Source organism: Tasmannia lanceolata, unplaced genomic scaffold (genome assembly GCF_043159265.1).
Source record: "Tasmannia lanceolata isolate RefF3 unplaced genomic scaffold, GAP_Taslan_0.1 ptg000013l, whole genome shotgun sequence".
NCBI classification, from domain to species: domain Eukaryota; kingdom Viridiplantae; phylum Streptophyta; class Magnoliopsida; order Canellales; family Winteraceae; genus Tasmannia; species Tasmannia lanceolata.
Genome location: NW_027518690.1, coordinates 15,519 through 159,697, shown reverse-complemented (window position 1 = coordinate 159,697; position 144,179 = coordinate 15,519). Strand labels below are relative to the sequence as shown.

General features: G+C 40.0%; 4 protein-coding genes and 2 long non-coding RNA genes across 17 annotated transcripts; all 6 read right to left on the bottom strand.

Moving 5' to 3' along the window:
- Nucleotides 1-1,873: 1,873 nt before the first annotated feature.
- Nucleotides 1,874-24,954, bottom strand: LOC143890656 (E3 ubiquitin-protein ligase CHIP-like). Of its 2 annotated transcripts, XM_077395341.1 has the most exons (8): nucleotides 24,671-24,951; nucleotides 24,353-24,420; nucleotides 24,214-24,277; nucleotides 12,814-12,885; nucleotides 3,699-3,832; nucleotides 2,740-2,896; nucleotides 2,556-2,666; nucleotides 1,874-2,461 (listed from the first exon to the last, which is right to left on the bottom strand). In XM_077395341.1, exons 1-8 carry the CDS (start codon nucleotides 24,776-24,778, stop codon nucleotides 2,333-2,335), a joined length of 843 nt encoding a protein of 280 aa, XP_077251456.1. In that variant the 5' UTR covers nucleotides 24,779-24,951; the 3' UTR covers nucleotides 1,874-2,332. The 2 variants fall into 2 exon arrangements, with proteins under 2 accessions (XP_077251456.1, XP_077251457.1); XM_077395342.1 differs by lacking the exons at nucleotides 24,214-24,277; nucleotides 24,353-24,420 and having other exon boundaries at nucleotides 24,671-24,954.
- A 22,600-nt stretch (nucleotides 24,955-47,554) lies between these two features.
- On the bottom strand, nucleotides 47,555-48,644 carry LOC143889184 (uncharacterized). The gene is made up of 2 exons (XR_013254777.1): nucleotides 48,248-48,644; nucleotides 47,555-48,164 (listed from the first exon to the last, which is right to left on the bottom strand). It is a non-coding gene; the product is annotated as an uncharacterized LOC143889184 (long non-coding RNA).
- Nucleotides 48,645-51,166: 2,522 nt separating this feature from the next.
- On the bottom strand, nucleotides 51,167-65,160 carry LOC143889380 (uncharacterized). Of its 10 annotated transcripts, none has more exons than XM_077393549.1 (4): nucleotides 64,179-64,892; nucleotides 54,316-54,428; nucleotides 53,005-53,195; nucleotides 51,167-52,180 (listed from the first exon to the last, which is right to left on the bottom strand). In XM_077393549.1, the coding sequence occupies exon 4, from the start codon at nucleotides 52,173-52,175 to the stop codon at nucleotides 51,471-51,473; it is 705 nt and encodes a 234-aa protein (XP_077249664.1). In that variant the 5' UTR covers nucleotides 52,176-52,180; nucleotides 53,005-53,195; nucleotides 54,316-54,428; nucleotides 64,179-64,892; the 3' UTR covers nucleotides 51,167-51,470. The 10 variants fall into 10 exon arrangements, with proteins under 10 accessions (XP_077249664.1, XP_077249666.1, XP_077249665.1 ...); XM_077393551.1 differs by having other exon boundaries at nucleotides 51,167-52,177; XM_077393545.1 differs by lacking the exons at nucleotides 51,167-52,180; nucleotides 53,005-53,195; nucleotides 54,316-54,428 and adding exons at nucleotides 61,371-61,789; nucleotides 61,885-62,089; nucleotides 62,180-63,554 and having other exon boundaries at nucleotides 64,179-65,160.
- A 1,783-nt stretch (nucleotides 65,161-66,943) lies between these two features.
- On the bottom strand, nucleotides 66,944-141,917 carry LOC143889378 (DNA topoisomerase 1-like). Of its 2 annotated transcripts, none has more exons than XM_077393542.1 (17): nucleotides 141,628-141,917; nucleotides 140,115-140,167; nucleotides 134,180-135,524; nucleotides 133,787-133,981; nucleotides 130,517-130,597; nucleotides 119,796-119,855; nucleotides 119,545-119,639; nucleotides 119,263-119,419; nucleotides 119,019-119,144; nucleotides 91,971-92,051; nucleotides 91,806-91,896; nucleotides 91,595-91,728; nucleotides 68,057-68,125; nucleotides 67,891-67,980; nucleotides 67,661-67,764; nucleotides 67,418-67,586; nucleotides 66,944-67,330 (listed from the first exon to the last, which is right to left on the bottom strand). In XM_077393542.1, the coding sequence occupies exons 3-17, from the start codon at nucleotides 135,509-135,511 to the stop codon at nucleotides 67,262-67,264; spliced, it is 2,853 nt and encodes a 950-aa protein (XP_077249657.1). In that variant the 5' UTR covers nucleotides 135,512-135,524; nucleotides 140,115-140,167; nucleotides 141,628-141,917; the 3' UTR covers nucleotides 66,944-67,261. The 2 variants fall into 2 exon arrangements, with proteins under 2 accessions (XP_077249657.1, XP_077249658.1); XM_077393543.1 differs by lacking the exon at nucleotides 141,628-141,917 and adding an exon at nucleotides 141,112-141,571.
- Nucleotides 76,509-77,756, bottom strand: LOC143889379 (uncharacterized). Its single transcript, XR_013254824.1, has 2 exons — nucleotides 77,019-77,756; nucleotides 76,509-76,923 (listed from the first exon to the last, which is right to left on the bottom strand). It is a non-coding gene; the product is annotated as an uncharacterized LOC143889379 (long non-coding RNA).
- LOC143890655 (protein FAR1-RELATED SEQUENCE 5-like) lies at nucleotides 97,637-102,304 on the bottom strand. Its single transcript, XM_077395340.1, has 2 exons — nucleotides 97,806-102,304; nucleotides 97,637-97,710 (listed from the first exon to the last, which is right to left on the bottom strand). Exon 1 carries the CDS (start codon nucleotides 100,293-100,295, stop codon nucleotides 98,907-98,909), a length of 1,389 nt encoding a protein of 462 aa, XP_077251455.1. The 5' UTR covers nucleotides 100,296-102,304; the 3' UTR covers nucleotides 97,637-97,710; nucleotides 97,806-98,906.
- Nucleotides 141,918-144,179: the final 2,262 nt, after the last annotated feature.

The following is a 144,179-nucleotide window of genomic DNA, read 5'->3' as shown; positions in this document are numbered from 1 at the left end:
AAGGCCCAACAAATAAACTGTTTGGATCTTCAAAAAAGGTGGGCCCAAGTGATTTTTTTATAAAAAAAAATGGGTTCCATACGTAGGTGCAAGTGTTTTTTAAAATGCAGTGGGGCCTATATTGTTCAAAGATCTAGACAATTCGAGTGTTGGGCCCCACCAAAGGTGTGTGTGTGTGTGAGAGAGAGAGAGAGTACCGGTTATGGGCTTCACAAATAGTGAGAGTGGGGTGACTGGTGACTTTAGTGGGATTAATTTAACACCGCCCTTTGGATTATCTTGGTTGTAAATGGGATATTATGGCCTTCTGAAGTCATTACTATATCATTATTAAGCTATTGTAATTATTATTTGCAAATAATCATATGGTACTTCCAAAGCATATGGTACTAGCAAATGGACGTTCCCCATGATGTCCACGCAGGGGGGGTGGGGGGGGGGGGGGGGGGGGAGGGGGAGAGACCGAGAGACTCAACCCCTCCAACCCCAAACTCGGAAAATCAATTTTAATTAGCCCATTTAAAAGTAAGAGTGGGATTGTATAGTATAGATATGCAAATAATTTATACAAGTATCAATTTGACTCTATGTTGAGAGCCACGCTATACATTTCTATATGTTGCAACAGTGTATGCTCAATAATATCACATTGACAGACTTCGATTAAGTAATCAATTGCTATGATATTTGGACTTAATAAAATCGATCAAGTTAATCCTATTTCACAATATTTGAGTTGCAGAGATCATTCAATTCGTTTGAGTTTTTTGCCCTAGCAGCCTTTTTGAGACTAGATACTTACCTATCATTTCCATTGAGAATTGGAATGTTTGTGCCAAGAGATTTCTGTAGATTTTATAAAGCAATGCCGACATAACATTGCATGGAGCAACTTCACCTCAATGGTAAAAAAGTCAGTTAACATATAACTCTGTAGAAGATTAGTAAGTAATAAACTAGTGAATTTGTTATGTTGGACTTTCACATGTGTCCAATGGACGAGCTGTATGCCCTTGCAGTCGACCCATGTTGGCGTTATTTAATCTCTTATACTTTAACACTCCTCCTCACGTGTGGCCCCTCTTTTTAGGGTGGGCCTACACGTGACACACCATTTGCTCTGATACCATATGTGAAACAGCCAATTACTCCAAAAGCTTAAGCTGTTAGAGATGGCGTTATTTAATCTTTTATACTTTAACATCCTTATAGTTCTCTATATTTAATGTGCTCTCTATCTTTATTGCGTCATTAAATATAGTTCTCTATATTGAATCTTTGATAATATAGTTCTCTATATTATCAACACTTAACCTTTTGATAATCACTATTTATATTCGGGAACTGTTAAATTCACCCTTTTTCTTTACATGGGACAGCCAACTCCAGTGTACTTGGCAATCAGGGCCGTTGAATCCTTCATACATGAAGTAAATCAGCCCCTCTGCAGTCACAGATACACAAGAGGTGGATGTCCCAAGTAAAGAAAGGCGTGGATATATCACTTCCCTTATATTCTAGCTTAAGGTAAATTCAAATACACCGAAGGAGTTTTGTACACGCATCTCATAGGTGTTTGTGGCATTCCACTCTACAGGTCCATCTTGTTGTATCTTCCTCACCATTGAAGCGGGGAAAATTCTGACCTTAGCCTTTTTTTTTCAGAGATTTATGGTTGTTATATATTTTCTTCGTTCTGTCCAATAATTCTTGTATCCTATTAGCGCATGATACCTTGGGAAGTGGATGTGGACGTCTTCTCCTTCAACAATGACCGCATGTTTCTTATGATTGAGAGTCACACCACCTGTATATTACAGACTCCGATGCTGAAGGTGTTTGGCACTGGCCTTACCTGTTAATGCGATCCATCTCAAGGGACGTTTACGCTTATTATTTACCATTCATAACTATCAATAATCATTCATTGATTCATAACATACTAATCATATACATGTTAATCGATACCGAGAACAAATGCCCTATACATTTTCAAGAATGACAACCTATTTGTATTTGCTTTTTGGCAGTCTCCATCAATCATTTTCCTCTCTGTTTTATGAAATGAAGTATGTATAGTTTACTACCATACTGTACAAGCACCAGCAAAGGAAAAAAGAAAAAGAACAGAAAAGAAAAGAAGAGCTAGCTGCTGAACCAGCCAATTATAACACACACACACACCCCAATGCATGCAAGCTTTTATGTGATGAGGTGGGATGATGATCGTGCAGAAGAAAAAGGAGAGACTGTACCACGATATCACATGCCAATCAATTATAACAACTGCCCTTCCTTGATTTCTTACTCATGATGGTTGGATGGATGCCCTTTAATCCTCCATTTTGTATGCCCAACCATGATTGCTCAGGAATGCTTGGACTGCTTCCTTGATAGCCAGGTTTGGCACCAGTTGGTGTTGGCCGAGTCGCTCACGTGTCACTGGATCAAACTTCCCCACCTATTTTTGCATTTCACAAGCAGAGAGCAAAACTCATTTGTATATTAATCATCAAAACTCATAAAAGCTCTAGTAGAAAACAAGCAAGTGTTACCTTCTCAAGATGATTAAGTAGCACTGCCCTCTCGTATGTGATCCCACTTGGAGTGATGACAGGATCACGGAATATGTCGAGTGTGAGTTTACAGCACAGGTAGTCGGGAACCTAATTTTCCACAATTAGTGCCCCAATCACACACAAAAAAAAGGGAGCTGATTAAAATGGACTGAGATCTCACCTCGGTTGGTATGTCAGCCTCTCCAGCTGTGTTGAACACTTCCGACAGACTTCTTAACTGTTCATCCAAATGGGTATTTCGAGCTTCATCAGAGTTCCCTTCCACTTCAGAAGAACCAAGGAAAATTTTCTCCCTTAAAGCTTGTTCGCATGCTTCTCTGAAATAAAAACCCCGTATAAAGGTCATGAAAATCCAATAATAAAAGGTATGACCTATGATACCCAGATACGGATATGGACAAGGGAATAAAGATGCGAATCAGCATTTTTCAAAATATAGGACACAGAAGAGGATATGGGTGTCTCATACCAAGCGATGACACAAAACATGTGTAAGTAAAATATCATAAAGCACACGCAGATTTTACTTAGATGATGTAACCGATAATCGTTACATGCACAAAATTATAATTGCAAATATGTGCACTGACAAGCAAAAAGCATGATAGTTAATTCGAAGAGAGTTGCATCTGTTCAAAACATTATAGTTATTTTGACCAACAAAAATATCCATCAAGTATCTGACTATGACTAACGGTGTTGTATCATGTCGGGCACAATACATTGGAACAATAATCTTACGTAAAAGTATCCATAGTTTAAAATTTCAGACGAAATCCGAAATTTCAGCCGAAATATACTGTTTTCAGCCAAGACCGAAACGAAATACACCATGAATTAGAATTTTACATGATTTCACCGACCAAAATTCAGAAATTTCTTTTTCAACCTTATTTACAAAATTTCCACCGAAATGTTAAAGATTTCCACCTAAATTTTAGACATTTCCACGGAATTTTAAAAATACTGAAACCGAAATTTTAAACCTTACAAGTATCCAGATATCATACGTACCAGTGTGCATGTGTCTCACAAAAAGCTTCAATGGCTATTGTAATAAGAGATTGGATTTTTTTTATACAAAAGACTAAACTCACTGAGAAATAGATGGGCACGTACTTCAAGCTCTGCAGACTCCATGATCGCTGGCTAGATGCATGTTCCCACTCAAGATATTTTGCTTTGGCAAGCTCCTGCCAGATCTCCTCCACCATGTAGCCCTGAGGATTTGCACCCCTCCCCAGATCCAAGGCCTGGGTAATGAAGTTTTACAGGCTTCATTAAACTACTTGTAAAATGAAGAGCTGTAAATCCTAAATATGACAATATATGAAAATTGCAAATACAAAAGCACAACACTGCGCATAAAAACATCAAGGAGGATACCATGTTGGAATCCTTGAGCACCATGACAGAATGGGCAATGAGAAACATGCTTAGTCTAACATTTCTTTTATTTTTGATGCATACAAACAGTTTCAAATTCATTTTAAAGATAATGATATGATATTAGAGAGAAAGAATAGAACAAGAAAAGAAGGCATAGATAGCCCCACACACAACATAAACAGAAAAGAGGAAAGAAAAAAACTAAAAGATTACAAAGGTAAAACACAATTAGGACACAATGATTTTCCTTTGATTCCTTTAACCAATCCGTGTGTGTGTGTTAGGGGGGGGGGGGGGCATTCACGTGTGCATGTTGATGTGATTACTGACAAGACCAGCCATCCTTGCATGAAGACTTGCGATGGTAAATGTGAGGACATACAAATTGAGAAGAGAATCTGACACGTGCCAATACACAAATTACTAGTTACCATTTAAAATGAGAGAAGAAATTCAATTGTCTCCCTATCAATTGCTCAAGTTTGTAACTCGTAGTCAAGCACCCAATTCAAGTTTGAAACACCTTTTATAACCTGATTTTTTCATTTCTCTGAGTACAATATCAAGTTTCAGTAGCACGCAGTTCAGTTCTGAAGCATTTAATAGGGATTTTAAAGTACTTAATTCGCTTTTTAACATACAAGATTGAGATTTTCAACCACATGATCACATTCTGCTAGTTCTTAAGCAGCGAGCTTAAACCTTCAAGTCAAGTTTTGATCAATTTTACTCTAATCAAATAGTATTTCATGTGCTCGGTCTGGCTCTTAAACACCGCTCAGAACAAAGAGCATCACCTAGATTTATTGGATTTTCCAGTCATTTTAAGTGGGTATTTTTACTTCGGGTATTTTGAGACAAGAAAAAGCAAATAAAAAGGACACATTTTCCTTTTCTTTTTTGGTAAGTAAGCTGGAGTTGAACATATTTTCCTTATTAATGCCATCTAAAAGGTATATTAAGTTAAAGATTATAAAATTTAGAGGCAGAAAAGCACAGATTGAAGATATGTCGTTTCCAAAGAGACATCTGAAGGAATCCATTTGGATTAGAGAAATACAACTCTAAGGTTTGCCAACTGATGCACCTGTTGGTTGTTATAAGTAGTTATGGGAGACATATAGATGTCAACCCGTAATAGACCGAAAAATCTGGAGCTTACAAAATCTTTGACGGAAATCGCTTCTCTGGCTCTGTAAATTAAACACTTTCACCAAGATTACTTTCTTCTACCACAATGGCCTATTGCTCCTTTCTTCTCGAAGTTTCTGTCACATCTCTCCTCTTTTTCCCCGAAAAAGTAAGAAACAAAAGCAAAGCAAAAAGAACCAAAAGGATTCTCGGAATGAACAAAACAAAGAAAACTACAATCGGCATCTCAAACCACTCCATTACATCTGAACATAAAACCCCGAATTAAACACTTTCACCAAGATTACTTTCTTCTACCACAATGGCCTATTGCTCCTTTCTTCTCGAAGTTTCAGTCACATCTCTCCTCCTCTTTTTTCCCGAAAAAGTAAGAAACAAAAGCAAGGCAAAAAAGAAACAAAAGGATTCTCGGAGTGAACAAAACAAAGAAAACTACAAAACCGGCATCTCAAACCACTCTATTACATCTGAACATAAAACCTTGTGATTGTCCAAAGACTCAACACTCTACTTTTCTTCATGATGAATATGAGAATAAGAATAATATGATAGGGTTGCGAAGATGGAGATTTGCTAGGGTTTCGAAGAAGGGGAAGAAAGAGGAGATTTGTTGGGTTCGAAACCACTCTTGATCGACATCTCTTGCTAGGGTTTGAAATCCTTCTCTTGCTAGGGTTCGTACCCCTTCTCTACAAAAATCTCTTGCTTAGATGGATGTGCGGCCACACAAGGTTAGATAGAATTCAAAATGAAGACATTAGTAAAAAGGTGGGGGTGGCTCCAATCGAGGAGAAGATGAGAGAGCACTGCTTAAGATGGTTTGGACATATCCAACGTAGGCCTTTGGATGCTCCGGTGAGAAGAGGTGACTCGTGCCAAATTGAGGGAGTAAAAAGAGGTAGGGGTAGACCAAAAATAACATGGGTAGAAACAGTGAGGAAAGACTTGATAGCTAGGAACATAACAGAGAGCATAACCTCGGATAGGATAGAATGGAAGAAAATGATCCACGTACGTAGAAGAACCCAACTAGAACCAGGATTAGAGCCGGGTAGATCCCTTTGACCTTCATGAATTTTTTTCTAAAGGATTCATTTAGCCGACCCCAACTAGCTTGGGACAAAGGCTTTGTTGAGTTGAGTTGAGGGTTCAGAACCCGTCTCGATTCTCTACATTAGGGTTTACAATCAAGGGCAAAAGCTGAGATTTGCAAGGGTTTCTGCAAGAAAAAGGGTTTTGAAGGTTTCTGGTGAATGTTTTTTGCCAAGAACAAGGGTTTGAACATTTCTGACAAAGTACAACGGCGAGCAGAATGTAAGTAGATGATTCTCAATCCTTTGCATTTTAGTCTCTTCATTTCTTCCCCAAATGGACATTGTGAAACCTCCTGATCCAGGTTGTGGTCAGTCCAGAAAGCTTGAAATATTGGTTGCCCATAGGGATCTCGAGGATCAAAATTTAGGGGCAAAGGCAGTGGATGGAGGAAAGAATGATCGGATATCATCCCAATCCTCCAAGCATTCCAAAAAGAAAAATAGTATGAAAAGATCCCCCAAAAACCATGTGTTCTGAACCCGAGCTTTACTCCCCACCACCGACCCTTGACCAGTATATCTCCTTCCTGGAGAGTGCTTCGGATCCAACTCAGTTAGATTCCGGTGAGAGGTTGGAGGAGACGACCATACAAAACACCTTTTCAACTCCCTTTCCAAATGATCCTTGTAAAGGTAAGTCTTTGGCAGAACCATCAGACAAATCAGAGGGAAAGGACAATAGCATTAAAAGCTCTGATCTTCTCAGCCGCCAAGAAAAGACCTTTAGGCAACCAGCTGTGACACAATCTCCAAACAATAGCTACAAATCAGACGAGTCCCCTCAGAGCGCGACAGACTTCCCACCTCTGGTCCTCATTTCAACTTCTTCCCAGCTAAGCATTGACACCTTTGATTTTCCCCAAGGAGGCCGAGTTAGCCATGTGGAAGCTCCTAGCAACTTTAAATCTCAAAAAAAGGAACAAACCCAGGAGAACCTCAACCCGCTCGGAAACTGGGGCCATTTGTTTGGTAACTCAGGTGAGAGTTCTCTTGACTCTCAATTGGACCACATTGAATCAGAATCTTCAGAAGGAGAGGAAGATCTGATAAGATTTGCAGATGAGGATCTCTCAGAGGCAAGAGAGAAATGGGTCAACTGTTTAGTAGGATACTTAATGGGGCGAAAAGACCTTACTTCCTAGCTTTCAGGGAGTTTTTAAAGAAACGTTGGAAACTGAAAGGTGAATTCAAGATGTTTGCTCTCGCTAATAGTTTTTTCCTTTTCAAGTTTCTAAATGCACTCCATCTTCAACTCTGGACTAGAAGACGCCTTAGCAAACTATCTAGTTCAATTGGCAAACCTCTATACATGGACACCCCAACGACTGAAGCTTCAGGGTTGAGTTATGCTAGGGTGTGTATAGAAGTAAATGCTGAAAAGAATCTTCCAATTGTCCTTCACATCCAAACACCAAATGGCAGATTATCTCAAGAAGTGGAATATGATTGGAAACCCATAGCCTGCATACATTGCAAAGATTTCAGCCACACAACTGATAGATGTCTTCTAAACTCAATCACTCAAGACAAGATTGGCAACAAAGTGCAAAAGCAAGAGTGGGTTCCAAAAAAGGGAAAAAAGTGAGCAAAGGAATGATCCCATGTCGGATATTGCAATAGAAACTTCCAAAGAGAAAATGTATAATGACGGTGTAAGTGTAGAGAAAAATGTAAAGAAGAAGGAGATCACTACTTCAAATGCTTTTGAAATTCTCGAAGAGCTAGACCAAGATGAAATTCACGATACTACGCTATAAAGGAATACAAAAGGGGAAAAGAGTGATCGCCAAAATCATTCTCAACCCTTGAATGTCGACAAGAGGACTTGCCACCAAAGCCTAGCAATGAAGAGCCAAATTCTTTGGAAGAGAAGGAAACAGAGTACTCCTCCAAAGAAGAGTCGGAACAGGAAGCTGGTGAAGAAGAACACCCCCAACAGAAGAAAAAAGAAATCCTCCATCAAAGGAATACTGAACCCCAAAGGTTCAGAAATTGAGGAAAAGCATGAGAGCAAGGAAATTTAGTCAGAAGATGAAAGATGTCTTGGATCACTAGGGGCTTAATCACATGGGTATGGGGCCTCGCTCTAGAGTTCATGTGTATTCTCTCTTCTCTTACTTGTTTTATGTTTTGATTTCAAGGGTATCATGTCCTTGGTTGTTGTGCCCCCTTCCTTAGTCATTGCTCTAAGGATTGGGGAGTGATCTTGTTCCTTTTATTGTATCATCTTTCTTTAATTAATATTCTGGTAGGGGTCTACCTAACCCCAGCTTACCGATAAAAAAAAAAAACAAAATAATATGATAGGCCATTGAGGCATCTCCTTGTCTCACGAAATAAACCTCTAAATTTCCACAACAGATCAAAGTCCTTCCTAAGGCATGAAATAATGGCACTAGAGTCACTCTCAATCCAAAATTTAGAAACTCTATACCCAGGAAGACTTCTGATACCATACCACGGAACTCTAACTTACAACATCAATTGTGTGGCAACTACCACATGGACCTGCATAAGCAAAGATAATAATTCCATCAGCATCTGATATGGCTCTGAAATTTTTCTAAAGGATTCATTTAGCCGACCCCAACTAGTTTGGGACAAAGGCTTTGTTGAGTTGAGTTGAGCATCTGATATCTACCCAGCTCTAATACTGGCTCTAGTTGGGTTCTTCTACGTGGATCATTTTCATCCATTCTATCCTATCCAAGGTCATGTTCTAGATATCAGATGGTCTATGGAAAAAAAGGGCGGCCTAGTGCACGGGGCTCCCGCAATTGTGGGGTCTGGGGAGGGCTAGATGTACGCAGCCTTACCCCTGCTTTGCAGAGAGGCTGTTTCCGTGACTCGAACCCGTGACCACCAGGTCACAATGGAGCAACCTTATCGTTGCGCCAAGGCTCTCCCTCTATCAGATGGTCTATGAAGAATGACATAATTCTTGCTCACCTCAAACCAATGACTAATAATATTTTGGAATGGAATATCATAAAAGAGACGGGTCTAACATTTCAGCCACTTCCAAGACGATTTTACTGTTAATATATCTAGGATTACAATATTTTCCTTAAAAAATATGATTGTTATGCTCTAACCAAACAATTCAAGGGATGAAAGGAAATAATAACTACCAAACACAAGCAAGTCTCTTGTTAGAATATTTCTAGTCATTCCACAGAAAACCAAAGACTGACCAAATTGGAGTCATTCTTAGGGATGTTTGATATTCTTGAATGACTTGGAGCGAAATAGTTCGAAATTCAACAAGTCCAAGTGCAATAAAAGAGTAGATGATCCAGGTTCTTGTGAGAAGTACCACAAAGGGGTCAAATCGTTTGACCACAAATTTTTCTATTTCCTCTCGGTTCATCACTCATGTTCTCAGGATTGCCCCTTTTCAAGAACAGCCTTTTAGGGTATCATATTTTGAGTAATATTTATAGAAGTATTATTTGTCTTACTTAAACTAATCATTAAATTAGTTTTGTTGTAAGCGATTGAGTCCCACTGTAGAGGATTTCAGAATTCAGACTACACAACCAAATCTTATCTCCCAAAAATTCATTTTTTTTAAAAATGACGGTCAATTTTATTAAAGGAAAAGAAAGGGGAACACCACGGCGACTGAGCAAGGTGGCAAGGGGGACTCTCTCTCTCTCTCTCTCTCTCTCCGCCGCCCCTGGCTAATCTATCAGCCTCACAATTCTCCGACCTTCATACATGTTTATCAGAAATTGCTGCTCCAACCACTCACTTGTGAATCTCATCGGAGCAGTGTGAGAATCTCCATTGATGGGGGTGGCTCACTTCAAACGATCTTATAACATTGAGGGAGTAACCCTCTACGATCAAATTATTAAAGCTGTTTAAGTTCATATCTAAATGACTTTTAGATTTCCTTATCAGGCTATGTAAATTAACATTAGTTACAAAATAGTGTAAGAATGTATATTAATATCTTATTAAAGGCTTCCTCTACCAAAACCAATCTTATCTACCTATTATTAATATCAACTTAAATATTAAAAAAGAACAAAAATAAGAAGAAATGCACAGTGTGCCATTTTTTGCTAAATAGGCCTAGACCACCATACATATAACACTTGTGTTCATGATTGGTTCTGTTGGTCTGGTATATCAACACTAGCTTGATGGACAGCCTGAGGGCCGATCATGATCAAAGTTCAATTTTTCTTGAGTGATAACAGAGAAACACTTTATTGATCAAGACTATTGAAAGAAACACATTTTGCTTTGGACAAGGTGCCCTTATAGAGCCAGTATAAATCATAATAAGGCCATGATTTTGGAACCTATTCGACGAGACCAAGGAGGACTGCCCCGCGCATTATAAAAAAGGACCCCCCCCCAAAAAAAAAAAAAAAAACCCCACCCACCGAACCACTGGCCAACTAATCCATCATCTCATCTGTTGACCTTGGTCTATTCTTGAATGAGAATTGGTAGATCTAAACAAATCCATAACTTCCAACATGTGCTTGCTAGATTCCATGGACCTGATGTCGACATCACTGCTCATGATATGGTGTTACTCGATTCTTCTTCCGCCAAAACATTTCCGGCCAAATCTGACTTGTAAATGTGAACACCGACTGTTAGTAATTGTGCCCTCAGAAAGCAAATAATTTGACCTTTCTTACACACATTGAGTCATATGTTTTTCTGAATGATAAAGATTTTATAAATGACATGACCAACACGTTTGATTGCTCTCATCCATGTTTGCTATTGTGATGAAATTCATATACATTATATGGATATTTTCTTTTAGGATTGAGATCATATAGATGTGGGGTCTCTCCTTTGGTGGATTGATATCAATTGACTTCTCATTCAATCACAGATTGCAAGTTCTCTTTTTGAGATTGTTGGATCTCTCACCCAAGAATAGAAGGTTGCATGTACTCTCGTATTTGATAGATACTGTCTCTTTTAGGAATATAGCAGAGATTGGATCCTACGGATAACATTTGGATATTATAATTGTTCCCAAGACTTGAGAGATTTATGTCTCTCTGATTAACTACGTACTTTAATTCACCAAAAGTGTGATCCCAATGAAGGAAAAAATCATGGTGTTTTGGCTGCACTTTTAGGTTATTGCTTACAGCATAAATTGTGGACATGAAATCTCCTCAATCGCCTTACTTAATTCCTTGGTTATACATTCCAATTCATTTAATTTATTTGATCACTAAAGGTGGGCCCGTTGACTGTTTTCCAAACATACATTTTTTCTAAATGTATTATATAGTTTTTTTCTTGAATGGTAAATGTATTATATAGTTGTATAAATATTTTAGAAAAACTACCAAAAGTTTTCATTAGCCAAACAAAATTATTAAAATACACTGTTTCCTATGTGGGCTTGATAGTGATTTATAAGCCTACTTGGATTTAAGGAGGGGAGTGGAGCCTAAATATAAATACATTTGATAATTGAATTAAACCTATGATTTGGCTGACACGTCAATTTATTGCCGATACGCATGTCGTGTCGTACACGACACGACACCCGTGTCCACACGTGTCGACACTCCTTTAGATACTTTTAGATGTACTGCTAGAAGTGTTAGCAACTTTATATGTATGTATGTGTACGAGTGTGACACTATTTCTAGTATTTTAGGGCTTTCCATGTCAGATACCTCGTATCCATGACGAAACTCGGGACATAAATCCGTGTCCACAAATCATAAGTATATGTACTTTCTATTTTAGCCGTGTCCTGTTTCTAAATTTTGGGAGTTTGCCGTGTCCGACACTCGTGTCTGTGTCCACAAATCATAGGATTAAACTGAAATAAAAAGGGAATTGACCGATTGAGTCTCGAGCTCCGTGCTCAAGACTTTGTTCTTCAACCTGGAGGCCAGAGGTTCAATCCCAGCATACGTACCAGAAAAAAAAAAAAAAAACTGAAATAACAAGCCTTGATGTGAAAGTGTCGAAGGGGCATGGTGTTATGGGGAAGTACCTTGCACCTATGGAACTCTACGGATTTTACATCCCCATGAGTTTTCTAATCAAAGTAGACCCCACTTCATATTCAACTCTACAAGGGTTTCTCTCTCGCTCTCGCTCTCCCTATATATAGAGGATGGAGGACAAAACTACTTTTACCCGAATAAGCAAATTTTTTTTATTTTTTTACCCGAATAAGCAATTGTACAGATGAAAAAGTCGATTAACAAGTTATATCAACAAACTTCCGAGGAATGACACACAAAACAAGGGGAATCAGAATAAGGAGATTCATGCTGCTATGAAAGAAAAACAAGAAATCCCACAAATAAGCACACAATATTGAAACGACTACTAGCAGTTCAGTCATTTGGTCCATCTAGTTCATACAGTAGGAGATATCTGAAATTTAAAATGCACATAATACAGGAGAGACAAAACTGAAATTTAAAATGAACATACTACAGGATAGACAAGCACAGACAAAATGTTAAATGAGGAATGAGCAAAGGGAAACAGTCCTATATACTACAGAAAAGTAAAAAACGAGAATGATTTTTATTAAATAAAAAAAACCAATATTTACCATTCAAGAAAAAAAAAACACCAATACCGACCTTCTCCAATTCCTTGACTCCTTCCGCATACTCTTGCCTTTGTAGTAATGCAAGTCCCATCATATAGTGGGCCTGCCATGCATTGAAGTATTGCAACTCAATGTCAGTCAGATGTAGTACAATATGATGAAAAATCACACTTAGTCAAGGCCCTGCAAAGAGCAACAGTATTTCCAGAATTTTGGACAAGTGAATGTTATGTACCAGAATACTAAATAGCAAACACACTTCAAAAAAGTGTTCATATTATATAGAAATTATAAAGTTCCCATCCCCTGTGTGTGTGTGTCTATGTATATATATATATATATATGAGGAAAGTGTTCCTGTGCAGCTGCACAGGGAGCTCCCCTGCGCTTAAGTGGCTTAAAAAGCCACCGATTGGTTCGTATGGCCAGTCCACCTTTGCGGGGTCCACAAAAAGCGACCAATCGGTGGCTTTTTAAGCCACTTATATATATATATATATATATATATATATATATATATATATATATATGTATATATATATATATATATATATAGAGAGAGAGAGAGAGAGAGAGAGAGACGTAGGACAGACAACTGGAACTGATCTTTCAAGGGCTGAATTAACTAGGAATATGAAAGAGTCATGTATTAAGGAAATTTATGGCCTGTTGTAGGGTTACTAGGGACAGTAATTGATAATTAAGTGGGCTGCTAAGGGCTAAAGGAGATATTGGCAGGCTTATAACAGGCTGTAATAGGTTCTGATTTCTGAGTAATTAAGGTTTAGGATGGTTGCACAGATCTGTAATGATAATGAAAAGGAAATGATTTCAGACAGTAAGGGTCCGTAAATTTCAGGAAGGTTATTTCAGGAGGGTTAAGGCAATTAAAACAGATGTAAGGGTGGCAGTATAAGCTTTAGGGACAAAAGCTATGGGTTGTTACGGGGTTATCAGGGACTGCGGGTAATTAAAAAGGACTGTCCGGGTCATGGGAAACTGTAAAAGATCTGTAATATGCCTAATAAAATTATAGAGAGGCGGTAACAAGTTCTTTAGGACAGGCTTATATTCAGCAGGATGGCTGGTGGGATATGCACAGAATTCCCAAGTGAAAAGGGTAGGTGTATCGAAAGTTGTGACGGAGGCAGATAGGGCAATGGCTCTGGTTAAAAGGGTAAGGATTTTAAGGGGTTACATGTTGGCTGCAGAGTGATTGACATGTTTTAGGTTGACTGGTTGAAGGTATAAAAAGCTGGACAATTCAAAAGGATGAATTGTACCGGCACAGTTTGGGTACAGGTGGAGGAAATATGGGGTTTAAGATGAACAGTTGATAAAATGGTGGTATTTCAGGTGATCAACAGGTAAAGGATAGGGTTCAGGTTAGTTCCTTTAACCTGTATAGGCATACGATAGGCTATGGCATAAATTTCTGGTGTGGACAGAAGTGCAGGTGCAGGCAAGGTTCTGAAAATCGGAATCGATTTAGTAACACGGTTTGAATCGTATCAAATCGTAAATTGGAAAAAAAAATTCAGATTTAAACACACACACACACACACACACACACACACACATATATATATATATATATATATATATATATATATATATGAGAATAGAGTTCCTAAGGTGTCACCTGATATAGCTTATATGAGGTGGCGCTCACAAAACATAAGGGGCCCACATTTTTGGGGTGATCCAAACCACTCATTTGAAAGGCCCTTAGATGGATATGGTGCCTACAAAAAATCAGGTACATAGGATCATCTTAACCCTTCCATTTATGGAGGTTAAAAATAGGCAAATTTATGGAGGTTTATACCCATCCATTTCAACCTCCACAAATGGAAGGGTTAGGATGATCCTATGAAGTTCATTTTTTGGGCACACCCTATCTATGTGAGGGCCTATCAAATGAATGCTTTGGATCATCCAAACAAAGTAGGCCCCTTATGTTTTTAAGCGCCACCTCATATAAGCTATATGAGGTGACACCTTAGGAACTCTATTCTCATATGTATATATAAAATTTATATACATAAAAATATTAAAAATATAAAATGGTAAAAAAACATGAATAAAATGAGTAATTATCTATTTTTCATTCAAACCATTAAATTAAATGTAAAAAGCTATTACTAGTAAAACAAAACACAAACTATATTCAACATACAATAAATCACTAAACAAATCACAAACTATATTCATCATATAATAAATCATCAAATAATTTATCAAAACTAGTAAACAAAGCACATACTCAATTCTATAATCTTCATCTTACAATCGCCATTAAAAAAATAAAATAAATAATCATCATACAAAGAAGTGCTAGCGGTAAACAAAGTATATTGAAATAAGTTCCATAATGAAATCACAATCAATTCTCAAAATAAAAAACAAACCGAACCTAAATAAATGAAACATGGGAAAAAAACAAACAGAGGCTAAATCATTAAACAGATTTTCATATTAAGGCATTGTTTGTTTTGGATTAAAGCCCATATGGCCCATACTAAGTATATTAATTTTTTTGGTGATTATAGTTCGCAAAATCCAAAAGAAAGAGGGCCTAAATCATTTAAATGATGTCTGAAATCACAATCAACTCTCAAAATCCAAAAGAAACAGGCCTAAATCATTGAAATCACAGTCATTTCTCAAAATACAAAATAAACGGAAAAAATTCATTCAAAAATGGACAAAACCCACCTCGAATAGATAAAAATAACTTGGCAAAAATATGTTGAACCAAACATCAAATCTCCCTCGCTGTTTTGGATTTTGAGAACCGAGTTTGAGTCCAATTAGTTCTCACAATACATAACAAACAGGACCTAAATCGTTGTTGAAACGGGAAAGAAATCCTGCATGCGGCTGATATTGATAAGTGGGAAGGATGAGGAGGAGGAGGAGAAGGTAAGAAGAGAAGGAGGAGAAGAAGAATAGAATTAGGTTTCTCTTTACTTGTTTTAAGGTCATAACTTTTTCCGAGGGGTTTATATATGATTTATTTCTAATCGTAAAGCGCCCACCACAACTAGTTTGGGACAAAGGCTTTGTTGAGTTGAGTTGAGTCGTAAAGCGCCCACCACAAAAAAATAAGCAAAAAAGTTAGTAAAAATCATAAAAAATCGTAAAAATCTCACTTAAATCATTTTGAATCATGCAAATTTTACAGAAAATGCTTCTTCCGATTTGAATCATTCAACCCTCGATTTGATTTGAATCGTACGATTCAAATCGTGAATCATACGATTTTGACAACTATGGGTGAAGGGTTTAATGGTTTTAATGGGGGAAGGGTTTATGGTGGTCGAAAGTTTAAGGGGCTGAGATTTACAGGTGCAGGATGGACTGGGGCAGCAATGATGTTCGTAAGCTGCAGATCTTGAAGAACCAAAGAAACTAAGAATGTTGGAGATGGGAAGATGAAGGAGAGAAGAAAAGACACCAGAGGAGTAAGAGAGCAATAGAGCAGGATCAATATCCAAACCTGGATCTTCTCCTAGGATTGAATGCCACCAAAGCCTAAGAGCCACTCAATTTCTCATTCAATTCATCATGCCTCTAAAGGCCATATGCCATATACATTTATAATAGTCCATTCCCATGAGAAACTAAATCAATAAAATAAAACTAAATTCCTACTTTCAGTTGCCAAAACAAAACGTACTTTTAATTTAAGTTTCCTACTATTTAGACCTTTTAAATAGCTACTAATAATCTTTTATAAAAACTTCTATTAATACGCAACTTGCTATAATGCTAAAACTCTCCAAAAAAATGTGAGTGGACCCAATGTAAAGTGGCATAAGTGTCAAAAACAGTTGGGTCAATATTGATAACAGCATTCCATCCATTATGACACAAGAAATTAACAATGGCTCCCAATACTGATATTGACATCCTAATCCTAATATGACCCCAAAATGATAATAACGCCCTTTTAGATAATTTCCTACTCAGTAAATCCTCCACCTTTGTCTTCATGCCAAATTAGAACTGAGTCTCTGGAATTTGACTCCTTTGGGCTGTTGATTCCTATCATCTCATGGTACTCATCATAGAACTTAGGATTGATACGTTGAAATTCCTCCGCCGTAATTCCGGTGCAATCTTAAAGTGGCCAGCCCTTCTATTTGACTAAGAACTTTTGGTAGCCTCGACTCCATGTTAAAACAACTTGTTCATCAAACATGTCCTCAAAAATATTATAGACGTTGTCCCAAACTAGTTGGGCTCGGCTAATGAATCCTTTAGAAAATTTTCATGAAGAAGGTGAAAGGATCTACCCAGCTCAAACTGACTAAGTCTAATCCTAACACTAGTTGGTTTGTCTACATGGATCATTTTCTTCCATTCTATCCTATCCAATGTCATGTTCGCTATTATGTTCCTAGCCATCAAGTCTTTCCTCACTGTTTCTACCCAAGTTGTTTTCGGTCTGCCCCTACCTCTTTTTACTCCATCAACTTGGCACGAGTCACTTTTTCTCACTGGAGCATCCAAAGGCATACGTTGGATATGCCCAAACCATCTTAAGCGGTGCTCTCTCATCTTCTCCTCAATTGGTGCCACCCCCACCTTTCTACGAATGTCTTCAATTTTTATTCAATCTAACCTTGTGTGGCAGCACATCCATCTAAGCATTCGTATCTCCGCTACACTCATCTTATACACATGCTGCTTCTTGGTAGCCCAACATTCTAAGCCATACAGCATGGCTGGCCTCACAGCTGTTTTATAAAACTTTCCATTCAACTTGGTAGGTATTTTACGGTCACACAAAACTCCTGAAGCATGCTTCCACGTCAACCAACATGCTCTTATTATGTGGTTAAAACCCTTGAAAATACTTAAATTAGAAAAAAAACAATGTATCCTTGAAAATCAACAAGGTGAAAGTGCAAGTTCACCCTTGTTTTTTATGCTTCATTGCTATGGAGGCAAATTCTTGTAATTCATGATGCAATTCCACCCTTGTCTTCACTTCTTGTGGCAAATCACACCAATTCAAATGAAGGGGGAAAGGACGAAGGACATTAGGGCAGAGATTTCTTATTAAAAATAACCTATTTCAATGAAAGGAACAGAAATACAAAGGAAGAACACCAGGGAAGTGAGTTCACCACGTCCCACTCATCCCTACTTGCTCCCATTATAGCTAGGAAATCTAGTACATCGTTAGTCATACAATGATATGAAAAAGTTACATTAGCTCACATATAACTGTCACTGTTTCATTGATGACGTGTACAAGTCTCTTAAGGGCTGTAAATTTTTGAACCATCCAACCAGTAACATTTATCACCTTCCATTAGAAGCTTTCCACCCAATTCCCTCTTCTAAAGAGAAAGACCCTCTCACGTAAGGCTCTAGTCTCGGGCAAATTGGAGTTCACAACGCTGACGGGACCCAAGGAAGCTAAGACTATCTCACCCTTTTAATTAACACTCTAATACCCTTCGAATACATATTCCCATAAGAGCAACCATCAAAGATAAACTTAATTATTTGAGCCAATGGGTCAATACATCTTGCCCTCTTCTTCTTTTTGTCCTCTATTTAATGATCTCCTACCATTTCCTAACGAAGCCATGACTAGTTAAGTACCAAAAAAAAATTTCCCGCAGAGGCAATCATCTGATGTAATCTGTATACCAGGCACCAAGCACATGCCTATTAAACGAGTCCACCTTGTCTATAGACTGCTTTCTTTCCGACCAAATAGTCCACATGAAAGGAAAGGCCCCAGCGGTCTAGAAAATTACCAACCGACTGGCAAGATCCAAAATAACCCAAACCATTTGAAGACAGCAGACTAATTAACAGTGGTGGAGGAGGACATATGAGACAATAATGTCGAGAAGATGTAAAAAAACAAACTAGCTCAATGATTGAGTCTCTGTTCTTCAACCAAAAGGTCAGGGGTTCAATACTTCGATCCCAATTTACCTATCAAAAAAAAGATTTCGCATGAAATCTAATGGCATTTCATGGAAGCAACAAGAAAGTTGAAAAAGGATGTTGAGAGGAGAAGAGATTAGAGAGAAAAGGAAGAAGTAACATTTTCTCCCCCTTACTTTAGTATTTATATATAAAGAGAACATACAAAGACCACTATGCCCTTAGGCTATGCAATACACTTTCTAACACTCCCCCTCAAGCTGGAATGTATATATTGTACATTCCAAGCTTGTTACATATGTCACTCAATTTTGTATAGCTTAAGGGCTTTGTGAACACATCTGCTAACTGATCAGCAGATCTCGTGAAAGAAACATGAATCTCGCCTCTTTGTATCCTTTGGCGAATGAAGTGGCAATCAACCTCTATATGCTTGGTTCTCTCATGAAAGACCGGATTGGTAGCTATATGAATTGCAGCTTGATTGTCACAATACAGCTGAGCTGGAGCAGATGAAGAGAAACCAATCTCTGAAAGGAGAGAACGTAACCAAATAAGCTCCCCGCTGGTATGAGACATAGCACGATACTCTGATTCGGCACTCGACTTGGAGACTATGTCCTGCTTCTTACTTTTCCACGACACTAGATTGCCACCAACAAAGGTGCAATATCCAGTGGTAGATCTCCTATCTGCTGGAGATCCTGCCCAGTCTGCATCACAGAAGCCTTCTACCCGGGTATGACCATGCTTCTTGAATACGAGTCATTTCCCTGGTGCTTCTTTCAAGTAGCGAAGAATCTGAATCACTGCTGCCCAGTGAGAAGTACGGGATGAGCTCATATGTTGGCTGACTGAGCCAACAGCAAATGATATATCTGGACGAGTGACTGTAAGATATATGAGCTTACCCACCAACCTCTTATATCTGCCAGGGTCATCTAATAAATCTCCTTCTTCTGGAAGAAGTTTCCCATTTGGGTCCATGGGAGCAGACGCAGGTTTCACTCCAAGGTGACCTGTCTCCTCAAGAAGATCTAGTACATATTTCCTCTGTGAGAGGGAGAGACCTCTAGTAGAATATGCAACCTCAATGCCAAGAAAGTATTTGAGACGACCCAAATCTTTGGTTGAAAACTCGTTCTGCAAGAAGGTTTTCAACCTGCGTATCCTCTCTGAATCACTGCCTGTAATGATGATGTCATCGACATATACTATCAATAACACACAACCAGTAGTGGAATGAGAACTGAAGACGGAGTGATCAACTGCACATTGCTTCATGCCATAGTGCATGATAGCATCACTGAATCGTCCAAACCAGGCTCTAGGAGACTGCTTGAGACCGTATATAGACTTCCGCAACCGACATACTGAGGAGGACATCGCCCCCTGAGCAACATACCCAGGAGGTTGCTCCATATACACCTCCTCAATAAGCTCACCATGTAAAAAGGCATTCTTGACATCTAGTACCGTCAGATAAGTGTTTGACAACATAAACCCAGCGACAACCAACTAGTCAAGCCCCAGGAGGAAGAGGAACTAACTCCCATGTCTTATTGGCCTGGAGGGCCTCCATCTCAAGATCCATGGCTGCACGCCATCCCGAATGATCAAGTGCAGCTGGTAAAGACTGTGGCAAATAAACAGAGGACAAAGAGGAAACAAAACTCCGAAACATCGGGGTGAGAGAATCATATGAAATAACAGAGGAAATAGGGTGAGCAGTACTGTGAGAACGAGTACGAGAAGCAATGGGAGAATCTGAAGAAGGAGTTGGAGAGAGAGGTACCTGAGATGTGGGGGGTGTGATCTCAGGCTGCAAGGACGATGGCGCAGGCAGAGGAGGATGAGCTGTAGATCTCGGCCGACGAGGATGAGCTGTAGATCTCGGCCGACGAGGATATGTCTGCGGAGGAGCGGGAGGAGGAGCCTCAGTAGCCTCAGGAGCCTGTAGTGAAGAGGAGGGATCACAAACAGGAATAGTCTCATGAACTAATACAGGAGGGGATAGGAGAGGAGCCGGAAGGGTGGGGAGGGGAAGAGGAAGGTCCGAGTCAGGAACTGTGGAAGGAGTCTCATGAGAAGATACAAAGTAGGACTCAGACTCGAAGAATGTGACATCGACAGACCCAAAAGACTGACACAGGCGAGGACTGTAACAGTGATAACCTTTCTGGGTACGGGAGTACCCAAGAAAGATGCATCGTTCAGCCCGAGAGTCCAGCTTATCAAAGCCAGGACCAAGGTGGTGAACAAAACACACACACCCAAAGACCCTAGGGGTGATAGGAAAGGGTCATGACCAGGGTATAACACATCAAAGGGGGAAGAGCCACCAAGAACCGAGGATGGAAGCCGGTTGGCAAGGTGGCATGCAGTAAGAACAGCATCACCCCAATAGCTCTTGGGAACTCGCATCTGAATAAGAAGAGAGCGAGCCCCATCAAGTAAAGAGCGCATCTTCCTTTCAGCCACACCATTCTGCTGAGAGGTGTGAGCACAGGAAGACTGGTGGAGAATACCCCGACTGGAAAGAAAATCCTGGAACTCATGGGTAGTAGAGAAATATTCTCTAGCATTATCTGTGCGCAAGCATTTGAGGGTACAATCAAACTGATTTGTAACCTCAGAATGAAAAGTACGAAAAGCAGAGAAAACCTCAGAACGATCGTGAAACAAATACAGCCAAGTCATGCGAGAATAGTCGTCAATGAAAACAACAAAATATCTATATCCAAAAATAGAAGGAATTCTCAGGGGACCCCATACATCAGAGTGCACTAAAGCAAAAGGGTGCGAGGCCCGACTAACAAGCCTAGAGGGAAAAGACACACGATGGTGTTTTCCAAGTTCACAGGCCTCGCACTGAAAAGACTGAATAGGAACAGAAACTATAGAGGTGCGCCGTAAGCGCTCAATGCATGGATGACCAAGGCGGCAGTGCCACTGGTAGGCGTCGACGGAACTGTGTAAAATGGTACGGGAGGGACCTCCATCCAGACGATATAACCCATCTACCTCACGTCCTTTACCAATCGTCCTCCCAGTCGCAAGATCCTGTAATAAGCAATAAGATGGATAAAATGAGACATAGCAGTTAAGATATTTAGTGAGCTGACTGACTGAAAGTAAGTTAAAGGGAGACTGGGGAACACAAAGCATAGAGGAGAGGGTAACACCAGGATAGGGAGAGGTACTCCCTGTACCAGAAATGGGAGTAGTACGGCCATCAGCGAGGGTCATAGACTGAGAGGAAAGAGGGTGAAAAGACCTGAGTGATGATAGAGTACCTGTCACATGGTTCGAGGCTCCCGAATCAATGATCCAGGAGCTCGAGCTACTGAGAAGAGAGGCAGGAGTGCTACCTGGCTGTGCAAAGCCAGCACTGGGAGGATGGGCGGCCAAGCGTAGGCACTGGAGCTCATCATAGTCGGCCTGAGTGAAAGACGGTACAGCTGGGCTGGAGCCGAAGGAAGATGCTCGAGGATCAGAGTCTTCCAGAGTAGAAAGGTGCCCTGATCGCCCGAACTGAGATGGCGGCGGGGGACAACGCTCAGGATGTAGCACATAACAAGTCTCATCACGGTGGCCCTCGCGCCGGCAATGTGTACAATATGGACGAGGTCGGCCACCATATCCCCTGCCACTAGAGAAATCCGTACCCATGGTACGTCCGCCACGGCTAGAGTCACGGCCACGACCTCGGCCAAACATCCCACCACTACGGGCAGGACGATCTCCTACTGCATATGCCGCGGTAGCATGACCATAAAAAACAGCAGGAGTAAGAGAGGCTCCACCTAGACACTGTTGTGCCCGCTGATAGACCTCCTCGAGGGAAGGCATAGTGCCAAAACCATAAATCTGTTGGCGAAAAAACATAAACTCGGGGCCCAAGGTCTCGAGAAACTGAACAACTCGAAGCTGATCCCGCTGCCAAGCGGCGACGGCTAAGTCTGTCGTCAAGGGCATAAAAATATCGAGCTGCTGACAGTGAGAGACGAATTGACCATAGTATGTAGAAAGAGGGGTGTCACCACGCCGAAGATGCATCCACTCAGAATATGTGGCACTAATACGGGAGAGGTTACCGACGCCTGAAAACATAACCGCAGTATGATCCCAAATCCTCTTTGCAGTCGGAAGCTGTATCATAGTCCCTGAAATCTGGGGGATCATACTCTGCCAGAGTAAACTACGGATATGAGCATCATCCGTTTCCCACTGCTCATAAGTGGGATCCAAAACCGCAGGAAGGTCACAACGAATGGTGTAGACCTTCCTTTTGGCAATGAGATAAACTTCCACCGCCACTTTCCAATTCATATAATTGGAACCATCAAGCTTGACCGTGGTCATCGGGAGGAAGGAGGCATCACCCGATGAAGTGGAAATAGGGGTGGAAGAATAAGATGTTTGCCCGAGAGAGGGATTGTCTACAATGAGGATCCATAGAAGGAACGAAGGCGAACTAGACAACACACGACGTCAAAGTAAGGGACAAGAGAAATGAGAAGGCCTCTAGGGCATAAAGATACCACTATGTGTAGTGAGAGAATGTGGCGCGACTCCGACGAATGAGAGGAGAAAAAAAAAGACATAATAGGACCTCTAGGGCAGAAATGGAGAAGAGGAAAGGTCGGAGTCGCGGAGCGAAGGAAAAAAAAAAAAGAGGGGCGGAAGAAATTTAGACCATAGAGAGAAAGAGGGTTAGAGATTGAAGGTTTCACGTGGGATAGGAAATGGGATTAGTAGGGAAAATTAGGATTTTAATGAGGGAAAGGAAGGGAAGGGTGAAAATGGGAAGAAAGAGAAAGAGATTGGGGTGGAAGAGAGAGAGAGAGAGAGAGAGAGAGAGAGAGAGAGAGAGAGAGTGAGAGCGAGGGAGGAGGAGCCAGAGGTCGGAGGTGAAGAAGAGGTCAAGAGGTTGCGTTTGTGAGAGAGAAGAAGAAGAGGCTGTCGCGTCTGCAACTTAAGAATCGATCGAATCGTCTGCAAGTTGCAGCGTTTGCTGAGAAGAAAACCCTAAAAACTAAAAAACTCAAAGCCTGAGGCGTGAAAGTAAGGCGGAAAAAGAAAAAAAATTTGGGCTGGTAGGGAGGAGCGTGATGGAGGGAGGGAGGAGAGAAGGAGGAGGAGAAGGGGAGCTTCTCCGATGGTCCCTAGGATACAAAAACCCCTAGGGCTCTGATACCATGTTGAGAGGAGAAGAGATTAGAGAGAAAAGGAAGAAGTAACATTTTCTCCCCCTTACTTTAGTATTTATATATAAAGAGAACATACAAAGACCACTATGCCCTTAAGCTAATGCAATACACCTTCTAACAAAGGAAATGGCTAATGGGAATATGAGAAGTAAAAGGAAAATGTAACAAACATCATACGTTGCATTCATCTAACAGCAACAAAGTTCAAAAGTATTAATGAAGATGAAACAACAACGGGCGCCCTGGATATGCAGAAAATGTTGAAGAAGGGCATAAGGAATAGAAAAGAAAGAAGAAAATACCTTGACAGAATTGTTATCAAGGGCCACAGCTCTCTTACAGTCATCCTCCACCTTGGTCCAGTGACTATGAAACCCGACCACATTAGAAATTAAATTCAAATGAAGGGGAAAAAGGAGAAAAGAAAAGAGAAAGATTTACTTTCGTTTACGGTGGCAAAGCGCCCGGTTTGTCCAATATACTGCTACATTGGGGCAGAGAGTAATGGCCTAAAAATCCAGATTAAACGAAGACAAAAATAAAACATGGGGAAAATAAAACAAGAATTTCAGAAGAGAAAATAAGATAGAGAAGGAATAATTATATTATATACCTAATTTCATGTTTAAAAAAAAATGAAGACCGACCCAGTTGATGATTTTCTTGGATTGATAAAAAAAGAAACAAAGCTTCTTCAAAAGAGGAGGGAAGTGAAAAGGCAATAATAGAGAGAGAGAGAGAGAGAGATGATGTATGTACCTCGGTGTAAGCATCGATGGCGGCTGCGAATCGTTGTTTGTTGAAGAAGCTGTTTCCGTTTATTCTTAGAACCTCCGATTGCTCTGCAGCGCTCAGGGGGGCCACCATCTCTCTCTTTCTGAATCCTCACAGAAATGAAGATCAAAAGGCAAAGAGAAATGAGACGCCGAGGACGGCAGGGAGAGGAGACGAGACGAGACCAAGGAAATTGCCTAGAAACACACTCCCTATCTATGCCCTCTTCCTTTCCTTTTGATATTCCCACCCCCTCTCTTTCTTTAATCTGACTACACTTTTACCCAATTGGCAACGGCGAGTCAGCAAACCACCTAACTAGGCAGACGGGGATCATGATCCATTTGAGTGAGTGCCACGGGAGGTGTGCAATTCATGAGAGTCTCCTCTTATGTTAGTACCACAGTGGGGCCTGCCTACTAGGTATGGGACTAGGTGGGACCCAGCCTAGTATGGGACAGGTTTAATGGGCCTTGCCTAACGCGTTTCATCATCTCTCGGTAAGGTACCTTACATCTTAGGACCTAGTGTAAAATTTTCTATTAATTTCACTAAACTTGGATTAATTACAAAGAGAATCAATGGTGCTTATATAGAGCACTTCCATGTTGAACATATAAAGAAGAATATAATAAACATGGAAAGAGATTAAGCGAGAAGGGAAAGAGATAATTTAAATCTAATCTAGTTACCTAATAAGCTTACCTACCTCAATTTACCACCAAATCAAATCAAATCTTAAATCCTAATTTATTAAGCTTGCTCCATCCAATCAACTTCCTAATCTTCCACCAAGATGATCCAACAATGGGGTCTTCATACTTTAACATGCTCCCTCAAACGTATGTGGATTGAAAAATCAACATACATTTGATTACAATGAAATTCCCTAATAAGAAAATAAAATTTTCTCCCCATATGAAAATAGAATCTTTTGATTGAAGCGCACTGCTGAAGTTTGATGATGAATATGTCCTGATGTTGTTGCCGAATGTATATTGCCGAAGAAGACGCCACTTGTTGATTTGCCGTGAAGAGATGGATGAGAACAAATCATAGCCTCAATGGGCTAGACAAGACTCAAGCCTCGATGGGCGAGTAGGAATGAGTCATTATGGACCAAAGCCGGAATGTGCAAGAAATGGGTCACTACGGACCAAAGCCGGAATGGGCAAGAAATGGGTCACTATGGACCAATGCCATAATGGGCAAGTCATTAGGCTGATTTAGAATATCGAACCTTCTGGAAATAGGTCACATTGGACCAAAGCCTCAAAGAGCAAAAAAGATGCCTTGATGGGCGAGAATGAGCCTCAATGGGCCAGACACATGGGTCGGCAAGTTTCGATCCTCACAGAATTTGGAAACAACTCTCTCAAGCACGCAATTCAAAACAAATGAAGCACCTCAATTGAAAAGAGAGAATATTCCGGGCACACACCTCAAATGAAGTACCTCAACCGAAATATATATTAAAAAAAAGGAAAAGAAAGTGAAGAAGAGAAAAAGAATTGCTGAGAAGCGGCAATTAGATGGTTTAGAACAATAACGACAATTACATGAGAAAGGCGCAATACTGGGCCAACTATAAAATTTTAGATGGGGATTGGAGATATGAAATATGGAATGGAGGGCTGCCTTTATCAAAGCTTGTGCAAAAGTTTTGCTAATGAGGGAAGTCTAAAACTTAGAAGGAAATGTTGCTGCCATTATCAATTTTGAGGTGAGGGCACCATGGTTCACCGAATATAAAGCGGGAAAAAAAAAGAACGTCGGAAGGACATGGACGAATCCATTCTCTACCCTTGTGATCTTGTAATGGCACTTCTGCAAACACACTGAAACAACACAATGGTGCTGTTGGATGGTTAGGACAAATAAAACTAAGAGAAAAATAAAAAAGACGGTAAAACAAAGTTGGGAAAGATGGTGGCCGGGCGGACGGCTAGATCGGTCGTCCGCCGGAAAGCAAAGATTGTAGGGTTGTCGTCAAGGCCGCACCCGGGTAGGATCGACCCGCTTTGATACCATGTAAAATTTTCTATTAATTTCACTAAACTTGGATTAATTACAAAGAGAATCAATGGTGCTTATATAGAGCACTTACATGATGAACATATGAAGAATAATATAATAAACATGGAAAGAGATTAAGTGAGAAGGGAAAGAGATAATAAGCTTACCTGCCTCAATTTACCACCAAATCAAATCAAATCTTAAATCCTAATTTATTAAGCTTGCTCCATCCAATCAACTTTCCTAATCTTCCACCAAGATGATCCAACGATGGGATCTTCATACTTTAACATGCTCCCTCAAACGTATGTGGATTGAAAAATCAACATACGTTTGATTACAATGAAATTCCCTAATAAGAAAATAAAATTTTCTCCCCATATGAAAATAGAATCTTTTGATTGAAGCGCACTGCTGAAGTTTGATGATGAATATGTCCTGATGTTGTTGCCGAATGTATATTGCCGAAGAAGACGCCACTTGTTGATTTGCCGTGAAGAGATGGATGAGAACAAATCATAGCCTCAATGGGCTAGACAAAACTCAAGCCTCGATGGGCGAGTAGGAATGAGTCATTATGGACCAAAGCCGGAATGTGCAAGAAATGGGTCACTACGGACCAAAGCCGGAATGGGCAAGAAATAGGTCACTATGGACCAATGCCATAATGGGCAAGTCATTAGGCCGATTTAGAATATCGAACCTTCTGGAAATAGGTCACATTGGACCAAAGCCTCGAAGAGCAAAAAAGATGCCTCGATGGGCGAGAATCAGCCTCAATGGGCCAGACACATGGGTCGGCAAGTTCCGATCCTCACAGAATTTGGAAACAACTCTCTCAAGCACGCACTTCAAAACAAATGAAGCACCTCAATTGAAAAGAGAGAATATTCCTGGCACACACCTCAAATGAAGTACCTCAACCGAAATATATATTAAAAAAAAGGAAAAGAAAGTGAAGAAGAGAAAAAGAATTGCTAAGAAGCGGCAATTAGATGGTTTAGAACAATAACGGCAATTACATGAGAAAGGCGCAATACTGGGCCAACTATAAAATTTTAGATGGGGATTGGAGATATGAAATATGGAATGGAGGGGCTGCCTTTATCAAAGCTTGTGCAAAAGTTTTGCTAATGAGGAAAGTCTAAAACTTAGAAGGAAATGTTGCTGCCATTATCAATTTTGAGGTGAGGGCACCATGGTTCACCGAATCTAAAGCGGGAAAAAAAAGAACGTCAGAAGGATATGGACGAACCCATTCTCTACCCTTGTGATCTTGTAATGGCACTTTTGCAAACACACTGAAACAACACAATGGTGCTGTTGGATGGTTAGGACAAATAAAACTAAGAGAAAAATAAAAAAGACAGTAAAACAAAGTTGGGAAAGATGGTGGCCGGGCGGACGGCTAGATCAGCCGTCCGCCGGAAAGCAAAGATTGTAGGGTTGTCGTCAAGGCAAAACCCGGGTAGGATCGACCCGCTTTGATACCATATAAAATTTTCTATTAATTTCACTAAACTTGGATTAATTACAAAGAGAATCAATGGTGCTTATATAGAGCACTTACATGACGAACATATAAAGAAGAATATAATAAACATGGAAAGAGATTAAGTGAGAAGGGAAAGAGATAATTTCAATCTAATCTAGTTACCTAATAAGCTTACCTACCTCAATTTACCACCAAATCAAATCAAATCTTAAATCCTAATTTATTAAGCTTGCTCCATCCAATCAACTTTCCTAATCTTCCACCAAGATGATCCAACGATGGGATCTTCATACTTTAACACCTAGAGTTTAGGGTAAGTAGTATGAGGATCTTAACAACATGTTTGGCAACCATCATTTTCGTTTCATGCTAAATTTAGTTTCTCTACTTTGCTTTTTCCTTCCGGGACGAAATGCCCTTTTTTGTTTGGAATAGCAACTTTAAAATTAAAATCCCAAAAAAAAAAAGAAAAAAATAGATTTAGGTGTTTTGAAGGCTTTTTTCTAATTTGGGCTTATTTGTGGCTCATTTTATAGTTGTTATAAGATAATTTTACGTCCTACTCTCGATAATTTTATGTCTTTTTATTCTCCATTTTTTGTTTTTTCGTTTTATTTTTATGAATCAAATTTCAAATGGTAACCGTTTTGAATTTAGTGCTTTTAATAGTTTGCCATACCAAACATTTTAAAGTTTTGCAATTTAATACATTTAATAATTTTATAAGTTCTTTAATATTTTGATGCGTTTGCACTTTCTGTCTCTCTTAGCAACCGCCTTGTGTTTTAAGAGGGAAACATTGAGGTGGAAGAGTATGAAAATAGTTATTCTTTCCAAAAAAAAGACAACAAAAAGATAGAAAAAAAAGGTACCCTCTTCACTCTCCTCTCTTGTTCTTTTCCTACTAGACTTTTATTTTACAACTTCTTAGTTTTTCCCCTATTTCAAAGCCTTCTCAAAAGCTTTTTACTAGGGCAAATCATTGGCATCAATCGTGTTCGCTGGATACGAGCCAGTGTGTGTACATTGTCGAAGACCTTGTCAAGTGGTGTTGTGTTTCGGAGCTATAGGGCTGGCAATTTCACCTGTAAAAAACGGGGATCCACCCCGCCCCGCCCCGCGCGATTCCCCGATTTGGTTGGGGACGGGGATTTAAAATTTTCTCGGAGCAGGGACGAGGATGGCTCTGGCCCTGTCCCCGCCCTGATTCAACACCTTGCATTATGCCATTTTTCAGTGCATAATGTGCATTATATTTTTAAAATTCCAAATCTACCCTCTAGCCTTTGCCTTTTAGAATATGGGGTGTGGACAGGGTGGCGATGGGGATTTGATATTCCCCGCGAGGCGGGGACACAGAATTTTCCTTGAGGCGGAGATGGGGATAGGGAATGCAACATCCGGCCCCACCCTGCGTAGTTGCCAACACTACGGAGATAGGTAGCAATCAACATGATTGCATGACAACGATGATGAGACAATAATCTATCTTAAAGGTAGCGTTAAATTAGGAGCATACCTCTACCACTCAAAATTTCTTTTAAATTCTATCACATTTCATTTAGAGTTTGCATACGGGTTTATGAATTCCATACACTATTACCCACCATGGTTTCGTATTCTTTAGATTAGCTACTTGATGTATAATATTTAGATTGCTGACCGGATCTACATACCTCCACATTTATCCAACAATCTTAAGATAGATTATTAGATTAATTCAATATTTTGAGAAGATTACAAACACAAAAAGTTTGACAGATTGAACTTGAAGCATTGGCAATAACGATTGTTCTTTAGTTATTGACACTAAAGCTAGCATATGTTTTCAACATATCCCAACTACATTATAGAGAACATGAATATGCTCAATTCGAACTTAACAAAGGTGGGAATGACGACTTTTGTCTCGTGAATATATACTGTAGGTTCATTAACAATGCCTACTGTGGAATGAAAGATGCTAAAGAAATGTCAATGGCCTTAGATAAAATATACAAGACCCAATATGCATAAGTGAAAAAATATTAGATAAAAGATTATGAATGGGAAATCCTAAGAATATTGGGACAAGTTCGCGAGCTTCAACTCTTATAATGAATACTTGGGTGAAGGAATACAAATGAGGCTTCAAAGGCTTGCCTAGGAGGTAGGGTTTAGGCTAAGTAATTTAAGGATCCTAAGATAGATTGATGGGTTTAGAGACTAATAGGCATAGGGATCTAAGGTTAAGTAAGCAAATTTGGATTATGGGTTACTAACTACGCGAGTTCGACTTTAAGACCTATGGATTTTAGGGTTCCTTTTTTATTTTGAAGTGAGAGTTCTCCTCTTAGTTTTTTTCTCAAAATGTAAATTTGGAATAAAGTTTGGCTGAATTTTGGCTATTCTCCTTCAAGTAGGTGATTTTCTTTCATTGATCTCTCTTCTCTTGATTAGGCTTTATAGATTGTTATTCATGTGAATTTATTCTTTGTTAACTCTTATTTTCTGTCCTAGATATGTTTCGTTAGGTAGTCTTGGAGATTATTTATTCCATGATCATCCTTCATAAATTGTTTAAATTTGTGATTGATTGGATCAATTTCAACAATCATATTGAATTGATTTCGCATGTGAAACTATTGATTATTACCAGAGTCAATCGATGCAAGCGAGTCACATCCTTTTTTATCTTGGTCGAGTTCTAGCCCGAGTTTGAGGTTTGCCCGACCAAGTCAGTCAAAACTCCTTTGAACCAACTAGGTTGATATTAAAAAAAAAGAAATGACCTGATCAATAGGGGTGTAAACGAGCCGAGCCGAGCCGAGCTTGGGCAGGCTCGGCTCGGCTCGTTAAGCTCAAAAGCTAGGCTCGGCTCGGGCTCGGCTCGGCTCAGTCAGGCTCGCGAGCCTTACCGATTATATTATGTTCACACCCCTCGTCTTCCCTGGACAGCCCTACTAGTGTAATTTGACTACTTTTTTTACACTATGGGGGGTGGTCCTAGTAACAAATGGGGTTCCAAAAATGAAGTGACATATTTTGCCCCCCCCTTTCACTCCCTGGACAACCCTTTTAATGTATAAATTAATATATAATATATATATATATATATATATATTTAAATATATTAAATTCTTAACGAGCTGAGCCGAGCCGAGCATGGCCTAAATTAGGCTTGGCTCGTTAAGCTTAACGAGCCCGGTGAGCCGGCTCGGCTCGGCTCGTTAAGGATTCGAGCCGAGCTCGAGCGAGCCTCCGAGCCCGAACCAAAATTGACACCCTTACTGGTCAATCATTGACTCGTCTGAGTCCCTTTCACATGGTTCCACATCCGAGTTTTGAAACAGCGTAAAACTCTCAACACTGGCACCAATACCTTCTAAACTACCTATTGCACTACTTTCCCATTATATACTCTTTTGATTTTTCTGCATGAGTGAAGAGGGAAGGAGAAATGATACTCTCGAAGTCTCGAAAATGAAAATAAATGAATTTTCTACCAATGATTATGATCAAGACACGAATGTTTGATATCCAACAATAAATCCATTAACAATGTTTGATATCCACCAATAAATCCATTAACAATGTTTGATATCCACCAATAAATCCACTACCTCCATTTGAAAACAAGAGAAATTATATGGTGGCCAACCGTCAAGTCCTGTGAAGGTGATGGAAGTACCATCCTCGCTATTTGACCCAACAACAACCTCTTAAAAAGTGTGCTGCTATTGGATCAAATATCAAGGGTGCTGCTGCTATGATGGTACTTGACGGTCGGGCACAATATAAAAACTCTGAAAACAAAACCTCTTCTTTGAAGGGTTCGCATTTGGATTGACCACCTGGACTATCGTAGGCCTTTTCCAAATTTAGATTTAACATGTCTTCAAATCCATTCATCATAACAAAGTTAGATAATATCATTGGTAGTAAGCTATGATTTGTGGATACAAGGTGTCCAACACACCCACCCTTAAAATCCAAACACTGGGACACACCCATACAATGAGAATGAAGATAAAAGCAGAAAATAAATCAAGAAAGCATTAACATCATGACAGTTGCAGGGTTTTTCTCAGAGAAGTTTAAAGAAAGAGAGAACATGAAAAAAGGAAAGGAAAAACAGGAAGAAGTGCGGGAAGAAATAAACCAGGAAGACCAAGTCCCAGAACAAATGCCCTTACATTTCCAAGAATGACCAACCTTGTGTTTTTCTTTTTGGCAGTCCCTCACACTTATTGTCCTCTCACTATATTTATGAAATATATAGTTTAGGTCCACGCTGTACAAGCACCAAAACAAAAATGAGCTAGTGGTTGAACCACCTATTTATGCACATACCAATGCAAATCCTAACGATCTCCCCACCTATTTTGCATATCGTATTCCCAACCATGATTTCTCAGGAATGCTTGGGCTGCTTCCTTGATAGCCAGGTTTGGCACCAGCTGGTGTTGAACGAGTCGCTCCTGAGTCACCAGGTCGAACTTCCCCACCTATTTTTTGCATTTAACAAGCAGAGAGATCAATCTCCAACTAGTTTGGGACAAAGGCTTAGTTGAGTTGAGTTGAGTTAGTTGAGAGATCAATTTCCAAATCATCAAAACTCATAAAAGCTCAAATAGAAAACAAACAATCATTACCTTTCAAGTACAGATCCTACACTTTTAGTTGTAGCATGCATGTGTTCGCACACCAGAATTTAGACACAAATTAGGTATGACATTCATAACCTAGTTATTCTTAGATGACACTTATTTCATTTCTGTTATGAGAGCTTGTTAATCATCTCCGAGACATGCATGATTAGGTAGACGTCTTCTCGGATATATATATTCCCATTTCATATGACTTTCGCCCAAAACTCTTCAAAATCATTAAGTAAATGGCATAAGAGACCAGGTGTTTGCACTTGGGCGGATGAGGTGCTCTTCGGACCTTCCAAATTCGTAACCAGGCACGAACCTTCTTTTTATATCTCTGGTTATCTGTTGCAATAGAGCATAGTATGGGATCCAGGGCCCACTTCCTTGGATGACGACTCTTCTTTGTTTAAGGTACGCCTCGAATCTGGGCTAGTCCCTGAATCGAGAGGTATCTCACCTTATATCGCCACTAATGCTGTGAGAGGCATTTCTTCTTTCGAGAGTTCCTTGGTAGAGCTCTCCATTCACGTGGATGATTCCAGAGAGACTTCTTCGTGGGGGCTCGTCCCCCGCCTCTCTCGGATCTGGGTCCACAGCTGCATGTGTGCACGGCGTTGACTCAGCGTGCGTATGCTTTTCGAGCAGCAGATGATGTGCTCCCAGCGGCCGGTCCGCCCATAATCGTGCTGATGACCCCCTTTGGCTGGGACCGGCGTGCTTCTTGTCGTGGACTGGATGGCAGGGGAGATTGATCCCGGGCAGGGGGCGGCTGTGAGCGTCGAGGGCTCCGGCCCTGGGAACTCTTCTCTCTGCGCTCTCTTCTGTGGCCGTCACTTATGACATACTTTTTCAAGTATCCCTGGCCAATCAGCAGCTCAATTTCTTCCTTGAGCTGCCAGCATTCGTCTGTGTCGTGACCGTGGTCCCTGTAGAACCGACAGTACTTCGATTTGTCTTTCTTACTTCCCTTGGAGATCATTCTGGTCGGCCACCTTACGAACTCTTCTCCTCTGATTGCGGCCAGTATGTGTCTCCGGGAGGTGTTGAGAGGGGTAAAGTTCTTTTCCCTCCTCTGGGGGGACTTCTTTCTTCTGGGGGCCTTATCATCCATACGCTGCCTGGTAGGGTTCTTGTCTTTAGAGGTTCTCCTCCGATTGTGTGGGACCCGATCCTGTGAGAGGGGTGGGGCGCGAGCCGCCACGCTCTCCCTTGGTCTCTCGTACCCATGCGATTGGCGTGTGCATTTTTATTATTGATTTTAATTCATCTTTTATGTGAACTTGGGATCACTTAGGCAATCCGAATTCCACACAAAAGAGACTGACAGAGTCGCCACCTAGATGTGGGATCTAGGACCCATAATTAACCAGAAATCTAGACTCGTTACCTGGTTACAAAAATGAAAGGTATGGGGAGTTCTCCACCACATGCACCATTCCTGCCCGATAATCGGTCTTCAATTCCAAAAGTTAACTCTTTTAAATTTATTTTAAATGGCTCGTTCAACTCTCTGTTAATGTGCTAGCTATGTGACATGCATCCTATGATCTAATTTCAATGTGAATCCTAAATGTGTATCTTGATTTCTTAATTTGTCTGGATTCAATCTAAGTGAAAGTTTTCCTAAAATTCTAATTTCAGGGAAATCCTACATATTTTAATTAAGAATTCATAATAAAATAAATATACAAAAACCCCACATTTGTTGTGGAGCCGACTCGCGGTTGGTATGCCATCAGACATCCAAGCTGCCTACGTACCCAAGCCTCAATAGGATCAGAGTCGACGTAGTTCGGTGCACCTAAGCTAAGCTACTTATGCTTAACTCAACTAAGACACCGACCTAGACGGGATTGACTGTTTCAACAGTTTTAGGAGAAGTTATTTAATTCAAGTTGAGGATTTTATTATCCTAGGATTTCATCTAAGATGCTATATGATTCTTATCTAAATGCAAGTTATTCCTTAGACTAATGCAGGTTAGCCTACATCCTAGTTTACTAGGCTTGTCCTAGTGAAAGATTGGGCGACTAGTGTAACTAGACCTATGGCACGGTTGCTATCCATAGCAAATGTCCGTGATGAGGCTGGACTCCTAACTCTAGGACTCCCTAAAACCTAAGACTCCCTAAAACTTAGGACAAGACACGACACCAGTATTCCTAAATTGGGCTCTAAGGGTTCTTATAACAGAAACCGTAATCCAACGGTTCCGAAAGATACGAGATGAATCGATTTCAGTTCTTGAAGTTAATTAATTTCAGATTTCAAGGATTTTCAGTTTCTGGACATTCAAGGATTACCAATGGTTCTAGGGTTCACCAATTTCGGCCCAGAATAGCATCCAAGGAAGGGAATCGTGCGCTCTTTCCTTGTGCAATTTAATACTTAGGTTATAGCACCTTATTGCCTGGCATATCTCAGGATTTCCGTGGACAGTAACCTCGGAGCCAACAACGTGCTATAGCTTAAATATTCAAATTGTCAAAGATCGAGTGCAATAGGGATACGATTATGGATGCGCTGGCCATTTTTCCAGGGAAATCTAATGATCCTAAGATTTCTGTTTCAATGGATTAAGGAGTTAACATGTGACAGAGATTTAAGGTTCTTTAGAGATTTTCAGATGAATTTCAATTAATTTCAATATTTTAATGGATTTTAACAATTTTAAACCATATGAGTGATTTTACAAGTGAAACTGTTGCAAACGAATTCAAAATGAGTTGAAACTTCTGCAGCAACAAGACATGATGGGATGTAGCTTATTAAAAGAGTTTTGCAGATTTTTACATTAAGTTCATATTTAATTTTGATTTAACAATTAAGTGACCAGATTGCAAAAATAACACAGAAACTACTAGAAATAGAAATCTAAATTCATTGAAATTTCTAAAGTAGTAAGATATAAGTAAAAATAGCATGCTGTGAGATTTTCATGAATTTTAAAAACTATTTATTATCAATTTCAGAATTTTCAATTTTCAGACCAGATTATGAATTAACACTACATCCCATATGAAACAAGATCCAAACCAATTGAAAAATTTTACAACAACAAGAAATACGGAATTTAAGACTACAGTAAAAATTTTGAGAATTTTATCTGTGATCTGATGTCAGTAAAAATTCTCTCAAAATCTGATAATTTTCAAAGAAAGCATAAAATAATATACCAAACCAAATCCAAAAATTCTCAAAAATTCATGGTAGAATGTACCGGCATCATTATATTGTTCCACGAAATTTCATTAATTTTGGAATCCGTTTAGTATATAATTTATTTTTCTTCGTCAAAAAGATATTTTTGAAGAGTTTTCTATTTTTAAAACACAATTTTCGAGAAAATTACGACTCCGGAAAATGTCTTTTAATCTTGTTCTGATATGATGAACACAAGAAAATTTTAAAATTTCAAAAAATAGATCATCCTGAGATGGCTATTTTTTTGAATTTCGTAATTTCTCAGCCATTATTTTAAATAAAATTCCGTTCTTCACTCAAATTTTAAAAATCCTTTAATTCAATGTCCGATCCGATCCGATGGTTATTTTACTCTAGTTAAATAGATCATTGTATTAAATTTCGGGACGAAACGGAATTGAAACACCTATGCAGATAATGATTTTGAGCATACATATTTAATATTCAATTAAATCCAATTAAATACTAGAAATCATGCAATAATACATAAAATATACCAAATAATCCTGGAAAAATCCGAAGATTGAGCACCTACCTGTGATCGAGATCCTTGCCGAATCCGAGAGCCGAAAAATCTGAAAATATCCCGCCGATGTGCGATCCAATCCGATTTTTTTCTTCTTTTCTTTTCTTTGTTTTTTTTTTTCAACAGAGAGTGCGAGTGCGAGAGAGAGCGAGAATGAGAGTGGGATAGAGCGAGATTGAGAGTGAGAGAGAGGCCGAGAGAGAGAAAGAGATTGAGAGTAATAGAGAGAGAAGCAGAGAGAGAGAGGGATTAAGAGGATAGAACAGAGGGAGAGAGTGAGATGGAAACAGAGGGTGGCGAGGGGTTGAGGGAGAGAACTGAGTGGGAGAGTAAGGTAGAGGTGATGGAGAGAGAGAGAGAGAGAGAGAGAGAGAGAGAGAGAGAGAGAGAGAGAGAGAGAGAGAGAGAGAAGAAAAACAGAGTATCGCCGAAAAACCGATACTCTGTTTGTTTGTTTTTGTTTTTTAAAAGAGGCTGCTGTTAAGGGTTAAATTAGAGGGAGAGATAGAGAGAGGTTATGGAGGAGTAGGGGAGATAGAGGATGAGAAAGGATGGGTGAGAGTAAAACCGAGTGAGAGATGGGGAGAGGCAAACAGAGTGAGAGATGACTGTGTAGAGAGAAACAGAGGGTATGGAGAGCGCTATTGGAGATAAAAAAAAAATAGAGGGTCATCGGCATGCTGTTCTGTTCTACTCTTTTTTTCTTTTTTTCTTCAAAAAACAGAGCCACCTCCCTTCTCCTATCCACGGTATTTTCGTTTTTAACCATCCCCCCCTAAGCTGCTATTCCACGTGAGAGAAAGCTCTCCCTTTTTTTTTTTTTTTTTTGCTTTTCTTTTCTCGGCTATAGAGGGTGGGAGAGATCGGGAGATGAGATGCTGGCTGTTGGTCATGAAGGCTAAGATCCCTCTTTTTTCTCCATTCCAGCTAGTGGGTTTAAAAGTTGCCAAATCCAATCAGAAAAACAATCTTCCTTTCTAAAGAAATTGCACAATACTTCCACCAAAAATATAAAGAATACCCTTTTAGAAAGTGACAGTAGCAGATGATAGAAGAAAGAAGGCAATTTGCCGTTCTTTCACCAGGTCACCAATGAAAAACCGTGTGGGGATTACCATCCAAGGAAATTGCTAATATTGAATTTCACTATTCTAAGAAAGAAATTACAAATTTCTTAAGGCTCATTTCTTTCAACGAAGCTGCTGTAGCACTCTTTTCTTTTCATCTTTAAGGTACCACATGAGTCACCATGGGATGATCCAAACCATCCATTTGATGCATCACAATTTAAATTGGTTGTGCTCCAAAATGATCTCCATTGACTAATCCGAGCCATTTAATTAATTGCACCTAGCAAACCACCCCCATAAGATAAACCGAATTGTGTATTTGATGTGCCACAACGCAATACACAATGCTCCTAGAGCCTTCTCCACGGGACGATCTAAACCGTCCAATCAATGGGTTACCGAATAAATGATTCGTTCTTCTAATTCATTGCCGCAAGCTGATCTTGGCCGTCCAATTGATAGGCTGCCATGTGGATCGGTTACACCACCTCTTAAATCGCTCCATATTGTTTAATTGGCGGCCCACAAATCTTTTCCGTTAGATTTCAATACGGACCCCGAAGAATAAGATTGAATTACCTTGGGTTGGCCCCACGCATATTTAGTGGGCCACTCCATTTTAAATCCCTCAACCAAATGCTAGGCCTATTCCTTGGCCGAATTTTCCATGAGATCCATCCATCGAAATTTTAAGCGGGTCTGCTTGCTTCAACTTAGTGAACTCCACTCCATGTTGGGCACACTTGTTCCTATAAAATTTGATCATTAACATCCATGATAAACTCCGCAGATAACTTGAAAATTTCTTATATGGGCCAACTTCCTCGATCCAAATTTAATCAAAATGCACAATGCGGCCCCACCAAATGAGTCCAAACTCTCTCTGGTTTGGGATTCTTCCGAACAACCCTTCTCAATCACTTAGCGGGAACATGCAAAACACAACGAAAACGACCAAAATATTTAGAAATGTAACAGACGGACGCGGAAAGGAAAGACATTGGAAAACCGATAGAAAAACACTAATTTCTTTATCGATTAAGGCAGAGCAAAATGGGGGTGTCTACAGATTGGAGTCCAGGACTGCCAGTGTCTCTTCCACTGCTATAAATTCCTCCACTCCGGCCATAAGATCCGCCAGTGAGTGCGGGTTTTGGCGAGCCACTGACCGACGGAAATCGTTAGATCTAGCGCCTGCGAGGAGTGCGTTCATGGCGGCTGAGGGATCCAAATTTGGCACTTGGAGTGCCTCCCTGTTGAAACGGCTGACGAACACCTTTAGAGGCTCATTGTCCTCCTGCCGCAAGGCCATCAAGAATGCTGTTGTTTTTCTTGGCTCCTGCTGCTTATGAAATGGCGGACCAGATTGTCCCCAAAGTCTTCAAAGTTGCTGATGGAGTTCGGTTTGATCTTTGAGTACCAGTCCCGGGCCGCACCAGTCAGTGTGGTCTGGAATGCTCTGCAGAGGAAGCCATCGGACGCGCCGTGGAGGAGCATCATCGTTCTGAACGTTTCCAAATGGTCCATAGGGTCAGTGGTCCCGTCGTATTGCGGGACGGTTGGCATTTTAAACCCCCTGGGTGCCGGGGCATTCATAACATCATCGGTGAACGGCGTTCTACTTGAGAACGCCCTCGCAGCAGGCCGGCTCTGATCCTTTGTCGGCTCTTCTATTCGGTGGTCTATTTCTTCTATCCTCCGTAGCATCGGATCAGCTCTTCTGTCTGCTCGGTCCAACGGTTTGTTTTTTTCCATCGATGGGCTCGCGGCGGAGCCGGATTGACTTTCCGGACTCCTACGACAAGGACGGGATTTTTCTTGCGGCGGTGGTCTTCATGGGCTCGGTGCTTTCGTGCAGAGCGGGACCGCGACCTTCGGCGGTGGTGAGGCTCTGTATGGGCATGCCTGGCTCTAGAGTGTTGGACTTGTCGTGTGGAGTGGTGAGTCCGGTCTTCACCGTGGCGCGCTGACTCTCCCCCGTGGGCATTCGACCTTCCCTGTACAGGTCGTGGAGCTTCTGGAGGATGTTGGGGAGGCGCTTGGATTAGTTGTTGGTATTGACTGACAAGAGCCGTCATCTGTTGAAAGAGAGCTTGAACTTGATCCGGAGTGGGCGTGGGATTGAGGTGTTTCGAACGAGCTGGGCTCTGTTCTGCTGTAGCAGAAGTAGCCATCACCTGTGAGGCGATTCGCTCGCTCCGGGTCCTGCGAGGTAGCACGGCTCGGGTATTTCGTACAGTTGGTACCCGAGCACTCCTCTGCCCTGCCATTTTTTATAGGGGATTCGAATAGCTTTTAGTTCGTGGTCCCACGGATGGCGCCAATCTGTTAGGCCAAAAATCGGTAATAGATACGGTAGTGACGTCAGAGCTGAGCTGGAGGACCCGAGGGGCCGAAGTGAAGGAGTTGAGCCCTGCACAAGAACGCACGAGGTCAGAAGACCAACCCGGAGTCGTTACTCCGGACAGGCCCTTCGACACTCAAGTCAGTATGAGCAGGGAGTGCAGAGGGAGTTTGTAAGAGTTTTAGTTGAGAGGTTATTATCCTTTGGTCTGAGCCCTGAAAGGCCTTTTATAGAGGAAAACCTGGGGTGGTTGGATTACCTACCCCAGGACAGGTGTCGGCCTCTTACGGGTTTAAGTTTACCTACTCTTAGGTAATTACCAGACTACCCCTGGGCCGACGTTGGATTTGTGGTGGGCCATCCTGGAGCCACTTGTCGACAGCTAATTGGCTGCTGTTTTTCATACCCCATCAAATCCGATACCCGCTTAGAAAGAAGCCCTGGATCTCAAAATCTCTCAACATGGGAATGTCACAAGGACCCCCCCCCCCGCTCTGATTTTGACTTACAAATATAGTTATAAATTTCCACCGAAATCGACACGAAATGATTGAAATTTTCTGTTTATATCCACATGGAAACGATCCACAGCAACTTTTTTTTATTTTTGAAATTTAAAATGACGAATTTTACTGATATTAAGATAGCATGTGGGACCAGGAGTCCCAACCTATTACATGATAAGTAACCAAGCCGAGCAAACCCAAAACTTGGAATAACACACTAAAGTAAACAATTACAATTACATGTCCTTTCTTTTCCTACTTCCTACCAGTGATAACTTATCAAATATAGCTCAAGCTGCAACCCTCTGCGTCTTGGAGCATTGCCTTGAACCTTAACCCATACCCTTTTAAAACAGACAATCTTAAGAGCAGCTCAGTAGAGAATCACCGTACTCCTAGAGATGAAGTATCGGATGAATAGTATCCAGATTAAGGCTAGTCAAGGCGAAAGACATGATCTCTCAAACCAAAACCTTCGAATCTGTAATTCCTTTGGAGATAGGTCGAATGCATTCTCATAGCTATGTAATCATGACACTCATCCTTCTAAAGTAAAAAACTATAACTCTTCCCCTCAATTTTCTAAAATTTACACATCTAACTAAACTACCCGGTAGCTTAGGAAGAACTCTCCTCACATAGCTTTGCGAAGGCCCGGGAACAAATTCTCTTAAGCCAAACGAGAGTTCAAACATCCTGAATTCTCAACAAATTCTCTTAAGCCAAACGAGAGCTCATTGCTTAAACCCCCTCCCCAACCTTATTTTCAGCCTCCTTTGCACTTTCCATTTTTTCTTCCAAATCTCTTGCCGCCATGGCCAAGTACATGTCTTTAGTCACCCCCAAGTCTTCATCATATCCAATCCCGAATACGTCCACCATTTTTAACAAATCATCAGATTCTTCCGAGAACGATCCTCGACTCTCCGTTTCTCTTGAATTATCAGTCATCAACCGGGTTGTCCTGCCTTTTCTCTAGAGTTAAAAACTTATAATATGTATTTGAAAAGTTGTGGTCGAATTCAAACGGTTGATTTTCGTAGGGCCCGAAAGATGTTGATTGTAGACCATTGTGCCTTGTGCATCAAGGCGAGAGAATGCGTGGACCGTATCTTCATTCACTGCATAGTCGCCAGGGAGGTGTGGGGTGGGGTTTTGTCCAGGTTTGAAATGAGTTGGGTATTCCCCTCTAATCTTCGAGACTTGCTTGAGGGTTGGCAGTCGGTCCCATGGAGAAAAATACTGAGGGTGCTTTGCTCGATTTCTTTAGTAGCTACCATGTGGGTTCTACGGAAGGAACGGAATGCAAGAGTTTTTGAAGGAGTGGCCAAGTCATCCTAGTTTCTTTTTATCAAAGTCATAGCCCTAACCATTGCTTCGGCTAAGTTTCACCCTCTATTCCGATTTGTTTCAGCATTTTGATTTATGGGAAGGTTGGAGGAGTGATTTGTTATAGCAAGGAAAACCGATCCATGGTTCTGCAGCAGTGACAACCTCCTCCCAATGGGATGAGGAAGCTGAATTTTGATGGTTCTAGTTTTAGTAACCCTGGGCTAGCTGGGATTGGGGGTGTTCTAAGGGATTCCTTCGGGGAGGTTATCTGGGCTTTCTCAGGGCCCATTGGTTTAGCAGATGCTAGTGAGGCAGAGGTAAGGGTTGTTCATCAAGGTATTATTAATTTGCGTAGAGATGGCTTGGCCCATACAATTATAAGAGATTCGCTTAATGTAATAAGGTGGCTCAAGGGCTCTCTAGTTCCGCCCTGGAGGTTTGGTCATTTCTTCTATGAGATTAAAGACATATTTGTAGGGTCCTCAATTAGCTATGTGCATGTGAGAAGATCTGCTCATGGGATGGCCGATAGACTCACTAGGGAGGGAGTTCATAAGTAGGATCTTGAGTATTTTGATTTTTTTACCTTCTTGACTGGGTTTATTTTTGTACTTTTGTATTTCTATTTTAGTATAGCTCGTTGTATTATCAGTGTGGACTTTTGCCATTAAAAAAAACATGTATTTGAAAAGTCCATAATTTCCCCCTTTTTGATGCATGATGCCTAGATTGTCTGTGGCAGAAGCCATTTCGTGGATGGTCTGTTGCATCTGAAAGAAGCCACCCTGTGAATGAAGACAAAATCTGCTAAAAGGTGAGCCTCTCTAGCTGCTGTCAGATGCAACATACCATCTGCGAAAAGCCTTCTGGATTGACGCTAGCAAAACCCATATATATATATATATATATATATATATATAAGAGAGAGAGAGAGAGAGAGAGAGAGAGAGAGAGAGAGAGAGAGAGAGAGAGAGAGAGAGAAGGGAGCCCTTGCAAAAAAGAGGTGAAAGGGCTCAACTATTGGCTACACATCACCATCATGCATTAATAACGGCTGAAAAGTGAAACATGATGGTGATGTGCAGCCAATGGGGGAGCCCTTTCACCTCTATTTTGCAAGGGCTCCCTTCAGTTTAGACTTCCTCATATATATATGAGGAAATGGTTTGTGAGCTGCTCAGATAAGCATATCTGAGTAGAGCTCACAAACCATGGGGGGGCACATTTTTTTTTTTTTTTTGGGGGGGGGGGGGGGGTTTCCAAAGCATTCATTTGGAAGGCCCTTCCATGGATAGGATGTGTACCAAAAATCAGCCCTATAGGATCATCCTAACCCTGCCATTTGTGGAGGGAAAAAATGGGCAGAAACATGGACACACACTGTCTGTCTATTTTTCCCTCCACCTTTGATTGGGTTAGGATGATCGTATTGATTTGATTTTTGGTACACACCCTATCAATGGAAGGGCCTTCCAAATGAAGGCTTTGGATCCCCCAAAAAATGTGGCCCCCCATGGTTTGTGAGCTCTGTTCAGAGAAGCTATATCTGAGCAGTTGCTCACAAACCATTTCCTCTCTCTCTCTCTCTCTCTCTATATATATATATATATATATATATATATATATATATATATATATATGAGGAAACTGTTGGTGCGCTTAAGCTCCCAATCACATGGGTCCCACATTTTCTGTGGTGATCCAAACCATTCATTTGCAAGGTCCTATCGTAGATAGGGGGTGTACCAAAAATCAGCTTCATAGGATCATCCTAACCCCTCCATTTGTGGAGGACAAAACTAGGCAGATTTGTGGATGGGTTAGGATGATTCTCCAAAAATGGATGGGTTAGGATGATCCTATGGAGCTGATTTTTGGTACACCCCCTATCTACGATAGGACCTTGCAAATGAATGGTTTGGATCACCACAGAAAATGTGGGACCCATGTGATTGGGCGCTTAAGCGCACCATAAGCTTGGTGAGCTTAAGCGCACCAACAGTTTCCTCATATATATATATATATATATATATATATATATATATATATATATATACGAGGAAAGTGTCTCTAGTCCGGCCGACCAAAAACACGAGGGTCCCACATTTTTTGTGGTGATCTAAAGCATTCATTTGATCGGCCCTGACATAGAGAGGGTGTCCACAAGAAATCAGCTCCATAGGATCATCCCAACCCTCTGATTTGTGGAGCTTAAAATGGACGGCTATAAACCACCACAAATCTCCCCATTTTTTAGCTCCACAAATCGAAGGGTTAAGATGATTCTATGAAGCTAATTTTTAGTGGACACCCTATCTATGATGGGGCCTATCAAATGAATGCTTTAGATCATAAAAAATGTGAGACCCATGTGCTTTTGGTCGGCGGACTAGAGAATGATCTCTAGTCGGCAGACTAGAGACACTTTCCTCATATATATATATATATATATATATATATATATATATATATATATATATATATATATATATATGAGGAAATGAAGTATGTGCAATTGCACAGATAAGCTATCTGTGCAGGGTTGCACAAACCATAGTGGGGGGCACATTTTTTGGGGGATCCAAAGCATTCATTTGGAAGGCCCCTCCATGGATAGGGTGTGTACGAAAAAATTCAGCCCTATAATATCATCCTAACCCAATCAAAGTTGGAGGGGAAAATGGACAGACACTGTTTCTGCCCATTTTTTCCCTCCACAAATGGCAGGGTTAGGATGATCCTAAAGGGCTGATTTTTTGTGCACACCCTATCCATGGAAAGGGCCTTCCAAATGAATGCTTTGGAAACCCCCAAAAATGTGCCCCCCACTATGGTTTGTGCAGCCATGCACATATAGCTTATCTGAGCAGCTGCTTCAAAAACTCATGTGGCCCCACATTTTTAGGGTGATTCAAAGCATTCATTTGGAAGGCCCTTCCATGGATATGGTGTGTACCAAAAATGAGCCCTTTAGGATCATCATAACCCTGCCATTTGTGGAGGGAAAGAATGGTTAGAAACAGTGTCTGTCCATTTTCCCCTCCACCTTTGATTGGGTTAGGATGATCCTATAGGGCTGATTTTTGGTACACACCCTATCCATGGAAGGGCCTTTCAAATGAATGCTTTGGCTTACCCCAAAAATGTGGGCCACATGAGTTTTTGAACCAGCTGCTCAGATAAGCTATCTGAGCAGCTGTGCAGGAACACTATTCTCTCTCTCTCTCTCTCTCTCTATATATATATATATTGAAAAATGACAATTTCATTGATACTATGAAAATTACATTGGGGACCAGGGGTCCCAACTAGCATTACATAGACTCAATTAAGGCAAGGCTGGCTAGGATTATACTCCTAGGCCAGTACAAAGCCAAAATGCTATTCAGGGACAACCACCACTGTGAGGTCTACACCTCCATACGCTCCCATCCTGGAAAAATTGCAGTTCATTTAGAGTTCTTCATCTACTACCCTTTATTTCTTGAGGACCCACTCTCCTCTTGATTAGAGATAGGGAGGAGGCAAGGCATTCATCAAAACAGACTTGTCATCACCATTTAGATAGTTATTTAGTTTGTGCTTTTAGACAAGTCATAACCCAGCCATTTCCTTCAACGGTGACAAGTGTTTAGCTGTTCTGATTCTTCATAAAAACCTAGATCCCCATTTAAAACTAAAGATCTGTCATATTCTTAACCTCAAACCCTAGCTTAAACCCTAGCTTCGATTAGGATCTTAGATCTATCATATTCTTCTAATTTCATCAAATATATATATATATATATATATATATATATATATATATATATATATATATATATGAGGAAACTGTTGGTGCGCTTAACCACACCAAGCTTATGGTGCGCTTAAGCGCCCAATCACATGGGTCCCACATTCTTTGTGGTGATCCAAACCATTCATTTGCAAGGTCCTACCAAAAATCAGCTCCATAGGATCATTCTAACCCCTCCATTTGTGGAGGACAAAACTGGGCAGATTTGTGGATGGGTTAGGATGATTCTCCAAAAATGGATGGGTTAGGATGATTCTATGGAGCTGATTTTTGGTACACCCCCCATCTATGTAAGGACCTTGCAAATGAATGGTTTGGATCACCACAGAAAATGTGGGACCCATGTGATTGGGCGCTTAAGCGCACCATAAGCTTGGTGAGCTTAAGCGCACCAACAGTTTCCTCTCTCTCTCTCTCTCTCTCTCTCTATATATATATATATATATATATATATATATATATATATATATATATATATATATATATATATATATATTCACCCTACTAGATTTGCAGAAGAATTTTAGGAACCTCAAGAGTCTGATGTTTACCTTCCCTGATCCTAATTTTGAATCCAAGATATTTTCTAAAATATTCATAAAGAAGTTTTCTTGTGGTCTTCGCCCCTGGCCAGGAGGATAACATCATTAAAAGCGGCAGGGGCTCGACAGCCAAGGCTCTGCCTGGCTCTAGGATGTAGCCCAACTGTCTTGGTATTCGGGATAGGTACATTCAGCGAAGCAATTTTCCGCCTAGGGGCGGGGTGGTTAGGCTTAGGTATCTCGGAACTTACCAACGGTAAACCTGGGTGACTTGGGTTCCTCTCTTTGGGTCCCACCACACCGATTTCGAGACTAGCGAAAGGGACTTTCTTGGGTGACCCAAACTGAAGGTTTGGTTGGGTAGATTTGAAATTTGAATTCCATACGTGGCCCAACGGCTCCTCAGGCAAACACCCTACTCTATCCGGCGATTGGTCCTCCGGCAAGAGAAAATCCGATCCTGGATGATCAGGGTTTTCCTTCGCAAGGCCAACTCCAATGGTGTCTAAAACTTTGAGCTTAACGCAGGGACTAAAGAGGTGCCAGCGGGGAGCTAGAATTTTAGCCGAGGCATACCTCATACAGTTCTGGTGGTTGCCTTCCAACTTGGTTTCTAGAACCTTACCAAAATGACGCCCTAACGCCTCCACCAAATAGCACAAACATGCAAAGGAATGCCATAAAAATAAACCCAATGGGCAGCCTCACCTTGAATAAATTCCTTTTTCCATGGTGAGAGGGAGCAAATGATTATCCAAGGCTTCCAGTCCCAAGGGAGAGAAAAATTCCTTTTTCCATGATTATCCAAGCATCATATATATATATATATATATATATATATATATATATATATATATATATATATATATATATAGAGAGAGAGAGAGAGAGAGAGAGAGAGAGAGAGAGAGAGAGAGAGAGAGGAATGATAGATGCAAGGGCCGAAGAAGGGCCTTGAATGGATCCACGTCATTAACTGTAACCGAATGAGGAAATGGTTTGTGAGAGCTTATCTGAGCAGGAGCTCACAAACACATGTGGCCCCACATTTTTTGGGGGGTCCAAAGCATTCATTTGAAAGGCACTTCCATGGATAGGGTGTGTACCAAAAATCAGCCCTATAGGATCATCCTAACTCTGCTATTTGTGGAGGGAAAAAATGGGCAGAAACATGGACACACAGTGTCTGTCCATTTTCCCCTCCACCTTTGATTGGGTTAGGATGATCCTATTGATCTGATTTTTTGTACACACCCTATCCATGGAAGGGCCTTTCAAATGAATGCGTTGGATCCCCCAAAAAATGTGGCCCAGCTGCTCACAAACCATTATATATATATAGAGAGAGAGAGAGAGAGAGAGAGAGAGAGAGAGAGAGAGAGAGAGAGAGAGAGAGAGAGAGAGAGAGAGAGAGATTTTATTGATGAAAACAAAGAAGACCGAGATGTTCCGTACAAAGAAAGCGAAAACAGAAAAAATAAGCGAGTACAAAGTAGAAAAAATCAGGGAGAAAGAGAATCATAGAGCGCCAATGACTCCAAGAAGACTCCCATTTTCGCGAGGCCATCTACCATGTCATTGGCGGAGCGGTGCACATGCTGGGAAGCTACTGAGAAAGATCTCACCAAATCAAACATTTCATCAAACAAGTTATCAAATCTCCACATAGGCTTTTGGAGACCATTGAGCCATCGATTCACATTCAATTAATCCCCTTCCACCACCACATTATTAAGGCGATCTCTAGCTAAGAGCCTCAATCCTTGGTGCAGCACGTACCTCGTCTTCCGTAGCATCCACTTCTCCTAAGGGACCCACAAAAGCCCAATCTCATTTCTTAGAACTCCCCCAATCCCAGCAGGGCTTGGATTCCCCAAGCTAGATCCATCAAAGTTGAGTTTCACAAAACCAGCCGTAGGGAGGAATCCGGACTTGAACTGATTTATGCTTGGCCTCCACACTATTGCAAACTGCATTTCACCTTTCCCACAAGCCATAGGAAGAAATAAACCTGAAGGAAGGAAGAGATTTGACCCATCAAATTGTTAATGCAATAACTTTAATGAAGAGGAAATGTGAATTTTTGGAGCTCACTTTAAATACTCTAGCATTTCTTTCCTTCCATATCACCCAAATTGTGGCTAAGAAGCAAACGTTCCATAGAAATTTTCCTTTACTCTTCCACAACGCCGCTACCCATAAAGGAAGGTCCAATAGCTTAGCCGGAAAGACCCAATTGATAACAAATTTGCTTAGAACTCTGATCAAAATCTCCCTTGCTAATTTACAATGAATGAGAAGGTGATCCACTGATTCCCCCGCCTCAAAGCAGAGGGCACAAAATTTTAGAGTGCTCATAACAAAAGGATGCTAGAATCTTCACATTACAAAAGTGTGAACATAATTGAAGCCAAATCGAACTAAAATCCTAACCTAATTTAAAATTTGCAAAATCTCAATCCAAATCATGAGGCATCCAAAAATATCTAGATAGCCATAACCACAAAAATATCTAAATGCCTTATTGAAATTGTTAGATTAACCATTACACCATAGACATCTAATCTAACAATTTCGATAAGGCATTTCTTACATGAACTAATGTAATGGCCAATCTTTCACTGCATATTCCGCTCCAATAATGGAAAGCAAGCATCTAGCATTATTTACATAAGCGGACAACATAATTTAACTCAACTCAACTCAACAAAGCCTTTGTCCCAAACTAGTTGGGGTCGGCTAAATGAATCCTTTAGAAAAAAAAATTCATGAAGAAGATAAAAGGAATATGCCCATCTCTAATCCTGGTTCTAGTTGGGTTCTTCTACGTGGATCATTTCCTTCCATTCTATCCTATCCAAGGTCCTGTTCTCTGTTACGTTCCTAGCTATCAAATCTTTCCTCACTGTTTCTACCCAAGTTGTTTTCTGTCTGCCCCTACCTCTTTTTACTCCATCAATTTGGCACGAGTCTCCTCTTCTCACCGGAGCATCTAAAGGCCTACATTAGATATGTCCAAACCATCTTAAGCGGTGCTCTCTCATCTTCTCCTCAATTGGTGCTACCCCTACCTTTTTACGAATCTCTTCATTTTTAATTCTATCTAACCTTGTGTGGCCACACATCCATCTAAGCATTCGCATCTCCGCGACACTCATCTTATGCACATGCTGCTCCTTGGTGGCCCAACATTCTGAGCCGTACAGCATGGTTGGCCTCACAGTTGTCTTATAAAACTTACCCTTCAACTTGGTAGGGATTTTACGGTCACATAGAACTCCTGAGGCAAGCTTCCACTTCAACCAACCTGCTCTTATTCTATGGTTAACATCATCTTCAATCTCTCCTTCTTTATGTAGAATTGAACTAAGATAGCGAAATATATCCCTCTTAGGTGCCTCTTGTCCACTCATATTTACTACATCATTGTCCCACCTCCTTACATTACTAAATCATACAAAAAGGTAAAATGTTAAATCGCTAACCAATTACAAAATTGTCATCTTATGCACCAAATCTCTATCAACATCTTTGTACATAGGCATTTGAAGTTTATTTGGGTCAGAGTAAAATTTAAGAACTTTAATAGTTTAATCTTTAGATTGTTTTGGAACTTCTATACTGACTTCTCTCTTTGTGATGTTGGGTAACTTCCCATTTTGTTTAGGCCTCACAAATTTCGTATATAATTCAACAATCACTGAATATCACATAACTGATTATTCTCTCAGAATTTCCTACTCAACACCCAGATCTATATGTGGTTATTTTTTAGAAATTTTCAACTCAGTCTCAGAACGTTGGGGAAAAGCTGACATTGGTGTCATTGTATGTGGCACTCAAAGCCTTCGCTCTAGTGTTGCTGCTGAGTGCAGGTCCCGAACCATGGTGGGCAGATGGAATCAAACAATCTTCCACTTCAATTGCCACAGCTTTGATCTGTAACGCCCTTTCAAGTATGGCTACACAACAAAGCCTGCAGTCAACTGGCCACACTCAACAAATGATCTCAATCAATGAACATTTATTCTGCATGTATGGTGGGGAAATTTGGGTCCTGATAAATGGGTGACCTTATTGGTATTGAATACAGTATTCAAAACAAGCATACAAAGGAAAAAAATCTAATAGCCCATATCATGAGGGCGCCTCATGTGCACAAATGCACACATTTACTTTTCTTTTATTGTGTGCACAAATACAAATTTTTTTGCTCTCTTTTCTTTTATTACATTTGCCCTTTATTCCACTATTAAAAAAATGCCCTTTATTCTTCTTGAACACACTTAATTCTACTTTTGACAATTTATTTTGTTGCTTCTTGCTTTTCTTGAACTCCCTTCACTCTCTTCTCTCATTCATCACTTTCTTTTTCTGTTCTGAAACTCCTCAAATTGAGAGGAAAATTCACATAAAATGTCACCGTAGTTTTTTTTCCTTTTTATTATTTAAAAATGGGAAAGTGGATGAGTTTATTCAAGGGGAATCATTAATTACATCTCATGAATAGACAGGTTGGGCGTAAAAAATGGGAGTTGGGAATTAAGTGTTTGAAATTCCATTAAAAATTGGAATGCTTTAAACCATTTTCTCCAATTTTAAATTTTATCATTCTTTGAAAGATATATAATCTTCACTTCGTTCTCTAAGTTTCTAAAAAATAAACAGACTAAAGAAGTTGGATGATCACTCCAGTTTTTTGGGAGGGGTATTGACTATAACTTAATCAAATTTGAAGGTATAGCGGTATTGAATATAACTTGATAAATTTTAGGCTGTTTAATTTGTGAGATGATCGGTTCACCCAAATTTAAACCTCTAAGGAAACTGATATTTGTACACCTTTTTAAAAGTAGGAGGGTGAATTCTCTTTCTATAGTATAGAACTATAGATAATAGGACCCAATGCGCATAAATTGATATCCACCTACTACACTGTCATTCAGAATGTTCATGGTAACAGTGTAGTATTTTCAGTATGCCCACACACCCAAAACACATGATGAAATGCAATTCAAGAAAGACATTATTGAATTGAAGAAAGCTCTGAAAGACTTACAGTTACGCAGTTTTAAGAAAGCTCTGAAAGATATATCCAAAAAACAAATATCAATGGTTACTGGACATTAAGGAAGCAAGAAAAATACAGATAAATGTTCTCTTTCATTTATTTGCTTTTTTCTTTTAATAAAACTCCTCCTTCACTTGATTAAGTAAATAAACATACCAAATAAATTACCTTATCTGCAATGAGGGCTTGTAGACCAAATTCAATCGTGACAGGCATCCACAAGGGCGGCCCAGGCATCCATAACATCTAAAAATCCAACCACTTTTTGAAATAGACACAAGTTGTTGGAGAGATAATACCACCAGGTGTGCATTCTCTAAGCTGAGGACAAACCTCACAAGGAAATGATGTTATAGTATATGTTTCAGAGCATTCCCTACTAAAAAGCTGGTAACAGACCTTCCCCAGTGGCATAGAAGAAAAATCTCTCTTCGCAGTACTCCTCACCTCTTCAATCACATTGTCCAAAACCAACGCCTGCACGATCTCAGTAATTTGCTGGGTACTAATTTCAATTTTAAAGAGGTGCGACTTACGAATGGACTCTGATATCCCCTCGATTGTTGCAAATTTCATTTTTTTAACATGATTCAAGCACTGGACTCTCAAGACCTCTATAAGCTCCATATCAAGTTTACCGTCTGTGTACCATGAACCTCCACTTACTTCTTTTGAGGGTTCGAATTCAACAGCCATGTAGTGCTTTCTTCCCTTGTTGTGCACATTAGTAACAGGCTTTATCAGGTTCTTGGATTCAAGGGATTTAACAGATTTGCCAACAACATTGTCCTGCAGCTTTGATTCACGTTTTAGATCACCCATCCAGATCCCCATTCCTTCCTTGCTTTTGATCAATTCGTACAAAATTCGTTCAGCATCAGGAAGCATATGAGAGGGAGTTGAATTTGGTCGACCTCGTTTGGCGGGAAGAGTTGCCGGTGATCGACCCATACCTACTAGACATAAATCAACAATTAACAAGATAAAATCAAACTAAGAGAAAAACATAATATAAAAAAAGTTAAAGCCTCTTCCCAAGCAAGGTTCCAAACCTCTAATCCAGACCAGTTTCCATGCAGAATAGAAATGAGGACTCCAAATTCTTGTGCGAAATCAATAAAACTTAGAAATAAATCCTGTTGTTGTAGATAGGTTCTATTAAAATTGGACAGAACTTTTGATGCATTTCATACAACATATAAGATTTTTTGATGTTTTGGCAGATATTCTGAGTATATTCAACAGAACAGAGCAACTGAAAATTTTCAAAAATCCAACATATATCTATTCTGAAGAAGCATGGAGAATAAAGTAATGTATACATTTTTAACCCAGCAATCTGACTTTTTTCTTTTTATAAATGAACCTTTTCACAGAAATTTTTAAAAAACTTAAAAAAGACGAATTTTCCAACATAAATTGGAAATAAATCAGAATTCTTTCCCATGAAATTCCACCTTAGGGATTTGTTTTTTTAATGGTTTTATCAGTTGTATTTTTTATTTGTTTTTGGAAAACGAGGAAATTGAAATTCCAGACTCTTCTTGAATGGCTCTGAAATTTCCACAAATTTTCAGTAAACGAATCATGAATTACATCAAATCAAACCCGCATAGAGAAAAAATCAACATGTTAGACGCATAGAGAAAAAATCAACATGTTAGAGTCTTTTAAATAACACAGATGTTGAAATTGAAAGGAGAGAAAACCCCACAATCACTATTGTTGGTTGGTTGGAGAAAAGAAAGTGCAGTTTGGAGAAAGGGCAGGTGGCACCCACAGTAGCTGTATGTAAAGTCGAATGCTAAGAAAGATCCAAAACCCTCCACAGTAGTTGTATGTGAAGTCCAATGGTAACAAAGAACCAAGACCCTCTCTCATCTTAATCTTTCAACCAAGAACTGTTAATTAGTCTTGGTAGCCCCAACTCTCCTTCTCTGTGTCACTGCTTGCTCAGGGTTTCTGCAATGTCTGCAATGGTTTAAAATTTAGGAAGATTAAGATGATGGTTTAATTTAGGGCTTTGATCTCATACCTCCAGAGAAAGAAAGAGGGAGGGACAACTTCTATCATTGTTTGACTTAAAATTTAAATTAAGTCTTGCAAGAGAAAATAACGGTAACAGGGAGCTATAGAGAAGCATCCACGTAGTCCACAAAAAAGAAAAGAAAAAATAGGACCCAGAAAGAATTCAAAGTGTGAAATGTGATTGGTTACTCTCTCACTAACTAAGTAGACCAAAACAAAGTGCCTTCTTGTGCCTTCTTCAAATAGCATTTGATTTGAAGATCTAAAAGTGAAACACTCACTAGCTTAGTTATAAATTTCGTTTCGTTTTGGCCGAAATGGCCGAAACATTTCGTTTTCGTTCGAAAATCAGAACGAAATGACCATATGTTTCGTTTCGTTCCAGATTTCTTTCAATTTCGGACGAAATCCACCTAAATCCCAAAATTCGGGATTTCATTTGAAATTCACAAAACCTACTTTTTTCCCTAGAGATGGTGTTTATTTAATCATTTATTCTATAATATTCCCCTCACATGTGGCCCCTTGTTTTAGGGGTGGCCTAGACGTGGACGTGGCACAGTGGCGCCCCCTCTTTTGGGTTGCCCTTTGTTTTGAATGGCTAGAAAATTTTATTAGAAAAGGGCCGAGGTGGTCAAATACAAGCCAGAGAAAATCATATATAATATACAAAGGAGAAAGCATAAAAACGTGAAACAAAGAGGGGAGAATCGAAGGGGAAGGAAGTCGAACAACTCGAGCTTCTAATCCGCCCCTCAACCTCGCAAGCTTGTCCGCCTCCCCACTAGTGGACCTCTTTTGGGTTTGCCATTACACGTGGATATTTAATATCAAGGAGTTTTGACTCGGGGTTAGGACCTTTGCTATAATACCAAGTGAAGCAACCGATTACTCCAAAAGCTTAAGCTATTAGAGATGGTGTTTATTTAATCATTTATACTTCAACATTGATTTTTGTGTAGATCTATTGTTTGAATTCCTCTCAGAAATATGTAATGCAGCAAGCTTTCAAGATTTTGATGTGCCAAATGTCATTGGAAAATAGCCAATTTAGTAACGCTACCTTCTCGCCAGGATCACCTCTTCAATTTCCTACTGCCTCAATGTCTGCCCCACCATCCTCATCACCAGCTCCTGTTGCCTCACAACCAGTTGCTACAGTTGATGTTCCTGCAACTAAAGTAAGAACAAAGCCTGCCACTGAAGTCAGAAATGACACTGAAATAAGGAAGGAACCCAAGAAATATGGTATCAAACTGACTGGATACATTGACATATCTAGGGATGGCCAACCGGTTCGGTTCTCGGTTCTCGGTTCCTTTTTTTTCGGTTCTCGGTTCTATGAACCGTAAGAACCGAACCGTATTACACAGTAGGACCGAACCGAACCGGACCGAACAAAATCGGTCCGGTCCGGTCCGGTTCTTCGGTTCTAATGGCTAATTATTAATTATTAATTATAATTTATAAAAACTTTTAATTAAAGTTATAACATAAGTTACTTTCTGATTATAAGAATAGTATTAACTATTACTTATTAATATTATAAGTAATTTATATTATTAAGTATATCTAAAATATATATATATATATATATATATATATATATATAGAGGAAACTGTTGGTGAGCTTAAGCTCACCAAACTTATGGTGAGCTAGCTTGCCCAATCATATGGGTCCCACATTTTGGAGAGTGATCCAAACCATTCATTTGCAAGGCCTTATCATAGATAGGGTGTGTACCAAAAATCAGCTCCATAGGATCATCCTAACCCCTCCATTTGTGGAGGACAAAAATGGATAGACTTGTGTCTATCCATTTTTGTCCTCCACAAATGGATAGACTTGTGTCTATCCATTTTTGTCCTCCACAAATGGAGGGGTTAGGATGATCCTATGGAGCTGATTTTTGGTACACCTCGGACTTTCAAATGAATGGTTTGGATCATCCTAACAAAGTGGGCCCCCATGTGATTGGGCAAGCTAGCTCACCATAAGTTTGGTGAGCTTAAGCTCACCAACAGTTTCCTCATATATATATATATATATATAGAGTAAAGAGTTCCTGCGGTTACCCGCAGAAACCTTACCTGCGGTGTTGTGTTATAAGCATTCTCAATGGCTGATAGATGTGGGGCATAGGCGATGAAAAGAGTCAAAAGAAACCAACAAAAGATGTTGACTTTCGTAATTGTCATATTTTACTACATCATTTTGGTATTTTTTAGGTAATTTTTCTACTTGTGTCCTTTTTGCGGTAATGTTTAGTAATTCTGGGAATCTTGCAAACATCCGTAATGATTACTTCTCTTTATTTCTCTTTATTGCTAGTAACCTTTGCCCAGACCGTACTTCACCCAATCTTTGCAGCAAAGGAGGGGCTACAAGCCGAAAAATAGCCCAAGAGAAGGTGGCTAGCAAATCCCTAAACAAATAAAAAAAACTCTTAAAATAGATGAATGTGAGATTGAATGGGCACGGTTCTCCCTCTTCCCTCTTCCCTCTTCCCTCATCGTCCACGGTTCTCCCTCTTCCCTCATCGTCCACGGTTCTCCCTCTTCCCTCTTCGTCCACGGCTCCTCTTCTATGTACGAAGGAGAGCAGAGAGAGGTGATTTTCGGCCGTAGATCTCACTCCCTTTCTTCGTCTTTCGCAATCCAAAACGAAAGCCAAGGTCAGTCCTCTCTTTCCCTACTTCTATTTTGCTATTTTTTCCTCTTTTGTTGAGATTAGGGCTGCTGTTTTCAATCGGTTGGCACTTGCAATAGGTTTGGCACTTGCAATCGGTTGTAATAATCTTAAACAAACAAGGGCTTAGTAATCTTTGAATTAGCTGGTTATATGAAGATTCATTTTTTCCCCTATTTTGTTTCATCTTTTTTTTTTCTTTGAATTAGCTGGTTATATGAATTAAACCCAAAATTAAAAACCCCAACCATATGGATTTCGATTTTTTCATGGTGCCTCCTTTTGTTTTTTTTGGGGAAAAAAGTATGATCACCATGGTTTCTTTTGATTTTATTTCTCGGTTTACATTACAGCATAAGCTGAGATTGTGGGTCTCCAATTTCGATTTGTGATTTCTTCACTGATGACTGATGGTTTCTCTTTCTACTTCTTTTTTTCTCTATTTTGTTTCATCTTTTTTTTTCTTTGAATTAGCTGGTTATATGAATTTTAATTAGAACCTTCTGTTGTCTTAAGGAACCTAAAATGGGTGATTCTTCATCACATGGTTGTACTGGATTTTCGATGAATGTGATGAAGAGTCCCAAGCATATGGATTTCGATTTTTTCATTGATTTTATTTCTCGGTTTACATTACAGCATAAGCTGAGATTGTGGGTCTCCAATTTCGATTTGTGATTTCTTCACTGATGTCTGATGGTTTCTCTTTCTACTTCTTTTTTCTCTATTGTGTTTCATCTTCTTTTTTTCTTTGAATTAGCTGGTTATATGAATTTTCGATGAATGTGGGTGATTCTTCATCACATGGTTGTGGGTTTCATAATGAAGATGTTGGTGCTGTGTACTCATGTTTTGTCGATGACACTGTGTCGCAATCTTGCGGATTAACTATCAGTGACATAGATGCAAATAGGTTAATTTTGGAGGATGTGGATGAAGATAATGCAGTAGATGTTGACGGCGATGGGAATGACGAGGAGACGGTAGAAAATAAGCCTTTTCTTGGCCAGGTATTTGACAGATGTGAGGATGCATATCAATATTATAATGTGTATGGTTTGGCTAAAGGTTTTGGAGTACGAAAATCCAGTACAACCAAGTCAAAGGTAACAGGAGATGTGACTTGTAGGTTATACGTATGTGACAAGGAGGGAAAAAAAGATCCAAATGATAAACGAAGAATTGGTAAGGAAGTAAAAGAACGTCGTATTCTCAGAGTTGGTTGTGAAGCGAGGATGGTCATAAAAGAAAGAGATAAGAAGTGGTTAGTAACAACCTTTGAAGATAAACATTGCCATGAACTTACCTCTCCTCTTAGAAGATCCCTACATCGTTCTCATAACCAACTCCATAAAACGGAGAGTTGTAGGAATTTGATACAGTCTTTCCATGGCATAGGGATGATGACTGCTACTATTGTAAAGAGTGTTAATGCTATGTCTGATAGAGACCTAGGTGTTCTCTCAGCGAACCAGGTGCAATCCCATTTGAAAGTAAAGAGGAAGAGCAATATGGGCCGAGACGCTGTCAATGTGGCCAACCATTTACAGCGGAAACGGGCAGAGGAACCAGACTTCTTTTTTTCTATGGAGTTAGACATAGATGGGACGATGAGGTCCATGTTCTGGGCGGATGCGAGGGCGAGATATTCTTACATTACATTCAGTGATGTTATTGTGTTCGATGTGACATACAAGACGAACCGATATTTGATGCCCTTTGCACCATTTACAGGAGTCAACCATCACAGGCAGTCTATCTTGTTCGGATGTGCACTCCTAGCTGATGAGACCGAAGAGACATTCACGTGGTTATTTCAGCAATGGCTGACATGCATGTATGGGAAAGCTCCAGGAGCTATCATTACTGATATGGATGGGGCAATACGAAATGCGATTAAGAATGTCTTCCCAAATACCTGTCACCGATTCTGTTCATGGCACATTGGCAAGCACTTAGTTGAGCATGTTGCAGAAATGAGGGAGGCAGAGAGTGAGTTTATGAAAGACTACAACCGTTGGTTTTACTCGAAGGAAATAGATGAATGTGAGATTGAATGGGCAAAATTTGTTGAGAAGCATAAGATTGATTCGAAGCATTGGCTTTTCAAGATGTGGGAGCTTAGGATTCATTGGGTGCCAGCATATTGGCGAGGTACTTTCACTGCAGGCATGACTTCTAGTCAGCGTAGTGAAAGCATGAATGCTTACTTCGATGGTTTTGTAAACCAAAAGACGTCTCTACATGATTTCCTGGAGCAATACGAGAAAGCGCTTGCTGACCGTCGTAGGAAGGAAACAGAGGAAGATTTTAAGTCGAAAAATTCAAAGGCTATAATGATAACATTAAGCCCATTGGAGAAGGAGGCTGGAAAATACTATACAAGGGCTATTTTTGGGCAATTTCAGGCGGAGCTTAAGAGAACCATTGATTATTGGTGTAAAAAGCTTAGTAAGGATGGGAATGTGACAACATACACTGTAGTACGCATGGATAGTGATTTTGAAACCAAAAAAGGACATGTTGTTCTTTATAGCGATGTCGAATGTGTGAATGCGACTTGTGACTGCGTGATGTTCGAGACTTCAGGTCTATTATGCAGACATATTCTTAAAGTATTTGAGAAGAAGCATAAAACTGTTATTCCTGACGGTTACATACTTAGGAGATGGACAGTTGATGCACGATATCAAGTGTTGGGTAAAGTTCCTACAAGGGAACAAGGTAGGGAAAATGGCGTAACTCCGTTGAGGAGGTGGTGTCTAAAGACAAAACAACGAAGACTGGACGAGGAATCTTATAATGATGAGACTCTTTTCAACAAGATGGAAGAAATGTGCGATGCATTGTTGGCGGAAGTCGAACAAAAAAAGAAAGAGAAACAAAGTGAGTTAGAAGTCATTGGCAGCCAAGTGCAGTCCAATGTTGTTTATAGTCAAATCGCAGAGATCACTATTCGAGACCCACAGGTCGTGAAGACCAAGGGCCGGCCAAAGGTTGCGTCACGGATGAAATCTGCGATAGAGACCTCCCAAGAACAATTAAAGAAACGCAAGTGCTCATATTGTGGGAAATTAGGACACTATATACGCACTTGTGAGAAGAAAACAAAGGACGAACAGAAGAGAAAGAAACAAAAGGTTTGGAGTTTTTTTTTTTTCTGTTGATTGTCTTTTTTTATGTGGTAAATTTTGCTTGCATGTGAGTTGATCTTTATCTTTGCCAATAGATGAGTATAAGGGAACGGGAACAGGAACAGGAACAGGCAGACGAAGATATCACTTCGTGATATTGCTCTTTTCACTAGGTATGTGGTAGTGTCTTTCACTAGGAAGCGAAAGACATCGCTTTGTTAAACACTGGTATTTTGTATATCATTCCTCACTGCTGTGACTTTTTATGCTTTTTCAGCAAGGAGTCAGACAAGGAGTCAAACAGCTCTGGTTTGCATCCAAGCAGAGCCTTTCATAGTTAGATGGCAGGTAATTTAAAAGAACAACTCCTCTCATCCCCATGTTAGAAGAACCAATGATGTGTAGTACATTTTCAATGGCATATATAGCCACCCATAAATTCACATATCACACACTTTCATGCCACCAATACATCTCATTTAAAAAACGTGTTTGCAGTCCCATTTTTATTGTTTAGGCCTTGATTGTAATTTCTTTCTTTTTTGCAGGTGAAGATAAAGTTACTCCCAACTAACTTGTTGCACCTACTAACTGGAACATGTTGTTTTTTGAAACTTCAGTCTCTATGAAAGTGACAATGTTGGAAATAATGATGTAATAAACTGATTGTTATTAGGTGAAGCGTGAACAAAGATACATTGACTGCTTTCAATCTCACATTCATCTATTTTAAGAGTTTTTTTTATTTGTTTAGGGATTTGCTAGCCACCTTCTCCTGGGCTATTTTTCGGCTTGTAGCCCCTCCTTTGCTGCAAAGATTGGGTGAAGTACGGTCTGGGCAAAGGTTGCTAGCAATAAAGAGAAATAAAGAGAAGTAATCATTACAGATTTTTGCAAGATTCCCACAAGTAGAAAAATTAACTAAAAAATACCAAAATGATGTAGTAAAATATGACAATTACGAAAGTCCTTTGTTTTTGTAAGTGTAAAAGAGGGGGACTCAACTGTGGGGTCTGAATTTGTCCCCTCTTTTCATCGCCTCATGGGGAGCACTGTCACTGCTTTCTTCTTTTTGAGGACATCATGAGACCAGTCGTAATGGTCCCTAAATATCATATCATAAAAGAGGGGGACTCGAATGTCTTTTTGTTGGTTTCTTTTGACTCTTTTCATCGCCTATGCCCCACATCTATCAGCCATTGAGAATGCTTATAACACAACACCGCAGGTAAGGTTTCTGCGGGTAACCGCAGGAACTCTTTACTCATATATATATATATATATACATATATATATATATATTCAAAGTTCGGTTCTTCGGTTCCGGAACCGAACCGAGAACATTAGACCCGGAACCGAACCGAATAAGTTCGGTTCTTCATCAGTGGAACCAAACCGGACCAAAAATATTTTTTTACAGTTCGGTTCTTCGGTTCCGGTTCGGTTCTTCGGTTCTGGTTCGGTTCTGGCCACCCCTAGACATATCTCTTCTCAAATAGGGCATGCATATCTTGATTATTTTATAATATTTACTTTGTGCAAATTAGGTATATTTTGTTATTGTTCCGAGTCTTGAGGTTTATTTGTGCTATTTGCTGCCGCTGTCTCATGCCCAATAGGAGTTCACGCTATGCTTTAATCTGTATCTATACTCACGAATCATCCAACTGCTTCGTTATTCTAGACCATGGTTTTAAATTTCGGCCGACACACCAAAATTTAGGATGTCCGGACCAACTCCGAAAATACCAATTCCGGTGTTGGTCTAGATTTCGGTCGAAATTTCCAAAATTTTGGAAAATTTGGCCAAAATTTCAGGAAAATGTGATTTTAAAGTTTTTTTCTGAAATTTCGGCATATATTGACATTAGTTTTCTTTTAACTAAAATTCTGCCGAAATTTCGGTTCCGACCACAACCGAAACCGAATCCAAATCCGAAATTTCAAACCTTGTTCTAGACTAATTTGAGGTTTTCCTTCAGCTTCTCCATTTTCTTTTTCAAACAAGTAATTTAATTAATGGAGAACAAACAATAATTGGTCAGGAGATTGGAAATGCTTTGCTCTTGTAAACCAATGTTGCATCTGTCACAACCATAGTTGTAAATTCCGTTCCAGTCACCATTTCGTTTTGGCCACCGAAACGGAATTTCGGTGGGATTTCGGTCATTTCGGTGCATTTCGGTCGAAACTTTTCGTTCACACAAAAAATATATTAAAAAATATGAGAAAAATCCAAAAAAATAAAAAAATCAATAGAAAAAGATGAAAAACTAATAAATAGTCCAAAATATATGTCCCAAAAGGCATATTCATTACTTAAACACATAAAGTCTTGCACAAGTCCAACTGATAGTCTGATACATAGAAAAACATTAAAAAAAAAGATACATGAAAGTGAAACATAGACAATAGCTAGTAGCAACAACTCTCAGTCATCATAACCCGGATGATCATACTCAATGTCTTCTTCGTCGTCGCCGCCGTCATCACCACCTGGACCACCAGTAGGGACATCTTCTTCAAGAGGCATGAGAAAGTCGTCGTCGTCGTCCCCGGCCCCAACCACAGCAGTAGGTGCTTCAAGATTTTCCCACCCAATGTCTTCCGGCGTGAATATGACATCTTCTTCTTCTGCAACCCAATCCATCATGACATCCAGATGGTCTATGCTCAAAGGGTCACTAGTGGTAGATGATTTCCTCAACAAGTCCCTGAAAAGGAAAACATTAAGTTTAATGTCAAAGGTTAAACTTAAAAGCTTAAAGTGATGAGGTGAGAGTTGAAAACATTATATTACGTTGTATACCTTTCTCGAAACTTATGATTGTAATGGACAAACACCAAGTCATCTAATCTCTGGTGCTCCAACTTATTTCTCTTTGCAGAGTGAATGTGTTCGAAGGTGCTCCAATTCCTTTCACACCCAGTCGCAGCGTAGGTCTGAATGAGGATTCTGATCGCAAAGGTCTGTAATTCTTCCACGTCACCTCCGAATTGATTCCACCATGCAACTGTAAAGTAACAAATAGTAAAGCATTATTTGTTGAGAAACTGAAAGTTAAAATGAATTATTCTTAATTAAACAAATAACTCAAATATACCTGGTCCCAACTTCGTTCGGTTGCGGATTGCAAGCTTCATTCCAAACATACCCTTAGCCTCTCGATAATCCTCAATCTGATTGGTGATGAGGTCTTGTGTAGCTTCATCAGGTACTAGTCGAGTGATGCATGCCAACAAGCCTCTGGTTACTTCACTGTGCCTAGAGAAGGTAGGAGTGAAAAAGAGAGCAGGGTTAAGAAAATATCCTGCTGCATGGAGGGGACTGTGGAGTTGCCTATCCCATCTTTGGTCGATGATCCTCAAGATGAGATTGTAATCTGACTTTCTCTTCAACCTCTCCTTGATGTTCTCTTTGGCTTTATCCATGGCCTCATATAGGAAACCCATCGCCGGTTTGTCCTATCAATCCACCAAACGCAGCACTCTCACTAAAGGCTCGCTGATGTTTATAATGTACTTGCATTGGTCCCAAAAAGATTTATCCAACACAGTACTAACTACCCCTTCACTCAGTGGGTGTTGGACAAACCTACTAGTACTATACTCATCAGACACAAACATCTGCTGAAGTGCTTTCCGATTCAACACCAGACTTTGTATGCTAATGAAATTTGTAGCAAATCTGGTTGCAGCATGGCGGCACAACTCCTTCCCACCTGTGAACTTCCTCATCAAATTCAAGAGGCTTCCATGGTTGTAGATGAACTTTGTAATCGTCCGAGCCCTCTCAATTGTGGTTGATATGTGAGGAAATACAGTCGGTTTGCACAAATGCTCCAAGATGAGATCTAAGCAATGAGCTGCGCACGGAGTCCAGAAGAATGTACCAAACGCGGCTTCTAGTCTTTTCCCAACAGCTTTGTAACTTGGCTCACTGTTAGTTACAAATTGCACCACATATTCCGGATTCACCTCTCCGACAATCTTTGCAAAGATATTGTATAATTCATCAGCATTCTTCACTATGCCAGATGCATCAACGGATTTGAGGAATATGACTCCTTTAGGGCAGTACACCAAAAAAATGATTAGGGAACGTTGTTTGGTGTCTGTCCATCCATCTGCCATAATGTTACAGCCAGTGTATCTCCATGACATCTTAATCTCCTCCAAGTAGTTGTTTACCTCGTACACTATATTCTTCAAAATGGGACCCCTTAAAGCATGATAAGTAGGTGCCTTATAACCCGAACCCACGGCATTCACAGCATCAAACATAGGTTGCCAGAAAGGTGAATTGACAACGTTGAAAGGGAGATTAGCATCGTAGCAAAGCATACCAACCGCCATGTCTGCTCTATCCATTGTTTCTTTAGTAGCCAAAGCACTTTTAATGCTCATTTTGTTTTTGTAATTCCACTCCTTGATCCAACCACCAATCAACCACCTAAATTTTTTCATCTCATATAAAACCTGTCCAATAAGGTTTCACACAAATGACACTTCTCATAAAGAATAGAAGAAGATAACAAATACATGAAAAGGAGAAAGAGAGATCGAACATTCATGAGACAAGTCACAAAAGGAACTCCAATTATGACTACTCTTGGATTTCTGAATGCACATGCTAAAAGCAAAGGAAAACTACAAAAATGGATTCAAAACTTTGGGGTTATATCACTCTAGAACTTGGTGGGGATTAACTTTCCAATTGAAATCCTATGCTCGGATTAGAAAACAAACTAATGCAGACTACACCCCAACATATCATGATTTTATTGTAATGCAAGCAGCCAAGGTCGCCTAAACTCCACGTTTAGACTCAGTTCAATAGATGGGAAAACAAATACAAGTCCAAGCAGCGCAACATATATCCATATACATTCAATTCTCAAGTCATCTTACCTTGACTACAATCATAGACCTAATGAAATAATGCCTATCCAAATTGTAAAGCACGGTTGGCAACCATAACCGGTGATCTATGACCTAGAACAATACCCATGAATCTACAGACAAATGCAGGGCATAAATCAAAGAGCATAAACCATGGGCAATACAAAGGAATCCAGAAAAAGGGAGTTAGATAACTACTACCTTCTTCTTCGCTGCTTTTCCCTGAAATTCGAAGTCGTCACAGCCACTGATTCGTCTTCTTCAATAGCAAGGCCGTCGGATTTCGCTGGAAATACGTGCTCTTCTTATTCTTCTTCTTCTCCTTGAATTAAACGAGAGATCTGCAGTAGTAGATGAATCTACCCAATTTCTAGAGGCCCAAGGTGGTGATCAAGGCAATAGAGAATGGAAGTTGGGATCTGTTGATGGTGGGTAATGGTAAAAGGGGTTTTGAATTCGGTGGTGAAGAAGTTGCCAGATGTTGGTCGGATTCAGCGAGAGCGAAGGTGACCGGAAATTGAGACGGGGAGGTCGGGATTTGCAGAGAATGTAGAGGGAAAGGGTGAAAAGAAAGTGGAAACAGGGCTGCAATGAAGAAATTGGTGGTCACAGGTGGAATTGCAGGGGGTTGTCGGAAAAAAATGGAAATGGAGGGTTCTGATGGAGGTGGATATGGTTTGAGGGGTTGAGGAAGATGGGGTAGATGGCAATGAATGTAAGGGTGATGGTGAAGGTGGTAGCCACCGTTGGTCATCATCTTCTTCCTCACATTACCCTTTAAACCCTAGCTCCCAACATGTTTTGATATTCGCACACCTTGTTTCGATAACTCGCACTCCTGGTTCCTTGTCTAACTAGGAAATGATATTAACACATCCATGTTTGATTTTTGCACAAACTTGACTTGTCTTTTCTTCTTTAACTTTCTGAAATGCAACAACCTTTTGACCACGGTTTAAATACTAAAAGACAAGATAAGTTGGTGAAAATATTAGAGTAGGGGGTGCACCAGTATCATTAGAACTCAAGGATTCACATAACAAGGAGCCAAGATCAGAACTCGGGGGTATTTTTTTGTAACTCTTTCGATTTTCTGTAAAAGTAAAGGAAAGAATTGGGCAACTAACAGATGACCTAATGGGGGCTTCCAAAAGATTTTGAGAATGATCTGCAATTGAGTAGCTTGGTTTTTCGGAAATTTCAGGATTGGTTTCGAGAGTTTATTCAGTTTCGGAATTTTATTTGATTTTGGGAGTTTTAGGGTCTACACTTGGCATTTCATGTCATTATTCATCTCTTTGCACTAGGATTTGCAAATGATTGTGAATATCGGCTCCCATAGGGACAGACATTCATTCGGCTTTTGCATGTGTTTTTGTCTTGGCTCTTTCAGTGGCAATTCTTCCATTGATTGGAGCCAATGGATAAACCTCCCTTTTCCTCCACAAGAACCAAGGTGCAAAACCAAGTTTACGGGGATTAACTAGAGTCGCCACCTAGGCTTTAGGGCTAGGTCCCGTACATTACCCTGATTTTGTTGTCCACATCCCAAAGGTTGCATAGGTTATTTGGTTACGAGAATGGTAGGTATTAGGCACCATTTCTGCCGAATAGAGACCTGCCTCTAAGTCTTAGCTTTGTTATTTCTTCAAAATAATTGTTAAAAGTAATTTAGAGGTAGGTGACATCCAAATAATGACCGAAAAGGTGACGAAATAAACAAATTGAGAATGCGACAACAATCTGATTAGCTTCAGGGAGGAGACAAGCATTGGATTTACTTGAAAAATACCTCAGAGAACAATGGTAAGTAGTGTTTGATTGGGCGGCATAGTCTCCGAGAGTGGAGGATAAGTAGTTGTCTAGTAATGTTAATGCATCTTTTGCTCACATTTTATGCAAATCCAATGACTTAGGAGGAGCTTCAGCAAGAGCTGTAGGCTTGTAGTTAGGGGTGTTCAATCAGTTATAACCGAACCGAAATTTGATAACCGAAATAATTTCGGTTATCAAATTTCGGAAACCGAAACCGAACCGATTAAAAATTCGGTTATTCGGTTATAACCGAATAACCGAATAGTGATAGAAAAAGACAAAAAAAATCTACTTGGACAATTTGATCGGAGGGCTATGATCAATCTATCGAAATGGTTTTTTAGACACAACCAATTGAAGTTGTGATCAATCAAATGGACGGTTTGGATCATCCTACAGAGTGCCCATACACCATTTTTTGAAAAAATAATGTTTATTTTTGGTTAATTTCGGTTATTTGGTTAACCGATTGGTTTCGGCCACAAGGTCACGAAACCTTGTGGCCGAGGTCTGCAGGGGGTGATCTCTCTCTCTCTCTCCTGGATCCCGTTCGTTCCAGGGATCTCCCACCCATTCCCATGCATAATGTGGGGTGTCATCGTTTTGCACATAGGACCCATATATATTTTACACTCATGCATAGCATGGTCCGAGAACGCTTGTAAATGATCTCTTCTTAATGAAAATAAATTGATGTAAGAGTTGCAGTGTTGATGGCTCCTCTCTGACCAATCTATGGGAATATAAACTTTTATCTTTTACACTATTATACGAATCTCATATTATTAGTGCAAACCCTATCTTGAGTTCATGTATGGACTAGTTTGGTTGAATCTTGAAGATTATTGCCGCGGTAATCCCTTGCATGTTGCAAGGGCCTCTAAACCATGATGCAAGGTTGATGAACGAATATGAATCCAAGGCTGTGACTAAAAGGCAATTCGACGGAAAAAACAAGAAATGATCCTAGTAGTCCAAAGCTTTAGGATGATATTTATGTGAAAAAGTAAGCCTTGGGTGACTCCTCACTCTGCATTGATTTGAGTTTCATTTCTTCTTCGTTAGTTGATCAACTAACAATGTGCTGAAAAAAATGAAAAATCAACACAAGCCAGAGTTGTCCCGAAAGCTATCTCCACAACAACAACAACAAAAAAGGGTAATGAAAATTGAAATTAAGCTAAAACACATTAAAAAGATTTGCTACTGTGTTCAAGCCTCAAACAATTTCAATGTCCTCAAAATCCGAAATCATGGTAAAAATACAAAAGAACAGGGTTGGTTTCCAGGGGATGCTTATGCCGAGGCTTCTTAGTGCCTTCAATTAACATAAAATTAAGTGGGGCCAACATGAACCATGATTAGATGCACATACAGACATTCATTTTCCCGCTTGGAAAGAGAATAATTAAAACTCAATGAAACAAAAGATGATCTTCCTTGAATTTCGGCAAACTTGACCAAGACCATCAGAATCTGAAGGTGGGATCAACATCCATTGCCCAAGCAAACTTAGCCAAAAGGGATTTGTTGAACATCTGCAGACGAAAGAAAGATTGAGCAAGAAATAAGCAACCGCCATGACAACAGAAAGCATTATTTGCTTTGAGAAAGAAAATATTCACCTTCTCAATGGGAACTTCATGACGCTTGCACCATGAGACTGTTATCCTTGGATCGCAGTAGTTGATCTTTGATGTGCCCAATGCCACCGTCTTCAAATCCTCTTTGATCTTCATATCCAATTCCATTTTCTCTATTTTCGCATTCGTCTGAGCAATCTTCTTCTCTAACCTGTGTAGATGATGAACTAGTGAATATGGTAATACAAGGATGCATATATTTAAGTTTAGAATGAGTTCAATTACACTTCGGGAGCAAGGTTCTTCTTCGCCTTCCCATCTGCGTCTTTTAGTGGGGGCTTCCCTTTCTTTGCCCTGCTCAGATCTACTTTCAGTTCCTCCAGCACAACCTACTTACACCATAAAATATGAACTTAGTATAAGGAGCATAAACGTAACTACATACCTTCTTGAGCTCAACAAGTATTATAGTTGAAAGAATTGCATCATTAATATAGGATGGAAATGACCACTACCTTCAGTTCAGACATCTTCTCACTCAACCTTGACATTTGGGCACCATGGGTCTTGGAAACACTACGTTGATGGTTGCATATGATTGCGACCTGTGATGCAAAACAACCCAACATTTAAGACGGCGAATCAAATCTATTTATTGCTGAGGTGGCCATCCATCATTACCTCTTTGTTTGCACGCTGATAAACTGCCATTTTCTCGGCAAGATTGTCATCCTTTGTTTCTTTATTCAACTGTTGCATACCAGAGTTAAATTCAGACAAAATGAACATCTTCAAATGAAAAAATATATATATATATAATATAATTAGAAATACCATATTTTGTGGAGGTCAAGGCTTGTCAGTGATCAAGAAAACCAGCATCAAAGAAGAATCTGAATGGCCCATCAAGGGATAACAGAACATGCAAATAGCTACCTGTGTTTATCAAGTAATAACAGAGCTATGTATGTAATTTTTTAAGTCACAGCTGAAACCTAACTGAGCTTATCTACACTGATGCAACCTATAGTCCTCTTTTTTTTAATGGTATGCAACCTACATTCCTTGATTTTTAAGATCCATGAAACAATGTTCTTCTCCAACAAAAAAAAACATGAAACTAATTCACTGAGACACTTGAGATTTCATCTCAATGTGACTAGTAACCTGGATCCCTCATCCGCGGTCCACGAAAAGTGCCACGCCAGGATAGAATGCAAGTACACAATTAGGGTATTTGGTGCCACAAAACCGAGCAATCCTAGGGTTTTTTTTCGGGGTTTTGGGGCCCCACGTAATCCTCTCGCCCGGTTGCCATTTTAGCCAGAATTCCCCCGGTAAACTTAAGCATTGTCGGGCTTTTGCCGGATGATGTGGCATCCCCGCCTCATCCCCGAGAAACTCTTCAAAAACGAAGGAAAAGGGCAGGTAATAGACAGGGATACGATTCCTCTCTCTCTCTCTCTCTCTCTAAAAACCAGCACAAGTTTCCTACCTTCAGCTCTGAAAATGACAACAACAATTGCGAGGTCTACGAAGACAACGATGAAGATGAAGAACTCAGGCATCTCAGGGAGAAAGCAAAACTTTTGGGTTTCATGGTGAACAGGACTTTGGGTTTCATGGAGGAAATAATGGAGGAAACCCTAAACAGAATGTTGGGAATCCAAATGGCGGAGAGGGCAAAAAAAAGTAACGAGATCAGTGGCTCGGGTCTAGGGTTTCATGGCTGTGGACCCGGTAGTGTTGGCCTGGGAGGGTTTAAGGGCTGAGGAGTAATTGGAACCATGTGAGGAGGTTTCTGGTCGTAGCCAAAGTTAATTTGTAACCAAACATAGCAAACATTGGAAGTCCAGGTAAATTCCTAGGCTTTTCGACTCTCGTCTCATCCATGAACTTTCCTTACCCGCGTACCCTACCAGTATCCAAACAGACCCTTAGTATCAAATTTTTAGGTAAGTTAGTCCAATGGAGGTATATTCTTCGTACAGGCAGAAATGGTGAAAACAAAAACAAAAGAATGTTTGATTGATGCCGACTCAGTGAAGGAACCTTGGCCTCCCTTTAAAAGAAGGGTTCTCAAATCCCCACGAATGAAACCCAATAGTGGAGAGAATTGAGTCAAAGCTAGAGAATTGCAGGTAAATAGCTATCACTGCCTAGAAGGATCACCCTCGCGAAGACTTCTTTGGCTATGACTAAAAAACTGCGTTATGTTCCAAAAAAGATGGTGGTTTAGTTGAAAAAAATTACTCCAAAATGAATGCTTCTTGCAAAATGGCGGTGGGGATTATTCAATAACAAGAACAGTTTTTGGGCAAGTTCTATTACAGTAAAATACCAACCGGGTCTGAATTTGCGACTAGGAAGTGTGTGAGCCCGGTGTATCCCACATTTGTAAGTCCTAAAAGTAGTTCTTGATACTTGAAAAAATGCTAAATTGCATAGAAAACAGAGAAGATACTTTTTTCTGGTTAGATAAATGGTGTGATAACCTAATTTTAGCCAAAAGCATAACTACCTCTTCAAAGAAGCATTTAACCTTAGAGAAAACTGCTCTGAAGAATATATGCATACACAGGCTTAATACGGGTTTTACGACAATCTTGCATGAGGGTATGAGCAAAGAAAGTAGACTATCAGGATGTACGGATCTGAATTTACTGGCAAGAGTAGACTGCTGCAGTAGGGAATAAGTACTGTTACAGGTTTTAGGAAAACTGCGAAGGTTTTGGTGAACTATAACAATTGATGGGGGCATTTATAGGCTGTGTGTGACTAGAAAATTGGAGCAATTGATAGGGTTGAGTTTAGGGCAACTATAGATAAGCCTGGAAAGTTAAATGGAGTCTAGAGGCTATTTTAGGACTAACTGCAGGTTGCAGGTCAAAATAGTTCATGAAAAAATCCGAATTCGATTGGTTGAGCTATGGTAAAGGTGCCTAAACGATGACAGGTTCATAACATATTAAATTTGCACAGATAAATAATTTGTAACTGATATGTTGAACTGTCTATGAATCTCTAGAACAGGTATGTCACTAAGGCTGTAATAGTTTGCGGGTACAAGGGTTTCAGAGTAAAAGAAAAAGTAGGTATTTAGGGTCTACTCCTGGATCTGAGAAGGTTGCAGGTCGGATCTAAGGCTGTAACGGTGATCGGTATGTTTAGGCTTGGATTTGGATTGGAGCAAGGGTGAAGTTAAAGGAAAGCCGATTGGTATTAATAGAAAAATAGAGGACTGAATTTCAGAACAAGTTTAGGGTTGCAGGTGACAGGGGGAAGAGGTAGGTGAACTGTTTGTTTTAATGAGCTTCCAGGATTCAGGAAGACAGCTTGGAAGAAAAAAAAGAAAAAATCGGAAATGATTGAAGAGAGAAATAGAGGTCGGAAAAGAAAGAACGAAGCACTAACCTGGAAACACTCCATGCTTCTAAGGCATCACTTTAGGGTTTTCAGGGCTTTGCACTAAGAAAAAGGTTGCACTAGGATTCCACTGGCAGTACAGAGGCATCACACCAAGGAAACCCTAGGGATTGCACCAAAAGGTCAAGGCATCACACCGTGAATGGGAGACATTGCATCCACACACGAGAAGAAGCTTGCAAAATCTTTATCCAATCATTTATTCATTCATTTGCTCGCCTAGAGGCTACTTATATATAAGAAATTAAAAGAATCTACAAAGGTCTGAAACATAAACAAAAACCTAACACTTTTGGAATAAAATACCCCCTCTAAAGCTCCTCACTTAAAAAATTTCGTAATTCATGCGTGGTGCCTACCTAAAACACTCATAACTCAACGAATTAAATTGATTTTGATGGGAAAAGACTATTAGCCCCTTATGACTTGAAAAGACTTAAATAATATTGTAAAAACTAAATAAAACTCTTTTAACATTAATGGTAGGCCCCATCTTTTTAACTCCTTGATTCTTGATAGCATTTTGGGTGGCTGATGCGGGATGATCTATGGAAATGGCAGATTAAAAATAAAAGGTACTCTTGTTTATGGAGAATTAAGATTCCATCTTCGATCTGGCTTGCTAGGAAAGAATGAAAGGATCGAGTTTGAGACAATGAATAGCTCTAGCACTGTAATTAAATAATATTAAATTGTCTCAACATGCTTCTAAGCTCGGTCTTTTTACTAATGCTACTTTTTTGAAACTAATAAACTAGTGGACGTATATGTGAAAATTATTCTCCCACCTATCGTCCCCATGTTACGTGAGCTGCTCTGCCAAAAGGCTGGTTAAAAAAAACTTTGATGGCCTGGTTTTAAATTTCCACCAAAACCAAGACGAAACGATTGAAATGTTTATGTTTCCATCCCTAAAGAAAAGCATATCAAAACTGTTGAACGTACTAAGGGTATTATGGTCATAGTATGTTAATTATTATCATTAATATATCGAATGGAGGGAGAGAATGCTTAGAACGCATTCTAGACTCTCACGCCATTCTCTCTCTCTCTCTCTCTCTCTCTCTCTCTCTCTCTCTCTCTCTTTGCACCATGTAGTTATCTAGCATGGTATCAAAGCTTCAAGGTTGAAGATCGGAGCACCCATCCTTGAAGAAACCTAAAACCTAGAACTTCTAAAACCCTAACCCTGAAGACGCGACGAGACGAGACGAACACAATCCCAAATCACTAACCCTGAATACGCGACGAGACGAGACGAACACAATCCCTTCTCTTTCAACTCTAACTGTAAACACAACCCTAAAACCTATTCCTAACCCACTTGCACCCCCTATTCACACCCCAAACCTAACCCTAATCCACTCACGTCCCCTTCCCTCCACCCTAAACTCTAACTCTTCCTTGATTCTTCCCTTCACATCCTTCAAACCTAACCCTATCTTTTCAAATCAGTCCCTAACTCTTCGTTCTTCTCAAATCAGTCCATAAATCCAACTCTCTTCATGGTTTAAACTTGTTTCTTCTCCATATTTTATTCTCTTGTTGGTTCCGGGAAGTTTGTTGGTGATTCTACTCTCTTTCTTCTATGTGTTGGGGTATTTTTTTTGTCCCGGAACATTGTCTTTGTGCCTGTGACCGTGATTTGTTAACATATTTAGTTGTATGTTGGTGTTTGTGATTGTGGTGTTGGTTGTGGATGTTTACTGTTGGCGACTTTATTGTGATTCCCTATGGTAGATTTATTGGTGCTTGTTGGTTGCTGGTTAGAGTGATCGGTTGTGCCTCGTCACTTGGTTGTTAGTGATGCTCGGTGGTTGTTGTCGGTGGTGGATTGGTTGACGATTGTTGATAGTGGTGTTGGTTCCTTGTGAATGTTGGGTTGTTATGATTATTGTTCGTGATTGCTGATGATTGTGGATTTATTGTAGATTGTTGGTGTTTGTTGGATTATTGACTCTTGTGTTCCTATTGTTATCTGTGGACGAATTGTTGGTGGTTTGTTTACTTGGTCCTTGTTAATTATTGGTTATTTGGATTGTCGTAATTGGTGGTTATTATGGCTTTAAAAGATTCCTTATCGCATCCTAAGGTTGTTGAAGCCACTCTTCCCTCTTCGTTCCATTCATCTAGTGCTTTTGGTCGATTTGGCCGTGGCCGTGGCCGTGATAGTTGTGGTCGTAGTCGTGGCCGTGATGGTGGTGCTGAACATGGCCGTGGTCGTGATTCAGGGGGAGCCTGGGATGGTGGTGGCCGTGGACGTGGGCCCCGTTTTTGCACTCATTGTCGTATGGTTGGACATACCGTTGATTATTGCTATGATTTACACCCTGAACTTCGTCCCTACAGAACTGCGAATGCTTCTGCTGCTTCTGATAGTATTTCTTCTTATGCTCCATCTGTGACGCCTGATACTCTGGTTGTCCCTCGTGTGGAATATGAGGAAGTTCTCCGTACCCGGGACAAAGGAAAGCAGCTCACTGCCACGTTTGCGCATCAAGGTAGCCCCTCATGTTTTCTCTCTGGTAGTTCTTTTGGTTCATGGCTCATTGATTCAGGTGCTTCACACCATATGACTGGTAACCCTAACATTCTCTCTTCTTTCCACTCTGTTCCGTCTATTGGTCCTCGCACTGTTACCTTGGCTGATGGGACTACATCCCCTGTTTCTGGCATGGGTGTAGTCTCCATCTCGATGGGTCTTCACTTGTCTTATGTTCTATATGTTCCGTCTTTTCCTATTAATTTATTATCTGTTCGTCAATTAACGCAGTCTCTTAACTGTTCTGTTTCCTTCTTTTCTTCTCATTGTGTTTTTCAGGACATGAAGACTGGGACGAGGATTGGCTTGGGCCGTGAGATTGATGGCCTTTACTACCTTGATCAAGCTAGTGCTGGTGTTGCTCTTCGTACTTCGGTGGATGCCTATCAGTGGCATTGTCGTTTGGGCCATCCACCTGTGGATATGCTTAGAAAGTCTTCGTTTGTTTCAACTCAAATTCCATCTTTTCATTGTGAGTCATGTCAGTTAGGAAAACACCATCGTGTGTCCTTCCTTTCTCGAGTTAGTAGTCGAGTGTCTCGTCCATTTGAACTTATACATTCTGATGTTTGGGGTCCAACTAGAACTACTTCGTTAAATGGACATAAATATTTTATCATATTTGTTGATGATTATTCGAGGACCACATGGTTGTTTTTACTTAAAGATAGATCTCAAGTGTTTCATGCATTTTGTACTTTTTATTTTGAGGTGGAAAATCAATTTAAATGTACGATTAATTGTTTGCGTACTGACAATGCTAAGGAATATTTTTCTGTGGATAACGGCTTTCATGATTTTCTTTCCTCTCGTGGTATTATTCATCAGTCGTCATGTGCACACACATCACAACAGAATGGTGTCACTGAAAGGAAAATTCGTTATTTGCTGGATATAATTCGTATGATTATGTTTCAGATGAAGGTTCCTAAGATTCACTGGGGAGATGCAGCTCTCACGGCATGCTTCCTAAGTAAACGTCTACCTTCTTCAGTTTTATCTGGTCAAACGCCATTTTCTGTCTTGTATCCTCTTGGAGATCTGTTTCCTTTAGTGCCACGTGTCTTTGGATGTACGTGTTTTGTTCATAATTTGTCTCCAGGTATTGACAAGTTAGACCCTCGCGCAGAGAAGTGTATTTTCTTGGGTTTTTCTCAAACCCAAAAAGGTTATAAATGTTATAGCCCTCGCCTTCGAAAGACATGTTTCTGCGGAAGTCACATTCTTTGAGGACCAGCCTTATTTGTCTGGCTCAGGTCCTCATTTACATGTTGACATCCCTAGCCTTCCCGTTCCTTTAGTGATGGGTCATTCTCTTCCAGGTCCTATGGGTGCTCCAGACATTGCCACAAGTTCTCCTGTGGACCCTAAGGATTCTGTGGATTCTCTGTCAGGTCCTGTGGATTCTGAACTGAAAACTTTTACTCGGGGACCTCGCCAGGTCGTTCTTTCGACGACTGAAGCACCGTCTCAGCCCACTGATCCTCTTCCACAGTTGGATTGTCAACCTTCAGGTATTTGTTCTCCTACTTATGATTCACCTATTGCATCCCGGACTAGATCACGTACTGTGGCTCATCCTATTTCTAATTTTGTTACTTATGAGCATTTCTTACCATCTTTTCGGTCATTTGTCTCTAGCATGTATTCAGTTACTTTGCCTAAGTCAGTTACAGATGCTCTCAATCATCCTGGATGGAAGGCTGCTATGGATGCTGAGATGGCTGCACTTCACTCCAATAAAACGTGGCAGTTGGTTTCTCTTCCTTCTGGTGCCCAACCTGTTGGCTGTCGTTGGGTCTTTGCCATCAAGTACCTACCAGATGGGTTTATTGAACGTCTCAAAGCCCGCCTTGTTGCTAAGGGGTACACTTAGACATTTGGCGTTGACTATCAGGAGACTTTCTCACTGGTAGCCAAAATTCTGTCCGTACGAGTACTGATTTCTTTAGCTGTTAATCGTGGTTGGCCTCTGTATCAACTTGATGTTAAGAATGCCTTCCTTCATGGTGATCTTTCAGAGGAAGTTTATATGGAGCAACCTCCTGGGTATGTTGCTCAGGGGGAGATGTGCTCTTCTGTATGCCGCCTTCAGAAGGCAATTTATGGTCTGAAGCAATCGCCTAGGGCTTGTTTTGGACGATTTAGTGCTGTCGTTTTGCGCTTTGGGTTGAAGCAGTGCTGTTGATCATTCTGTGTTCAGTCACAAATCTGATTGTGGATATATTCTCTTGATAGTGTATGTTGATGACATTGTAATTGCAGGAGATGACAAGTCTGGTATCCAAACTCTAAAGTCCTTTCTTCAAGGTGAGTTTTCCACTAAAGATTTGGGCCAGCTCAGATATATCCTTGGTATTGAGGTAGCACGGTCTCGTCATGGACTAGTTTTGTCACAAAGAAAGTATGTGCTAGACATCTTAGAAGAGACAGGCTCAATGGGGGTGAAACCTACGACTAACCCTATGGATCCAAATTTTAAACTTCTTCCTGATCAATGAGAGTTGTTGAATGATCCAGGTCGATATAGAAGACTGGTTGGAAAACTAATCTATTTGACTGTCACCCGTCTAGACATATCATTTGCAGTTGGTATGGTTAGTCGTTTTATGAGTGCTCCACGTACTTCCCACTGGACTGCTGTCATTCAGATTATCAAATATTTAAAGGGTACTCCAGGTAAGGGTCTATGCTTCAGAAAGTATGGACATGAAAAGGTAGAAGGTTTTAGTGATGCAGATTGGGCAGGATCTCCTGCTGACAGGAGATCAACTACGGGATATTGCACGTTTGTAGAAGGTAATTTGGTGTCTTGGAGAAGTAAAAAGCAAGATATTGTGTCCAAGTCAAGTGCAGAGTCTGAGTATAGAGCTATGTCATATACAAGTGGGGAGCTAATATGGCTTCGATCCTTCTTAGCAGAGATTGGTTTTTCATCTACATGTCCAGCACGGTTGTATTGTGACCATAGTTGTAAATTTCGTTTCGGTCGCCATTTCGTTTTGGCCACCAAAACGAAATTTCGGTGGGATTTCGATCATTTCGGTGCATTTCGGTCGACACTTTTCGTTCACACAAAAAATATATTAAAAAATAGGAGAAAAATCCAAAAAAATAAAAAATCAATAGAAAAATATGAAAAACTAATAAATAGTCCAAAATATGTGTCCCAAAAGGCATATTCATTACTTAAACACATAAAGTCTTGCACAAGTCCAACTGATAGTCTGATACATAGAAAAACATAAAAAAAGAGATACATGAAAGTGAAACATAGACAATAGCTAGTAGCAACAACTCTCAGTCATCATAACCCGGATGATCATACTCAATGTCTTCTTCATCGTCGCCGCCGTCATCACCACCTGGACCACCAATAGGGACATCTTCTTCAAGAGGCATGAGAAAGTCGTCGTCGTCGTCCCCGGCCCCAACCACAGCAGTAGGTGCTTCAAGATTTTCCCACCCAATGTCTTCCGGCGTGAATATGACATCTTCTTCTGCAACCCAATCCACCATGACATCCAGATGGTCTATGCTCAAAGGGTCACTAGTGGTAGATGATTTCCTCAACAAGTCCCTGAAAAGGAAAACATTAAGTATAATGTCAAAGGTTAAACTTAAAAGCTTAAAGTGATGAGGTGAGAGTTGAAAACATTATATTACATTGTATACCTTTCTCGAAACTTATGATTGTAATGGACAAACACCAAGTCATCTAATCTCTAGTGCTCCAACCTATTTCTCTTTACAGAGTGAATGTGTTCGAAGGTACTCCAATTCCTTTCACACCTAGTCGCACTGCAGGTCTGACTGACGATTCTGATCGCAAAGGTCTGTAATTCTTCCACGTCACCTCCGAATTTATTCCACCATGCAACTGTAAAGTAACAAATAGTAAAGCATTATTTGTTGAGAAACTGAAAGTTAAAATGAATTATACTTAATTAAACAAACAACTCAAATATACTTGGTCCCAACTTCGTTCGGTTGCGGATTGCAAGCTTCATTCCAAACATACCCTTAGCCTCTCGATAATCCTCAATCTGATTGGTGATGAGGTCTTGTGTAGCTTCATCAGTTACTAGTGGAGTGATGCATGCCAACAAGCCTCTGGTTACTTCACTGTGCCTAGAGAAGGTAGGAGTGAAAAAGAGAGCAGGGTTAAGAAAATATCCTGCTGCATGGAGGGGACTGTGGAGTTGCCTATCCCATCTTTGGTCGATGAACCTCCAGATGGGGATGCAATCTGATTTTCTCTTCAACCTCTCCTTGATGTTCTCTTTGGCCTTGTCCATGGCCTCATATAGGTAACCCATCGCCGGTTTGTCCTGCCGATCTACCAAACGCAACACTCTCACTAAAGGCTCGCTGATGTTTAGAATGTACTTGCATTGGTCCCAAAAAGACTTATCCAACACAGTACTAACTACCCCTTCATTCAGTGGGTGTTGGACAAACCTACTAGTACTATACTCATCAGACACAAACATCTACTGAAGTGCTTTCCGATTCAACACCAGATTTTGTATGCTAATGAAATTTGTAGCAAATCTGGTTGCAGCAGGGGGGCACAACTCCTTCCCACCTGTGAACTTCCTCATCAAATTCAAGAGGTTTCCATGGTTGTAGATGAACTTTGTAATCGTCCGACCCCTCTCAATTGTGGTTGCTATGTGAGGAAATACAGTCGGTTTGCGCAGATGCTCCAAGATGAGATCTAAGCAATGAGCTGCGCACGGAGTCCAGAAGAATGTACCAAACGCGGCTTCTAGTCTTTTCCCAGCAGCTTTATAACTTGGCTCACTGTCAGTTACAAATTGCACCACATATTCCGGATTCACCTCTCTGACAATCTTTTCAAAGATATTGTATAATTCATCGGCATTCTTCACTATGCCAGATGCATTAACGGATTTGAGGAATATGACTCATTTAGGGCAGTACACCAAAAAGTTGATTAGGGAACGTTGTTTAGTGTCTGTCCATCCATCTGCCATAATGCTACAGCCAGTGTATCTCCATGACATCTTAATCTCCTCCAAGTAGTTTACCTCATCCACTGTATTCTTCAAAATGGAACCCCTTAAAGCATGATAAGTAGGTGCCTTATAACCCGAACCCAAGGCATTCACAGCATCAAAAGGTGAATTGGCAACGTTGAAAGGGAGATTGGCATCGTAGCAAAGCATGCCAACCGCAATGTCTGCTCTATCCATTGTTTCTTTGGTAGCCAAAGCAGTTTTAATGCTTGGCTGGGCTCCAGGGGTTGTTCGTAGTGCAAAGAAATTCCTGATCCCTCCTGTGATTCCCTTCTTCTTCCTGTTTGTACCACTCGGTTCTACAAGAACTTCCTTACCTCTTCGTTGAGACAATTGTGTGCCAATGTCTTCTTCATCCTGTTCTTCTTCTTCGTCTGGTGTGCCATAAAAACCTCCAACCTCTGCTCTGGATAGGCTCATCCTAGCCCTTTATTTTCTCTTTGCATCTAAAAGTTGCTTCATTTGATATTTTACATCTTCAGTCACTTTTTTGCATGATGCTACTTCACCAGGAACAGCAGCTAAATGTTCTTTCAAGCGGGTTATACCTCCACGCGATATGACTTTGCCACAGAATATGCAAGTTACTTTATTTTTTTGACCGGGAACCAATGTACCGTAAGCCCATGCCGGGTCATCCGATCTAGTGGGTGCCGAACCAATAGAGGATGCTCCTGCAGAAGGTCCCGAGCCCGACCCACTCATTCTGAAATGAAGTAGAAGAAGGGGAAAAATGAATTAGAAGAAAGAAAATTGAAACAAATTACAAAAAAATGAAGTAAGAAATAAAAGAAAGGAAATGGAAAGAAATAAAGAGAACCTTGAGGTTGAACTTGATTTGAAGAGAATAAGATAATATTAGCCTTCCCTCACTTGAAATTTGTTGTGTAACTTGTAAGCCTTCACTTGAAATTTGTAGTGTAACTTTAATTTGCAAGCCTTAGGAAATAGTTCTTGTAGTTGTAAGTTGAAGGTAGGCCTTCCCTTTGCTCCAAAATGGACTTGGATTGAGTTGAAGAAGAGTGTAGACTTGTAGGAAATTTATTAGAATAGACAGTGTAACTGAAAGTAGAAAAGAGAAGGAGAATCACTTATGTGAAGGTGGAGGAGAAGAAGGTAGGGGAAATGCTATTTATAGAGTTTTTTATTCTTTGTTCAAGTAAAAATGACTAGAATACCCTTCCCAATAGTTATAAACGGACACATTTGGAGGCTAAAATGGTCAAAAACCCAAAAGAGCCGTTACAGGGGCATTGATGTAATTTCTGCAAAAAACAGTCAAACTAGCCGTTATAGCCAATTTCTGACGAAATTCAAAATTTCGTCCATTTCGGACGAAACGAAGTTTTGAAGATTTCATTTCGTTTTCGGAACGAAAACGAATGTTTCGTCGATTTCGGACGAAACGAAACGAAATTTATAACCTTGATTGTGACAATAGAGCTGCAATTCATATTGCAACAAATCCAGTCTTCCATGAACGGACCAAACATATTGAAGTTGATTGTCACTTCATTCGTCATCGAATTCAGAGTGGCGAGATCTGCACAGTGTTTACTCGATCTGCAGATCAACTTGCAGATATGTTTACCAAGCCATTGGGTAGTGCAAAACTAAAAGATTCTTGTAACAAGCTTGGAATGTATGATATATACCTTCCAGCTTGAGGGGGAGTGTTGAACGTACTAAGAGTATTATGGTCATAGTATGTTAATTATTATCATTAATATATCGAATGGGGGGAGAGAATGCTTAGAACGCATTCTAGACTCTCACGCCATTCTCTCTCTCTCTCTCTCTCTCTCTCTCTGCACCATGTAGTTATCTAACAAAAACTAAAACACATACCGAAACCAAAATTGTAAATGTAATTTGCATGTGAAATGTGTTGAAAGTATTATTTATAACTTTTTATATGAATTACATGTGAAATATGATATGTACTGAATATTTAGACATCCGCAATAATGCATGTCAGTAGGTTTTCAATGTTGTTAAACTAAGATTTTATACGGTGCCCGAGCCTAAAGTCCAATGTAGGCGGTACGCCAGAATTATCGACCTCGATATTTGATCCAACATCAGCCTCTTAAAAAGTGGGCTGCTGTCGGATCAAATATGAAGGGTAGAACCACCAACCCTGGACTTCACGCTCGGGCACCATATAAAATCTCATTAAACTATTATGGATGGTTTTTTTTTCTGCTTATACGATGGTTTTTTAGTGTATTTGTGCTTATTTTAGTACTTCAAGTTTCATGATGTTCATAATTTGCATATGTTTTCATATATTTATGTGATTTTACATGATTTCCACAAAAATTTCCATCCGAAACTGACATCTTATTTCTGCCACAACCAAAGCACATACTGAAATCTTATTTGATGGTACTAACAAGGTATCACTGGTTGATGATGAAATACTTACAGGCTTTTTTTTTGGGATGATTTTTTTTTTTTTTATGGAGAGGGGCGGGAGCATTTCAAAGGCGAATGGTCATACCTTATTGATTTCTGCTGGCCCTTGTGGTCAAAGGCAGAGTTCACTACAATGTTGATGGGTATAAATAAGCTGAATAGGTCTGACTGTTCTAAATTGTGGGTCATGGGTAACTCCCTAATCACAATCAACTAGGTCAAGAAAGAAAACCCTCATCTATAGCAGATGAGGAAACTCTTCAGAGAAATGAAAAAATTGACCTAAGTGCTCGAAAGCCTCTATTTCACACGTACATCATGAAGGGAACACTACAACGCATCTTTTAGCTAAATTTGAGGTGGTTTCTACTTTCTACCATGTAGGAATGTGGGACAAAATGCCCGAGATATAGCCTGTCCGTGTGCTTTTGGATTCCTAGCTAGCCTAGGAACGCTTTTCATTATTTTTTAATATAGTCAATTAATTGCTTGATAATATAAGAGTTCCTACACCCTAGTGTAGATAAGTTATCTACACCCTAGGCTTAAAATACAGTGGGGGCACATTGTTTGGGTGATCCAAAGCATTCATTTGATGGGCCCTCACATAGATAGGGTGTGCCCAAAAAATCAGCACCATACGATCATCTCAACCCTTCGAACTATGGAGGCAAAAAATGGACAGATTTGTGAAGGTTTATACACGTCCATTTTTACCTCCACAAATCGTAGGGTTGGGATGATTCATCCTATGGAGCTGATTGTTTGGGCACACCCTATCTATGTTAGGGCCCATCAGATGAATGCTTTGGATCACCCAAACAATGTGACCCCCACTGTATTTTAAGCCTACTGTCACGGGCCAAATATTTGAGCAACGGAATAACCCGTGCGGCGCCCCAACATGCACAAATGCTAGGGCAAGCCTTCAATCGTGCAAGGCTTTAAAGGCCCTACACGCCAACACCCCTTGATGCTTCGAATGTGCACACAAACTCTAAGCTGTTCAACAGGCTACTTGGCTCAGATCTTGACATGCGCTTCTAGATACCCACACTCATGATCAGCCTGCATCACGAGTACATCGAACATAAGGCCTTGGGGCCTAATGCAAAGTCCATCGAGTACGAGGCATGACGATGCCACGCACCAATCCGCCAAGCGCTGGGGCTTGGTCATCCAAGGAGCAAGATGCCCCATGGACTGATCCGCAAGGTGTACACCTCGCGAGGGCAACCGAAGTCGCCCCGGCACGAACCGATGGAAGACCTAGAGTATGGCCTACCCACCGGACGTACCGCGGTGCTGAAGGGCAAACAGTATACGTAGCCCCCAGCACCGGTCCGTACGCGCAATGCATGTGGGAACCCAACCCAACATACACTGTCTTTGGCCCCCATCCTCGACCAAAGAAACTGGAGCATCCCTATGGATAGCTCGCAGTCCACACCCAATCTCCCTTAGGGCACGCCTACGAGTTGAAGTATGATTTCCTACTGTGTGCAACAAATGCACAAGTAAGTCCTCTTGCAACCCATGAGCAAGCCACCAAGGCTCTTGCCCACACCTGCTGGGCCTAACGGGCGAGGAGTCAGCAAGTCACAGGGTCAACTCCTCCTATAGAGTTTGGCCAACCAACCCGCTTAGCGGCGAGTGGCGACCAAAGGTGCTATAAACAACGCATTTCCAAGACGCAACGAGACAGGACGGGATGGATTTTAATACCGGTTGTGTCCTGAACTGTTTCCCCGTGACACTCCCCCACCTGATAACGTCGACCCCCTCGTCGACACTGAACGCTCTGTGAAGCTCAGTTCCACAATAACAATGACTTCTCAATCTTGAAAACAGCTGTCACTGGTACTTCGACAATCAGCGTATTCTGACTTCTACTGCATACCACAGTGCCTCAAGTTCTGCCAATCACTGCACTATAGCTCTGCTGGAGTTATCTTCAACAACGATGGTTTTCCCGGACTCCATCAAACTAGGGGAAGGTTTTCTGACGGTGCCTACAAACGCTGTGGATGGCGTGCCATCACTTTCGGCACGGAAGGTTATGGCTCACCTACAACCGGATGACGTGCCACCACTTTCGGCACGGAAGGTTTTGGCTCACCTACAACCGGGTAGCGTGCCATCACTTTCAGCACGGAAGGTTTTGGCTCACCTACAACCGGATAACGTGCCATCACTTTCAGCACGGAAGGTTTTGGCTCACCTACAACCGGATAGCGTGCCATCACTTTCGGCACGGAAGGTTTTGGCTCACCTACAACCGGTGATGATGGTTCTGAGCACTCCACCAAACTCCATAAGGGCAGAGCGACCAAACTTGAATCCTTCCTTCAAGCAACTCTCAAGTTCCTCCTTAGCTACACTCGAGCTTCCTCTGGAGTGGTCTTCTGAAATGGCCAACTTGCACCGCTTCGTCTCTCCCTGAATGTGCCACCACTTCTGGCACAGCACCTGCCTCACTTTCGGCTAAGTGCAGCACTTGCCACCTGCAAAGTGCAAGCCAACCACGGAGTCGACAAGCACTCCCACGCAAAGAGACCACCACATCGGTCTCGCCTCCTCCTGAGGCCAAGAATCCCCTGTTGGGATCAATCAACACGACGCTTAGTCTTGCCTGCTTTTGTTCAACACTACAGAACTTGATTTGAACAATCAACCCTTATCCCACAAATGGTCTCCTTGGGCACTTGCGGCTAGTACTCACACGGCTAACCACTCAAATATTCTATCATTCATATTGAGCTGTCCTTTCAATTTTGACAAACAAAGAGATTCTAAAGCAGCAAGAAAAACACAAACATACCATGTCGACCCATACCAACACAGTCTGCCCATATGCCATCTGAGCTCACCACACTGTCCCATATCAGCACAGCAAACCCATTATCAAATCTAAGCGGCCTTGGCGTTCGTTCCAAGGTCTTTTTGAGAAGAGCATCACGCATGCTCGATTATAATTGTGAACTGCCATAAAAGTACTTCAGTCATTGACCAGCTCTTCATCTTGAGCATGTCTGCTAATTCGTCAAACAGGTTATTCCATCACACTGAGCAAGCAAATTCACTTCTATGAGCGCTTTGGTGCCGACACGTTCAACACCTCATCTGATAGGGGAAGGCTTATGCCAGCAGCCAACCCTTTTTTCATAGCAAGCCCTTAAGGCCATATGCTAACACATCAATGTTTAGCCAACACTGCAACGGAGCATTCACAACTCCCCAACTGCCACTTCCGATCTCACACATCGGTGGGTCACTGAAAGATGCCAACCTGTTCGCTGACGGTTACAGCTCTAACACTGTATCAAGCTTCGAGCAAATCCATTGAGCAATGCTTGAACAAACACTGATGGTACTAATCTTTCCAGGCCATCGCGCCTCTGTTGCGCGACTCAAGTAGAATAAGGGAGAGTCCACCGAAAGGAACATACCCACACAATTTTAGCTCTTCTTTGGCTGACTAATGGACTTTCAAAGTGTTAGATTCAAAGACATCCGCAACTTAGCACTTCCAACTTGGTGTGCTAACATTCAAGCTCTTTCCAACTCCGCCACAACATAAAGCATTTCCCGTTCCTTTATGCAAAGCAACATGCACTAGAGATGCACTAATCATAGCCGCAAACATCGCAACTTGTTGCAACTATGCCAGCACAGACACCAACTGTATCATAGCTCCTTGAAAAACTCTTGATTCACAACCTGCTCTGATCTGGCACTAGATACCATCTGGCACCAATTCTCAAAGCACACTCTGAATACATAGCTTGGACATTCTGCTCTGATACCAACTGTCACGAGCCAAATATTTGAGCAACGGAATAACCCGTGCGGCGCCCCAACATGCACAAATGCTAGGGCAAGCCTTCAATCGTGCAAGGCTTTAAAGGCCCTACACGTCAACACCCCTTGATGCTTCGAATGTGCACACAAACTCTAAGCTGTTCAACAGGCTACTTGGCTCAGATCTTGACATGCGCTTCTAGATACCCACACTCATGATCAGCCTGCATCACGAGTACATCGAACATAAGGCCTTGGGGCCTAATGCAAAGTCCATCGAGTACGAGGCATGACGATGCCACGCACCAATCCGCCAAGCGCTGGGGCTTGGTCATCCAAGGAGCAAGATGCCCCATGGACTGATCCGCAAGGTGTACACCTCGCGAGGGCAACCGAAGTCGCCCCGGCACGAACTGATGGAAGACCTAGAGAATGGCCTACCCACCGGACGTACCGCGGTGCTGAAGGGCAAACAGTATACGTAGCCCCCAGCACCGGTCCGTACGCGCAATGCATGTGGGAACCCAACCCAACATACACTGTCTTTGGCCCCCATCCTCGACCAAAGAAACTGGAGCATCCCTATGGATAGCTCGCAGTCCACACCCAATCTCCCTTAGGGCACGCCTACGAGTTGAAGTATGATTTCCTACTGTGTGCAACAAATGCACAAGTAAGTCCTCTTGCAACCCATGAGCAAGCCACCAAGGCTCTTGCCCACACCTGCTGGGCCTAACGGGGGAGGAGTCAGCAAGTCACGGGGTCAACTCCTCCTATAGAGTTTGGCCAACCAACCAGCTTAGCGGCGAGTGGCGACCAAAGGTGCTATAAACAACGCATTTCCAAGACGCAACGAGACAAGACGGGATGGATTTTAATACCGGTTGTGTCCTGAACTGTTTCCCCGTGACACTAGGGTGTAGATAACCTATCTACACTAGGGTGTAGAAACCTCTCTCTCTCTCTCTCTCTATATATATATATATATAATGAGAATAGAGTTCCTGCGCTCGAGCGCAACTAGGCTTAGAATCTGTCCATTTTTGGCCCCACAAATGGACACCCTAAGGTGATCCAATGGAGCTGATTTTTGGTGGACACCCTACCCATGAAAGGGCCCATCAAATGAATGCTTTGGATCCCACCCAAAATGTGGCCCCACCCTGTTTCTGTGCTCGAGCGCAGGAACTCTATTCTCTATTATAATATAGCAGGGTGGGGGGTTCACTGTTCAGGCCCACGTGAACAGCTCCCCCATCCGGCTAATATCCGACATGGCATCCTCTTTTGACAAAATGAAAAAAAAAACCCATCTAATGTTATCAATTTGTACGCCTATTATCGGATTGTTTCCTAACATTCTGGGTTTCCCTTAAAATCGGATTCTCTTCAATTTAATAGAAGTTGCCAAATATATGTAAAATCCATCTCAAAACATATTTTCCCGATTTCCAACCCAAAGCCGTATCCCTGAATCTGTCCTTAAATGTTCAAATATAGGTTTGAGATTGACAAATTTCGGTACATCATTCATTGGAGAAAAAGTGGCGTGTTCTTTTGATTCCTACTCAAATTAGAGACTGGAGTCTTTCACTTCCATCCCAAACGGCTGATATTTTAAAAAATGATGGAATAAATTTTTTTTTCTAAATTATTCTATATGCTGAGTTTTTTTAGTTGTTTTTACTGAAAAGTTAATATCAATATCCAAAAAATCCCTACTGTTTTCGGTGCTTTTCGATCATATGCTGTTTCTTCTACAATTATATCAATCATTTTTTTTTTTCAGCTCTCACTGCACTTTTTTAAATCATCTTCAATTTTATTGGGTACTGTTCAATTCATTCTGTTAAAGTATAAAAGATAAATAACGCCTTTCTCCAACAGCTTAAGCTTTCGGAGAAGTTGGTAAGGTAACATGGTATCAGAGCCAAAGGTCTCGAGTTCAAACCCCCTAGATAGCAAAAATCCACATGCGATGGTCGGCCCAAAGTGGGACCACATGTGCCACGTGTTTGCCAAGTAGGCCACACATTCGGGAGAGTGTTAAAGTATAAAAGATAAATAACGCCTTTCTCCAACAGCTTAAGCTTTTGGAGAAGTTGGTAAGTTAACACATTCTATTTCACTTTTGAATGATAAACCAAGAAAAACAATGAGGCTGTTCATCTCTGCAACTATTTTTCTTTGACTTGGAGTTTTTGAATGGTATTTTTGGGTTTTTATTATATTTTCCCACCCTGTTTTTCTGAGTACTCTCTCTCTCTCTCTCTCTCTCAAAGTTTTTGCATCAGAAAAAGCATTGGGAGGCCACAATCTGTTGCTTCGATTAGGGAGGTGACATTGCAGAGACTTGGAAATTTTGAAAGAAGAGTTTTCATTGTGAAGAAAATCTTCGATTTTTGTCTTTAAAGTTTTTTTTTTCTTTTCGAAATGATTCTATTCTAACTTAATTTTTTCCTACCAGCAGGTTTTTTATTTATATTTTTCATCTCGCTCTGTAGCATGGGTTGGAAGCGTCATCATGGCAAACTCAAATTCGATTCCGAGGTACGGGCCCATATATCAAAACCACATTTTCAACTAGGGTTTCATATGAAATTAAGAGTTCTAATAAATGGGAAGGGTAAAAGTTTATCTCTTTTGCTTGATTGGAAGAGAGGTGGTAAAGCATAATTCTTTTTCCAATCAGGTATCTAAAACTATTCCATTTTTCCTGAGATTCATATGTGATGTTTCCATTCCTAATCTCTGACCCATTCATGTGCTAATCATTCCGGTTTGATGCTCTTTTACGAATGGGAAAATCGTGGAACAGCTAAAAGGGTTCGATAGGGATTGAGAAGTAGGCGAGGGAGATGAGGTCCATATCTAGGTAAAGTTAAAGACAAAGTGGTGTTTTCAGTAAGGCTCTGTTCCTTTCGACGTAAAATTTGTTTTAGGTTGTAAAAATGAACATAAAACAAATTTTACGTCCAATTTTACATCGAAAGGAACGGAGCCTAAGTGTATCTGGCATAATATGCTTTTTCTTTTTTTTTTTTGAAATAGCAGCATAATATGCTTTATAGACAATATGAATTAATCGAATGACATTTTCTTCTATTTACAATTTTTTAGTGGTTTGTGACACATAATCAATTACGATACACTGTTCGTAGTTTTTACATTATGCCACTAAGAATCTATTGAGGCATCTGTCAAGGCTTGATCTATGTCATCATCTCTATTTTGTAGGTAAGCGTGTTATAGAGCTCTATCATTTGTAAACATCAATTCAAGGGAGAAGGGGCATGTCTGGATGTTACTGTATTTTGTGATAAGTCAGCCTTTCCCAATTCATAATTGACATGGTTCTGAAATGAACATGTATGGATGCTCATGTTAATTGAATGACTAGATCTAACAGTATACTTGGAGTAAATTTCTTGATGCATTGTTTAATTATTTGTCGGGTTATATTTAATGTTTGTTTACTCTTTTTTATGTGCTCATTCAATAACAAATTTACCATAAACTAGAAAAAGGGAAAAATTCTATGATTTGGCCGACACTTCGAATTTACTGCGGACTCACGTGTCCTGCCGTGTCCGACAGGACACCCGTTACATGTCGACAATCCTTTGGACACTTTTGCTTGTTTATTGAATAGTGTGTTTACCTCATTTAGACAACTCATATCCATGGCGAAACTGGACACACGAATCCATATCCACAAATCGTCATTACATATACTTTCTATTTTTGCCGTGTCCCCGTTTCTAAAGTTTGAGGGTTTGCTGTGTCCAACACTCCGTGTCCACAAATCATAGGAAAATTTTTAGCAATACAAAAATTCAAGTCACACGATTCTACTTTGTTTCTAAAGTAGTTTGAGCATTTGGACATATTTTTCACTTAACACCTATACTTAGCAGCCATTACAGTTTCTAAGAATCAACCCTTTTGACAAAGCTCTCTACTTGGCAGCATTTCTTAGCCCTCTGATCACTCATGCAAATATCTTAGTACATTCCAAATTACAACATGATATTAAAGTTGGCCTATGATGCACTCTTTTTTTTCTTCCGAGGGATGCCTACGATGCACGTTCTATGCACAATTATGTCAGTCTGGCAATAAAAAAAATCAATATCAATGTATCTTATTAAGTTTGAGAAAGATTGAGGTCATCTACCAATCAAAATTATGCTGACATCTTTACACATACGAATTTCTTAATTTGGTTTGCGGTGTCTTTTACTCTTGACTGTTGAGTTGTTTAAATTGTATGATTGTGTTGCATTCATACTAGAACTCTTTGATTTGGGGTAACAAGTTCCAAAATGTTGTTTAATTGTATTTTTGTCTGGATCATCTGCTAATATTCCCGCTATTTATCCCAAAATTAATCACTTCTTTGGTCTTCATTTTTCTTTTCACTTAAATGCATTTATTTAGTATCTATATCAGAGTGGTGGCCTACCACGAGCATGGACAACGACATCTTTATATTTTTGATAGACTACACATATTGTAGAGTTACCAAGAGCATGGACAGCAACAACTTTTTTTTTAATCATTCGTACACCGTAATTATTCAAGGCCCAACATCAGCTTCTCAAAGCAAATGTCGTGAAGCTTTCTGGGTGGTATCCATCTCAGTTCTGCATCAACTATATTGTTGTATTTGAATCTTTTATGTTTTTTCATTTCATATTACATTTATCAGGATCGTTACAGTTCTTCTTTTTTTTAAATTTTCCACGTGTCATCTTCTTGAAGCAAATGTAGAGAATATTTCTGGGTGGTATCCTTATCTGTTCCATATCCTTTGTCATATTGGAAAAGATTTTCTCATAGCTTTAATTTTCCAAATCACTGTGTAATTCTTGATAAGCATCAATAACAATTCATTATAGGAGAAATCATTAGGATCTTGAGAACTACTAGAAACTGCATTTTAGGAAAATATTTCTTATTTTTCTTTTTTGGTTTAAAACAGTTTTAACACAACCTTTTATGAAACATTTTCTTTTTTCAGTCGCCCCGTGCATCACACCTGAGCTAGACCACTATAAATACACCATCTCCATGTTGTTTGACTCATCCAATCCATTCATTCTATAGGAGCTCACATAGATAGGTTGTTCCTAACATACCATCTCCATACCATAATCCTAACCATTCGATCTTTAGAAGCATATCTTCTAGCCATCCATTTTAAACTTCCATAAATCACAACCCTAACCATAACCTATAATCCAAACCATAACCAGAAATCATAACCCTAATCATAACCTATAGAATGAATGGGTTGGATGACTGAAACAACTATGGGAGATGATGTTTCTGAGCTCGAGCTCAGAAACCTTTTCCTATATATATATATATGATTCAATAGGGCTGCAACAGGGTTGGGTTTTTCAAAACCCTAGCCCAACCCTGGATCCCATTATCTCGGCCCTGACCCTGAGTCAGGGCCGAAAAACCTCAACCCATTGCCCGCCCTACAGGGCTCAGTGCTGGCCCTGGCCCGCCCTGATTGGGCAGGGCCGGGCCGGCCCTAATTGACCCTAGTGCAAATACCTGTTAAGAGTGCCAAAAATAAAGCAACCACTTATCATATAGAACAAAATGATCAATAAACAGAGAAAGGGAACAAAATAAGACAATATGAATTCAACAACATGACGGGCAACAGAGACAATTAATAATAATAATCTAAAGAAACATCAATCCAAGATAATAGAAAACATTAGCAAAAGAAACATGCACAGACGGTTTAATTCTATAATAGAAAACTTAGGGTCGGGCCAGGTCAGGATACCCGAGGCATTAACCCAAAACTCGGCCCGGTCTGAGTCAGGGTCTAAAAAAATGAAACCTGACCCGCCCTCAGGGTTGGAAAATCCAGCCCTGACCCTGTTCGGGCTCAGGGCGGGTCAGGACTGACAAGGCCAAACTTGCACACCTATTATTCAACATACAAATCAACGACAGTAAATCAAATTATATATTATTGTAAATAACAAATCAGCCATAATAAAGCTAGGATACTGATATCCTCACGACCCTGTTTTGATAATTGGGCGAGCTCACCATATTTTAAACTTTTTAATTGGCAGCTGATAGGTTTTTGGGAATAGCTATAGCCTTTGGTAGCTGTTTAAACAATGTAAATCAAGATGAGGTCACCCCATTATCAAAACATGGTCGTGCAGATATCAGTACTCCAAATCAATAACCAAACATAGAAGATTTAGAACTAACTGTTTGGTAGTAATATTTACTCAGTTGTTTGTTATATATATATATATATATATATATATATATATATATATATATATATATATATATAGAGAGAGAGAGAGAGAGAGAGAGAGAGAGAGAGAGTAGATATTCACACTTGTTTCAATAATGGCACTCCACTCTGCCATTTTTAGTTTGCTTTTAAAAGATGTTACAACTCCCAGTAAGCTCTCAATGGCCAATCAGAAAAAGCTGTAAATGAAGTGTGGAGTGCTATTATCAAAATAAGAGTGTAGATAAATAGGCTTATTATAATAATATAATAAATAGATTTAACTAACATCTGCTTAGGTATTTTATGATTTAATTTACATAAGAAATAAGCTAAACAAACAAACAATACAGTGTGGATGCTATAACTTAATAGAGCCTATTACAACATAATTTATATTTGTAATTTTCTCAAAGAATGTGTTGCCTATTTATTTAATATGAGCATGTTGTCTTCGTGGCGTAATTGTGCTATATTGAATTAGCCAATGAGCAACTAGTTTCTTTAAGTGCGTTGCATGTTGTCCATGAAATGGGCCAACCATGATGGATAAGGGTTTCTATGTAACTAGTAGGGTGCAAGATATAAAAGAGATGTAAAACATGGCTTGTGAGGAATTGAATAGCCTCCATGAGCATATGAAGCTAGAAAAAATAACTTCAAGGACCATCATAAAGGACTTATTCAAAGTTCCTGCTGCATCTTACCAGTTCATCCAAGGTGAAAGATGCATTATATGTACGGAAAACTTTCGCTGTAAGACCAGGCATTAGCTCCTTTAGATGTGCATTCAGTTTACTTGTATCCAGCTGGTCAAAAAGATCATCCCCGTCCTTTTTACCTGATCAAAAAGTTTAGACTACTCAGCCCCACATGTTGGATGAGGAAAGAGAAGGAAGACCAAAGCTCCATACTCACCGGTTTGAAATTGACCAATCGCTTTATAAACAGGAAGCTCAACTTCTACGGTGTTGAAATATCTGATGGAATCTTTACCAAGGAAGTCGAACTGGATAACAGGAAAGAATATAAAATGATTGCCAACCAAAGAAAACAAACTAGCTGTAATCATCCCCACTCTACCTGTATCTTATTTGGAGGGAGTAATGTAACATTTTCTACTTTCAGAGTGCAGCAACCAACTGTATCAGCCTCATCGTCATCCTGCAAACGAATAATCACAGGAAAAAACAGGGATAAGTTGCTAGCTAGGTACATGGTGTAAATATGACAACTTCGCGTCTGCCAAACGGAAAATGATACCTCACCATGCTTGAGGTTAGAAAGAAACAAACAACTAGGCTAACAATCTAAAATTTTGACATTGAAAACCTATAGGAATTTTTTTATTTTTATTTTTTAAAGTAAATATTGATGATAAAAGACACAATATGAGGTTAGCATGTTGGGTGAGCAGAATAAAGGCAGTCAAGAAGAGATGACAAATGGCTTCAAATCCTGTGTCTAAGCATTGCCTAATTCAAAACAGTTAAAAAATTCAAATAACCTGGAGAAAACAAGAAAAAAATGTATTGAGCAGTGTGTTTGAACGAGCACAATAAAGGCAGTCAAGAAGATATGACAAAGGGCTTCAAATCCTAAAAGGACATGATATATAACAGTATCTAGGCATGGCATAATTCATAACAGTTAAAAACTCAAAAAGACCTGGAGAAACACAAGTAAAAAAACGTATTGAGCATATATCAGGTACATTCATATAGAACAGGTGGCAATGTTTTAAACCTACTCCTCATAGTAGCATGCTATCAGGGTTTAAAATTTCAGTTTCGGTACCGGTTTCGGACCCTGAAATTTTGAAATTTCGGTCGAAATCCTGTACAACAAAGAAAGTAGTATTTTATTTCGGTCGAAATTACGGTGGAATATTAAATTAATTTAAAAAAAACAGATTTTTTGGGTGGAATTTCGGAAAAATCGAAATTTCGGCCGAAATAAAATACCATTTCGGTTTTTGGTGATTTCGGTGTCGGTCTCCACCGAAATCCGGAATTTCGGTTGATATTTAAAACCATGCATGCTATTAGGTTTCTTAATTCTTATATGTCTAAGCAATTCTGGTAACTAGAAGGGGAAAAAACTGTATTGGGTATGCTGTATGCACCTTCCTCGACGTGTTTGGGCAAGTGCGCTCAACATATTAACATGTGATTAAGGTTCTTAATTCTTATATCATCTAAACATTGGTAATGACAAAGGATGAAATAACATCAAACTATAATGCCCACATCCATAGATATGATAGGGCGAAAGGTGTGGAAACAGAAGATATGACTTGCTAATACCCCAAACAAGGCACACATGAATAGTCATAGGTGTTCTATCCAAGAGATGGATACTGAGCACACATTTAATGTCTCTCTCTCTCTCTCTCTCTCTCTCTCTATATATATATATATATATATATATATATATATATATATATATATATATATATATATATATATGAGAAAACCGTTGGTACGCTTAAGCGCACCAAGACTTCATGCGCTGAAGCCTTTTAAGTGAGACATCCGATTCATCATGGCAAGTGGGCCCAACATTTAAAGGCTGGATAAAGAAATGAAAAACAAATGAAAAAGAATTTGTCTCTATGCCTCCAACGAAAGTTGGGTTTCTTCCTAAAGGGCTAAAGGCTAGGGTTTGCGCAACTTTCAGCCGCCCCTCTCACCGCTGCTTCTCCCCCTCTCATCTCTCCTTTCGACGACGGTGCCTCCTCCCTCTACAGCGGCAAACTCACGGCGGAGCTTCCAAGTTAGTACCATTTTCTTTTTCTTTTTTCCATCAACCCCTTTTTTTTCTTCACTAGGGTTTCAACATAAAAAGGATGGTTTTTCTTCTTAATGGATAGGTTTTCTTCATTTTCTTCTTTATCTTCTTTTTTCTTCACTTTTCTTTGTTTCTGATTTTTTTTTTTTTTTTTGGGTTTCTTCCGGCTATAATCAATTGGGTCTTCTGGCTTTAATTTTTCTTCTTTATCTTTTTTTTGGGTTTCTTCTAGCATTAATTTCTCAGACTCTCACTCAACTCATGCTATAAACCCATCTTTTATAAGGCCCAAAATTCACAAAGGTAACTTTCTTAACCATTGAGCAAGCTAAGATTTTATCCTTTAGTTGAGTTTTGAGTTGGCTTTGGCTTATATAGCTTGCTTCAAGTTTTAACTCGAAAATTTAAAAAAAAAAAAAAAAAAACCTTTATGGTTTTGTTTTAGCAATCACAGAATCATGAAGATAAATTGTATTAAAAAAAAAAAAAAAATGAGACATCGAGTTACTGTTTACCATCTCAATCAACTCATTTGAATGTTATTCGTTTTAACACCCTTAAAACCCCTAATTTCTGCTCTTATTTAAATCCCTGAATTCTCCTTTTATTTTCGTACTCATCGATGTAGGCAAAAACAAGTGCCTTTTTTTCAAGGCTTCTGTTAGTTTGTATATTTGGATTTTCTTTTTATTTGAGTAGATTTGGAGGCAATGTTTGGGATAGTGAATTGCATCTGTTTGTGTTCTTAATATCCTTCTACTTGGCTCTTGTTTACAATTTCAATATGTTTTTAAAAATGATGATGGTTGCGCCCCTTTTCATCACTTGGGACACCCAGCTAGAGTGTATCTATGACTGCAAAGGTGCTGATGTACTTCACATTTGAAGGAATGAAGTGACCTAATTGCCATGTACAATGCAGCTGGGTGTCCCAAGGGATGAAAAGGAGCGCATTTATCATTTCCCAATATTAAAGGTGTCAATGGATTCAGACAGTCCGATTGATCTGGATAAAAAAGTTAATCGACAGGATTTGAGTATAGCAATTGGGTCTCAACAGTTTCCATTGGATCCATATAAAATTCGTCTTAGATCCAATTGAAGGGCACAAATGTATGAAAATATACTTCCAAACAACATTTACTTTTCCACATGGCTGCGCAGTTGAATTGCATTTGTTTGTGTTCTTAATATCCTTGTGCTTGGCTCTTGTTTACATTTTCAATATGTTTTTAAAATGATGATGGGTCCAATGTTTGGGATGCAATTGCTCTCTTTCCCTTGTCCTGTTTATATGAATGGGGTTTTAATATGTTTTTAAAATGATGATGGCTGATGTACTTCACATTGTAAGTGAGTAATATGTTCTTTGTATTATACATTTTTTTTTTCTCTATAAGTTATATCTGCATACTCTTAAGTTGCTAAGTATCTGTTCTTAAAAGTGTAAGAAGAAAATTGGTTTTATTCTTCTTATTATGGTTTGGTTGTAATGCCCTGTTTGGACTGACTTAGGTATTTAAACGTTATGGCATCCTCAGGCAACGCAAGTGGTACCTCATGCGATGGATTGGACTCGGACTTATGTAATTGTAAACAACTAGTAGTTCGAAGAATCACTCGGACCAACGTAAACAATAACCAAGGCCGGCCATTTTGGACAGGTGCTGTGAGTAAACTTGCAATTCGCAAACTTGTTATCTGTTTAATTTTTTGAAAAAGTTGTTGGAAAACTTGTGGGAATTTAATGTTTAAATAACATACAGGCCCGCAATTGCAAATATTTTCGTTGGGACGACGAGGCTGAGACATGCAGGGAGGTCAGGTCCCACAACGGATGTGCAAATTGTGGCGAGAAGGGGATAATTGAAGAACGCATCAAAGCACTTGAGAATAAGATTGCCTTCATGAAGAATGAGATCGCCTTCCTCAAGAATAAAAACAGCTTGCTTAAAGTCTTTGGAGTAACAGGGATTATATTTTTCTTGTACCTTATTTATGTTAAACCATGAAATTTCGATGATGCATAGTATTGGACTTTGTAGGTTTTTTTTCCAACTTTTTTTGGAATGTACTTCTTTTATGAGACTTGGCATTCTCCTCCTCTCTCGTATTGTTGTTATTGTTGTAGCCAAGTTGATATTTGCACCCATAAATTTTAGGGGTGCAACTTGGGTCGGGTTGGGTCAGGTTGAGGCCAACCCGACCCAACCCGAAGAACCCATTTTTCCAACCCAACCCGACATCTACCCAACCCGATTTCTAATTTTCTCAACCCGACCCAACCCGATTTCACCATTTGTTTGATTTCTCCATTTTATTTTTGTATTTCCATCTCATCCTAGTCATTAGATGTTCCCCAACAAGAGGGTTAATTAGGACAACTTTCACCAAGTTTTTTATTTCTTTCTAGATTTGAGTTATATAATGACAAAACAAACATAGAAGTAAAAATTTTATACATATTAGAATTGGAAATCGGGTCGGGTTGCCCGACACCCCAACCCGACCCAACCCGATTTCCAATTCAGGTTGATTTTTTCCAACCCAACACAACCCGATTTTAAAAAAAACCCAACCCAACCCAACCCAAATTCGGGTTCAACCCATCCCCGACGGATTGAACCCGACCCAAGTTGCACCCCTAATAAATTTGTAGGTTATGTGGTTACAAATTTTCAAATTTATTAGCCTCGAAACATGTTTTATGATGTTATACTTCCTGTGTAATGCATCTTATCTAAATTTTCTGTTTTTGGATGGCCTATAACATTGCTGTAGAAGGAAAGGAAAATATATTCCCAATATATGGCAACCAAACAGCCCACTCTATTATAGAGGTTTCGAGCTTTCTTGATATCTATTTTTTTCCCTTTTCTTTTGAACTGAGTTGATCCTACATTACCTAGCATTTTGCTGCATCAATGATTTAGGCAACCATGAAAAATTATTCCCCGGAAAGAGGAGTTTGGAAGAAGGCAGAGGGAGAGACTTATTTTGAAAAATTATCAGCACTACTGTATTTTGATGAGGGCACTCTCACTTTATTAAAAGTATGGTATGGCCTGCACCATAGGATGATCCAAACCGTCCATTAGATGGGCCACAACCTATGTAGGTTGTGCCCCAAAAATCATTTCCGTAAGTTGATCCTAACCCTCCGATCTGAATGTTAGAGGGTTGATCCTAACCCTCTATAGATTGGACGGTTAGGATCAACCTATGGAAATAATTTTTGGGGAGCGAGCCCATCTCGGCCATCACTCCCACCATCTCAAGTCTCTCACTCTTAGCCCATCTCGCCCTGCCAATATTCCACGGAATATTTTTTCATGACTGCCAAACATGGCCTTAGTTCCTTATGGGGAACTCGGTAATAAAATGGCAGGCTTACTTTGGTTGGAAACTTGCATTTGCTCTAGGTCTACCCTTTTCAAGTACTCTCTTTTGATGAAGCTTCTTCAACATGGTTATTCTGTTCGGAGCACAAGTAAAATTCTTCTATTTACTATATTGTATTTACTTCCAATTTCTTCTGTAAAATTTCTCTTCCCAAATTTTGCTTCCCATTTGAATGATCCTGCACAAATCAGTTTTGATCCTGGCCCGTATTAGTCAACGCCCAGCTCTCTTAGTCTGAGGATTATTTGGCTGCACTGAAAAGTTTGACTGCACTTCAATTATTCAGTGTAGTTCGGCACCAAGAGAGAAGCATAGGCTCGTCATTGTAGTTCCAATAACAATAATACCCATTTACGAACAGAACATGAAATTTGATTTACGAAGATACTAAACTACAATTGCACATCTCATCACATGTAAATGCCCATTTACGAAGATATTACAGTCACGGAAATTAACATGCAAAAAACAAAAGACAAAGTTTAACTCAATGCTACATGAAACATTTCTCCATCAGGTTACATGTAAGCACAACATGTTACATGAGATAGGTCATACTTTATACGTACTCCTCCTATGCCTCTTCCTCTTCCTCTACGTGACCTTCCTGTTGGCGCTTTCTTTTAGGATTCTATTAGCATTCAACATAACAGAATCAATATATAAACATTAACAAATATCACTCCATGTACACATACAAATGAGTAAGTAGGCAACAAAACAAACCTGGCTTTTATTTTTACATGTCGACTTATAATGTCCTTTTCCGCCACATGATTTGCACGTCCATTGCTTTGATTGGGATACAGATGTCTCTAAGCCAGATTTCAAGCGTTTTGGATTCTTTGGACGGCCCTTGGTCTTCGCAACTGGTGGGTCTCGAATTGTGATTTTAGGTATTTGACTCACGCCAATGTTTGAATATACTTCGCTACCAACGATTGGTAACTCACTAGCCTCCAATGTAACTTGCTTTTCTTTCTGATTTTGTTCTTCTTCAGCGAAAAGAAGATCACAAAATTCAATCATCTTGTTGAAAACTTTCTCATCTCTTCCGGGTCCATCAACCAGTCGTTGCCATCTTGAGATTAGGCACCACCTCTGAAACGGATTCACGCTACTACCCACTTGTGGCCTTGTAGATATTGTACCCCCTACTTGATACATTGCCTTAATAGACTATCTCCTCAACATGTAATGGTCGGGGACCTTTTTCAATTGTTTCGTATCCATAAGACGAAGGATATGTTTGCATAAGATTCCTTCCCTTTCAAACTTAGCACACTTGCATTTGACAGTCATTCCATCGGAATCATCATAAAATACCTTACACCATCTACTCTTCTCATCATTTCTGGGACCTACCAAATATTGTTCCATGGCCCCATCCTTGGTCAAGTGGTCGTACCAACAACCAGTACTATCCCTCAACTCATCTTGAAATATGTTAAACATATTCCTCGTGTAAAATATCCCCACCTCTTCTTCCAATGGGCTATTCGTTTTCATACTTGCTTTCGAATATTTCGACTTGAAATCTTCTTCGGCTTCCGTTTTACGATGTTGAACCAGTGCCCTATCACATGCATCTAAGAACTCATGCAAGCCAGTTTTGTTATTCACATATCCATCAAAGAATGCATTCATGCTTTCGCTACATTGACTCGAAGTCATTCCTGCAGTGAATGTGTTTTGCCAATATGCTGGAACCCAGTGCTCTCGCTGCTCCCACATCCTAGATAACCAATCGGTGTCTCCGATTTCATATTTACAAACCAAATCTTGCCACAACTGCTCACAATCCTCTATGTTTTTTGTAAAATACCACTAATTATAATCGCGGCAAAAATTACTAGTCGAATCTCTCATCCCTACAACATGCTCAAGCAGATGCCTGTGTATGTGCCATGAACAAAACCTATGACGGGTGTGTGGAAAAACTCTTCCAATTGCATTTTTCATGGCCGAATCCATATCAGTTATTATGGCATCAGGTGCTTTGCTATGCATGCACGTCAACCACTGTTGAAATAACCAACTGAAGGTTTCCTCTGTCTCATCAGTTAACAGCGCACATCCGAATAGGGTCGGCTGTCTATGATGGTTTACTCCCGTAAACGGTGCAAATGGCAGAGATAATCTATTGGTTTTGTAAGTGACATCAAATACAATGACATCGCTAAATGTCATGTAAGCATCTCTAGCCATGGCGTCAGCCCAGAACATAGATCGGAAGGTCCCATCCGTATCCAACTCCATCGAGAAAAAGGAATTTGGATCTTCTGATCGCTTCTTTTGGAGAAGGTTGGCCACTAAGACAGCTTCTTGGCCTATATTGTTCACCCTCTTCCTTCTCAAATGGGAAGCAACTTGATTTGGTGTTACCACACCTGATATTCCATCGTTTGTTGAATTAATGGCTTTTGCAATCCTCGCAGCCGGCATTTGCGTCTCATCGAGACAATCAATCAACGTCTTAACACTTTCACTCCTACTGAATCTATTATGGGAACGGTGCATTTGCCTTTTGAGTGGGGAGGTCAGAATGTGAGAATAGATGTCATCAAAGGTCGTCACTACCCACTTGTCATCTCTTAGTTTTATGATCATCTTAGCTTTGCAATCCAATCTGACCGCTCGTCGTTCCCTCGTTTCCTTACCATCATCCACTTTCTTTGCCTTATACCTTTTCACCCCCTCTCTATCACACACAAATTTCCTTGAGTTCACTTCATTTGTTTTTTTAGAAGTATTTGTATTGGATCTTTGTACTCCAAAACCAGTAGCCAGTGCATAGGAATTATAGAATTCATAGGCAGACATCCGATCATCAAACACTTGGTTCATAAACGGCTTGTTCACACTACTATTCTCAGAAGCAGTCTTATTGGGCATACTACCACCCTCATCTTCGTCATTCATATCAGTATCTGGCCATTCTATATTATCTTCATTCAGATTAACCCCATCATCACCCCCATCATCAACCACAATAAAACCATGGGCGTCAACTTCTTCAATACCTAACTCGCAGGCTTGCGAGAAAGCATCATCAGCAAAAGCAGACGGTGTACGGTCATTATTCTCAGCACGTAACCCACACGGCTGCGAAGAGGTTTGTTCCATGTTCCTAATAACTGAAAGAAGAGAATTATAAGAATGTACCCAGATTCTTAAAAACAACCATAACAAAAATGGAACAAGAACCACCCACATGATAAACCATAGTGGAATGTACCCACAAAATCTGTAATACAGACCATTGAAGTAAAAAAAACCTTGGACTTCTCGGAGGTATTCGCTATTTTGCAGGGGTAGGTTCAGGGTTGGGTTTCCCGTGGCGCAGTGTCGAATCCATTAGATTTTCCAACAGACCGTCTTACGTGGGAATTCCCAGGGGTATTCGCTATTTTGCAAGTGTAGGTTAAGGGTTGGGTTTCCCGTGGCGCAATGTCGAATCCATTAGATTTTCCAACAGACCGTCTTACGTGGGAATTCCCGGGGGTATTCGCTATTTTGCAAGGGTAGGTTCAGGGTTGGGTTTCCCGTGGTGCAGTGTCGAATCCATTGGATTTTCCAACAGACCGTCTTACGTGGGAATTCCCGGGGGTATTCACTATTTCGCAGGTATATTGTACTTGAGAGAGAGTGTAATATTTATGTTTCATCAAAATATAAAAAAACATGAAACATTACAAAGCTAAGAAATAACATGAAGCAATAACTGAACAATAGTAATTATCTAATTAACTAGTACATAGATCTGATACCTGTCTAACAAAATACATCATCAAAATACAAATAAATCACCCCCTTGTCTTGCTCCTAGAAGCATCACTTGCCTCATGAGCACCACTTGTCTCACCAGCCCCATACCATTCCCAAAAATAGTCGCTCACCACTCCAGGGGTGGGCTTGTTCTGAACGACAACGATAGTTCGCCGATTCCAGTCTCTATTGATCGCATTCACTGTCCTCATCTTCAAGGGTTGAGGGCGAAAGGAGTCCAGTACCGAAACATCCATCATCGCTATGTGATGTTGGGCTCCATAGTACTGTCGGAGGGTCCGCAGAAGCAAGTAAAAGGAAGTGCTCTGGAAACCCATTATCAAAACGCACTTCTGACCAGAAGTCTCAAGGACTGCAGAGGAAATGGGCAACCATGGGAGAGTCCACTCAATGTCCTTACTTTCGCGACCCTCAAGCCATATAGCCCAACTGTCGGGATCATCGAATGAAACCAACACTTCCCGAGTATTAAAACTCCTCGTCCACGCTCGTACTGGCAAAGGTGGTGGACCCAAAATTCGTAATTTCTCCACTAACCAAACCTATACAAAAAAAATTTACAAATAATAATTATCCATAACCAAGCACATCATTCAAGCATTTTTAATAAACCTTCTAATACTTATATAAAGAATGACGGAACTTCCCGAGAAGTCAGATCCAGTAGATCGGCAAGCACTATCTAGGCTATCAAAAAGTTCGGCTAAGATAGTAGGAGCTAGATTTGCACCTTGGCGAACTTGATCAAGCAAGTCTACAAAATATAACGGGATCAAGTCTGATGACTCTAATCGGCCCGGAAAGAGAAATATCGGATAAGCACAAAGTGCTAAGGCATTTTCACGGCAACGACGATACTCCTTATCCAGTTCTCTACTTGGTGAAAAGACTTGTACGAGCTTGTTCATGACGATACTACTCACATGACGGTAGTGAGCTAGGGACTTCCTTCGCACGCCAATCAGATGGCTCAATGCCTTATCATATCCGTCCTTAAAGGAAGGCTTGAACAAGGGACCATCAGGAGAAATGTGGAGCATCATGCAAATATCTTCATGAGTCGGACAAAGCTCTTGCACTCCAAAACGAAATACATACATATCTGGATCCCAAAAACTGATTGCGGCACGAATCAAACCCCAATCAACACAAACAGTGGCAATATTACATAAGCTGCATAGGCCGTGCCAAGATTAACGCCTTCCACTTGTTGCAACCCATTGATCCATTCCAACAAACCATTGTTGCAGACTTCAGTCATTCCACTCGCCATCACTTGTAAAGGGGCCACGTAGGCTCGTAGTCTCGTACTATTATCGAATGATATCATATTAGCTCAAAAGACACTGCGGCTTAGGCAACGAAAAATTAAAACCAAACAAATAATTGTAACTGAATAATAATTAAAAAACCTGAAATCAACTCAATTTGTTTAAAAAATGACCAAATCACTTCAAATCCTTCAAATTGCTCTTTCTAAAATGCGTCTTACTCATTCAACCAGATCTAAAAGCAGGCAATAGCGACACCCCAAAAAACCAACGGCAGTCAAATAAAATTATACAATTTCTACAATAAAAATTAATACTTCTAGTAATCGTACTATCTACAACATCTGAACAAAAAAGATTTGTAGTTTAATAATAATCGCAAGTAGCAAGAAAATACACTCAAAGAGCAGTAACCTGCATTGAAAAGTAATATCAATTTGCAATATGTTTCATCATGGGTTATTCAGATGTGATATGGATGTGCCGTGCAAAGAATTTATAACTGATACACTTTAAATGACACAAATGTTAATCATACTAGAAATTAATATAAATGACAGAAATTTAAAAGACTAAAATTTAAATCTTAAATAAATGATTTGGTGTTTTACACTCGATAATCATGGGTTGATCCTTGCTTAAAATATGTTAGCCTTGGTTAAAACTAGCATTAGTTAACAAGCATCTATAGCTTGACTCATGAAATAGCCGCAAGACTTCCCCTGCTTCGACTTAAAGTTGGCTTCTTTTTTTTTCTAAAGTTTTTTCGAGTTAAAACTTGAAGCAAACTATATAAACCAAAGCCAACTCAAAACTCAACTAAAGGATAAAATCTTAGCTTGCTCAATGGTTAAGAAAGTTACCTTTGTGAATTTTGGGCCTTATAAAAGATGGGTTTATAGTATGAGTTGAGTGAGAGTCTGAGAAATTAAAGCCAGAAGAAACCCAAAAAAAAGAAGAAACCCAAAAAAAAGATAAAGAAGAAAAATTAAAGCCAAAAGACCCAATTGATTATAGCCGGAAGAAACCCAAAAAAAAAAAAAATATATATATATATATATATCAGAAACAAAGAAAAGTGAAGAAAAAAGAAGAAGATAAAGAAGAAAATGAAGTAAACCCATCCATTAAGAAGAAAAACCATCATTTCTATGTTGAAACCCTAGTGAAGAAAAAAAAAAGGGGTTGATGGAAAAAAGAAAAAGAAAATGGTACTAACCTGGAAGCTCCTCCGTGAGTTTGCCGCCGTAGAGGGAGGAGGCACCGTCATCGAAAGGAGAGATGAGAAGGGGAGAAGCAGCGGTGAGAGGGGCGGCTGAAAGTTGCGCAAACCCTAGCCTTTAGGAAGAAACCCAACTTTCGTTGGAGGCATAGAGACGAATTCTTTTTCATTTGTTTTTCATTTCTTTATCCAGCCTTTAAATGTTGGGCCCACTTGCCATGACGAATCGGATGTCTCACTTAAAAGGCTTTAGCGCACGAAGTCTTGGTGCGCTTAAGCGTACCAACGGTTCTCTCTCTCTCTCTCTCTCTCTCTATATATATATATATATATATATATATATATATATATAGGGATTAGTGTCCCTACACGATCGTGTAGATAAGTTATCTACACCGTTGGCGTAAAACACAATGGTCCCACATTGTTTGGGTGATCCAAACCATTCATTTGATAGGTCCTCACATAGATAGGGTGTTCCCAAAAAATCAGCTCCATTGGATCATCCCAACCCTTCCAATTGTGGAGGCAAAAATGGACAGATTTGTGAAGATTTTTACACGTCCATTTTTTCCTCCACAAATCTTAGGGTTGGGATGATCCTATGGAGCTGATTTTTTGGTCACGCCTTATCTATGTGAGGGCCCATCAAATGAATGGTTTGCATCACCCAAACAATGTGGGTCCCCACTGTATTTTAAGCCGACAGAGTAGATAACTTATCTACACGATCGTGTAGGAACACTTTTCTCATATATATATATATATATATATATATATATATATATGAGGAAAAGGATTGTACGCTCGACCGTACCTAAAGTTAGGTACGGTAGAGTGCCAAATCACATGGGTCCCACATTTTTGGTGAGCATCTAAACTATTCATTTGCAAGGCCCCATCATAGATAGGGTGCATACCAAAAATCAGCTCCATAGGATGATCCTAACCCATCCATTTGTGGAGGCCAAAATGGACAGACAGTGTTTGTCCACAAATCAGCCCATTTTGGCCTCCAGTTTTGGATGGGTTAGGATGATTCAATGGTGCTGATTTTTGGTATGCACCCTATCTATGATGGGGCCTTGCAAATGAATGGTTTAGATGCCCACCAAAAATGGGGGACCCATGTGATTTGGCACTCTACCATACCTAACTTTAGGTACGGTCGAGCGTACAATCTTATTCCTCTATATATATATATATATATATATAAATTGTTAGAGATCTACATGATGGTTGATAGATAGAAGGGAGAAGAAGAATGAGAGACAGAGAGAGAAACGATGGAGGGAGAAGGAATAGGCGTTTGTGGGAGAGTGAATGTGTTGAGCATTCTCTCCCCAATACGCAATATATATATATATATATATATATATATATATATGTGTGTGTGTGTGTGTGTGTGTGAGGGGGAGGGGGGGCGCCGGGGGGGGGGGGGGAGACAAAAATACCCTCAAAAGGGCGTCAGTACATTTAACACTCCCCCTCAAGCTGGAATGTATATATCATACATTCCAAGCTTGTTACAAAAGTCTTTCAATTTTGCACATCCCAATGGTTTGGTAAACATATCTGCAAGTTGATCTGCAGATCGGCTAAACACTATGCAAATCTCACAACTCTGAAGTCGATGACGAATGAAGCGACAATCAACTTCAATATGCTTGGTTCATTCATGAAACACTGGATTTGTTGCAATATGAATTGCCGCTCTATTGTCACAAGACAACTGTGCTGGAGATGTCGATGTGAACCCAATTTCTGATAAGAATGAGCGAAGCCATATTACCTCCCCACTCGTATATGACATAGCTCTATACTCGGCTTCTGCACTTGACTTTGACACAACATCTTGCTTTTTACTTCTTCACGACACCAGATTACCTCCGACAAATCCTATCGTTGATCTCCTGTCAGCAGGAGATCCTGCCCAATCTGCATCTCTGAATCCTTCTACCTTTTCATGTCCATATTTTCTGAAGCACAAACCTTTACATGGCGTACCTTTTAAATATTTGATGATCTGGATGACAGTGGCCATTGGGAGGTACGTAGAGCACTCATAAAGCGACTAACCATACCAATCGCAAATGATATGTCTGGACGGGTGACAGTCAAATAGATTAGTTTCCCAACCAATCTTCTATATCGACCATAATCATTCAGCAACCCTCATTGATCAGGGAGAAGTTTAACATTTGGATCCATAGGGATAGCCGCAGGTTTCACCCCCATTGAGCATGTCTCCTCTAAAATGTCCAATACATATTTCCTTTGTGACAATGAGAGACCATGACGAGAGCGAGCAACATTCAATACCAAGAAAGTATTTGAGCTGACCTAGATCTTTAGTAGAAAATTCACCTTAGAGAAAGGACTTCAGATTGTGTATGCCAGACTTGTCATCTTCTGTAATTACAATGTCATCAACATACACCATTAGGAGAATACATCCATAACTAGATTTGAGACTGAACACGGAATGATCAACAGCACACTGCTTCAACCCAAAACGCAAAACCGCAGCACTAAATTGCCCAAACCAAGCCCTAGGCGATTGCTTGAATCCATAAATCGCCTTTTGAAGACGGCATACTGATGAACACATCTCCCCCTGAGCAACATACCCAGGAGGTTGGTCCATATAAACTTCCTCAGACAGATAACCGTGAAGGCATTTTTAACATCAAGTTGATATAGAGGCCAACCACTATTTACCGCCAAAGATATCAATACACGAACCGATGGAATCTTAGCAACTGGTGAAAACGTCTCCTGATAATCGACACCGAATGTTTGAGTGTACCCTTTAGCGACAAGGCGGGCTTTGAGACGCTCAAAAGACCCATCTGGAAGGTACTTAATGGCAAATACCCAACGACACCCAACAGTCTGTGCACCAGAAGAAAGGGGAATCAGTCGCCACGTTTTATTTGAATGAAGGGCACCCATCTCAGCATCCATAGCAGTCCTCCATCTCGGATGATTCAAAGCATCTGTACCAGACTTAGGCAAACTAATCGAAGACATGCTAGAAACAAAGAATCGAAAGGAAGGTGAGAGATGGTCATAAGAAACAAAATTAGAGATAGAATGAGCAACACTATGAGATCAAGTACCGAGTACGGGATGCAATTGGTGAATCATGAATAGGAGAACATGTACCTAAAGGCTGGTAATCCGACTGCGGAAGAGGATCAGTGGGTGGAGATGGCTCTTCTTCAATTGTAGGAAGAACAACCTGGCAAGGTACCCTAGCATAAGCTTGCAATTCAGAACCCTTAGAAGCCACAGGAGGACCCGTTGGAAGATCAGGAACAGCCACATGGGCTGGCAGAGGAGGCACCATCAGAATAGGGACATGCATGCTAGTGATGTCAACAGGTAATGGAGAACCTGTGGCAGGCAAATAAGGCCTGTCCTCAAAGAACGTGACATCTGCAGAGACATGTCTTTCTAAGACGAGGACTATAACATTTATAGCCCTTTTGGGACGAGAATAACCTAAGAAGAGGCACTTTTCTGCCCTTGGTTCCAGCTTGTCAAGTCCTAGAGACAGATTATGGACAAAGCATGCACATCCAAAGACACATGGCACTAATGAAAATGGATCACCAAGAGGATACAATACGAGTCATATCCAGTCAATAACGAAGCTTTCTTTCAGCCACACCATTTTGTTGTGATGTGTGAACACAGGACGACTACTTGAGATCTATCTTTAAGTAAAAACAACCACTTGGCCCTCGAATAATCATCAACAAATATAATTAAATATTTATGTCCATTTAGTGACGTAGTTCTAGCTGGACCCCAAACATCAGACTGAATAAGCTCAAAGGGACGAGACACTCTGCTACTAAGACGAGAAGGGAATGACACACGATGGTGTTTCCCTAACTCACACGACTCACAATGAAAAGATGGAACAGGCTCCGAAACAAAAGAAGACTTCCTAAGCGTATCCGCAGGTGGATGTCCCAAACGACAATGTCATCAATAGGCATCCACAGAGGTACGAAGAGCTACACCAGCACCGGCCTGGTCAAGGTAGTAAAGACCATCAATCTCATGGCCCACTCCAATCCTCGTCCCAATCTTCATGTTCTTAAAAACACAATAAGAAGTAAAAAAGGAAACAATACAGTTAAGTGATTTTGTTAATTGGCGAAAAGGAAACAGTACAGTTCAGTGATTTCGTTAATTGGCGAACAGACAACGAGTTAACAGGAAATGACGAAACATAAAGAACGGAAGACAATTGAAGTCCTGTCAAGATGGAGACTGCACCCACGCCAAAAACAGGGGATGTAGTTCCATCTGCCAATATAACAGTACGAGGTCCCATAGAAGGGAGAGGTTGGAGAGAAGAAAGAATTGTAGGCTTACCAGTCATATGGTGGGATGCGCCTGAATCAGTGAGCCATGTCCCAGAAGAAGTACCAGAGAGAAAACAGGAGGGACTACCTTTATAGGCAAACGTGGCAACTGGCTCTTTTCTCTTGTCCCGAATACGGAGAAGCTCCTCATATTCCGCACGAGGGATAACAAGGGACTCAAATGTAGATGGAGCCACAGAAGAAGGAATACCATCAGAAGCATTCGCAGGACTGTATGGACGAAGCTTAGGATGTAAATCGTAGCAATAATCAACGGTATGGCCATCCAAACGACAGTGAGTGCAATGACGGCCCCCACGGCCACGACCGCCACCATCTCTGCCTCCTCCTGACTCACGACCACCACCACGGCCACGGCCACAACCATGCCAACTACCATCACGGCCACGCCCAAAGCGACCATGATCACCCCCACCATATGATACATGAGCAGATCCATCAACTAGTGGTACCCACATATGCTGGACACGGGAGAAGGCCTCTGCGAGGGTGGGAAGCGAACCAGAACTAACCAGCTGCTGACGGATCTGGAGATAGTCAGGGCCCAAAGAATCAAGAAACCGAACCACCCGCATTTCTTCCTGACGCTTTTTGAGAACATCAAGATCAACAGTAAAGGGAAACAATAAGTCAAGCTCCTAACAGAGTGCAAGGTAATAATTGTGGTGGGATCCTACAGGTTTATCTCCTCGCTCAAGACTAAACCAATCTGAAAAACAATCACAGAAACGAGTCAGATTATCCACTCCTGAATACATCGTAGCCACATGCTCCCATATTTTCTTCGAGGACTGCAGATAAATCATGGACGTAGAGATATGGTGCCATGCAGCCCCAAAGAAAAGAGTGAGCCACAGCATCATCCTCACGCCACTGATCATATGTCGAGTCAGTGCGAATCGGAGGAGAGCACTCAAGAAAACTGATTTTTCTATGGCCAAGTAGATAAGTGTAGACTGCCATCTTCCACGGTGGGTAATTTGTTCCATCCATTTTTATTGAAGTCATCTTAAGGGGAGGCTCAACATGGGAATAACTAGACTGAGCAGTATACGATGAAGAACGGTCTTCATCAACTTTGAGAGTAGTAAGTTGCTGAGCGAAGGGCTCCACGGAATCCATAACAATAGCAGACAAACAGAACAACCAACAAGTATACCACAATCACCACCGAAAAATAAAAAACTCCACAAGGCACTCAGCAACCTACTGCAATGCCACAGTGGCACTAACAACAAACATCACAAGGCAACAACACCTCAGCCAACAAACACAAGAATACAATCACCAGCAATAACCACCACAACACCCCCAAGACGAAACAACCAACAGGAGGCTATAACACACGTAGCCAACCATCCACAAGTAAATCACCACATCTGCGCTAACACAACCATCACCAATACATGCAACAGATGTATCATCCAACCTCATTAGACCACCACCAACAACAACGAGGGTGCTGATTTAGATCATAGAAAACAGACCGAACCACAAATACCACAAACCACAAGCTTCGTAATAAAGAGAAAATATATGATTTAGATCATGGGTAAAAGGGACCTAAGGATTGGAATTACAAATGAGGGGGCAACCCAAGAAAAAATGGGTTTAGGGCTTGGAGAAAGGAGGCCGAAGATGCTAATTTTTTAATAGGACAAAAAATTAGGGTTTTGTGAATAAGACAAAAAATAAAAAAATTTCAAAAATGATTGGGCGAAATGGAGAGGATGGGGTATGGAAGATTTGGTTAAAGTTTGGGTTGGAAACCCCACACGGTTAGGGCTGAAAGAATAAAGAATCTTTATTGTTGATGTGGATCTCTCACACCTTTTGCTCTAATACCATGTTAGATGGTTGATAGATAGGAGGGAGAAGAGAGATAGTAAGAGAGAGAGATAGAGAGAGAGAGAGAGAGAGAGAGAGACGATGGAGGGAAAAGGAATAGGCGTCTATGGGAGAGAGTGAATGCGTTAAGCATTCTCTCCCCAATACGCAATATATATGTGTGTGTGTGTGTGTGGGGGGGGGGGGGGGGATAAAAATACCCTCAAAAGGGCGTTTAACACACACTTTTTTTTTTTGAAAGATGACAAATTTCATTAATATTTGAAGCGCAATCGGGACCAGGGGTCCTAGTCTGCTTTTACAAACATTAGATATAAGACACCGAACATATCTGATGGTTTACAAAAGGGACAAAGCATACTTCCAGAAGAAAGGATAGAACTATCCTTTTCGTAATGGAATACGTTCATTACAAATATGAAAATATTTTAAACTCCCGCTTTAGCCAGAGTGTCAGCCATCTCATTTGTCGATCGCCTCCGATGTTCAAGCCGCAGATTAAGTACTCGCATTAGATCCAGTATTTCCGCTACTTGCTCCTGAAATCTCCAGGGACCCTTTGATGACTCAGAAGCATGGTTTTAAATTTCGACCGGATTTCGGTGGAGACCGACACCGAAATCAACCAAAACCGAAACGGTCATTTATTTCAGCCGAAATTTCGGTTTTTCCGAAATTTGACCTAACAAATCTGTTTTTTTAAATATTAATTTAATATTTCACCGAAATATCGGTAATTTCGGCTGAAATTTAATATTGAATAAAATATTAAATTTGGGTTTTGTACCTGATTTCGACCGGAATTTCAAAATTTCAGTCGAAATTTCGAAATTTGAGGGTCCAAAACCGGTACCGAAACCGAAATTTTAAACCTTGCTCAGAAGCCCAAGCCACTACATTTGAGGAATCACCTTCCACTATAAGGGGACGCTGGTCGTGTTCAGATGCCCATCGTAGACCAAAGAGTAATACTCTAACCTCAGCCTCATTAGAATCACATATTCCACAAGGTCCTGAATATGACATAACAACTGAGCCATAAGAGTTCCTAATGACTCCTCCGATCCCTGATCTTCCAGGATTGCCCAAAGAGCTGCCATCGAAATTCAGTTTCAACCATTCCGATGGCGGGCAAGACCATTTTGGTTTAGGCTTGGAACGAAGAGTTTTGTCTTATATTATTGACCAGTCACCCATTACATAAGGATATTGTTTCTTGACCTTTGTCCATGAAACCAGTTCGATTTTGATATCCGACGCAACATGAACCACATATCTGCTTTTGTTCTGGAAGATGCGTCTATTGCGCTCTTTCCAGATATTCCAGACTATGGCATATGGAGTTGTTGCCCAAAGATATCTACCCATTTCTCCAAAGGGTCCTAAGCGCCATCGAGAAAGGAGGGAGCAGATCGACTAAGGGTAGACCCAGGAGACCCCAAAAGCTCTGATTGCTTTTGTCCAGATATGATAAACGAAAGGGCAGTGCAGCATTAGATGGTCCAGGGTTTCTTCATTTTGATGACAAAGAACACACATATTAGCCATACTGAAGTGTCTTTTCTTTAGGCGATCACATGTATTGATCTTCTTGTGTATCAGTGTCCATCCAAAAGCTACAACCCTTGGTGGAGCCAGCGATTTCCAAATACGCCTTACCGGAGAAAGATGACCCTCATTTAACAAAGAGAAGAAAGACTTGGTGGAGAAGTCCCCACTTGAAGAGGGGATCCAAATTCTTTCATCCTCCTTATGTTGCGAGCAATATGCTGATTCCAAGGAAAGAAGTAGTCTCTAGAAGTCCTGAATCTCATCATCCTTGAGGTCTCGACGCAAGCGAATGTCCCAGAACCCTCTCTCACCAAGTAATCAGCAACAGTCGCTTCTGGATTGAAGCAATTCTAAAAAGCCTCGAAAATTCCAAGCAAAGTTTAGATTGACCGTACCAGAGATCCACCCAAAATCTTACCTTGGTACCCTTCCCCACTTCGTAGCGGATTGACTGGTCAAAATCCTCTTTTAACAGAGCAGATGGATTTTCAAGCACCTGAGCCCTTTCCTCCCGTTGGCTTTTTGAAACTCCAATCCCCCCATTCGGAACCATATTTTAACCCTGTAACCGATGCCATAGGGCAGATTTCTCTTTACTATATCTCCACAACCACTTGCCAATCAAGGATTTATTACGTAGTCTAATCTTACCAATACCCAGGCCCCCATTTGCCTTTGACTGCGTGACTTTGTCCCAGCCAATTACGTGCCTTACCTTCTTCAGTGTTCCATCTCCGTCCCATAAGAAGTTTCTTTGCAACCTCTCAATTCTCAATGCCACCTTAACTGGGATTTTGTATAAGGACATGAAATATAGAGGTAAGTTAGAGAGAGCTGCTTTGATTAGTGTAATCCTTCCCCCAAAAGAGATATACTTTTTCTTCCAGGTAGCCAACTTTCTTTCAGTTCTTTCAACCACCAGATCCCATTGGGATGCCGATGGGATACCGAATCCTAAGGGCAGGCCCAGGTAGGAAATCCGTAAGGACTCTGCAGAACACCCAATAGATACTGCCAATCGATGCACCTCCAGTTGATCCAAATTGATGCCCGGGAGCATGCTTTTACCCAAATTAATTTTAAAGCCAGACGCGACCTCAAACTACCTAAGGATTGTCATAACATTAGAGATAGCCTGGGGAGTGTATTGAAGAAATACCAATGTGTCATCTGCAAATTGGAGGTGAGTTATGTCTTCAGCTTGAGGTCCCACTCGAAATCCCCCAATCAATCCCATTCTGTTTGCTCTTGTCAACAACAGACTAAGTGCCTCCACTATCATGATAAACAAATAAGGTGCCAGTGGAATCCCCTGTCGGACCCCCCTTGATGCTTTAAAGAAACCCTCCGCTGAGCCATTAATAATTACTGAGAAAGAATTATTTGATATCAATGCTCTAACCCAATTCCTCCAGGATGGCCCGAAGCCCATTTTTTCTTAAATGAAATCAAGAACGTCCCAATCGACATGGTCATAGGCCTTTTCTATATCGATTTTGAACAGAAGGCCCGGACGCCCACTTCTTTTTGCTGAGTCAATAAGTTCATTAGCTATTAGGACACCGTCAAGAATCTGTCTTGATTCAACAAAGGCTCCCTGAAATTGTGATATGATATCCCCCTTGTAATTTTTCACTCTTCGGGCTAATAATTTGGCAACTATTTTGGGGATACTGTGCATCAGACTAATCGGACGAAAGTCTCTTACCCCAATAACACCTTCCTTTTTTGGGATTTAGGGCGATGAAAGTCGCCTTCGCTACTTCACTAATGATTCCTCTCTAGGCAAATTCCACAAAGAAAGCCATAATGTCCTCTTTCAAGATCCTCCAAAAGAACTGGAAAAAAGCGATAGGATAGCCAGGGGCTTTGTCCCCAGCCAACAAGAAAATAGCTTGTTCGACCGCCTCCTCTGTAAAATTTCAATCCAGATTGGCTCTCTGACCACCCGAAATTTTCTTGAAATTAAGACCCTCCATCTTCGGCCACCACTCCATAGTTTTTGAATAGAGGCCATAATAGAATTCCACAATTAAAGATTTGATAACGGTGGGATCTTCAACTATTTATTCACCGTGCTTTATGCAGTTGATCAGGTTTATCCTCGTCCTGGAATTGGCTGTTCGGTGAAAGAATTTGGAATTCTTATCCCCAGCCTTAAGCCACAATGCACGGGATTTCTGTCTCCATCAGATCTCTTCTCTACGCAGAATCATCTCATTTTCAGCCAGTAGACTCAACTGAGCTAGTTGATCCTCTTTTGACAATGTTTCTTCCTCCTCGTGGAATTCAAAGGAGGCCAACCTATTTGAGATAGTCTCTTTTCTCTGACTAGATTCTTCATCAAAGGTCTTTTGTCATTCCTTGATTTTAAGTTTAAGCCTTTTCAGTTTTTGACAAATAACATCATTTCCAGCCCCTGATCTGTAGCTCCTCCCACCAATGCTCTACCTTTTTCAAAAAACCTGGTACTTCCAAGAGGTCTAAGTTAAATCTGAATGGACGAGGGCTGCCAGAGAAATTTGAAATCTCCAGAACGATCGGGTTGTGGTCTGATTCCGTTCTAGGCAACGCTTTCTGGGAGATGAGTGGGAAGCGCTCCTCCCATTCATGAGAGGAGTATACGATCGACCCTTGTCATAACAAGACGAGCCTGCTTGTTAGACCAAGTGAATTTTGCTCCGTTGAGTGGGATGTCCAGTAATTCATGATTCTGAATAAAGTTTGAAAAATTCCTCATGCTGGTTGTGCTTCTCGACAGTGTGTTCTTTTCAGATGGAAAGCGGATTTTATTGAAATCACCCCCTAGAACCAGGGACCCTGCCATGATTCTCTAAGGGAGTTCAACTCCTGCCACAATTCGCTTCTTTCGGAGGAACAAGGTGGCCCGTAAACGATAGTGAGCACCCAGTCCTCATTGTAATCAGATGAGAAGAAAATTATAGATATCGAAAATCTCCCTTCTCTGACTTCTTTGCGGCGGAATCTGCTCTCCTTCCATATGGCAATGATTCCCCCTGCTGTGCCAATCGCATCCTTTGCAGCCCATTCTTGCTGATTTCTTCCCCAAGACCTATTAATTGTAACATCTGTGACCCCCATTAATTTTGATTCAATTAGTGCCACCAATTCTAACTGATTTTTAATAATAAAGGCCTCACTGCCCTAAATTTTCTATCCTCTCTTAGTCCCCTAATATTCCAGAAGCCTATCTTCATTGGGAGTGGGAACATACTCCCAAGGCTTCACAATTCTTCAGGTAGAGACCCCTCGCTGGCCTGGGATCCGCACGGGACCCTTTTCTCCATGGCACAGCAGGTTTCTCGAAGATTCCGGTATAGATTGAGAGGCAGTTCCAAAAGTGAAGCTAGATTTATGGTTTGATCTCTGATTTTGCGCACCCCAACTAAGTTTTCTTCCTTTTGCAGACCATCGTTTTGATGGATATATTTTTGGTTTTCTTTCCTTATGCTTGAGGGCCTGCCTTAAGATGCCCAAAGCTCGATTAACTTTTTGCGCTAATCTTGGGTGAACCGAGGGTAGAGAGGTCTTTTGCTTGCTGGGTCCAGGATGCATTGCTGCCATAATGCCTGGTCTAGTCACTTTTCCAGCCGGTTCTGTTAGGGGTAGTTGAAATTTGAATTTTGAAATCGCTTTTTGTAATTCTGAGGGCTTGCTAGAGACTTCCAATACAAGGATGTGAAGCTTCCACGTGGGAACCGATATCTGGGTTGTGTCAGTAGCACGTACGCGAGGCTGCCACGTGGGGGTCATGGCAACAGTCTTCTCTCTGGTGTTGGTACAGTCACCGGAGTAATTCAAAACTGACGCCGATGCCCGTTCCTGAGTTGTTCCGGTAAGATCTTGCATCGGGGTTTCATCCTCCCACCTCTTTTCCATGAGCGACTTCTCTTTGCAGATCCAGCATTTAAAGTTGTTTCCCCTGCTCTCCAAGCTTCAGTCTTATCTTTTGCAATCAGGTCAACCCCTATTTGGAAGGATATAACATTAACCCGAAGGACCACCTGTGATTTCTGTAATGTCCAGGCTGAGGCGATGATTCTTGCTGATGCAAAGCTCATACAGTCTTCGTGGTGTCCCTTCATATCTATCTCAAGGACCGTTCCAAATAACGAGACCAAAGCTTGCACCGTTGAAGTGGCCCAGACATGGAGGGGGATTCCTGTGAATCTAACCCACATAGCTTCAGCACCTTGTTGATAACTTGGGTTCCATTCCGAGAGAGTGGATAGAAAGTCACTGAGCGCCCTATCCCCCATGCTTCTTAGAGTGGCTACCATATGTTCCTCTTGAAACATGAAGAGAACTTCTTGAGGTGCAAGAACAGAGGGTTTGGTAAACTAGGAAGATTCCAGAACCCTTTCGCCCATGTCCATAAGTCTTCCAGCCCTACTCCAGGGATTTTAAGACGAACAATTAGGCATGATTTTAGAATCTGTTGTCTCTTATCAATCTCTTGCCCAGAGATTAGGACAGTTGGTATTCCATCCGTCTTGGTGATACGGGTAGTGCCGGAATCTGGCCAGACCTTCTACTCTCTTAAATTTAGCTGTCGGTGAGATTTGGTTTGAGGCAAAGGTGGCACTACTGATCTACCATCCCTTCCACCAAAACAAATCCTACAGATTTTTCGCCATTTGAAGTTCTGGTAATTGCATCTCAAACAACCCCAGTCCTTTCACCGGACAATATTTTCCGCCATTCTTTCGACTACTCTTTCACATGTTGAGTTTTTCAACATTGATTATAAATGTCCGGGTGTTAGATTTCTACATGATGGAATGAATGGTGGAAGAGAAGGTGAGATATAGATATATATATAAAGGACTCAATGTTTATACATAAGATTTAATGTACCACATAACTTGAGAATCCATTTCAGAAAACTTGAAAACGGCATTTACTGAACTAGTTATTTGCTATTACACTAACATTTTTTTTTTAAAAATGGTAGCCAAATATATTAATAAAAAGGACCGAGATGAACAAAATACAATGGAGAAAGAAAAAACATCATCGAAAGGAAAACCATGAGAAAGTAAATCACGGCGGGAGAGAGTCAAAGAGCGCTAGAGAATCCTTGAAGACTATTACTCTACCTAAATTGTCCGCCACCTGGTTAGCAGATCGACGAACATGATTAAACACAACCTCAATAGGCCTCACCCAATTGAACATCTCATCGAATAATCTATCAAATCTCCAAGGAGGATTATGGGACCCTTTAAGCCAATTGATGACATTAGAAGAATCTCCTTCAACAACTATATTATTCAAGTGGTTCTTCTTTCCCAACTCCAAACCTTGATAAATAGCTCGAACCTCTGCCTCAGAGGTGTCAGCCGTCTCAATAGGCCCAGCATAGGCCCAGAGTACCACTCCATATTCAGAACCAAGAACTCCCCCAATACCCGCAGGGCCTGGATTCCCCAAACTAGATCCATCAAAATTGAGCTTTAAGAAACCCTTGGGAGGGGGCTTCCAAACTTGAGCCGGTTTCTACTTCCTTTCTGTGCTGATACAAATGTTCCTCGATCTTTCCCGTAGATCATAGGCAGACACAAATTTGAATGAGGGGAGGTATTTTACCCAATAGATAGTTAAATCAATCACTTTAAAGAATAGGTATGCGGAACTCTTGGATTTTCCCTTAAACACCCTAGCATTTCTCTCCTTTCAAATGATCCATAAAGTGGCAAAGAAAGAAACATACCATAGAATTTTGCCTCTTTCCTTCCATAGATTGGCCTTCCACTCTGACAGCAGATCAATTAGAGATTTGGAAAAAAACCCAAGAAATTCCGAACCTGCTTACCAACTTACTCCATGTCTGGCAAACTTGCAATGGATGAATAAGTAGTTGACGGATTCCCCCACCTCTATGCAGAGAATGCAATGATCAATAATAACCATCTTCCTTTTTCTAAGAAAATACATCGTCTGTATTCTTTCCTTAAGGGCTGCCCAACCAAAGTTGTCGACTCTAGGTGGGATCGGGATGGTCCACACTCTAGCCACCCGGAGGACATTGGACTAGTCACTAGATGATGATAGGAGGACTTAACTGTGAATTCTCCGGATGTATTCCAGATCCAAACTCTTGTCTTCACCGTCTTGCTTCATGTAAACCCCTTTAGAATCTCCAAAAGCCTTTCCACTGATGGTATTTCACAGTCACCATTTCATGTTGTTATTACACTAACATGAAACGCTTATATCATCCAATTAGTAGATATACACTGAATCTGTATCCTAGTTTTAATAATAACAAAAAAGAAACTTTTCAATTATCAGAATATCTCTTGTGCACACTCAAGCTTTCTAGGGACCACTGATGCAGTTTTGATGTAGCAAATCTGATGCAGGACGATCGAAGGTTGCATTCACTCTGATACCAAATTTGACGTAGAACGATCGAAGAAACGACTGATACTTTGCTCTAATACCAAATTTGATGCATGATGGATCTATAGAAGGGTCGTTGGGATAGAAAAGGATGGGTAAACATTAGGGTTTCGAATCCTAAAATTTGTGATTAAATTGGAAAAATATTTCTACTAGGTTAAGGTTAGGTTTAGAGGAAGTTGCATATGTATGTCATGAAGGTGTAAAATTAGTTTTGGGTCAAAACAAAAAGGGCATATGAAAGGATTTGAATGTTGTTTCTAAGGTAGGAAATTTTTTATAATGGGTATTTTAGGGGTTTTGCGTAGAAGATTGGTGAAAAATAATGCAAGAGAGGTTTTGACTGAGATTAATGGAGTTTGGGGTTCTTGGGAAGTTAGCTTATGGGAAAAAATAAAATTAAAAAAATGGAACATGAAAGAGATAATAGCAAGGTTGGAATCTCCCCATCAAAACACAAGGCATCACATCAATCAATGAGTAGATATCACATCTACAGAAGAGAAAAAGCTTTCAAAACCTTTGTTCAATCTTTATTCATCATTCATTACATCATGGGTAAAAGAAAACTACCCTAATGCTACATATATATAAGAAAACAAAGAGAACCAGAAAATTCTAAAACCCTAAACAAAAAACTAACATTGTTTACTAAAATACCTTCGAACGACTTAAAAAATTGCTCCCCACTTAAAATTCCCACAATACATGTGTGAGGCCTATTTGAAACACTGAGGCCTATTTGAAACACTCATAACTCAAAACACTACTTAAAGTGATTTTAAAGGGACTATGGCACCCCTACTATAACTTAAGGTACTTAAAAGACCCTTAAAAATTAAAATATGAGCCTAAGATGGTCTCCATGAACCACTTTCATGGTTTATCATAGAATTCTGCTTCAAGAAGTGGTGAAATGTCTGAGACTGGCTATGGGCAATTTTGGAATAATCAATATGAAGGAATAATCAACCAAAAATGGCTCAAATTTCACTATGTAATCATCATGTGCCAGTTTTCTAAATAATATCGTGGCTTTAGTATAAGTGCACCTTCAATACAAAATAATTGACAAAAATCTTGGAAATAGACTCTTCATCGGCAAAGAAAGCTGCAGCCAAGTTCTTCGATTTTTAGTGAAATTTTATGCATGGGTGCAGAAAGCAACAGAAACTTGGGGTTTTCAGAATTAACGACTACATGAGAAAAAAGAAAGGAAGGTGATCCTGCATATGTGCATGGATATAAAGGACATTGGATGTTGAAATCACCTAATGGGAAAGTCAATGGCTACATATAAAGGAATTATATAAATACGTCAATGATCAAAACAATTTCTAATAGGTGCTCTCCAAACCCAGGCAGGAAGGCAATATAGAAAGAGAAATGAACTTTAGAATCAGTATAAGCACAGATAGTTAGAAGTCACCTTTTCATTGCCTGCCCTAAGAGCTAGCTTATCAATAAGGTAGGTAGCAACTGCTATTTGCCGTTTGGTAACATCTTTATTCGTGAAATCCTTTGTGTATGTTGCTCGAATGCCATGTATGTAATCCTGAAACCAAATTTGTAGGTTAAAGATATTCTAGCAAAACTTTAGATATATGGCTGGTTCAACACTTAACCACAAAATCATCACAAACACGATGCCTGAAAAAGCAAAGAAAACTTACCTTCAGTAGCCTTGCCTTCTCATATTTCTCCTTGTCACTTTGTCCTTTCAAGGAGCTGCTAGCTGCCAGGAAAACATACTTGAATTCCTTCGGATTGATTGGATCATTCCAAAATGCTAACCATGTGACAGTATTGTCATGCTTTATTTCTTTCCACCTGCAAAAGCACCATAAAATCTCAACAAACAACAAGCCACTAGCCCGAGTCATATTTTAATCTTATATAAATTGTTAGTGTTATTAAATTGTTGGTGTTATTAAAAGAAATAGGAGACACTGAACCTTTGACCAGGAATTGGGCATTCTGGAACTGGAGCGTTTCTTCCAATATTTATTGTAATATCACTTGGATGAATTCTTCTTTTCAATTTTCCCATCTGACAGCATAAAAGTCAACAGAGATCGACAAAAAATCATAAACAAGGAAATTGAGCAGAAAGTAAAAGGCTCTGCAATAGCAAGTTTAGCTATGCAACATATCATGGACCATACTAAATTATCTACTAATTATGAACAACATGCTGCAAAAGAACCTTGGGATGCTCTCCCCGGCCACGGAACAGTCCAGGAGGTTCGACCCTGAAGTTTCCAACCTGAGATGGAGATAATGGTCAAATAAGTGAGCATAAAAGCTCCGAGAATGGGGAGAAAGTATAGCACTTATACATAAAAGGAAAAATAAAAACGGACATGTGCATTGGTTAAAATAAAACCCACAATGAATACCTCAATAAAAAGCATAACTGAGCATGATGAAAAATAGCGGTGGCATATGAATAGAGAACAAACTACTTGTTGACCTAGTGTCGCCAATGTCGTACAAATGTACAACTACATAGAACTCTAGGTCATAGGTAGAGAGCATCACAGCTTGGCCTCGTTCAACTTCTCACTGTAGAGGGACACCTCTTATTCCCACATGTGAAGGTCTCACAGCTTGACAGCTTGACAGGCCTCGTTCAACTTCTCACAGCTTGACACCTCTTATTCCCACATGTGAAGGTCTCATGCAACCTCAAACACCTTAATAAAGTTAGTAAATGCTGCATAGGTGTATCTGTCATCCGCTTTTTAATCTCCTCAAAAGCTTTAATAGTTGCTTTGGTCAAGGTTTCAAATTTCGGTTTCGGAATGCGTTTCAGTCCTCACTGAAACCGAATTTTAGGCCGAAATTTTGAAATTTCGGTCAAAATCCGACGAAATCTATTCAACCCCTATTTTATCTCCAAATTTATTTCGACAGAAATTTCGGTCATTTCTGCTGAAATTTTGGGATATTATTAAATAATTGTAAAAAAATCCAGATTTTTTTATTGAAATCCCTTAAATTTCAGACAAAATTTCGGGATAAACGAAATTTCGGCCGAAATAAAATACAGTTTCGGGTATAATGAATTTCGGTTTCGTTATCGACCGAAACCCGAAATCTCGGATTTCGGTCGAAATTTAAAACCTTGGCTTTGGTCCCCATAAATAACCCATTTTTCATGCATGCCATTATTGGAGCCAAAACCTCACCGAATTTACGAATGAAACTCGGATGCCAATCCATGAAAACTCCAGAACTTTTTTTTTTTTTTTGATATGTTGCAATAGCACGTGAAGTAACCACAAAAAGTTACAACCATCTGGAGGCAAGGCCAGGTCCAGCCATGTTCCATTCTGCCATGCCCAAAGACTTATGCGCCCACATCACCACATCGAGGGACCATTTGCAAGATTATGGCACCAGTCCACTCTCCTGCGTGGATTGCGACTTCAGTCCTGCGGATTGATTCATGGCATAGGTATATGCCTTGACCTCCCAGGTCGTGAGACTTGGCGAATTGTGTGTGGTGTCGGCATGTCTCGCATTGGATGGACTTGCACTTGGCTTGAAGGCCTTGTGTTCGATGAACTCGCGATGCAGACTACCACCATAAACCCAAGGACGATGGCTATCACTCATGAATTAGCACTTCTTCAAGTTGATGTAGAGATTTTTTTATTTTTTTTGAGTGGTAGCAAGTTGATGTAGAGATTTTCATTTCATAAAACTCTCATAACTTGATGAAGATGGTCCAGATGTTCTTTGTTGTCTCTGTTATATATAAGAATATCTTCAAAGTAAGCAATAAGTAATTGGCCAATAAAAGAATGAATTACTTGTGTCATCAAGAACAAATGTGTTGGGTGCATTGGTAAGGTCAAAAAAGCATAATCAAACACTCATAGTTTGCCCTTCGTTGTGGAATGTTGCCTACCACATGTCTCCAGTTCGCGTTCAAATTCTTATTTGATGATATCTGATCCTCAAATCAATATTAGAGAAATTGTAGATCCAGAAAGTATCTCCAACATGTCATCAAGGTGAGGAATCAGAATAGACATTGTACGGTAAGCTTATAAATGACTTGCTATCTCATCCCTCTTTGGAGTAAACAAGGCGGGCACTGTGCATGGACTTCGGCTTACTATGAGGAAGCCTTTATGCAATAAATCCTCCACTTGCCTCTTCAACTCTTTGTGTTCCGTCGGATTCGAAGATCCTAGAACAACATCAATGGCATGCTAAATATCTCTCATTGGTAGTAGGCCAGTAGCTCATATGGAAACTCAACGGGAACCAAATCCTCGGAAGTTATGTAATAAAGATCCTAGAACAAGATCAATGGCATGCTGAATATCTCTCATTGGAAGTAGGCCAGTAGCTCATATGGAACCCAACGAGAATCAAATCCTCAAAGTCTGCAACAGCTTCCTACACCTCACGAGGAACAATTGGCTTCTCAGTGGCAATATCAAGTATCGACCACCTCTCGTGTCACTAGTGCAGTAGTGCTACACGCCTGGAGAGAACAACGACCAACGACGACAGAAAGCACATCGCCCGAGGCAAATAACCAACCAACAATAAGGACTCCATCGTCTGAAGACAAGGTCGATGGAGAAACCGTTAACACTGACCAAGACAATGCGAAGAAGCAACTAACAATGTGAAGGACAAATAATGCGAAGAAGAACTGACAATGCGAGGAAGAAACAAGTCATAGAAGGGTGAACAACATCAACTAGTGAAGACGACAAGACATATGAGGAAGAACAACACCAACCAACCAACCAACCACCAACACTCCCCCTCGGGCGAGACAACATGAGCCCGGAGAGGACAACAAGACAAGAGAAGACAACACCAAGGCAACAACAACAAGACAACAAGAAAAGAATAAAAGATAACACTCCCCTCAAGTTGAAGGCCGAATACCTTCAACTTGCAAAGAAAAGAAGACTTTCAAGGCACCAAATCCCTCTTAGACATTTTATCAAATACTTGGGGTGCACCTTGGAGAAGAAGACAAAGGCCACATAGGCCAAAAAATTTAGAAAAGAGAAAATAAAGAGATTTGGACTTGAGATTTGGGAATAGAAAAGGATTTTGGAGAGTAGATCTACACAAACACAAAGGCCATAGAAGCCAAAAAATATAGAAAATAGCAAAGAAGGGATTTGGGGTGGAGATTGGGATTCAAAAGAGAAAGAAAGGGGGAATAAGGGATTTGGGGTTGTAGATCTAGGATTTACGAGAAGGACAGACAAAGAGATTTTTTTTTTTGGGATATTACATTAAAGGAAATGGGTTTGCCGAGAGAGAGAGAGAGAGAGAGAGAGAGAGAGAGAGAGAGAGAGAGAGAGAGAACCCATATTTGGGTTTGCGCAAATGCGCAAATCAGATTTTTAAGAGAGAGAAAGTAGAGAGGAAATAGAGAAGTGTGAGAGAGTGGAGAGATTTGAGGGAGATCTTAGAGAGATTTTCGAGAAAGGGGGTCAATGGATTTATGAAAAAAGAAAGAAAACGCAAAGACTGGGTTTGTGCAAATGCTCAACCCACTGATTTGAGAGAGAGAGAGAGAGAGAGTTGAGGGGATTTAAGAGAGAGAGAGAGAGAGAGAGTTGAGGGGATTTGAGAGAGAGAGAGAGAGAGTTGAGGGGATTTGAGAGAGAGAGAGAGAGAGAGATAGGAGAAAATAAAGGGAGGAGAGATTTTAGGGATATCCTAATGCGCAAATGCTCAAAGGAGAAAAAAAGGACATGCCGTAAGCCCTAAAATGGGTTTTATGGAAAATAAGAGGGAGAGATTACGAGAGAAGGAGATATGAGAGAATCTAGGGAGAGAAAATAGGGTTTGAGAAGAAAGATTTTAGGGATTTTGCAAGAGTGGGTTTGTGGAAACACACAGATACGCACGAGATAGGGAAAAGCAAACAAAGGTTGCCGAGAAGAGGGTGTGAGAGAGAGAGGCAGCAAGAGTGGGAAAAACGAGGGAACTCTTCTTTCTTTCTTCCCTATGCTAGGATCTTTGCTCTGATAACATGTTAGAAATGAGGCTAGGGTTAGAGAGGAAGAAGAAGAGTAGAGAAGGTGAGGAGTCTCCACTAGGGAGCTCCCATGTAATATGATGTATATATAGGCCCAAGGTACAAAGACTACAATACCCCTCACCATAAAAGTAATGACTAAACTACCCTTATACACTCTTCAATAAATTTATTATATGATGAATATAGTTTGTGCTTTGTTTGGTGATTTATTATATGATGAATATAGTTTGTGCTTTGTTTGGTGATTTATTGTATGATGAATGTAGTGTGTGCCTTGGATTACTAATCATGGAATTTTATATTTAATTTAATAATTTTGAATGAAAAATAGATAATTACTCATTTTATTCTTATGTTTGACAATATTTTTCTCACTTTTATATATAAATCTGAGAAAATCATATAACTTACTATTCGATACAATTTACGATTTTCTCAACCTTGGTAGTCGCACCTTGTCCCCAAAGGCTATAGAGATCACATTTGAACTACTACATATCTGACTTGTGTTTGGAATATGCTAGTGTGCCACAAGTCCTTCCCACCCTCTATAATGAAAAGAATGTGTTTCTCCACATCCACGTGAAATTCCTCTTCACCATATACTCATCGTCCTCGAAAGTATCACCCTCAATTGTGACAGCCTTGAGGATGCTGGTCTAGAGGAACCAGCAGTATAGGGACTTATCCTAGATGCCCCGAGTGAGTCAATCGACCTTCTAGTAGCCATCTCCCTAGCTTGAGACCCAAACCTCCTAAAAGGCTATCACAAGTTCCCTCAATCTTCAATGTCAACTAGAAGCCATTGTCTAGATCGTAGATACGCATAAGATTCATCTTCCATTTAATCTCCAGCCTTAGTCCATTCTTGGAGCGGGAAAGGGTTTGTCGATCGTCCTCTTCTACCTCACACCTTATGAGAAACTCATCAAACTAATACATGTACTCTGTCACTGATAACATTCCTTGGCTCGGATCTTAGAGCTTGTTCTGGAAATCGATAGGTCAGAACATATATACTTGTAGCTGCTTCATCTCATCCCACAAAGGAATAGCGAGTTGTCCCCTCCAAAGTAATTTCTCATCTCGACGTCTCCACCAAGTCTTTGCATGGGTGACTAAACAAAAAAGGTTTGAAATTTTGATTTCGGTTTCGGTCACAATAGAAACGGAAAACTTTCAATTTCGAGAGAAATTTCCGCGGAAATCGTGTAAAATCATAGAAATGTATGGAAACACATGCAAATGATGGAATTTTTTTTAAAGGCTGCAGATGATAGAATTTTAAGATGAAACTTCCAGAAATGCTAAAATGAGCACAAATACACACTTAGAAACCATGACATAAGCAAGACAATCATCCATACTTATGTAACTTTAACAACATCGAACACCTAGTGTAGTGACTGTGTTGTCGCGCATTTTTGTATATACCACATTTTACATGTAATTCATACACAATGCATACACCACATTCACATGCAATTAATATAAATATAATTATATAATACGTATTGGTATGGTATATCGCTAATGAACTTATTGTCTTGGTTTCGGTATTGGTTTCAATTTCAGTATGCATTTCCGTAGGGATGAAAAAGAAAACATTTTGGTCATATTTTGTCAGTTTTGGTGGAAACATATAGCCATACTTTGATTTAGCAAATCTCACTTTCTGCTCCTCGGACATGTCATTCCAATCAAATTACTGCAGAGAGCCAATCTATGAAATATTGAGCACCAAACTTTCCCGTAAAATCGACAACCTCCAGCTAGGGACGGAGCTAGGGGTGGGTGTGTCTTTTTTTTTTTTTGGAGGGGGGGGGGGGGCGCAATTGCCCCCTCTGAAATTTGGGAGATTTTCCAATCTAATTAGTTTAGTATTCTACCATGAAGCCCCCTCTATGTTATAAATGCCCCCTCAGTCTACAATAAATGCCCACACCCTTATCTATAATAAATTCTCTCTCTCTCTCTCTCTCTCTCTCTCTCTCTCTCTCTCTCTCTCTCTCTCACACACACACACACACACGTGAAGTCATGTATTTCAAAAGGTGTAGGGGCCCAGTTCATTAACGCCTCTCTCTCTCTGTTGTGAGCATGAAGTCTATTGTGAGCATGAAGTCCAGTATTTTTTCAAAAAGTGTTGGAGCCCACTTCTTAGGATGATTCAAACTTTTAATTTGGTGGGTCACAATGTAAATTGGCTACATCAGGTTTATAATCTACATAGGATGATCCAAACCCTCCAATCTACATTGAGATTGCCCTTTATGATCGGAGGGTTAGGACCATCCTATGGAGATGATTTATGTGGTGCAGCCTATTTGAGTTTGTGACAGAACAAATGAATAGTTTCGATCATCCTATCATGTGGTCCCAATAGTACTTTTTGAAAAAAATTGGACTTCAAGCGCACTGTTCGCAACAAATTTCACATGCATGAAAAGGGAAATCACACACAAAACGCGTTGAGATCAAATTTCTCTCTTGCGAGAAGAGGTTTTATTAATTTTGGTAGGGATCGTACACTTCCGGCTCTATTAGCCGTTAATTAGATTTCTTGAAGAAAGAAAATACCTCTCATTATCCATCAAGAGGTTCCCTATCTAAATACAACTTTTTGTTAATTATCCTCCAGAAAGAGGGACTATCTTCATCTTCCGAAACTTCGTCATCTTTATCATCCTTCTCCTGGAGGAGAATGGTCTTCTCCCTTCTCTCTTTAGAGAGTCACTGGGAAGGGATCCTAAAGGGATCTTTAGAGAGTCTATGGAAAGAAATTCTAAAGAGATTTTCTTCGGTCTTCCTTTTTTGGGAGCCGTCATTTTTATCATCCTTCTCCTAGAGGAGAAAGGTCCTCCCTTTAGGGAGTATCTGGGAAGAGATCCTAAAGGGGACCTTTAAAGAGTCTCTGGAAAGAGATTTCAAATGGATTTTCTTTCGTTTCCTTTTGGGGAACCTTCATCTTTATCATCCTTCTCCCGGAGGAGAAAGGTCTTCTCCCTTTAGGGAGTCTCTGGGAAGAGATCCTAAAGGGGCCTTTAGAGAGTCTCTGGAAAGAGATTCTAAAGGGATTTTCTTCTTCTTCCTGAAGGAGAAAGGTCTTCTTTCTTTTGGAAAACTGTCGTCTGTATCTTTTGGGAGGAAACTGCCGTCTTTATCATCTCTTCCGGAGGAGAAAGGTCTTCTCCTTTTAGAGAGTCTCTGGGAAAAGATCCTAAAGGGACCTTTAGAAAGTCTCTGGAAGAGATTCTAAAGGGATTTTCTTCATCCTTCTCATGAAAGAGAAATGTCTTCTTCCCCAGAGAAAATATGCAAAAGAAAGAAAAAAAAACCGCTAGCCAATAATCCTTTCTCACCTTTCTCTCTTCTCTTTCTTTTGTTTCTCCTTCCGCGTAGCTTTTTCTCCCCAAAAGATCCGATCCCCCTTTGCGTAGTTTTTTCTCCCCCAAAAGATTTGATCCTCCTTTGCGTAGCTTTTTCTCCCCATGATTGGATCAGGATTCTTTTCCAAAGGATCTTTCCTCTATTTATAGAGGTCTTTTGAAGTAATTGGCAAGTGTCACCTCATCCCTTACTTTCACTTCACAATCTCAAGTTTCCCTCATTTGAGCCGTTGTGGGTGCCACCTCATCTCTTATCCAGGATCCCACGATCACAACTTCCCCTTTTGTGAGGAGCTACGTAACTTCCCTTTTTGAAACGTGTGTGACTGGTTTTCTATTTTGCGAGAATTAATTTGTTTCTTTAAATTTAGGGATTTCTTTTCCGTTAATCGTAGGCTCTTTTTTTGTTCTCTTTTTCATTAAAATACTTTAACTTCATGTTTATCCTTTTTTATTTTTTTGGAATAACGTGACGTGTAACCACCTTTTTCTCTCACTTATTTTCTCAAGGGATTTTATCTTCATATTTATTTTTTTGTAAAACTTGTTCAACACGCACGCAACATATAATATCTCAAAATTATTGGGATTTTCAAAGTAGAAAGCGTTACTTGGAATTTTATTAAATTGCATGCATCCTTGGGCCATGCTATAAATGGGTGTAAAATAGTGAGCCCCACAACGTGAGGTGTAAATAGTGGACCCCACTACATCAAAATATGAAGTGTAAATTGTGGGCTCCACCTAATGCATGAGTTACGGGGAGATGGTGGGCACCACCTATCAAAACATGAAGTGTAAATGCTATAACAACCATTCTTTGCGCCCCCCCCCCCCCCCCCCCCTTCCCCCCGGTCCAAATTCCTGGCTCCGTCCCTGCCTCCAACCATACTTTCTTGGTAATATCGATGGCTCATGCCTCTCCTACCCAAGCATCATATGGATCTGGTCTGTCAGAGGCACTCAAGGAAGTAGAAACTCCCCCACTTGAACCCCAAATGTGATTCGCTGAATGAGCGCTGGCAGTATGGATTCTCCATTATCGGGAAGTTGATTTTATTCTTCCTGTTATGGATTGTTTTTTTTTGAGTCCTAAGCTCTCCAATGATGCCACTCTCTCTAAAAGATCAAACAGATAACCAAAATAGAACTAGAATAAGGACAGCGAGAGAAACTCAACTTTCATATTATATGCTATGTGTACACAGGAGTTTCACATTTAGGATAAAGATTATAGGATTAAGAATGTCGAAGAAACTTAAGAAAACACAGCAATATTCCACTGATGTAACCAGCAGTTACGGAAATAAACTCAAATAGAAATCGAGAAAGAAAGTAAAATCACAGTTTATGAAAACCTACAGGCGTAGTTTTAAATTTCTACTGAACCGGAACGAAACAACCAAAATGTTTCCATTTCCATCCCCACCGAAACATATATTGAAAACAAAACGCATAGTGGAACCAAAACCGTAAGTGTATTATACTATACTCTTAACACTATGTGTTACATGACTATATTTATAAGAATTGAATGGGAAATGTAGTGTATGTATTCTGTATAAAAAACATGCACACTCACTAAGTGGTCGATGTAGTTAAACCGCTATGGGTAGTTGTTTGGCTTGTCTGATGTTTTTTTAATGTATTTGTAATTAGTCTATCACTTCCTAAATTTTTTAAATTGAATGCCCATCAGTTGCTTATGCTTCCATGCTTTTGCTTTTATATAATGTTGCTATATTTCTACCAAAATTTTCATCTGAAACTGATGTGTTTAAATTCCCATCACGACCAAAACGTATACCGAAACTGAACCATGCAACCTTGAGTACAGGGATACATTAAAAAGATGGAAAGAGGGAAAGACTACTGGAAAGAAACAAGTTTTTGGAAGAAAAAGAAAAAAGCAAACCGTAAGATTTGATCTTGATGAAAATAAGTACCAATCTTGAAGAAAAAAACAAAGTGTAGGATCTGCTCTATGATGTGATTTGATTATGATGTTGTCCTTGTTTGTTCAGAATGTCTTTTCATGCTTCATCGGTCGTAGTATTTTTCTTGTATTTAATTAAAGTTGCATCTGTTGTACTTTTTGGAATGACAAGGAAGTTTATTAATGAAGAAAAGCGGGAGAAGCCGTGACCAAGAAGGTCATAGCACCATTACAATAAAGAATTACGGGCTTTACATATACAAGGAAACCATATAAGGACTTTTACTAAGGACCACGACTCCTCTCAAAGCGGCAAATGATCATAAAATGCTAGGCCGACCTTGGAAACACCTTCCCTGGCCATCCTATCGGCCCCCTATTGGCTGAATTTTTGACGTGGATAAAAGAAATCGATGAACTCTTCACTCGGTCCCCCTTGAGCCATTTGATGACATTGATGGAGCCCCTCAACTACTATTTAGTCCATGAGATTGGGAGCTACCAATCTAAATCCCTGATGCACTGCCCTAGCCTCCGCCTCATTTGAATCCGAAATGCCAATTGGACCTGAGAAAGCCCATAATGTATTCCCATGTTCATCTTTTAGGACGACTCCAATCCTCGCCTTCCCAAGATTTGCCACGCTAGAGCTATCAAAGTTGATCTTTAGGAGCCCACGAGCTGGAGGTTCCCATTCTTGGAGTTGAACCAGGACAATTTCGGAGTTAGCGCAAACCTGCATCCTACCACAAGTTATAGGTGGAAACAATCCTTAAAGAGGGCAAAATCCTTGCCCAAGAAATTTTTAGGGCAATTACCTTCCAAAATATAAATAGGGGCCTTTTTACTATGCCTCTGAAGACTAGCATTTCTTCCCTTCCAGAGAACCCATCGAACCGCTAGAAGGACTAACTTCCACAGGGTCTTTTCTCTCTTACTCCAAGGGGCCGAGAACCGCATTGTTAAAAGATCGGTAAGATTGGAAGGCAAAAACCATGTTCTACCAAATCTTGAGAATACTCCACTCCATCTCTCTCTAGCCAGACTGCCTATACACGCCTGAGAATACTCTGCTCCAGATCTATTGTCATAGTACTTTCTATACATGAAATTAGTGATATCTTCCATTCTTTTTTGGCAATATTTTATTTTCTTGTTAAATTTACCAGTAACCACCGCATTACTTGGTCGCAAACCACCAAGTGCTTAGATGATCACCTTGGAGCCTAGAGGCTGATCGCATAGGCTGCTTTAGAAACTTGGATTTCCTTTGCAATAGAGTATAGTATACAAACTACTAATACTAGTAGAGAGAAGGTGTTAGATCCAAAATTATTTAAGAGCACCATTAGGAAAAAATAGACTTTAACCACTATCAATATCAAGGTTAAAAACTATTTCATTTGATAACCTACAATCATAATGCAAGAATGAAGATATCAAGCCAAAATCCATCAATATAAAGAAACTAGAAAGTTCAAGTTAGAATGAACCTACAACCACATCACAAGACTGAAGGCATCAAACCAAAATCCAACAATATCAACAAAGTACAAAGTTCATGTTATGACCTTCTCTTTAACTCCATCAACAATAGCCCACATGTACATATCCTCTTGCTTCAATTTCCCTTCTTTCAAAGCCTTTTTCTCCTGCATAAACCAAGAACAATCGGTCAAAATTTTCAAGAACATCAACTAAAAACTAGTCTCCAAGCATGGGAAGAGAAACAAAACAAGAAATCAATTTTATCATATAAATATTTTTTAATCAATTATCACATTATAATAATCATCTTTTTTTTTTTGAATGGCATCAGAATAACCATCTTCAGAATGGAAGTCCAAAGAAAGCTATAAAATGAATAAAGTAAAATTTACCCGTAATGTCACAAAATAGAAAGATAATTGAAAATTAACATATAGGACATGATATTCTTACTCCCTTGTTTTGATAATGACCCTATTCACTTTATTAAACACATCTATGATTTGTTGTTGACAACTTTTTGGAAATTGTGTCAGCCTTTAATAGCTAACTAGAAAAGTGTACAACACACTTTTTTTTTATATGGTGTCATGTATAGCTACACATACAGACAAAAAGTAAAGTGGGGCCCACATTATTGGATGATCTAAAACAATAATTTGTTTGTCCCCAACGTAGATAGGGCGTGCCACAAAAATCATCTCCATATGATGATTCTTACCCATTTCTGGAGGGCTGGATCATCCTATGGAAATTATTTTGGGGCATGGCTCTATGTTGGGGACCAACAAATGAATATTTTATATCTGCACTTTGTTGTTTAAATAATGGCACTCCTCTTTGTTGAATTTTTACTATTAGATGGTGGCAGTGCATGAAGCTTCACATGCAACTAAAAAGTATGAGGCCCACATTATATAATGTTATTTCAATGGTAAAAGTAATTGACTGCTGAAGAACTATTAACAAGGTAGAGGAACATGCAAGAGTGACTGAAAAAGGAAAAATTAAAAACATATTAAATTCAATTGCTGCAATAATAAGGTTGCTCCATTGTGACCTGGTGGTCACGGGTTCAAGTCACGGAAACAGCCTCCCTGCAAAACAGGGGTAAGGCTGCGTACATCTAGCCCTCCCCAGACCCCGCAATGGCAGGAGCCACGTGCACTGGGCCACCCCCTAGTCAACATACATAATTGTATGTCTTTTTTTCTTTTTCTTTTTCTTTTTGGGACTATAGGGGCAGATATTGTCATGGTAAAAGTTCCAACACTTGCCGATAATATGCGCCAAACTCCACGGACCCCGACTACCCTTGTTAACTAAAGCAACAGCTTTGGAAGAGCCACACACTATATGCTTAAATCGTTCAGCGATCATATAATTAAATACATGGAGCCGGTAAGAAGTGTCTGATGTCTGCTTCGTAAGAGACCTTAATGCATACTGGTTCGGAAAAGGAATCTCTCCAATTTCCAAAGAGAAAAACTGTCAAAATTTAGCTTAATGACATCGTCAGAAGGAGGAACTCAATTTCACCTTCCTTTTTCTCTTTGTGATTTCTACTCATAATTATCAATTCCTACTTTCTAAAGATATCTTGAACGATATAACCCTGTAACTCCATCACAAATGGAGAATTAACAACAATGCTTTTAACTTCCCAAATAAGTTGTATAGATCACTCTGTCTACAAAGATCCTTTGATTAGTCACAATCCACAAAACCCACACCATCCCGGAAGGGACCATACTCCATGAGATATGACCTTTCTACCCCTAAAAAATGACCTTTCCAATCTTCAAGAAGAGGAAAAGAGTGGGGCAAGATTCAATAAATGCCAAACCCGTTAAGTACAAGTTGCATACTACCCCAGCCAATAAGCATGAATAAGAAGGTGATTGCAAGAATCTTCAGGCTCCGTTTCAATACCACATTTCCATTTTAGCACATCAAAGGCATTGATCGTCTGCAAAACAATCATCCACCCAAAACATTGTATCTTAGGAGGAATGAGCTTCCACATGTGACCCTTAGAGAAGGAAGGTCTCTCACCTGAGAGGCATCAAAAGAAATTCCCAACTGAGAAAGAGAACATTTAGATTTTGGGCCCAAATCCTATGATCAACAATAAAATTGGATACAAAACATCGTCAAGGCGACGAATTCAAGCAAATACTCAAAAACCTCATTTGTGGAGTACGACGAAGATCCCAACCCCACAATAACCTAGTCCTCACTCATATAACAAACAAAAACTATGTAGCTTGTTCTCACAAAATAGATTATAAAGAATCGGGTATGCATGGTATATAGGAAAAAGACCAACCATAAATCGACCCAAAACCTAATCCCCTTTCCCCTCCCAACCTTATACATAATAGAAGATAGAAGCTCCTTTCTAACACCACATACCAACTGTCATGCACCCAATTCCTTTTCTTTAACTCTCTCCCCACTCAATCACCATGCGCCAGATATAATGTTATGTGATTATAAAAAAAAAATAAGGCAAGCTTTAACCAGATAAATATCCAAGACAACAATAAAACCAATTCAATGCAATCAGGCACGAAAGCTGAACTCATAGTTGCAAGGGAGCACACTATTTCCAATATTGTAATATCAGGGGATACTTTTTTTTTTTTTTTTGAAATGGTATCAAGGGGATGATTAAAGGTTTTTAATTCTCAAAATCTTTAATTTTTGTTCCTTCATAGCTTGTTAGTTGAAGCAAATAGAGCATCGACATATACAGCTAAGACAGTTCATGTACTGCTAGTTTCTAACTAAATGCATACAATTGTCTGAACCACGGGCAGCTGCTAAAACGGATACATTTTATCCCAGTCACTCGGCTAAAAGGCTTCATATGGTGCTTAGATTCTTACTAAAGATTAAAATTTATCTCAAACAAGTACAGCTACTAAGAAGAGGCAAGTAAGGATCCAAAAGCAAAAAAAGAAGGAAAAATTAGCAACAATAATTAGTTAATATTTAAAATTATTTTCTAATTAGAAACCAACTAGAGATGCAATGGATGATCTCTTAAATAAGAACGAGTAGAATCACATTCATAAATTTTCCATTCCAAAAAGATAATAGTGTACGCATGCGTCTTTGGGTGTCAATTCATGACCAGCTGCAAGCATACTGCCCTTTGCTCAAGCACGACTTATTGTAGCCCAATTTACAATAATACGCCTAAGATCAAGAAAGGGTCAGTAATAATCTTTTAAAAATACTATAGATCATTTTGATTCTTCAGACAAAGCAATTCCACAATCAAGCAATCAAGTTAAGCCTAGAGACTGCTTTGGTATACTTCACTGACTGAGGGAAGCCGGACTCACTTCGGTACTCATTTGTTTTTTCTTCTCCTTCTCCTTCTGATGCCACTCATAGATTGGGGTGAAATCACAAAACTCAAATTTCTTAATTACATGGTTTCGCCCAAGTATCACTCTCCAATCATTCATGAAGTTGTCGATGAATCTTTGCTTGGTTGCATACTCGGTGTCTTTCATCACTGCAAACATTGTTGCGACCTGCAAAACTAAAAGATTCAGGAATGCAAAACAAAAACTGATCACAATTAAAAGGTAAACGATTCAAGCATCTCATAAAGTTGATTGCAATAACAACACCATACATAATGCAAAATCATGCAGCAAAAAAAATGAGGCCAGGTAATCAAGAGAAGCAATGAAAGACCACACAAGCCATATAAAGTTCTTGAGTCCTACTTCCTCTTGTTCAGGAGTTAAATCAACTGGCTGTCCATTGTAGAGCATCTTAACCCCATGAGGCTTATAAGGAGGAGGGAAAATGACCCCATTGTGCTCCAACGTAATCCATTTCTGCCCTTCACCAGACCCAGGTGGCCCCCCTTTTATCGACTTTGAGTATTTGGATTTCTTCATCACTTTCTTTGACTTCTTGGTTGCTTTCTTAAATGATGAAGAAACAACTTTAGTCACCTTCTTTGTGGAAGATTGTTTGACGGACAAAACTGGCTTCTTTATTCGCTGGGCAATAGGAACATGGTCATCATCATTAATCTTTGGTTCTTCTTTCACCCTTGATTCCAGCTTAACTTTTGCAGGTAAGGAGGCATCTGAAGGTTTTGCCTTTTTTAGTGAAGACTGCACTGAACTATTGACTTCATTTAGTGGTCTCTTGTTCAAACTTTTGGATTTGAAAGACGGTTCATTATATGGGTCCCTCTTGCTGGAACCATTTTCCTGAAACTTGGCGAAAGATTTCTTTTCAAAAGAGTTGGACATCTTCGTAGTAGATGGACCACCACCAGACTTCAATTGGAACTTAGAAGCCAAAGGTTTTTCATCTTCAGAATCATCAGAAGAATTTTTAACGCATAATTTTGCCTTTTCTGAATGGGATGTAGGAGTAGGTGAATTAATCTCCTTCGGAAAATGGGAGGAATGGTTCCTTCGAACTGCCGTGGGAGCTATAGCCAGTCTAGAGCTCAATGGTTTATCATCATCAGAATCAGAATCATCAGATTTCATAATGCATAATTTTGTCTTTTCTGAATGGGATGTAGAAGTAGGTGACTTAAGCTCCTTGGGAGCATGGGAGGAATTCTTCTTTTGAACTGCCGTGGAAGGTGCAGCCAGTCTAAAGCTCAAAGGTTTATCATCGTCAGAATCAACATCTGGATCAACAGGAGATGCATTCAAAGGTTTATCCTCTGTATCATCAATTGGTGAATTCTTTTCCGACGAATACTTTGACTGATCAAGTGTTGAAGAGCCTGGACTTACCCTGGAGGACTTTTCTGTAGGTACCTTCGCACGTAAAACCACCTTACCCTTTGGCAACATTGAGCTTTGAACATCTGGAGCACGTCCATCAGAGGCACGCCTTTCAGATGGCCCGTCATGCCTTTGAGATGTCGACTTTTTTAGGGCTGAGTTCAATTGACCATGCTTGGATGTTGTGCTACTCCTCTTGAAGAATGCAGGTTCATCATCATCATCATCATTATCAAAAAGACTTTGATTGATACCATTATGAACTGCCATTATTCCAATTTCTTGTATGGTGGCATGCATGTTACATTATCTACTGCAAAAATTCCAAAAACACAAACATAAGAGAGTTTTAAATATGGAAGTTAAACATGGGATACTCATCATAATGCGGCTATATAGAAACTGTGACATTAATAAATGTTAGCCCAAGGGTTCAACATTATCTGTTTTGATGACTCACGAACTCAAATTGATTGAGTGACTAATTGTGTGCTTTGCAAGTGTATTAGACAGGTTCTCATCAAAATCACAACTTGCACAAGTACCAAGGTATAGCTTGAAGATGAACCAATATTGGTGACCCACTCCGGAACCAAATTGAAGGTACCCATCAAATGGATGGAGTCACAAGGTCAATACAAGAAAAGATGTTCACAAGCAAGGCCAAAAATCAAGAAAGAACAGCCAATCTAAGGAAGTTAAATATTTTACATTTTTAGATTGTGTTGGAGGTCCTTTTTCATGTGGTTTTGAATGTTTTCAAAGTGCATTCTTCAAATCTTTTCAAACCCACCTTAAACCCTTCCAAGCTTCAACATCAATCATTTTTCAAAGGGTCCAAAGGTCTAAAACATTCTCCCAAACTTAAATTTGAAAGATCCAAAAGCTGGAAATCAATAAGTGGCAAAATTGGTTGACCATGAACGTTGTCCCATGGATAATGACTCTAAAACATTTTCAAATATTTTTTAAATTGTTGTTAACAGATAGCTCTCATTTTTCTCATATCCGGAGAGTATAAAAATGTCGAAATCCAATACGAAATGAGAGAGAGAGAGAGATATGAATTTTACAAGTGGAAAGTACAAAACAGGAAAATGCAGTTTTTACCGTGCAAGCAGTTTTGTCTTAGCCATAAGAGCTAGTTTTTTTTTGCTAAATAATTACCAGATTGCCACTCAACAGCTATATTCTCTTTTGGGCTATAAATACCATATAAAATGATGCATTTGGGAAAATTCTAACACTTGGAAACACAAGTTTACTTGCTATCAAAGATCTTCCAAGTTCTCTCTTTATTTTTCTTCTTCCCAAAGCTTTCATCTTGCAACACCGTTTGAAGAAGATCTCCCTAGGCTTATTATTTGTAATCTTGGAGAGAGAGATTGAAAGTTGTTCTTCATTGTATTATTAGCTTCCAAGAGGATTGTACGTGGCTCGGATCCATCCCTCAAGGAGGATCAAAATAGTGGAAGCATCAAGGAGATAAACTTGAGAAGAGTGGAGTAGGCCTCTTGGTTGAGGACCGAATCACTATAAAATTTGGTGTGCAAAGCTTCATCTTTTCCTCTTCTTCTCAACTCTCTATCCCTTTGATGCATGGTAACATCCTTTCTTACATTTTTCATTTCATACTAAATTAACAAGGGCTTGAGTATTTCTTTATTCTAATCAAGGGAAAAAGTTTTTATAAACCCAATTCACCCCCTCTTGGATAGCCTATTGGGATTTCAATAAATTTTCCTAAACATTGAAAAAACTGAAGAATTGAGTCGGTTTACAAGATCACGAATTCAAGCTGGGACACAATCACATAATTGTAATCTGCACATTAAGCAGATGGAGAAAACATGGAATCATATAATCATTAAACGGGTCCACTGGGAAGGTCAAAATATATTGAATCATATGATGACAAGATAGAAGATGAGAGATGGTCATATCATATGGAGAAAGATAACTATGTTTATTTCGTTGACATAAAGTGAGACAGAAGCAAAGGGCCAAAATAACATTAATGAAGGCCACAAGACTAAACGTCCATAGCTAATAAGTTCCCTGAAACATAATCAGCTTGCTTATCAAGTGCGAATTATGATCAGCGACAAGGTCCTTTGTGAAGACATCCGCAACCTGATCGACAGGATTCAAAAAGAGGATGAATTTCGCCACTACAATTTCTCTCAAACAAAGTGATAATCAATTTTCATATGCTTTGTAGGAGCAAGAAAAACTGGATTATAACATAGTTCAAAAGCACTTCGATTATCACAGTAGATAATGTGATGATCAAACCTAGGATCAGCTCATGTACAAGATGTCTCAACCAAGTAAATTTTGAAATGGTGGTAGCCATGGATCGGTACTCTGCTCTAGACTGAATCTGGCAACTGTATGCAGCTTCTTGCTACTCCACGAGATTGAGCAAACATTGGCGAAAATGCAAATGCAGTAATTGATCTCCTTGTATTAGGTTTACATGCCCATGCTACAGCTGAGTAGGCTCTCAACCTCAACTGCTTTGTTATAACATGCTCAATAGATACATCCTAGAGTACCTCTAACGTATCACATAATTTGCTCGGATTCCTGCAATCATGGGCGTACCGACTAACCTGATTTAATGCACAATCTTGTGAACGTGAAGTGTTGTAAGGCTCCCACTTAGGGTTTCAAAATGCGGAAGTTGGTCATAACGCGGCCAAAGCAAAGCCTACTCGACTCGACACGACGTGATCGAATACTCTTGATGCATGACAAAGCCATAACTCGAGAGAGTCAAAGGAGTTTTGACTAACTTTGTATGGCAAAATAAATAATTGGACAAGAATGTGGCCAAGGTAAAAAGGAGTCGAATCAGAAGAGTCCACAACGAAGAGGGGAAACTCTGAGACTATGCTCCCACCATGTTTTAATCAAGGTTTTAAAATTTCGAACGAAATTTCGGATTTCGGTCAACACCGAAACCGAAACGTTCCGAAAACCGAAATTCCTGAAACGTACCAAATTTCAGCCCAAAAAACGACATTTCAAGCGCCCGTTACCGAATTTCGCACGAAATTTTGGGATTTCAGCTACAATTTCGGTTTTGGATAGGACCGAAATTGCCTCCGAAACTGAAATTTAAAACCTTGGTTTTAACCAGAGGATCATTCACCTTTTCATTTCACCTTCATTCCGACTAGTGTTTTTTATTATATATGGCATGAGTACTAGCAGGCTTGCAACTCATCTTGTAAAATATGTCAAGGAGATTTATGGCATACTTCCTGTAAGGCAACAACATCCCATCCTTCGCTCCCAATAATTCAATTCCATGTAATGTAACTCGCCTCAATCATTCATATCAAAGTTTCCTTTTAAATCAGCTTTCAGCATCTGAACTTTATCATTATCACTACCGGTGATTAGGATGTCATTTACGTAAATCAAAACATGCATTATACATCCTTATCGACGCAGGCTCTAAGTGCTTGTTTCAACCCACAAATAGCTTTCTCAAACTTGCACAGGAACTAGCCTCGACATACAGCTTCAAATCATTTTTGTTGTTCTATGTACACTTCTTCCTTTAAAAATCCATGCAGGAAGGCATTTTTAACATCCGTTTGGCAAAGATTCCAGCCATGTATGTTAGTTAATGCCCAACCAAGTCTCATTATGGTAGTTCAGATTATTGTGATGAAATTCTAGTCATAGTTGAATCCATGTTGATGGTCGTAGCCCATTGCTACCGACTTCACATTGCGCTTATCTAAAGTACCATCTAGCTTCGTTTTAGCTTGTAACCTCATTTGCAACCCACTACATGTTTATCAGTCGGTCTGACCATAACATCTCACATGTCATTTCTGTTGAACTCTATCCCCATAGATTCAATCCACTTATCACAAGGTAATGCCTCTGCAAACAGAGAAGGTTTTACTAACTCGACCAACTGAGCAGTTAAAGCATGTTTATGTTTATTCTAACGAGCAAATACTTATTATACAGTTCCACGATATCTCCCCATGTACGATCACTAACAAAAATGACAATTGAATTTCACTTGCAGCTGAGTGGGTGGCATTGTTTTAGCTATGGCTGACCCCACCATAATCTCACAAACATTGATAGGGTGATCACAAAAAATAGACTCATCAAAGGGCACAAGTTGTGAGGTTAGAATCTTGTGAGAAGAGAAAGTAGCCCTAGCATCCTTGTGTTGTCATTACTCATTACATGGTCAGAATAAAGAGAGAAAGAGAAAAGAAAGAAGAAACAAAATGCACCAAAGAACAAGGCCTCTTTCTTCTGACTCCCTCCAAAATCAATGTTAGTCGATCTCCTCACATGCTAGAATGTAATCAGGAAATCTGCCACTAGATCCTGTATCTCATCGATAATATGCGCAAATCTCCACGGGAGAGGGTGGTTCCCATCCAACTAACTGATAACATTGAGGGAATCTCCCTCAACGATCAAATTGCCTACTGCTCTGAGTGATCCTAATGACCTGAAAAATAGCCCTTGCTTTAGCTTCATTGGAATTTGTGATCCCAAAGGGGTCTGAGAATTCGACGAAAAGGATGGAATCTTTTGGTTCTTCGCAAGGGTAGTAGGGTTTTCTAGCTTTGGACAGGTGCTGCATTTTCCTTTGGGAAGGAAAGCCCTACTTTCTCATCTTCCTATATATATATATATATAGAGAGAGAGAGAGAGGAGTTTTCTTTTTCTATGTTTAAAGAAGCTCACAATCGATAAAAGAGGCTGGGGGTGTGACGAAAAGGGTATGCCCTTATAAGTAATCAAATAAAAATCCTAATTCAGGAAACAATCAGAAGCTGAAAACCCATCTGGGGAAAAAAACCAAAAACAAAAGTAGTCTCATAATGTAAAGAGAATAAGGAATAGAAGGCAGTACCCGCTCGGAACCGAGTCACATTCAAACAGAAATTGTTCATAAACAAGAGAGAGCTGCAAAATAACAAAACAGAAATTCGAATTAGAAATAGGTAAAACAAAGGAAACTAGTAAATATCTCAAAGCATGCCGAAAAAATGCAACCTGAATCAAAATCCTAAATCAATAACGCAAAAAATTCCAAGAATCGAGAGAAGGTGCGTTTTTAATCTTCAGCAACAAGGGATTTTCAACGCTAATGCTTAAAAGCGTTAGGGATTCCTGTCTATCTCCATGCATGAACGTTTAATACTACAGAAAAAAGAAAATCCAACAGATAAAAAGAGCAAACAAATGGAAAGTAGGGGAAAGGATAAAAATCGAAATAAGAAAATTACTGATTATTTTATGGTGAGACTCGTCTGATTTTCCACTCTCTCCCGCACCTACTCTTTGTTTTTTTCTCTACCTCTCTCTCTGTGTCTGTAATCTGTATGAGGCAGGTACATCTTTTAGACAAAAAATTACCTACACCTCCTCTCTAATAAGGTTTGCCCCAAACACCCATTGGGTGCGTTTGGATTCTCAGAATCAAGAATCGGTATCGATATCGCATTCCAATCCCATTCCAATTCCCTTTGTAAACGGAATAGCAATTCCAATTCTAATGTTTGGATAAGCATTTGAATTCCACAATGGAATCAATTGTTATTTCGATTCCAGCATTTGGTAGCGTCTAGAACAACGTCTGAATGGAAACAAATTTTCAATGAAATTTTGAAATAATCCTAATAAATAATTTTTTTTGCTTTTTTTATCAAATCATATATATTACTAAGCTACACACACCATAGCAATAGCTTTGCTAAGATAGCCTTAAAGAAGCAATGTCTGCTAAACACTACAGAAGAAATAACAAAACCCATTAAAAAGTATCATCCAACTAAATTGTCTAAATTATTATGTCAAAAACTATAATACCAACATAATGTTGCCCCGATATATATACAGTGGCTAACCATGATTGATTCGATCCAAACCCGCAATTTGAAATTCTAAACAAATTCAATGCCTGTTTGAATTGACCACGGTGAAAGAAACCAGAAATCATAGAGCTCCAGCATACAACATTTCTTTGGGGAGTTCTATCAAACAGTGTCCGTGCAATATCAATAGCCCCACTAATTGAGGGGAAATCTATTAAAGAACTATTCCTTCTCTCACCCACCCTGCCCTCTCTCTCCACTTCCAGCAACTAATTTACCATGGAAAAAAAATTTTGGTTGCCAAACACCTAAAGCACCAGAGAAAGAGAGAGAGAGAGAGAGAGAGAGACCCAAATATGGGTTTCAACCGGAATTAGTAAGAGAGAGAGAGAGAGCGACCCAAATATGGGTTTCAACTGGAATTAGTCAGAGAGAGAGAGAATCCCATTTATGGGTTTCAAACACCCAGAAACATAGTGGTGGAGAGAGAGAGAGAGAGAGAGAGAGAGAGAGAGAGAGAGAGAGAGAGAGAGAGAGAGAGAGCCATACGAGGTTTGATTTGCAGGGTAAGCCAACAACGAGAAGGGAGAGGAAGATCTGAGGACTTTATTTTGGAAGCTTGAGTGGATGGAGTCTTATGACCTAATTTTGGAAGTAATAATCGAGGAAATAATGACGGCGTTTCTTCTCCGAGTCTGGGAATCAGAATACCACCCCCTCTAGGCGTGTATCAAATCGCGCTCCATATTCCCCTCTTTTTTCCGCCCGGAGTCGTGCGTCGTTTCGCATTCCATTAGGTAAATAGAAACCAAACAGTGGAATCGCCTAAATCGGTTGCAGATACCAATTCCTGATTCCGACCCTAAATAGCCATGGGTCGGTTCAAAACAGATGGGCTTCGGGTAGCATAGGGTCCGGTTTAGATTTAAAAAACCCGAGTGATTTTCGGGTTGGGTCGGATTTAAAGGGGAAGAACCTGACCCGCATTATTTTTTTCGTTTTTATTTTAATTTATAATTTATAATATAGTTTCGGTATAAGAAATAAACAGGAAATATTCGTTTTCGTATTTATCCAGTAGTCCTAACCATTCTGTCTTCCTTGTTTCGTCATTCCCTCTCTATCTCCATCTAGCGACCACATTGGAGGACAACTTTCGACCTCGTTTCATCTCTCGGGAGCTAGACTAGAACCCTAGAACCCTTCACTCCCACTTGGTCTTGGCACAGGAAGCCAAGCTCAAGCTCTCTCTCTCTCTCTCTCTCTCTCTCTGGCATGAACATTAGCACTCTTCACCGGCCGTCCTACCTCGTAGCTTTCTGCCATATAAGAGTGGAACCTTAACGCAGGGGCGTATAGCGGAAGCTCTAAGATTAGAAGGGTATTCGGCTATGGATGGATTAATAGGATTTTGGGTAGTTGGGTTTCAAGAATTTATGAGGGTTATTCACAGGTTGATTGGTTCACAGTATGGAGGAGGCTTTTTTTGTGAAAAAACTAAAAGGTTAAAGGACTGCTCATGGGCTAAGAATAAAGGGATGGTATAAGGCTGAAATTAGGATGAATGAGGTGGCTGGAACAATAGAAAATTGGTTGGCTTCAATGGCTATGGGTAGGTGGTGGTTGTGTTGGGTTAGAGGATTGAACACGGGTAATTCTTCAATAACGGGTGGTGGTTGTGTTGGTTTGGAGCATTGTTGCTCCATATGTGTTATCAGGGCTTGTCTTATGTTCCTATCTTGAGATCATCTATCCTGTTTAGTTTAAGACAAGAAGCTCATAGCTTAGGTCTTAATGCCATATCCTTTAGGCTTTTAACTTATCTTAGATGGTCTTATATGTTATCATCTATTCCAAGGATAAGTCCTACTGGCCAAGTTTTCATTGTCATATCTTTGGCCAATTATGTCTTGTCATGCCTTGATTCACAGGTTTTATCCAAGGCCAATGACAAATACTTAGGGAGAGAGCTAATTATTGCTATCTTTATGTTTGTATAGATCATTGTAAGATGCTTACATTGTTCATTCTAATATTTCCCCACTAATTGAGCTTAAAATTGCATATCTTAATTTAAAAAAATAGGAGCTTAAATGATATATCTTTTCCCAACAAGAGCTAAAACTTGCTTATCATTCTTGATCTACATTCATAGAAGTAAATCAAACTTGCTTATCTCAATTTCTATGAATTTGAGTGCTTATCATGTGCATCTCCACTTGTGTATCTATATATTCATGATAGAACTTACAGTCATGCCATGAAAGAACAAAAATGAACTGTATTAAACCGAAATTTAGAGATAATATAGGGAGTTATTTGATAAAACATCAATAACTCTCTCACTTTAAGTGCCCAAGTAGTGAAATTTCTACTCTAACATTTTTAATGCCAACCAGGTGCAATTTCTACCATTCAGAGGTCGCAAAATTCTCTTTCCATATAAAAAAACCTCATCAAAAAATTCAATGAGATGAGAGAGTTATGGTCTCTTTCCCATAAACAGTATTAAACCATAATTTTCAGATAATATAGGGATTTATTTGATAAAACAACAACAACTCTCTAATTTTAAGTGCCAAAGTGTGAAATTTCTACCATTTGGAGGTCATGAAATTGTCGTTCCACAGCCTCATCAAAAAATTCAGTCGGTTGAGAGAGTTATGTTCTCCTTACCCTAACGGTATTAAACCGAAATTTAGAGATAATATAGGGAGTTATTTGATAAAACATCAATAACTCTCTCACTTTAAGTGCCCAAGTAGTGAAATTTCTACTCTAACATTCTTAGTGCCAACCAGGTGCAATTTCTACGATTCGGAGGTCGTTAATTTCTCTTTCCGCAGAAAAAAAAAACATCCTAAAAAAATTCAATGGGTTGAGAGAGTTATGGCCTCTTTACCCTAAACAGTATTAAACCGTAATTTTGAGATAATATAGGGAGTTATTTGATAAAACATCAACAACTCTCTCACTTTAAGTGCCAAAGTAGTGAAATTTCTACCATTCGGAGGTCGTCAAATTCTCTTTCCAGAGAAAAAAAAACAACCTAAAAAAAATCAATGTGTAGAAAGAGATATGGCCTCTTTTCCCTAAAAATT

Excerpts from the sequence above, each read along its gene's own strand:
- LOC143890656 (XM_077395341.1), bottom strand. The coding sequence starts at position 24,778 with ATGGTGGCCCCCCTGAGCGCTGCAGAGCAATCGGAGGTTCTAAGAATA. Across the intron at positions 3,833-12,813 it reads GAGTCAAGGAATTGGAGAAG|GCCTTGGATCTGGGGAGGGG; the intron begins GTCGGTATTGGT and ends TTCATTACCCAG. Across the intron at positions 2,462-2,555 it reads TACTTAATCATCTTGAGAAG|GTGGGGAAGTTTGATCCAGT; the intron begins GTAACACTTGCT and ends ATGCAAAAATAG.
- LOC143889380 (XM_077393544.1), bottom strand. The coding sequence starts at position 63,542 with ATGAAAAAATTTAGGTGGTTGATTGGTGGTTGGATCAAGGAGTGGAAT.
- LOC143890655 (XM_077395340.1), bottom strand. The coding sequence starts at position 100,295 with ATGTGGGTGGTTCTTGTTCCATTTTTGTTATGGTTGTTTTTAAGAATC.
- LOC143889378 (XM_077393542.1), bottom strand. The coding sequence starts at position 135,511 with ATGCATGCCACCATACAAGAAATTGGAATAATGGCAGTTCATAATGGT. Across the intron at positions 119,145-119,262 it reads AGAAGGCAAGGCTACTGAAG|GATTACATACATGGCATTCG; the intron begins GTAAGTTTTCTT and ends ATTTGGTTTCAG. Across the intron at positions 91,729-91,805 it reads GATTGGTCAATTTCAAACCG|GTAAAAAGGACGGGGATGAT; the intron begins GTGAGTATGGAG and ends CTTTTTGATCAG.